General features: G+C 46.6%; 1 protein-coding gene across 1 annotated transcript; it reads right to left on the reverse strand.

Annotated features, from left to right (window-relative positions):
• Positions 1-6314: 6314 nt before the first annotated feature.
• On the reverse strand, positions 6315-73421 carry TMPRSS13 (transmembrane serine protease 13). Its single transcript, XM_073585242.1, has 13 exons — positions 73017-73421; positions 49658-49784; positions 45455-45559; positions 38191-38313; positions 34374-34506; positions 33486-33584; positions 33346-33389; positions 30125-30299; positions 28204-28370; positions 25583-25681; positions 21285-21427; positions 19621-19773; positions 6315-7270 (listed from the first exon to the last, which is right to left on the reverse strand). Exons 1-13 carry the CDS (start codon positions 73029-73031, stop codon positions 7253-7255), a joined length of 1401 nt encoding a protein of 466 aa, XP_073441343.1. The 5' UTR covers positions 73032-73421; the 3' UTR covers positions 6315-7252.
• Positions 73422-139794: the final 66373 nt, after the last annotated feature.

Consider the following 139794-nt stretch of genomic DNA (forward strand, 5'->3'; position numbering starts at 1 on the left):
TCAAAAAGAACCTGAAGACGTACCTCTTCCGACAAGCCTACAACCTGCAGTAACCACCGATCCACCAAACCGCTGCACTACCAGCTCTACCCTCGCCTACTGTATCCTCAGCCATCCCCTGTAGATTGTGAGCCCTCGCGGGCAGGGTCCTCTCTTATCCTGTACCAGTTGTGACTTGTATTGTTTAAGATTACTGTACTTGTATGTATTATGTATACCCCTCCTCACATGTAAAGCACCATGGAATAAATGGCGCTATAATAATAAATAATAATAATAATAATTGTACATGAGGAGGAGATGAGCTGTTAATCACCTATTGTGAATGGTGGATCCTGTGTTATCTACTTTATATAGAGGTGTTATCAATAATTGTACAGGAGGAAGTGAGTTGTGACATAACCTATTGTGATTGGTGAATCCTGTTTTATCTACTATATATAGAGGTGTTATCAGACATTGTACAGGAGGGGGAGGAGGTGAGCGGTGACATCACATATTGTGAATGGTGGATCCTGTGTTATTTACTGTATATAAAGGTGTTATCAGTCATTGTACAGGAGGAGGAGGTGAGCTGTAAATCACCTATTGTGAATGATGTATCCTGTGTTATCTACTGTTTATAGAGGTGTTCTCAGTCATTGCACAGGAGGGGGAAGAGGTGAGCTGTGACATCACATATTGTGAACGGTGGATCCTGTGTTATCTACTGTATATAGAGGTGTCATCATTGTTCAGGATGAGGAGGTGAGCTGTAACATCATCTATTGTGAAGGGTGCATCCTGTGTTATCTACTGTTTATAGAGGTGTTCTCAGTCATTGTACAGGAGGGAGAAGAGGTGAGCTGTGACATCACCTATTGTGAATGGTGGATCCTGTTATCTACTGTATATAGAGGTGAAGCATAGAAAAGCACAGTAAAACAAAGATATAAAAATACTCTGTTGTAAAGAAGTAACAGTAAACAGCAAATGCTAGTAAAAAGATGTGGGTTATCTTGACATTTGGTAGAGCGGCTTAGTATACATTTTTTGCAAAAAACGTATCACCCAAATACCCTGTTTTTTATCATCTTTTTACTACCACTTGCTGTTTACTGTTACTTCTTTACAACAGAGTATTTTTATACGTTTGTTTTACTGTGCTTTTCTATGTTTCAGTCTTTTGGTGGTGTGAACACTGTCCTACAGACTTGTTCACTGTGTGCATGGCCCATGTGTTTGTATGTATATAGAGGTGCTATCAGTCATTGTACAGGAGGAGGAGGAGGAGGAGACCTGCAGGTTGGCCTCTAAATTCTGTGGTTGCAATCCAGGTTACTTTGCAGTAAAGTCCAGTTCTCTTGAGAAGGGATATAAAAGAGCGAACACCATTGTGCCCCTGGGAACAGCTGAGCCGACCTGCTTACATTAAGGGTGTGTGCACGCGCTGCGGATTGTCCAGCGGATTTTTCAGCGCGGATTTCTCAAAAACCGCAGGTAAATCCGCAGGTCAAAAGACCTGCGGTTTATCTGCAGTTTTTCTTCGGTTTAGCCTGCGGTTTTCCCCTGCGGTTTGACACCTGCCATGGAGCAGGTGCCAAACCGCAGCGGAATCCGCACAAACAATTGACATGCTGCGGTTTTGAAACCGCAGCAAATCCGCACTGTCTGCCTGCGGGTTTCATTTTTCATTGATTATAATGGTACTGTACACCACAGCAGAAACTGCGCAGCAGCAGAATCCGCAGCATGTGCACACACTCTAAGTCTGGCCATGGAAGCCGTGTTTGACTTCATTGTGCATAACAGTAAAGCATAGGAGAGAATTCTTTTTTTCAATGGTGAAATTAGTAGTGCACATAAATCCCTTAAAATTCATATTTTATTAAGTTTAGCTAAAACTGCTCCCAAAACCCTAGTGCATTGTGAGGATCTAAGATCATAACATCTTGCTGCAGTTCTTAGGCCGGTTTCACATTTGCGGTTTAGTCCGCTACGTTTGATGCGAATATATCCGCATGCGTCCTGCATACCTATCTTTAACATGGGGTATGCAGGGACATGCGTTTGTATGTGTTTGGGTGCATTTGCATACGGTTGCGTCTTTTCGCGGTATGCGGCGGTGCGCGCCGAACGCATCTTGTAGCATTTTTTGCGGCGTCAATTGCGCGTGGCTTGTGTAAATTCAAAAATTCGCCAGGAAAATAGCACTTGTCTATTGTCCGCAACTGCATGCATGCGTTTTTGCATGCAGTTGCGGACGATACGCTGCGGACTCAACCGCAAATGTGAACCTAGCCTTACGCACAAACATATACAGTAAATATATATAAACTTTAATTATATAGCAAGGCTGTTGATCTCATCACTTACAGTAGATGCAGAGATGCAAGCATGGTCTCGCAGATTGGATACAGATATAATGATGGATCTTAGTGTGGATTCAGATCATTCCCATAGATTCTTGCAGTCAACGAATGTAGATACATAAATATAAATACATTATACAAAGATACAATGACATATTTGTATGCATTTGAATCATGGCTGTGTCATATACATTCGGTATTAGTTATCCCAGGTATTATCGCAACTATTGGGACTACATTATATTGGGACTATACTGTCCACGAGGCTGTCTCTGCCTAGCAGTGGAGGTCAGCACTCTATTGTGCGAGGTTTGGCACCCCGCTCTATGGTGGCTTGCCCTTACTTGCCCTATTATTCCCTTGATGCTAGGGTAAATAACATTCTATTCTAGGCAAAGTATCCTATTCTATAGTAATGCAAGCACACCCAATAAAGGATTAAAGACTTATCATTTAGTTGTTCTTTTATGATGTCAGTCTCTACATCTCATGCCTCAACGTGTTTCTCCATGTGCAGGATCATCAGGTACAAAAAGAAATGCCGGATATTAGATTCAGAATGATGGTACGCCCATTGTGATATACTCCTGTGATAATTGTGATAATACCTGGGATAACTAATCCTGAATGAATATGATATGACACATTGGATCTTTGTACAATTTTATTTATTATTTATTTATTATGTATCTGTGTCATCCGGACCAGGTAAGCAGCGGTCCACCCCCCAATCCCGGCCCCTACCACATTTGGCGTAGTCGGCAGGATCGCCGCCGCTAATACAACATCTTCCGTGGCAGGCCTGCATCTGAAGAACCCAACAGGACTTGGACTGTTCACCTGTGGATTACAAATACCTGTGGATTACAAGACTTCTCACCTATGGAGACTTGGTTCCGGATCCGGGGCGGTGGCGTCAAGAGGTCGAATCTCACCAGGAGGCCTGCTTTCGGGAGCCACTAACGGCCCCCAGACATCGGGTGGAGAGGAGGAGCGACTTCGGGCTCTGCTAGAGCAGCCGCCGAAGACATCGCCTGGGAGCCTCCCCGCGGGACCCATGAGCCTGGAGGCTAGCCCTGCTGGACGGCGGGGCGAAGATCGGAGGAGCTGCGGAGTGACCTGCCGGAGGCCACGGCGCCCCCTCCACCCGGCCTTCCCGCAAGGCCTCCTGCGTTCTTGTGGGCCTGGTCGCAGAGGGCTTTGCGGCCTCCGCTGGGCCGACCATCGCTCTAACTCGCCACCCTGAGCCACCCCGCCCGGCGGCGCATCGGCCCGCGTCGCCTGTGCGGAACCAGCCCGTGGCCGACGCTGCTGCGTTACACCTGGCAGCAGCGGTTTACCTCCCGAAGCCTGCCGCCACTCCGGCCTCCCCTGCGGCCTCCTCACCAGTGCCGGCCGCCACTCCGGCCCAGTCTGCGACTCCGATTGCGGCCTGCTCCTCGGCCGCCTCTGGTTCGATTGCAGCGCCGGCCACGGCCTACCCGGCGGCACCCGCGGCCATCTCGGCCTCGCTCATGGTTCCAGCTGTGGCCTGCTCACTGAAAACCGGGGCCGCCTCTGCCGCACTCCATACTGCGGCTGTGGCCTGCCCATCAAGGTCCGCGGCTGCTCCGGCCCCCCTCCGGATGGCGGCTTCGGCTGGGTCATCGGGCTCCGCCGCCTCTGCGGAGCCATCTGCCTCCACACTAGCAGGCCCCAGCTTTGCCGCTCCGCTTCTCATCGGTCAACGACCCCGGTCCCTCACCTGCGGTTGGAGCTGCAGGAGTGGGGTTCGGATGGAGCGAAGCCACCACGTCGACAGAGATGAGTGCGTCCACGCCACCACCGGTGTTGGACTGCTGGTCCCCAAGTAGAGAAATGGCTCGGAACAAATGCCGTGGAACCACTTTCGGCCCCTTCTACCCCTTTTGACTAATCTCTCAGGAGGGAGATGACCCCTGAGCCCTGAGTAAAAAGAACACTCGGGGCTCTGGAACAGTCGAGACATCTCGGGAACCTTACGGCTGTGGGGTTCCCCTGCTGGACTGGTGCAACATCAGCCATCAGGAGATGGCCCGGACTGTTGGGATTTTGCTGCACCGTTGTGCAGGCCCCAAGAGGACAGTTCGACGTCCAAGATAAGGGACATGTTTTATTGTTGATTGTTTGCTCCTGGCATAGCGGGGACTTAGGAGAGGAAGTACTCATGTTAGAGGGAGGGGGAGTATTTATGTTCTGTTTTAAAATGTCATGCTGAAGGAAAAGAAAAAAAAAACGAACAAACATGGGGAAAGGGCTTACCCCTTTTGGGTAACTCATATGGTTATTAAGGTAGAGATAACAGTATGTTAAAGTTGATTTAGTGAGTAGTGTGTATAATAAAAAATGTGTATGTAACAGGTTCCGGGTACGAGGTAGATGTAACTAAGACACCGACCATGACACTTTTAAGTGAAGGACAAAGAGACGAAGGATGTTGAACCAGACAGTGGTCCGTCAGTCAAGTCCCCAACACCACGGACACCCCAAAAGGACGGTAGCTGAAGGTAGTAGCAGGGGAGAGTAGTGGGAGGTTCACGCCATAGAGTAGTCCGGGTGGACCTCTCCAACCTGAAAGAAGTTGTCATGTGGCGTGCGCGCTGGCGAGTAGCAGTAGGCTGCTCAGAGCATGATGCATCCGGTTTAGTTTGGCCCCATAGGCAGCGGATTTTGGCCCAACGACGGATCCGACAACAGACTGTGGACAAGTTTCAGAATGATGTAGGTAGGGAGTTCTATTGTCGGGACGACAATGGACAAAGGGAGGAGGAGTGTGGGGAAGGTGACTTGATGGACAGACATGACTGGTAGTAGGACGGGACGATGTGTGCACGGTAGACAGGGATTGGCAGTGACAGAAAGGTAACAGCAGGGAAAGGCAGAAACGGGAGTGCAGTATCGAGATTTGACCACAAGATGGCAGGGAGGAGTGTAGAACAGGACTTTACATCAGCTTACGGCTATAGAAACTGCATAGTCATGGGGGGCGGGGAGACAGAAACCCAGGAGGGGAATTCCCGGTGAGAGAGGGGATAAATAGAACAGGGTACGGTTCCAGGGAGGTTAGTCCAGGGAGGAGCTCGGTAGAAGACGGAGGACAGCGAAGAGCTCGACTAGGGGACTGACAGGAAAGAGACATCATGGGGGTGGCCCTGACCCGACGGACTGCAGGACAGGCGAGGCCCCCGGGGGTACCGTTTGGACGACGACCTCGGGCAGGTGAAGCGCTGGCGGTAGATTGGTCTAGGACAGCCCCAGCGAAAGATCCGCGAGGGACGTTACTTCGACTAAAGCAAAGGTGCAGGTACCCGGGCCTGGAGACAGAGAACTGTAAAGTGGCTGCGGTGCGTGGCTGTGTTCGTCAGGAGGACGACGAATAAATCCGGAACTGTTACAACTGAAATTTGTCTCCGCCTCATCCTTGCATCGCCTGGTGTCTGTGTCATCCGGACCGGGTAAGCAGCGGTCCACACCCCAATCCCGGCCCCTACCACACATTATTTACAATGCAATTATATTTATGTATTTATATTCGTTGACTGCAAGAATCTAAGGGAATGATCTGAATCCACACTTAGATACATCATTATATCTGTATCCAGTCTGCGAGTCTCTGATTGCATCTCTGCATCTACTGATTGTACGAATTTCTTTTCCAGAACATCTATTTTCCTAAAAAGTGTTGTAGATACAAATAAGTGATGAGATCAACAGCTTGATAACTTGCTATGTAAGTAAGGTACATATACGGTATATATGAGAACTGTAGCAAGCTATTATGATCTTAGATCCTCATAATGCACTGGGGTTTTGGGTGCAGTTTTAGCTAACCTTAATAAAATACGATTTTTAAGGGTTTTATGCACATTAATGATTGTACATAACAGCAATTTCATGATAGAACTATGAGCAAAAAGACGACCAATGAAGAATTGCACCGCCAAGGCATTTATGAAAATACATTTATTACAGATTTCACAAAACATAATTAATTTAATCGTATTTACTATTAATATACAGGATGCAGAAGTTCAAGTAACCTGCACACGATATGGCGAGACACTGACCACTTTTCAGTCTGTTTAGTCGCAGATGGATTACTTGGAATCTAAGAGTCTTATCACTATGACAACGGCAATAGCTTTCCTCCAAGACTGGTGATATACTACTATCCACATATACAGTCCTATCCAATATATGACAAACCTGTTCTTCTTTGCACCAGTCCCCCTGAACTAACTTTCAGATATTCCAGATCACTCCTTCCCCAACTTCATACTGCCATATTGCAATTTTCCCTAACTCTTTCCAGCTTTTCATTGCATCAATGTCTTGTTCTGCAATTGTTTCCAACTCCCTACGACAATACATAGAGGTTGTCTGCATTTCAGTCCTTTTTATTTTGTTAGCCCGATCGCGGATCGTTCTGCTGACGATCAGCGAGAAAACAAGGGTCAAATTTCTTTGCAGTGCTACTTCCGTGGAAATTAAAAATTGCACAGTCCCAGGTGAAATCAACAAGTTTGTGTGTAATGCACAATCTCGGTGGGTCCTCCAGAGCGAGGGATGTTCATTCTCAGAATTTTAAAGTTTGGATCTAAACCTTATTTTTTCATCCAAGATGAAAACTAGAATCCTAAATAAAGACTATTACACGATTGCAAATCTTTTGGCGTCTCCATTCTGCCTACAGTATATAATCTTGCACACTTCCTCGCCTCCGACTTTTGGTTATTTCTTCATATGGCATTGTGATTCAGAGTATAATGAATGCCACTATGTGTTCACGTCTTATAAATCCCCCTCCTCACATTATTCCCCTCTACTGTAGTTCTTCTGTGTCACAGTGAAGTGCGTCCTCTTCCTCCACTGTACTTCTATGGTCACCGATTCCTCTCCTTCTGTAAAAAGATGGTTATTGATTATCAAAAAATCCTCCAAAACTTGATTCCTATTACTAGTTAGGCCTCTTTCACACTTCAGTTATTTGCATCAGTTACAATCCGCCAAAAAGGCAGACAAGCGGATCCGTTCTGAACTGATGTGAACGGATTTTGGGGTTAATTCAGTGTCTGGAGGATCCGCTGGCGAAAAAAACGTTGCAAGCTCCGTTTGGAAATCTTTGAGGATGGTGACGGACACTAACATTGTGGCGGATCCTCAAAAAAACGGATGAAACGGACGGCAATCAGTCAGGATCCGCCAATAATGAAAGTCAATGGGGAAAAAAACGGATCCGCAAAGAAAAATGGCGGATCCGTTTTTTTTCAAAATTGGCGGATCTTGACTGAAAAAAAAACGGAAGTGTGAAAGAGGCCTTATTGATCCAGGCGGATTCAAATTTCTACATTATAAATCACGATCAATAAATGTAAAAAAATCTGCTGTATCACTACTCCGGGTCAACACTGTGCCGGTGTTCGGACCAGTGGTCCAGCAGGTGCATCCAGCACTCGGTCTAAAATCTTCTATACATTATTAGCCCTATCACATATTAAAAAAAATTAAAAACCTAATTTTAAGCCAGATATAGATTTTAATTGATGCTATTTTATGCTTTTGGTATTAGTAATTAGTAATGAACACTTTATACAGAGTACTGAATGGATTTGTTTTGTGACAATACATGTAAAGTCATACTTAGGGTGGCCGTGCACATTTGATTATGGTCAAACACACCTATAGATTGCGGTCTATATTGGGGAAAATAAGTCAGACATGATGAGTATCAGTGTAGGGAGGAGGACCCCTGTAGAATGTCTGGGCCGGAACGAAGGGGACCGCCATCTGGCTTCCTAGAGAAACGGTACCCAGGGGACAGCGGAGAAGAGCGAGCTACTGAAAGTGACAGGTATAAAGAACGTGACAGTATAAAGAAGGGCAGGGAGCGCGCCAGGAAGTCAGTTGGTAGTACGCCAGACACAGAGAAAGAGACTATGGGGGTGTGACAGAGCCAGAGTGACTGACGGCGACCAGAGGAGAGATCAGCAGCAGGGAAGAGATCTACGGCGGCCTTCAGTGAGGAGGTACCAAGCTTAGTGACAAGAGACTGTCGCCCCTCTCCAAATTGGGCCCGCGACCTGCCCATGGTTGTCCTCAGCCACTGCCGCTACACTCCAGCCCGTTGCGGCCTGCCCGATGTCTCCCGCGGCCGCTGACACGCCACTTGAGCCTGTGGTTGCGGCCTGCCTGCTGCCGCCCCGCCTCCATCCTTGGTTGCGGCCTGTTCATCACCGTCCACAGCTTCCATTACCCTGCTACAGTTGGCAGTTGGGGCCTGCTCCTCACCTACGGAGAGACTCTTTGCACAGGCCCAGTCCATGCGCGTGGCCTACCAACCGCCACTCTTCTAGACTGCGTCACTACCCCGCTTGGGGGGATTGGAGCCCCGTGGACTTGCTAACGAACGGGACCCTGCTGTGGCTACAGGGGGTTACTGCAACGAAAGACTTCCTTAGGGTCTGTTGTGCCCCAACTTATCACTCGCTGGTGAACGGGACCCTGCTGTGGCTACAGGGGGTTACCGCAACAAAAGACTTCCTTAGGGCCTGTTGTGCCCCAACTTCTCATGGGTGCTGAGACGCCTGAAGACTACTGCAGTTTTACGACAGCTGGGCCCAGCGGCTGCGACACCAAAGCAGCCACATCAGCGACACCAAAGCAGCCACATCAGCGACACCAAAGCAGCCACTCCAGCGACACCGAGGGACGTCAGGAAGGATAAGTTGACTTTAGGAAATAAGGACCTGTGGTTGGCCGTTTAGTGGCCCCATCATATCCAACCTTGCTGGGTCAGTTGCATTCTCGTTAAAAGAAAAGTGTTGTTATTGTTGTTGAGTCCCTGCGAGGACAATTAGTGTTACGCCTTTTTGGATGTTTAGTATAGCCCCAGCGGCTCCAGTTCATAAACGATACTTTCCAAAACAACACTCAGTCTCGTGTCTCGTCACTGCATCCTGTGAACCTGCTGGTCCCTACATTTGGCATAGTCGGCAGGATGCAGTCTCCGAGCGCGGACAATGGTGCCCCAGACCAGGGCAGGGCTGTGAACTCTACAGATAATGAGGGCCCCCGTTCCAGCATTTCGTTGGGGGCTATGCTGAACAACCTGCCTAGGTTTTCCGGCTCCAATACTATGTTATGGAGCTGGACAGAGCGGATGCGGGGACTCTTTCGGATGCACCCAATGACTCCTGACCTGGAAGCAGAAGTAGCTCTCATGGCATTAGACGGGGAGGTTCGGAGGTCAGTGATGCTGAGGCCCCCGGGACACCGCAACACCTTTGATAAAGTTTTGCAGATAGTAGAACAGACCCATGGGGACCCAACTAATGTGGGAGAATTAAGGACCCGGTTGTTCTGTCGAATGCAGGGAGAGGGGGAGACTATCACCCAATATATGAATGTCCTCCAAGAATTGCATACGGCTATTGAAAGAAAGGATGGAGTAGGGGTAGGACCTATTGACATTACCCTACATGACCTACTGGTGACTGGACTGCAAGACCCGTTAATAAAACAGGCATTACGGGAGCAGATCAGAATGAATCCCCATATAGACTTTTCAGAGGTGGGAAGTCAAGCACGGGCTCGTGAGCAAGAGCAGGGGATGGCAGTCCCAGTGGGGAAGATCTGGAGTGTGGAGGCTTCCGTGAACGCAGTCGAGGAGCCTCAATGGGTGGAAGAGATGAAACAAGAGTTGAGGAACATCAAGGGCAAGTTGGCCGAAGTGAAGAGAAGGACCGAGTCCGGGACTGGACGACCTAGCTTTAATCCTGGCCCCTGGGGGTCCCACTCCCCGCAGGGCAGTCGGTCTGTGCAGGCCCGGTGTTATGAGTGCGGAGAACCAGGCCACTTTGCCCGAGAGTGGGAAATACCCACCCCGGCGGCCATTAAACTAGAGGGCTCGGGCTGGGGGACACCGCTCGGAGCCAAAAACCACAACTAGGGGTGGTTGAAGTCCCGAAGATTTGGTCGCAAAATGTCCGGTGGTTTGGGCAGAAATGGAGGGCCGGGCCGTCCGGTGCCTGGTGGACACGGGGTCACAAGTAACCATGATGCCCGCAACTTATTTTCGACAAAATTTCCCTGAGGCAGCGAGAACCCAGTGGGGGCCCATGATCAGACTAGTAGCCGCCTATCAACTACCAGTTCCGGTTGCCGGGGTGGTATGGGTACAGGTGACGTTGTGCGGTAAATCCCTTGGTCGCAGAGGGGTGGTACTGACTCAAGGAGAAACTGATAAGCAGCATCCAGTCATCCTAGGCATGAACATACTACAGGAGTTCGGCAACCTGCTCCTCAATGATCCTACGCATAAGATCCTGAAGCAGTGGGGTTCTCGCACGGCCCAGGGACAGGTATTCCAGCAGTTGGTGCGGGAAGCGCAGGTACATCAGGACTGCCAGGAAGGCGAGGCTCTGGGCAAAGTCATCGCACCAGCAGCTCCCCTGCTTGTGCTGCCTCCCGGGCAGACTGTGATGGCCCTGCCAATTCGAGCCTCGATACCCATGGAGGGCATGGAGATGCAGGTGGAGCCATGCTACTCGGAGCGCTTACCTCCTGGCATACTGGTGACCCGTTCCCTGACTACAGTGCAAAAAGGGACCATCCTGGTGCGCTGCGTCAACCTCGAAGACCGAGACATCGTCCTGAAAGCGCAGACCGAACTGGCCAAGCTAGTAAGGCCTTTAGAAGAAGTGCTGCCGGCTCCTGCGGTTCAATTGGTAGTACAATCCGAGAATCCTTGGGAAGTAACGATTCGAACTCTACAGGCCACCGAAGTCTCGACTCAGGAGAAGGGTTGAAACATCCTGGAACAGATGCAGGCCGAGCTCTCCAGGGTAACTCCAGCCCAGCTCTCACAGATAATAACATTGCTCGGACAGTACCATGAGGTATTCGCTAGTCATGAGGAAGATTTTGGGTGTACCACTGCCATCACTCATGAAATCCCCACGGCAGGGGCGGCCCCCATCCGAGAGCGATATCGACAGATATCTCCACAACTCTATCAAGAGGTGAAAACTTTGTTGGCTCAAATGTTGCGAAAGGGGGTGATACGGGAAAGCCAAAGCCCCTGGGCGGCCCCCATTGTGTTGGTCCGTAAAAAAGATGGTACATTACGATTCTGTGTGGATTATCGAAAGCTGAATGCTTGCACTATTAAAGACTCATACCCACTGCCCCGCATAGAAGAATCCTTGTCTGCCTTGGGAAAGGCGACATATTTTTGGACTCTGGACCTGGCCAGTGGGTACTGGCAGGTGCCCATATCAGAAGAAGATAGGGCCAAGACGGCATTCATACTGCCTATGGGACTATTTGAGTTCAATCGAATGCCATTTGGACAGGCCAACGCCCCGGGAACCTTTCAGCAGTTGATGGAGCGGTGTCTGGGAGATCTCAATTTTGATGCCATGTTGATATACCTGGATGATATCATCGTCTACGCTGCCACATTTGAGGCCCACTTAAAGCGGTTGGGACAGGTGCTCGGCCGGTTGCAAAAGTACGGGTTGAAGGTAAAACCCCAGAAATGCCACCTATTTTGCCCCCAGATTGAGTATCTGGGCCATGTCGTCTCGGCAGAGGGTGTGAGGCCATCTCGGGAAAAGGTTGCTGTTGTTCAGGGATGGCCTACCCCCGAGACGATAAAAGACGTGCGGGCATTCCTGAGGTTGACCAGATACTACCATCGTTTCGTAAAGAATTTTGCATGTCGAGCTCGAGCCCTGCACGACCTGCTAAAGAGGGCTCCCGCTGGGGCAAATGGACGGAAAATCCAGTGGCAACAACCTCAGGAAGAGGCCTTCCGAGACCTCAAGGCTGCGCTTTCGGATGCTCCGGTGTTGGCCTATGCGGATTTCTCGCAACCGTTTATACTACACACTGATGGGAGTCTTCACGGGCTGGGGGCTGTGTTGTCACAAATTCAAGACGGCCGGGAGAGAGTGATCGCCTATGGAAGCCGCTCACTCCATGACTCCGAGCGCAACCCTGACAATTACAGCTCCTTTAAGCTCGAGCTCCTTGCAGTGGTGTGGGCCATGACGGAGCGGTTTGCAGAGTACCTAGCGGGCTCCGAGGTAGTGGTGCGGACCGACAACAACCCGCTGGCCCATTTGGAAAACACCAAATTGGGGGCTCTGGAACAACGATGGGTGGCCCAGATGGCGAAGTTCAACTATAAAATCATCTACAAAAGAGGGGCCGAGAATGTCCATGCTGACGCCCTCTCCAGGAATCGACATACAACCCCAGGAAAGAATCGAGACGACGAATTAGAAGGGGAAGAGATACCGTTCGCCCTCACCGCTGCCGTGCTCACAGCTGCCACTCAAAAAGTATCTTCCCCAGAGACCCCAAGGGGCATACTGGAACAATCTCGGGATAAGTGGATACAACAGCAACAAGAAGACGAAGAAGTTGGACTTCTCTGGACGTGGGTCACCGCTGGTCAACTACCCACTGATTCCCAACGACAAACTTTGACTCAAGACATGTCACTGATGTTGCAACAATGGGAGAAGTTGGTTATCCGAAAGGGACTATTGTAAAAAAAACTACTTACAACTCCAACAACTATTGGCTCTTTATCTTCCTTCTCCTACTGATTTCAGGGGACATCTCCCCCAACCCTGGTCCACCATCCCCCAACCTCGACCCCTACCCTACCTCATATCGAAACCACAATAATCTGATTAACATTACTTGCACTCCCTCATCTCAATCTTTTAATTGTGCCCTCTGGAATCCACGGTCTGCTTGTAACAAGCTTCCTTTCCTACACAACTACTTTCTGAACAACTCTCTTAATCTGTTGGCCCTCACTGAAACCTGGATTCAGGATTCTGACACTGTCTCTCCTGCTGCCATTTCCTACGGTGGCTTACAATTCTCTCACTCCCCGAGACCCACAAACAGACCTGGTGGTGGAGTTGGCATACTCCGGTCCCCACAATGGACTTTCCAGGTCATCCCCCCAGTCTCATCACTCTTATTCCCTTCTTTTGAGGTCCACACCATCAGGCTCTTCCGTCCCCTCTCCCTCAGGGTAGCGGTCATATACCGGCCCCCAGGGTAGCGGTCATATACCGGCCCCCAGGCTCACCCACCCTCTTCCTTGACCACTTTTCAGCCTGGCTGCCACACTTCATGTCCTCAGAACTACCAACCCTCATCCTGGGAGACTTCAACATCCCCATTAACAGCCCTAATTCCACATCTGCATCCCAGCTTCTATCACTAACCACCTCTCTAGGCCTCTCACAGCTTTCAACCTCTGAGACACATAAGGACGGTAACACCCTTGATCTGGTCTTCTGCCGGCTCTGTTCAATCTCCCACCTAAACAACTCACCGCTTCCACTCTCTGACCACAACATTCTCTCCTTCACGCTCACAAATCCTCGCCCACCCCAGCTCATTCCTACCTACCACACAGTCAGAAATCTACAAGCTATTAACCCTCAGACACTTTCAGATTCCCTACACTCATCTCTGTCCCCAATCTCCTCTCTTTCCTGTCCTAATCTGGCTGTTCATCACTACAATGACACTCTTAGAAGCACCCTTGACCAAGTAGCTCCCCTCACCCTCAGAACCTCCAAACACAGAGTAAAAGTGCCCTGGCTCACATCGCAAACTCAACTTCTCCAGCGATGCTCCAGGAGTGCTGAACGCCTATGGAGAAAAACCTGCACACCAGAAGACTTCATCCACTTCAAATTTATGTTAAGAACCTATAACGCTGCCCTTCACCTTGCCAAACAGACCTACTTCACCACCCTGATCTCCTCACTAGCCAACAACCCCAAGAAACTTTTTGACACTTTTCACTCCCTCCTCAGGCCAAAAGCACAAGCCCCTATCACAGACATTTGTGCTGATGACCTGGCCTCCCACTTTACAGAAAAAATAGATAATATCCGTCAAGAAATCTGCTCCCAACCACCAAGTGCTGTGACTCCCATCCCTTCCTACATCTCCCCTGGCTCACTCTCCACATTTGATCCCATAACAGAAGAAGAAGTCTCCAGACTCCTCTCTTCTTCTCGTCCGACTACTTGCACTACCGACCCCATTCCCTCACATCTCCTCCAGTCTCTCTCTCCAGTCGTCACAACCCACCTAACTACAATCTTTAATCTCTCCCTCTCCTCGGGCATTTTCCCATCCTCCTTCAAACACGCCATCGTTACTCCACTACTAAAGAAACCTGCTCTCGACCCATCCTGCACAAACAACTACAGACCAGTCTCCAATCTCCCCTTCATCTCTAAACTTTTGGAACGCCTAGTTTACTCCCGCCTTACCCGTTACCTCTCCATTCACTCCCTTCTAGACCCTTCACAGTCCGGCTTCCGCCCCCTACATTCGACTGAAACTGCACTCATCAAAGTGACCAATGACCTTCTGACAGCAAAACGTAACGGTGACCACTCTCTGCTCATTCTTCTTGACCTATCTGCAGCTTTCGATACTGTTGACCACCATCTCCTACTCTCTAGGCTCCAGTCACTAGGCATTAAGGACACTGCACTCTCCTGGTTCTCTTCCTATCTCTCTGACCGCTCCTTCAGTGTTTTGTTCTCTGGCTCCACGTCATCTCCTCTTCCTCTTGCTGTCGGGGTACCTCAGGGCTCAGTCCTTGGCCCCCTTCTTTTCTCTCTCTACACGGCCCCAATTGGACAGACCATCAGCAGATTTGGCTTTCAGTACCATCTTTATGCTGATGACACACAACTATACACGTCTTCCCCCGACCTTACCCCCGCTGTACTACAGAACGCCAGTGACTGTCTGTCCGCAGTCTCCAATATCATGTCCGCTCTCTATCTGAAACTCAACCTCTCCAAAACTGAACTTCTTCTGCTCCCGCCGTCTACTAACCTCCCTAAATCTGACATTTCCCTCTCCGTGGGTGGTACCACAATAACACCCCGGCAGCAGGTGCGCTGTCTGGGTGTTATGTTTGACACCAATCTCTCCTTTACATCCCATATACAATCCCTTGCCCGCTCTTGTCGCTTACACCTAAAGAACATCTCTAGAATCCGCCCTTTTCTCACTATGGAAACAACAAAAACCCTCACTGTTGCATTGATCCACTCTCGCCTGGATTACTGCAACGCTCTATTAATTGGCCTCCCCGTCACTCGACTATCCCCTCTCCAGTCCATACTCAATGCAGCAGCCAGGATCGTCCATCTGGGTAATCGGTACTCGGACGCGTCTGCTCTTCGCCAGTCCTTACATTGGCTGCCCATTCATTATAGGATCCAATTCAAAGTACTTGTTCTCACCCACAAAGCTCTCCACAGTGCGGCACCCCCTTACATCTCTTCTCTCATTTCTGTCTATCGGCCTAGCCGATCGCTGCGCTCTGCAAACGACTTTCGACTAACCTCTGCACTAATCCGTACCTCCCACTCCCGACTCCAAGACTTCTCCCGTGCTGCTCCTATCCTCTGGAATGCTCTACCCCAAGAAATCAGGACTATCCACAATTTGCATAGTTTTAGGCGCTCCCTCAAAACACACCTGTTCAGAGCGGCTTATCACATTCACTAATCAAAGTCATTCTCTGTGTAAGTGTGCGTGTGTAGCCCATTCACTATCTCCATCCATCCTTCACTCCCGCAAGATGGCTGGACCTTCATTGTAAATACACCATTGTAAATACACACCTGTACTCTGTATCTCCCTCACCTCATTGTAGATTGTACGCTCTCACGAGCAGGGTCGTCTTATTTCGTCTTATTTTGCTTTAATTATTGTATTGTTAGCGTTGTTACTTATGACTTGTGTTTTGAAACTGTTAAACTGTAAAGCGCTGCGGAATATGTTGGCGCTATATAAATAAAGATTATTATTATTATTATTATTATTATTATTACTGTAAAATAACATCACAAACAACCTTCATGACGTTTTGGCAGGTGGTTACGCCCGGAGCCCAACACTACGAACTGGCTCGAGAGGCCCACAAAAAAGGGGCTCACTTCGGAGCTAAAAAGAACTTGCAATGGTTGCAACAGAGAGTTTACCACCCACGCTTGCCGACTGTTGTGGACGAAATTTGCCGGACCTGTCGCATATGTGAATTAGCCAAACCGCCCGCTCAGCGAGCCTCAGTACAGACAATCGTGACCTCAGCGCCCCTCGAGCTCCTGACGGTAGATTACCTGACCATTGGTCCCGCATTCCAGGGGTATGAACACTGCCTCGTCATGGTGGATCATTTCACTAAGTTCGCTGTGGTTACCCCCACTCGAGACCAGACCGCGGCGTCGGCTGCCTCCGCAATTTGCAGAAACTTCATACAAGTATACGGCTGCCCCCCAATGAATACATTCTGATCAGGGAGCATGTTTTTTGGGAAGTTATGGAAGAACTACACCATCTCTATGGGATTGACAAATCCCGGACCACACCATACCACCCGCAAGGAAATGGCCTGTGAACGATTTAATCGGACATTAATCCAAATGTTGCGTACTCTGGAGAGTGACAAGAAGGCCCGTTGGCCCGAATATGTTCCTGAATTAGTATGGGTCTATAACAACTGAGTACATCGAGTTACCAGCTACACCCCCTACTCTCTGTTGTTCGGACGAGAGGGCAAAGGAATCACGGACGTGGAGTTGGACCCCGAAGAGCCTCAGCGGACTGGAGTATCATCCTGGGTCTGAAATCATGGTCACCGGCTGCAAACTCTTCATCGAATTGTACATACTAAACTCTGAGATTTGGAACACCCGGGAAAGAATACAACTCCACCTCCCCACCTCCAAAGCGGGGACCGTGTACTTGTACTAGATCAACGCCCCCTGAACAAACTGGAACCGCGCTGGGAAGAGATTCCCTATCGGGTCCTACACCGTATTAATCCTGAAGGTCCTGTGTACGAAATACGACCTGAGAAAGATGAAACGCTGCCTACCCGGATTGTGCATCGTAATATGTTACGCCCATGTATTTCCACTGACCCGAAGCAACCGGAACCTGTCTCTCCGGCCTCTGAACCGCTACCCGTGTTTTGGGACCCGGACGACGACGAAGACTTTCCTCCAACTTCCAGAGGCCCTCCACTCAATGACGAGCCAACTGACACAGTTACCCCACCCCCGTCTACCACCCCAGAAGACCTCACCCCCCGAACGATACGAGCAAGACCAGTTCATATGGCAACAAAAATTGATACCCCTACAGACCAATCCCAATATACTGAGGCCCTCGCCCGAGGACTGGCGAGCTTACAGGATGGGGGAGTGTAGGGAGGAGGACTCCCGTAGAGTGTCTGGGCCGGAACCAAGGGGACCGTCATCTGGATTCCTAGAGAAACCGTACCCAGGGGACAGCGGAGGAGAGCGAGCTACCAAAAGTGACAGGTCAGCAAGGGGCGGGGCAAATATAAAGGGGGCAGGGAGCGCGTGGGGAAGTCAGTTGGTAGTACGCAGACACAGAGAAAGAGACTGTGGGGGTGTGACAGAGCCAGAGTGACTGACGGCGACCAGAGAAGAGATCAGCAGCAGGGAGGAGATGTATGGCGGCCTTCAGAGAGGAGGTATCGAGATTACCGGCAAGAGACTGTCGCCGCTCTCCAAATTGGGCCCGCGACCTGCCCACGGTTGTCCTCAGCCACTGCCGCTGCACTCCAGCCCGTTGCGGCCTGCCCGGTGTCTCCCGCGGCTGCTGACACGCCACTTGAGCCTGTGGTTGTGGCCTGCCCACTGCCGCCCTGCCTCCGTCCTTGGTTGCGGCCTGTTCATCACCACCCACAGCTTCCATTACCCCACTACAATTGGCAGTTGGGGCCTGCTCCTCGCCTACGAAGAGACTCTTGGCACAGGCCCAGTCTGTGCACGTGGCCTACCAACCGCCACTCTTCTAGACTGCGTCACTACCCCGCTTGGGGGGACTGGAGTCCCCATGGACTTGCTAATGAACGGGACCCTGCTGTGGCTACAGGCTGTTACCGCAATGAAAGCCTTCCTTAAGGCCTGTTGAGCCCCAACTTCTCATGGGTGCTGAGACGCCTGAAGACTACTGCAGTTTTACGACAGCTGGGCCCAGCGGCTGCGACACCAAAGCAGCCACATCAGCGACACCAAAGCAGCCACATCAGCGACACCAAAGCAGCCGCTCCAGCGACACCGAAGGACGTCAGGAAGGATAAGTTGACTTTAGGAAATAAGGACCTGTGGTTGGCCGTTTAGTGGCCCCATAATATCCGACCTTGCAGGGTCAGTTGCATTCTCGTTAAAAGAAAAGTGTTGTTATTGTTGTTGAGTCCCTGCGAGGATAATTAGTGTTACTCCTTTTTGGTTGTTCAGTATAGCCCCAGCGGCTCCAGTTCATAAACGATACTTTCCAAAACAACACTCAGTCTCGTGTCTCGTCGCTGCATCCAGTGAACCTGCTGGTTCCTACATCAGCATGCCTGATCTTTAGTTCCATATGGAAATGAGTTGCCTCCAAAAACATCTGGCTACTGGATTATAGGGGCTCTAGATTTTTGCCTAATAAAATTCATATTTTTTAAACTTTCTGTTGTGCTAATGAAGCAACTCTCTAGAAAAGCTAAAACTTGTCACCAACCCTTCTGGTTCCCGTAGAGACTAGAGAATCTGACCCCGCAGTCTCAAGTGGCACCTACGTGAGCTGAGATAGCCCTAACTACAGACTACAAGATGGCAGCTCGGACCTATGCTGCCTGAAAGGCCGTGGAGCGCTTCATGTTCCTCCTAAAAATCAGAGAGCAGAGCACAGTGTGAATTACCAATAAAAGGGAAAGTGTGCTGAAAAAGAGGAAAGATCCCAGAGTGAGTAAACTGAACCACAACATACAAAAGAAAGTACTAAATATGTACTGTTAGACAATATGCTTCCTACTTACTAAAAAGAAGCAGAAGATAGGTGCAGAGTAAAGAACAGAAACAGCTAAGAGATAAACCCTGGCTGGTATTTCACTGACTGGTTTTAATCTACCGCAGAATGGCTGAACATCTATATGAAACTATCACCAGCAGGAAATGTCATAAGGGAGAAAGAACATAAAGCCGTACCTGAAATGTGATAAACCAGACAAATGAAAACCTGTGCTAAACAGGCTGCAGTCAGAATAACAAAACCTAAACACCTGGAGAAAAGGTGTGTTTGCTGTGGCTTAACATACAGAGAAGCCAGGCTCAAGGGTTCGAACCCAGGAGCAGGACACTTTCTTCTTAAAAGTGTTGTTTCTTACCTCCATTTGGATGTATATCCATGACAGGATCTCAGTAACACGAGTATACACTCCAGGTTTATTAGGCTGTCCACATCCAGTGCCCCAACTTGTCACCCCAGCCAAGTACCAGCGATCCTCCTGCATACAAACCAGGGGTCCTCCACTGTCCCCCTGAAAAAAATGGACAGAAAGTATAGACTTATGTACACTGCACAAAATGACTGTATATTTAGAGTATATAACATTACTTTCTCTACTCATTATCTGGCCATTATTTTAGTCCATGCCATCCTAAAGCATATTTGTTCATGAGTAGGGGCCCGAAAATTGTCATACGGACCCCAAAAATAACCCCTTTAAGCTTAATACTTTAGTTTGTCACTTTACTTTTTGTGGCTTTTGGTTTTCATTGATATTTATTGTGTCAAATTCTTCAAAGTGTTTGCGCCAAAGTCAACCGTTTTGCAAAATAATCCAAAATTTGCACCCAAATAGGTGACATGCAAAAAAATCACTCTGAGGCAGGGGCTGGGGTACATTTGCACAAAATTTTGCAACTTTTTAAAAAGTTTTAATTGATGAATTAGTCGAAAACATATGGAAATCCCAAACCATGCGCACACCCACAGTGACAAACAAAAAAAGGGGATATAAACTCAACACTTCAGTTATTTTCACAACCACATACTACACCCCCCAACCTGCTATCTCCTTCCCCACCATCCTGTAGAATGTAAGCCCGCAAGGGCAGGGTCCTCTCCCCTCTGTATCAGTCTGTTATTGTTAGTTTACTGTAAGCTATTTAGATTGTGAGCTCCATCGGGGACAGTGATGATAATGTGTGCAAATTGTAAAGCGCTGCGGAATATGTTAGCGCTATATAAAAATAAAGATTATTATTACAAGTGATAACTGTAATTTGTATGTAGCCCCTTCTCATGTACAGCACCATGGAATCAATGGTCCTATATAAATAAATAATAATAATAATAGTACTAGGATGGCAGTAGTCCCATCGGCTTATCGAAGCACAGTATCCAAAAAAAAGAAAATTGGCCCCAAAATCCAATTTAATTGAAAACTTTGGTATTCTTTTATTTAGTATCCATTAAAATTCAAAGGGCATTGTGGTGATACAGTGTTACGAATAAGATCTTAAGGTCGAAATCGCCTCAAACACTATGCATCGCCACGATACCGTTTGAATTTTAATGGATACTAAATAAAAGTATATTTTCCATTCACTCTGGGTTTTGTGCCCAATTTTCTTTTTTTTTTGGATAAAAAAATCGAACACATAAAACTGACTTTAAAAAAGATGCAAATTAAAAGGAAAAACAAGCGAAAAACACAAAAAAATGGATAAAAAAATGGTGCAAATGCAATGTTGAATCGGCTCTTCATTTTAGACGTATGCAAAAACAATAGTAAAAAAGAGAAAAACAAAAAGAATCAGCAACTTGACATGCCATGATGGGAGAAGAAGTTATGAAGTTATGTGGATAGTGAAAGACCATCAGTGCAGTTTGGATGGAGACTTTTGGTGTTCGGTTCCTGTTCTTGCCTTTGTCCCAAAAAACAGGGGAATATTAGAGGAGACGGTAGAATAGGCTGGCCTAGTGCAGTCACTATTCACTCTTTTTGTAGTTGCACATCCGAGGTCGTCCGCTTGCAGTATGTACCTGGCAGGAATCTCTTCCCCCCCGAAGGTCGCCGGCACACATCATCCTGTTAGTAATGTCACCGCTGTAAACACCCGTACTGTTACATACAGGAGTGCTGATAATAAACACCTCTGTGTTCATCAGCATCGGGGACGTATCCTCTGCAACACACAAAACATGGAGATTACTTTTCATTATCGGCCTGATCTTAACATGACAATACACCTCATATTGTGGCTGACCAAATAGTTATCTCAACCAATACTACATACATACTTGGCAAAGGGAGGGTCGGGATGACCCATACACATGCACTCCCAACATAGGGAGGGTTGGGAGACCTCCATACACATGCACTCCCAACTCGGGGACGGTCAGGAGGCCTCCATACATACGCACTCCCAGGTGGGGGATGGTAGGGAGGCCCCCATACACATACACTATCGACTCAGGGAGGGTCAGTAGACCCCATACACATGCACTGTCAATTCAGGGAGGGTCAGTAGACCCCATACACATGCACTATCAACTCTAAGAGGATCGGGAGGCCCCTATACAAATGCACTCCTAACTTGAGGAGGGTCGGGATGACCCATACACATTTAACCCCAACTCGAAGAGGGTCAGGAAGCCCCCATACACATACAGATGTGCTAACAAGTTTACATATTCCGGCAGAATTTTTGCTTTCTTTGCCTTTCTTGCAGAGAATATGAATGATAACACCTAAACTTTTCATCCACTCATGGCTAGTGGTTGGGTGAAGCCATTTATTGTCAAACTACTGTGTTTCCTCTTTTTAAATCATAATGACAACCCAAATGACCCTGATCAAAAGTTTACATACCCTGTTGATTTTAGCCTGATAACACGCACAGAAGTTGACACATATGGGTTTGATTGACTACTAAAGGTAACACCTGTGACCTGTTTACTTGCAGTTAGTGTGTTTGCATAAAAGCTGATTGAGTTTCTGGGCTCCAGACAGACTCTTGCATTTTTCATCCAGCCACTGACGTTTTTGGATTGTGAGTCATGAGGAAAGCAAAAGAATTGTCAACGGATCTATTGGAAAAGATAGTTGAACTGTATAAAACAGGAAAGGGATACAAAAAGATATCCAAGGAATTGATAATGTCAGTCAGTAGTTTTCACACTGTGATTAACAAATGGAAAATCAGGGGCTCTGTAAAAACAAAACCACGGTAGACCAGCAAAAATTTTGTTCACAACTGCCAGGAAAATTGTTCAGGATGCAAAGAAAAGCCCACAAACAACATCAGCTGAAATACTGCACTCTCTGAAAACTAGCGGTGTGCACAAGATGCACAATAAGGAGGCACTTGAAGAAAAATGGGTTGCATTGTTGAGTCGTCAGAAGAAAGCCATTACTGCGCAAATGCCACAAAGTATCTCTCCTACAGTATGCAAAGTATCACAGAGATAAGCCTCAAAACTTCTGGAACAAGGTAATTTGGAGTGATGAGACCAAAATTGAACTTTTTGGCCACAACCATAAACGTTACAATTGGAGAGAGGTGAACAAGGCCTATGATGAAAGAAGCACCATTCCTACTGTAAAGCAAGGAGATGGATTTCTGATATTTTGAGGATGTGTGAACTACAAAGGCACAGGAAACTTGGTCAAAGTTGAAGGAAAGATGAATGCAGCAAGATACAGTCATATGTAAAAGTTTGGGCACCCCTATTAATGTTAACCTTTTTTCTTTATAACAATTTTGGTTTTTGCAACAGCTATTTCAGTTTCATATATCTAATAACTGATGGACTCAGTTATATTTCTGGATTCAAATGAGATTTATTGTACTAACAGAAAATGTGCAATCTGCATTTAAACAAAATTTGACCGGTGCAAAAGTATGGGCACCCTTATCATTTTCTTGATTTGAACACTCCTAACTACTTTTTACTGACTTCCTGAAGCACTAAATTGGTTTTGTAACCTCATTGAGCTTTGAACTTCATAGCCAGGTGTATCAAATCATGAGAAAAGGTATTTAAAGTGGCCACTTGCAAGTAGTTCTCCTATTTGATTCTCCTATGAAGAGTGGCATCATGGGCTCCTCAAAACAACTCTCAAATGATCTGAAAACAAAGATTATTCGACATAGCTTTTCAGGGGAAGGATACAAAAAGTTGTCTCAGAGATTTAACCTGTCAGTTTCCACTGTGAGGAACATAGTAAGGAAATGGAAGAACACAGGTACAGTTCTTGTTAAGCCCAGAAGTGGCAGGCCAAGAAAAATATCAGAAAGGCAGAGAAGAAGAATGGTGAGAACAGTCAAGGACAATCCACAGACCACCTCCAAAGACCTGCAGCACCATCTTGCTGCAGATGGTGTCACTGTGCATCGGTCAACAATACAGCGCACTTTGCACAAGGAGAAGCTGTATGGGAGAGTGATGCGAAAGAAGCCGTTTCTGCAAGCACGCCACAAACAGAGTCGCCTGAGGTATGCAAAAGCACATTTGGACAAGCCAGATACATTTTGGAAGAAGGTCCTGTGGACTGATGAAACAAAGATTGAGTTGTTTGGTCATACAAAAAGGCGTTATGCATGCGCTGTATTGTTGACCGCTGCACAGTGACACCATCTGCAGCAAGATGATGCTGCAGGTCTTTGGAGGTGGTCTGTGGATTGTCCTTGACTGTTCTCACCATTCTTCTTCTCTGCCTTTCTGATATTTTTCTTGGCCTGCCACTTCTGGGCTTAACAAGAACTGTACCTGTGTTCTTCCATTTCCTTACTATGTTCCTCACAGTGGAAACTGACAGGTTAAATCTCTGAGACAACTTTTTGTATCCTTCCCCTGAAAAGCTATGTCGAATAATCTTTGTTTTCAGATCATTTGAGAGTTGTTTTGAGGAGCCCATGATGCCACTCTTCATAGGAGAATCAAATAGGAGAACTACTTGCAAGTGGCCACTTTAAATACCTTTTCTCATGATTTGATACACCTGGCTATGAAGTTCAAAGCTCAATGAGGTTACAAAACCAATTTAGTGCTTCAGGAAGTCAGTAAAAAGTAGTTAGGAGTGTTCAAATCAAGAAAATGATAAGGGTGCCCATACTTTTGCACCGGTCAAATTTTGTTTAAATGCAGATTGCACATTTTCTGTTAGTACAATAAATCTCATTTGAATCCAGAAATATAACTGAGTCCATCAGTTATTAGATATATGAAACTGAAATAGCTGTTGCAAAAACCAAAATTGTTATAAAGAAAAAAGGTTAACATTATTAGGGGTGCCCAAACTTTTACATATGACTGTATCAGAAAATACTGGAGGCAAATTTGCAATCATCAGCCTGGAAGCTGCGCATGGGACGTACTTGGACATTCCAACATAACAATGATCCAAAACACAAGGCCAAGTCGACCTGTAATTGGCTACAGCAGAACAAAGTGAAGGTTCTGGAGTGGCCATCTCAGTCTCCAGACCTCAATGTCATTGAGTCATTCTGGGGAGACCTCAAGCGGGCAGTTCATGCTAGACAGCCCAGGAATTTACAGGAACTGGAGGCTTTTTGCAAAGAAGAGTGGGCAGCTTTACCATCTGAGAAAGTAAAGAAACTCAACCACAACTACCACAAAAGACTTCAAGCTCTTATTGATGTTAGAGGGGGCAATACACAGTATTAAGAAATGGGGTATGAGAAGTTTTGATCAGGGTCATTTGGATGTTTTGGGTTGTCATGGCTTCACCCACAACTGTACACTATTGAGTCAGGCAGGTTCGGAAGGTCCCCATTCACATGTACTCTCAAGACATGGAGAGTCAGGAAGCCTCCATACACGTACACTATTGACTTGGGGAGGATCTGGAATCCCTCATACACATGCATTCTCAATTCGAGGAGGGTCAGGAAGCCCCTGTAAATATGCACTTTCGATTCAGGGAGGGTCAGGAGATCCCATACACATGCTCTTTCCACTCGAGGAGGGTTGGAAGGCTCCATACACATTAATTTTTAATTTGAAGAAGATTGGGAAGCTCACTTACCCATGCTCCCTCAATTCGGGGAGGGTCGGGAGACCCTATACACATGCACTCTCGACTTGTGGAGGGTAAGGAAATGACCCCCGCACAACCCTCCACACACTATAATGGCCCTCATAGCACTCCAAACAGTATAATGCCTCCGCATACATATGATACAGGTGGAGACATGCGGCTAGAATGAGCATAAGAATAGTGTGATTGCCTATCTACTCCTTCCCACATGCACAAGCATCCTTGGTTTATGAAAGATGTCTGACCACTTGTACCACTATTATCTTATGTTACTTACTTGAAGAGGCGACAGTTTTTCCAAAGCCACTAATCCAGCATCGGGTGTTGGGGATAAACGTCTGCTGGCTCATTGGAAGGCAGGCGGGCTGAATCACAGCTAAACGATAGATTAAGATTAAATCAAATTATTTTTCATAAATGATTCTGCAAGCTTTTAAAAGTTTAGGCTCAGAATTTGCACAAGAAACTTATTATGAAAGAAGCAGCAGAAACAGGGGCATACATAGAAATTATGGGGCACCATAGCAAAAGTCCTAATTGGCCCCCAAGGAAAAAATATTCGGCGGGGGCACAGCACCTACAAATAGCATGATGACCCTACAAATAGCCTCCACATAGTATGATGGATCCACAAATAGCCCTCCACATAGTATTATGGCGGCGCTCCATACACACACGGCTCCGCTCCGTACACCTCGTACACACACGGCTGCGCTCAGTACACACACGGCTCCGCTCCGTACACCTCGTACACACACGGCTCCGCTCCGTACACACACGGCTCCGCTCCGCACACCTCGTACACACAAGGCTGCGCTCTGGACACACACGGCTCAGCTCATCTCGTACACACATGGCTCTGTTTTGTACACCTCGCACACACACGGCTGCGCTCCGTACACACACGGCTCCACTCCGCACACCTCGCACACACACGGCTGCATTCCGTACACACACGGCTGCGCTCCGCACACCTCGTACACACAAGGCTGCGCTCGGTACACATGGCTCAGTTCACCTCGTACACACACGGCTCCGCTTTGTACACCTCTGCTCCGTACACACACGGCTGCGCTCCGCACACCTCGTACACACACGGCTGCGCTCTGTACACACACGGCTCCACTCCGCACACCTCGCACACACATGGCTGCGTTCCGTACACACACGGCTGCGCTCCGCACACCTCGTACACACAAGGCTGCGCTCGGTACACATGGCTCAGTTCACCTCGCACACACACGGCTCCGCTTTGTACACCTCGCACACACACGGCTGCTCTCCGTACACACACGGCTGCGCTCCGCACACCTCGTACACACAAGGCTGCGCTCGGTACACATGGCTCAGTTTACCTCGTACACACACGGCTCCGCTTTGTACACCTCTGCTCCGTACACACACGGCTGCGCTCCGCACACCTCGTACACACACGGTTGCGCTCTGTACACACACGGCTCCACTCCGCACACCTCGCACACACACGGCTGCGTTCCGTACACACACGGCTGCGCTCCGCACACCTCGTACACACAAGGCTGCGCTCGGTACACATGGCTCAGTTCACCTCGCACACACACGGCTCCGCTTTGTACACCTCGCACACACACGGCTGCTCTCCGTACACACACGGCTGCGCTCCGCACACCTCGTACACACAAGGCTGCGCTCGGTACACACGGCTCAGTTCACCTCGTACACACATGGCTCCGCTTTGTACACCACGTACATACACAACTGCGCTGCGCACACCTCATACACACACGGTTCCGCTCCGTACACCTTGTACACACACGGCTGCGCTCCGCACACCTCGCGCACACAAGGCTGCGCTCGGTACACACGGCTCAGTTCACATCGTACACACACGGCTCCGCTTTGTACACCTCGTACACACACGGCTGCGCTGCGCACACCTCATACACACACGGCTCCGCTCCGTACACATCGTACACAAACGGCTGCGCTCCGTACACCTCGTACACACATGGCTGCGCTCCGTACACACACGGCTCCGCTCCGTACACCTCGTACACACATGGCTGTGCTCCGTACACACACGGCTCCGCACCGTACACCGCGTACACACACGGCTGCACTCTGTACACACACGGCTCCGTTCCGTACACCTCGTACACACATGGCTCTGCTCCCTACACCTCGTACACACACGGCTCTGCTCCGTGCACCTTGTACACACACGGCTGCACTCCATACACTTCGTACACATGACACACGGCTCGCCACACCTCATACACACACGGCTCTTCTACATCCACCCTGTAAACCCCTCCTGACCCCACACATAAACTTACCCTCATCCAGCAGCGCACCATGACAACCAGCACAGCAGAGTCCAGCATACACTGAGGGCTGTGCACACAGCACCTGTGATGAGGTCACAGGAGGGGAGGAGTCAGGGTGTCCCATGATCAGGGGCCTCAGACAGAGGCCCATGATCATGTGAGCCCCTGACTCCTCCCCTCCTGTGACCTCATCACAGGTCCTGTGCGCACCGAGCAGCCAGTTGCAGCCAATCAAAGAACGGAGCTGCACAGCCAATGAGCGTCCGCAGCTCAGCGATTGGGCCCCTGATGGCTCCGGGACCGCTGCAACCGCGGTAGTCCCACCCTTGTATGTGACACTGCGGCACATACTAGGCATGTAAATGTAAAGAATAAAAAAGACACCTAGGAATCATATTTTGCCACTTAGTAAAATGCTGAATGATATTTGCTATGAACGCTACAGTATGGAGCACCACGTGCAAATAAATCAATTATATTGGGCATTATTGACATTGAGAATATCCAGCAGTATCGATCATTGGATCTGCTTGCTTCCATGTTTGACCTGGAAATAAAGACCGAAACACAAATATCTATTTTTTTTTTTTACCTGTGAAAGTAAGTGGGTTACTTAATTTCAGCAAGACCACATCAAAGTCATCCGTGCGTTGGTTATAGTTCTCGTGTCTAATCACAGCCACGATAAATGACACGGTGCCGGACTCGGCCAGATTGACCGTGCCGGTCACTATCCTCCAGTAATGAAGGGGCTCTTTACTGTTGGGAGAAATCAATGAATTTTTGCAAACGTTTTAAAAGAAAAGGATTAAAATAAAGTGTGCACACAGCCTTTTAAAAGAAGAAAATAATATCGTCCCTTTAAAGATCCTTGCCAATTGGACGGACCACAATGAATGGATTGGCCACGGCTCTCCAACCCGAGCATGACAGCCTTATATAATTATATGAAGATGTCACACCGCAGTCGGGAGACCCACCACCAGTCCATGTATTGAGGTCGGACCTCAGAGCGATTTGCACGGACGTCTAAATGAGCACTACAGCTGTAAGGAAAACTTCAAAGAAGAAGAAGGTAAGATCTTTAGTGCCACCTAACCTAATGAAGATAAGAATCCTAGACGTCAATATTCACCCTATAAAAAGCTTTGCCACATGACTTTAGATATAAAGCCAAACCAAACTTTACTTCAAAATGATAAGATCTCCATTTGCAGACAGCTGTTTCGGCATTCCTGCTTCTCATCGGTGAGATGTAAATGACTGGCTGGGTGAAGGTCTTTGACAAAGTTGTGAGCGATAACTGTTCTCCTTGTTAAGAGCACCAGGTCAGCATAGAAAGACCTAAAGGACACAACAAGATGCCACTTTGCACTGATGAGAGTTAAGAATCCCAAAACAGTTGTCTGCAATTTGGGGTCTTTTCCTTTTGGAGAAGATTCTGGTTTGGCTTTTGTCCTAAGCTATGTGTCAAGGATCTTTATAGGGTCAATATCGACTTCTAGCATTGCTGACAATACTTGATACTCTATCCTGCTCCTCTTTTTCATCCAGGTATAACACGATAAACTTTTTCTAAAAGAGACAAAAGGGAACACATGAGGTTGATCTTCCTTACATTTAATGTTTTGGACATAGATCCCTAAGAGGCCATTAGTTTGGGTCATTGGACCCACGATCACACCAAGACTTGTGACCAAAGGAGGCTCTCCATCACCATCTAAAGGAGGCTCCCGATCACCACCTAAAGGAGGCTCTCAATCACCACCTAAAGGAGGCTCTCGATCACCACCTAAAAGAGGCTCTCGATCACCACCTAAAGGCCCATCACCACCTAAAGGAAGCTCTCGATCACCACCTAAAGGAGACTCTTAATCACCACCTAAAGGAAGCTCTCGATCATCACCTAAAGGAGGCTCTCCATCACCACCTAAAGGAGGCTCTCGATCATTACCTAAAGGAGGCTTTCGATCATTACCTATAGGAGGCTCTCGATCACCACATAAAAGAGGCTCTCGATCACCACCTAAAGGCGGCTCTCCATCACCACCTTAAAGGAAGCTCTTAATCACCACCTAAAGGAAGCTCTCGATCATTACCTAAAGGAGGATCTCCATCACCACCTAAAGGAGGCTCTCCATCACCACCTAAAGGAGGCTCTCAGTTACCACCTAAAAATTCTCTTGATCACAACCTAAAAGAGGCTCTCAGTCTCCACCTAAACCCTTGAAAACCTAAAGGAAAGCACATCCAAAAAATGTCCTGTGCCTAATAGCACAGTGCTCCAAAAATTGATAGGATGTAGACCACAAAAGGTGATTGGTTCTGAGACTTTTGCAAGTGTGTAATACAGCGATACATTATAACAGTCTGAATGAAGTCTTAAACGCAATGAAGTCGGCTGATTGCACTTGAAAAATCAAAATGAATCAATGGCATTGTATGTACATCACAAACCCTTCCTGTAGTGCATATTCATAGTATTGAATTGAAATAGTCCATCCTCTATTTACCCGGTGAAGCAGTGAGCTGCAGATAGCACATATTGGTTGTTAATGATTGTCCCTCCACATACATGCTCATAATATCTCTCTGTGCGGATCTGCAAGCTCGCTTGCCAAGGCCATTCACCAGGGTTGGCCTCGGTGCCACCAATGATCCTGCTGCTCTTCTTCTGCTGCCCACAGTCTGTAGAGTAAATAATTCATCGTTAAATGAAGAAATGAGATAAACCCTCCAAGAATGATGGATCAATAACCTGTCGACCTGTGCGTCTTCTGCTTTTTAAATGGGAACCTGTCATCAGGTTTTTAAAGAGCCAAACTGTCATCTATGAAAAGTCACTGTAGTGTTGATTAAATCCATACTTTAGTTTTTCAGAGTTTCACTGGTGAATTTTTATGCAAATCAGCCATCGGGGTTGGCACTGCACTTACAGCTCTCCAACCTCTTTCCTTCTTTTCCTGCCCACTGCCTGCCTCCTATGAGTGACTAACAGGTCACACATGTGTCCCCTGCCCGATATCTGGCACATCTTTCCCTGCAGCCTTACATGCGCACTAAGGTTCTGATTAGTGATGGGCGAACGTGCTTGGATAACGTCTTATCCGAGCATGCTCTGGTGCTATCAGAATATCTCGGGCGTGCTCCTATATTATGGTCGAGTCGACTGCATGATTTGCGGCTGTTAGGCAGCCTGAATACAGTGGGTACGGAAAGAATTCAGACCCCCTTAAATTTTTCACTCTTTGTTTCATTGCATCCATTTGGTAAACTCAAAAAAGTTATTTTTTTCTCATTAAAGTACACTCTGCACCCCATCTTGACTGAAAAGAAAAGAAATGTAGAAATTTTTGCAAATGTATTAAAAAAGAAAAACTGAAATATCACATGGTCATAAGTATTCAGACTCTTTGCTCAGTATTAAGTAGAAGCACCCTTTTGAGCTAGTACAGCCATGAGTCTTCTTGGCAATGATGCAACTAGTTTTTCACGCCTGGATTTGGGGATCCTCTGCCATTCTTCCTTGCAGATCCTCTCCAGTTCCGCCAGGTTGGATGGTGAACGTTGGTGGAAAGCCATTTTCAGGTCTCTCCAGAGATGCTCAATTGGCTTTAGGTCAGGGCTCTGCCTGGGCCAGTCAAGAATGGTCACAGAGTTGCCACTCCTTTGTTATTTTACCTGTGTGTTTAGGGTCATTGTCTTGATGGAAGGTGAACCTTCAGCTAAAGGGCCGTTTACATTTAGCGATGCACCAGCCATCCGACCAGCAATCCGACCCGGTTAGGATCGCTGGTGCATCGCTAAATGATCGCTAGTGAGCTGTCACACAGGCAGACCTCACAGTGATGCCGCAGCAACGCAGCGCACGATACTCACCTTTCACACACAGCGATCCTGGCGTCCTCCCACCCGCCTCCACGCGTCGCTCGTCGTCACAGCAGGAAGCTAACGACGAGAAATGGAGCCGGACATCCTCGCGCGATCAGCGATGGACAGCGGGGGAGCCGGTCGAAGGTAAGTATCACACATAGCGATATCGCCAGCGATATTGCTATAACGTCACAAAATCGGTGACGTTATAGCGATATCGTTAGCGATATCGCTATGTGTAAAACCCCCTTAAGTCTGAGGTCCAGAGCTCTCTGAAAGAGGTTTTCATTCATGATATCTCTGTACTTGGCCGCGTTCATGTTTCCTTCAATTGCAACCAGTCGTCCTGTCCCTGCAGCTGAAAAACAGAAAAACACTCCGATAGCATGATGCTGCCACCACCATGTTTCACTGTTGGGATTGTATTGGGGAGGTGATGAGCAGTGTCTGGTTTTCTCCACACATACTACTTAGAATTATCACCAAAAAGTTCTATCTTCATCTCATCAGACCAGAGAAACTTATTTATCATAGTCTGGGACTCCTTCATGTGTTTGCGGGCTATGTGGACTTTCATATGTCTGGTACTGAGTGAAGGCTTCCGTCGGGCCACTCTGCCATAAATGCCCGACTGGTGGAGGGCTGTAGTGACAGTTGACTTTGTGGAACTTTTTCCCATGTCCCTACTGCATCTGTGGAGCTCAGTCACAGTGATCTTGGGGTTCTTCTTTACCTCTCTCACCAAGGCTATTCTCCCATGATTGCTCAGTTTGGCTGGACGGCCAGGTCTAGGAAGACTTCTGGTTGTCCCAAACTTCTTCCATTTAAGTATCATGGAGGCCACTGTGCTCTTAGGAACCTTGAGTACTATAGAAATTCTTTTGCAACCTTTTCCAGATGTGTGCCTTGCCACACTTCTGTCTCTCAGCTCCTTGACTAGTTCCTTTGACCTCATGATTCTCATTTGGTCTGACATGCACTGTGAGGTCTTATATAGACAGGTGTGTGCCTTTACAAATCAAGCCCTATCAGATTAATTAAACACAGCTGGACTCCAATGAAGGAGTAGAACCATCGCAAGGATGATCACAAGGAAATGGACAGCATGTGACTTAAATATGAGTGTCTGAGCAAAGGGTCTGAATACTTATAACCATGTGAGATTTCAGTTTTTCTTTTTTAATAAAATTACAAAAATTTCCACTTTTTTTTTTCAGTCAAGATGGGGTACAGAGTGTACATTAATGAGAAAAAAAATGAACTTTTTTGAATTTACCAAATGGCTGCAATGAAACAAAGAGTGAAAAATTTAATGGGGTCTGAATACTTTCCGTACCCACTGTACAACAGGGATTAGCTGTTTGGTAGGGAATCCCTGTGAGTGTTGAGGCTGTCCAACTATGCGGACTCGAACATAATATACAAGCCCGCATGAGAAACTCGGATAACACCCAAGCATGCTCGGATAAGATGTTATCCGAGCATGTTCGCTCATCAGTAGTCCTCATAATGCTTTGAGAACTGGACTATCGTTCTGCGCATGCGTTGCCCAACAGGGTAATGGCAAAAGTGACGTGTCAGTCACTGAGAGGAGGCAGGTGGCGAGTAGGAAAACAGGCAAAGTGGCCAGAGAGGAGAGCCACTGTCTGTGGGGGCACCCCCATGCCTGAGGTCATGTAAGCCTTCTTTGGCTAATGCAATTTTCTGTATCTTTGTAAAATTGCAGTGGACATTTTTTCATTGAATTAACTAAAATTTGCCATTAATTTAATTATCATTAATTCGATTTTCTCATGTTTAGAAAATATTTACAGGGCTAGCTTAAGAAGCAGATGTAGCTACTACGAACTGTGCCGCTTACCTGAGCATCTAACAGACAGGTACTGGCCGCCCGAACAAGCTCGACTGAGATAATAGAAAGGGCAAAAATAAGTAGTTGTGCAAAGAATTACAAGTAAAAATTCAATTAGGAGCTAAATAAAGAGGAATAAATATTCATACCTGTCCAGACCTCCTTGTATGGTGTCGGATGGTCTAGAGGCAAAAAGCCCTACATTGTTAGGGTTGTCACTCATGGCCACCTGGGCTACAGTTGGGATTCTAGGGAGGGACAAAAAATATGATGTCCTATAATATAGTAATACGCTGTAGGATGAGAGTGAGTAATAAAAACAACACATGCTGTAATGTCATAAAGAGATAAAGAGGGAAGAATGAACCATATCTTTAAAGGGGATTTGTCAGGATGATGGTGGGAACAACAGAGAAGAGGCGCTGCAGCAGCAGCGGCTTCAAAAGGTAAGCACTGCTAAGTTTGTTATTTTCCAACATTACCTGTCACTCCCAAAACTTTACTGAAAATGGACAACCCCTTTACATGATAAAATGCCTGCAGACACCATGAGGAGAGATCAAGATGCCAGCACATAACCGCTGCAGCCAATCAGTGCCTTTTTGACAGTTAGAGTGATCAATGAGTGGAACAAGCTGCCACGAGCAGTGGTGAGTTCTCCTTCAATGGAAGTCTTCAAACAGGCTGGACAGACATCTGACTGGGATGATTTAGCTAATCCTGCTTTGAGCAGGGGGTTGGACCAGATGGCCCAGGAGGTCCCTTCCAACTCTACCATTCTATGATTCTGTGATTCTTTGGTCACACACAGCACTACTGGCATAATTGCCCAGTAATGGGAGCATATGACCATGGAAGACACTGATTGGCTGCAGTGATCACATGCAACATGAGCAAAAGAGGGGCAAAAAAGGGGGCTAAATGATCTATAAACAGGGAAAAAGTAGGCAAAAAGTCTTGGACAGGTGCATATAGGCGCCCCGCACCGGACTGATGTGAAGTGATGAAGAAAATGTCAAAGTTACGGTAATACTCACTCCTGGAAGCCGAAGCGCTGGCACACGTACGAGGCAAAGTTATTATCCACCCCTGTAGAGCAGACTGGTAACCACAGGTTCTCCTGGCTTCGAGACATGACTTCGAGTAGTGAATTCTCCCACATAAAGCGAACTGTTAGGAGTAAGAGCATTGAATGTCAGGGTCAGGTCAATGAAAATGCAATTATATGCAGTCGGTAGATAATGTTATCAACGCGGCTGAATAAAACTATTGTCTGCTGTGTTCACTTTAAGGCTGGGGTCATCCGAGAAGATCGGTGCGATTATGCTAATCACAATCTGATAAGAGTGTGATCTTAGCATGATCCAATTTTCTCAGATGAAGAGAAGATGGAAAAAAAAAATTCTTCATCGTCTCCATTGTGTCAGTCTGTGGAAAGGCCACCAAAGGCCCACTAATAACATTGATTATTGGGGCCCACTGTTCAGTTACATGCAAAAATAACCTGACCCTACAACACAAATTTACTTTTGCTTCTATGTAATGTTAACCTGGCTAGCTTGTTCAATGAATGATTACATTATACCTTTTTCTGTAAATTGTGAATCAAGTGTAATAGAATCAGCACTACTTCACAGGGGAGGCCTACCGGAGGATTCCCCTTTTCTCCTACTGACCAGTCCGAGCCTGCACTCATCTTTGTAATCAGCGCAAAGTGAGAGCACATAATGTCCAGCTTCAGTTTACACAGGCAGGACTCTGCCAAAATTGGACTGTACACAAGTATTAGCACTTTCACTACACTAGACCAATCAGGACTAAATGCAAAAAAAGCTCTAAACTAACAGGAGCATCCATTAATCCCTCCTGGGAAGAAGCTATTCATTGTTTTGTTATCAAAGCCTTCCAGGGAAGCAACAATTAATTAACATTTTTATTATCACAGACAGCTAGAGATGAAGGCATGTGCCACTCTATTACACTAGACCACTTGGGAAGTGTCATTAACCTCTAACAACCTTAAAAAGCTAGGGAAGATGTCATAGACACTAGACATTGCCCTAGACCACCAGGGAAGCAGCCATTAACCTTTCAACATCCCTAAACAGCTAGGAAAGAAGTTACAAATCTAGTGCTCAAGACCAGCAGGGAAAATGTCGTTAACCTCTAACAATGTTAAACAGCTAGGGAAGAAGTCACAGATTCTAGACATTACCCTAGACCACCAGGATAGCAGACATTAACCTTTCAACTACCCTAAACAACTAGGGAAGAATTTACAAATCTATTACACTAGACCACCAGAAAAAGTGCCATTAACTTTTAACAATCTTAAACAGCTAGGAAAGACATCATAGCCTGTAGACAATGCCCTAGACCACCAGGGTACAGATGTGGCCAAAAGTATTGACACCCCTGCAATTCTGTCAGATAATACTCAGTTTCTTCCTGAAAATGATTGCAAACACAAATTCTTTGGTATTATTATCTTCATTTAATTTGTCTTAAATGAAAAAACAGAAAAAGAATTGTCCTAAAGCCAAATTGGATATAATTCCACACCAAACATAAAAAAGAGGGTGGACAAAAGTATTGGCACTGTTCGAAAAATTATGTGATGCTTCTCTAATTTGTGTAATTAACAGCACCTGTAACTTAGGGTACTGTCACACTTAGCGATGTACCAGCGATCCCAACCAGCGATCAGGATCGCTGGTACATCGCTAAGTGGTCGCTAGTGAGCTGCCACATAGGCAGATCTCACTAGCGACATCGCTGGGGACGGGGGTCGCTACTTACCTGTCAGACGCGGCGATCCTGCGTCCTCCCGCCCGGCTCCACGCGTCGCTCGTCGTCACAGCAGGAAGCGACACAGGAAGATGACGACGAGAAACGGTCCTGGACGTTCTCACGCGATCAGCGATAACCAGCGGGGGAGCCGGTCGTAGGTAAGTATCACATGCAGCGATATCGCTAGCAATATCGCTATAACGTCACTAGTTATAGCGATATTGCTAGCGATATCTCTTAGTGTGACATGCCCTTTACCTGTGGCACCTAACAGGTGTTGGCAATAACTAAATCACACTTGCAGCCAGTTGACATGCATTAAAGTTGACTCAACCTCTGTCCTGTGTCCTTGTGTGTACCACATTGAGCATGGAGAAAAGAAAGAAGACCAAAGAACTGTCTTAGGACTTGAGAAACCAAATTGTGAGGAAGCATGAGCAATCTCAAGGCTACAAGTCCATCTCCAAAGACCTGAATGTTCCTGTGTCTACCGTGCGCAGTGTCATCAAGAAGTTTAAAGCCCATGGCACTGTGGCTAACCTCCCTAGATGTGGACGGAAAAGAAAAATTGACAAGAGATTTCAACGCAAGATTGTGCGGATGTTGGATAAAGAACCTCGACTAAGATCCAAACAAGTTCAAGCTGGCCTGCAGTCCGAGGGTACAACAGTGTCAACCCGTACTATCCGTCGGCGTCTGAATGAAAAGGGACTGTATGGTAGGAGACCCAGGAAGACCCCACTTCTTACCCCGAGACATAAAAAAGCCAGGCTGGAGTTTGCCAAAACTTACCTGAAAAAGCCTAAAACGTTTTGGAAGAATGTTCTCTGGTCAGATGAGACACAAGTAGAGCTTTTTGGGCAAAGGCATCAACATAGAGTTTACAGGAGAAAAAAGAGGCATTCAAAGAAAAGAACACGGTCCCTACAGTCAAACATGGCGGAGGTTCCCTGATGTTTTGGGGTTGCTTTGCTGCCTCTGGCACTGGACTGCTTGACCGTGTGCATGGCATTATGAAGTCAGAAGACTACCAACAAATTTTGCAGCATAATGTAGGGCTCAGTGTGAGAAAGCTTGGTCTCTCTCAGAGGTCATGGGTCTTCCAGCAGGACAATGACCCAAAACACGCTTCAAAAAGCACTAGAAAATGGTTTGAGAGAAAGCACTGGAGACTTCTAAGGTGGCCAGCAATGAGTCCAGACCTGAATCCCATAGAACACCTGTGGAGAGATCTAAAAATGGCAGTTTGGAGAAGGCGCCCTTCAAATATCAGGGACCTGAAGCAGTTTGCCAAAGAAGAATGGTCTAAAATTCCAGCAGAGCATTGTAAGAAACTCATTGATGGCTACCGGAAGCGGTTGGTCGCAGTTATTTTGGCTAAAGGTTGTGCAACCAAGTACTAGGCTGAGGGTGCCAATACTTTTGTATGGCCCATTTTTGGAGTTTTGTGTGAAATGATCAATGTTTTGCTTTTTGCTTCATTCTGTTTTGTGTTTTTTCATTTAAGACAAATTAAATGAAGATAATAATACCAAAGAATTTGTGTTTTCAATCATTTTCAGGAAGAAACTGACAGAATTGCAGGGGTGTCAATACTTTTGGCCACAACTGTAGATGCCATTAATCTTTCAACTACCCTAAACAGCTAGGGAAGAAGTTACAAATCTAGATTACCAGGGAAGTTCTATTAACCTCTAACAACCTTCAACACATAGGTAATAAGACCTGCATTCTAGACTTTACCCTATACTACGTTATACTATACTCCATGATGTTTATGCTGTTTGTAGAACTCTCTATATTGTTGTTGTAACCATAAAGCTGACTACAGATTAGTAGAACCTGAGATGTTCTCCATTATGTCTCATGGTAGTCATATATTGGGCACCCGGGGGCATCAGATTTCCTTGTTATCTGTGTGAACATGTCTCAATTTTTACCCAAACCTTTGTTTCTAACCACCTAACCACCAGGGGTTTGGACACGATGACCCTGGAGGTCCCATCCAACGCTAACATTCTATGATACATTCTTCATATGACAAGTGAAGCAGAGTAATATTACCGCATCCAGCCTCGTCTCCTCCTTCTGAACACTCAGCGATCCCATTGCACAAAGTCTTGTTGGGAAAGCATTTCTCTTTGGGTTGGCCAGATGAACTCGAGCTCCCAAATGCGTTAAGTTTATCTGGAAAAAAGAAGAAAGCAATAATGGTGTCAAGCAGGACATGGTTGATTTATACAAACTGGTTTATCTGGTGTCACTTCAACATCAATACCAAGCATGTGTACCTCCAACTCCATCTAACATGTGGCAGCTCTAAATATCTGTAGGATGGAGTTCATCAGATTGATTTCAACTTTAAGGTATCAGTAAAACCTATGCGCTGCTTCACAGTCAGTACAGGAACATGTTTTTAGAGGGTTTTTCTCAAGTTGTGTCTTGAGCAGCACACAGCTCTCCAGTCTCCTCACTTCCTTGTTGCTGCACGGGGTGAGCACTTGTCTTTGAGTGACAGTTCTGGTTCAGTATCTTCATCCTACTCCTGAGCTTATGTTTCTGAGACACATTAATGGACTGTCACTGCTTGTCTACACTGTTATCCCTATATTTGATATATCACTATATAGAGATACAATACTTCTGTGTGTTTGAAGTAACTCAGCAGGGACTTTGTTTCAAACATCTTGGAGAACTAACCACAGACCTTCTGTGTATGAGTCTTGTGCAGATCCTTCTGTTTCTTCTTGTAATTCCGGACAGACTCAAAAATGGAAAGATCAGGGCTCTGTGGGGCAGGATCTTCATTTCCAGGACTTCTCATTCTTATTGACATTGTTGGATATTTGGGGTTGTTGTTCTGCTGCAGAATGAAATTGGAGCCAATCTGACGCCTCCTTGATTGTATTACATGGCGTATAAGTATTTGCCTGGATTTCTCAGCATTGAAATCACCTTCTATCCTGCACTCATTTCCTCCTTATTTGTAGCCTATTTTCTCTGCCATTTAAGAAACTGTATTTATTTTCTTTCCAAACTGTGAACATCTGTATACAACCCTTCTCCATCCTTCCTGCTACCTCTAACACTGAGAGAAGGAAGGGAGAAAACAGAGAGAGCCATCAGAGCCTGGAGCAGGAGCTCTGACAGATTTGTAACTTTTTTTGCAGAGCATTCAGCTAGATAAAGCATTTAGACACTCTAAATCAACAAAATAGTAGTAAATTTATAATGAAGACTATTTAGAAAGTTGCATAACTTTACATTTAGGAAGCAACTGAACATTAAAAACAAAATTTGTGAAGGTGTACATAGCCTTTCTTCTATGCCAAGGGTGTCACGTTCCTCTGGAAGATCTGGAGTTAGACAGTCATGTCGGGTAATGAATTGCAGGTCTTCTTTAGAGATGGTGTGATTTGTGTCCCATATTAAATAGATTTAGTTTCCTCTGGTGCTGAAGAGGTTAACAACCCTTTCTATGCTGGTCAGAAACATACAACTCCATTTCAGCTGCTTCTGATCTAGTCATTACCTCTTCCTATATAAACTGGTCAGACCTTCTTGTCCCTGCTGGTGAAAGATTTGTCTTCCTGTGCTGTGTGCTAAAGCTAAGTGGTGGGAGTGTAGTTGTTGTAGTAGTTTTCTGTAGGTTGCTGTAGTACGTGTGTGTTTATCTCCTGGTCCCTGATCCCATTTATTTTATTCCTCCATGTACCTATCCTCCTCCTATTGTTGGTTAGTGCTTTTGTATGATTGTATGTTTACATTACATTTCTGTCCCATACCTTATGGGGAGGGGACAGATCAGGATTTAACAGGAGGAGTCAGAGACTCGGGCCTCTCTACCTTCAAGAGTACCCCCGGGACAGGGATAGTTAGCGTCCCATCTCCAGGGACAGTTTCAGGCCTCCCTTCCTTACTGAAGTCCGTCACAGCATGGCAACTATTTGACAATTGTTTCTACTAATGAGATAGCTCAGTGTATAATAACACCTACCGTCTTTGGATCTTTTGAATGTTCTGCAAACATGGATTCTAATGACCAAGCTGCTGTAAAATACCAAAGTTTACACCCAGGGTCAAAAGTGGCAAATTGGTCAAGGAATTTGGCTGCAATTCTTCAGCAAAATCATGGCAAACAGAATTTGACACAGTTGCTCTGCATTTTGGAAATGTGATGGAAATTTCCGCTAAGTCTGCAGCTACGCTAAAGGTTTCACGGTCCTTCAGGTAATCTGCTTTTTTCCTGTATACAAGGAATAGTTCCAATAAAATCACTATCAGAGGTTTGATGATCTTTAATGTAATACTAAAGGAGAACCTATCACCTTCCATTGTTATCAAATATAATGAAGATATGGAAAGGGTGCTGCCACTTCTCATTACATTACTCCTATGGAGGCTCTGCAGAAGATCAGTGAGTCAGTACAAACAGCAAAGTCACACAGGATGCAAAGTCTGCTCAGGAATGATGGGATATTCACATCACCAGGAGTATTTTTTTTACTTAAATGCTTGTATTCTTGGCTGATTTTTTTTCAGTTCGGTTTCATTATAAGTATACAGTTTGGCTTCTACAGCCTCTATGTATCACAGTACATGGCAGACTTCAGAATGAGTTACTGGTGAATCCATCAGTGAGCTCATCCTGATCTGTAACTCTTATCTCTCTCCTCCTCAACCGTCTTCTAAACTGATTTACCCTGCTCTCAGAACAAACTCACAGGCAGACTCACTCTTAACTCATTCTGCATGTCTGTTATGCACTATGACACACAGAGGCTGTAGGAACGAGACAGTCCAACATTTTTATTGCAAGCCAAACTATATGCATTCAAAGGGGTTATCCCATGAACGTACATTTTACTCAATAGATCCCGGAAAGTAGTTACTATTTGTCCCACCAAATGTCTTACCTCAGAAGAAGCAGCTGAAAGAGTCTCTGCCATTCATATCAGAATATTCACTTATGCTTCCTCCCCTTGCCAGAAGCTGTGTTTACACGACCATCACCTACAGCGTCTCTACATGGTCAGACACAGTGATTACACAGTACACAGAAGAGACGCCTTTATACGATTTTCTCTGCACAGGAACATTTTTCTTAAACACATCCAATTGTGGAACTTCTTAATATTCCATGATCTATTGATTAAAATGTACTTTTGTTCTTGAGACAACCCTTTTAAGTAAAAAAAAATTAAAAAATACCCCCAAAGATGTCCATCTCCTTTAACTTTTTCTGCATGGCTTTGAAAAATAAAAACACTGATAGATTTCCATATTACATATTCTCCATCCCAAAACCAGACCCTTGGGTGCCTATTTATATTAGATGAATGTCAGCCGTACCTGTCCTTTTTGCAAGGATCGGAAAGCCATGTAATGTGCATTTGAGTAACATGACTCTCCGATAAAAATAGGGGAGAGGAAAGGAGGATTGAACATGTTGAATTTCAATGTGCCAGAAACTTTTTTCACATGTGACATAAGCCACTGCCGCAAATGTCTGGCAGCAGCTAATTCCTATCTCCCCATAGAAAACGGAAAAATAGTTGTCTGAGCATTAGGTTGACAGCTATCTAACATGGGTCATTCTTCAGTCAATCTCTGGTTTCCAAAGATGAAGGCAGGTACGTCTGCATTACTGTCTGTGTGGCATTCATACGGGACGACTATTCCAGAAATAGAATAATACACATTAGATGTCATTTGGCCATAATTTGGATCAGGGTGGATTGTAACAGATCATAAGGGATCATGAGGGATTGTAACAGATGATAAGGGGTCTTGGTGGATTGTAACCGATCATAAGCGATTATGAAGGATTGTAACAGATCATAATTGATCATGGTGAATTGTAATAGATCATTCATATTGCATCATGGTGAATTGTAATATGTCATAATGGATAATGGTGGCTTGTAACAGATCATAATGGATCACAAGGTATTGCAACAGATAATGGATCATGGTAAATTGTAACAGATCATAATGGATCATGAGCGATTGTGACAGATCATAAAGGATTGTAACAGATAATGGATCATGTTGGCTTGTAACAGATCATATTAGATCATGGCAGATCATAATGGATTGTGAGGGATTGCAACAGATCATAATGGATCATGGTGGATTGTAACAGATCATAATGGATCATGAGGGATTGCACCAGATCATAATGGATTGTACCACATCATGGTGGATTGAAACAGATTGTATTTGATTATAAAGGATGGTAATAGATTAATGTGGATCATGGGGAAAGCAGATCATAGTAATAGATCATAATGGATCATGAAGGATTGTAACAGTTAATAATAGATCAGGGGATTGAAACAGATCATAATGGGTCATTAGTCATCACAGGTTTTAAAATAATAGTTTACAAAGGATGTAACAGATCACAATGGATTATAAGCAATTGTAATAAAACATAATAGGTCATGAGGGATTTTAATAGGTTTTAATAGCGGATTGCAGACAATCATAATGTCTCATGGCAGGTTGTAACAGATCACAATGGATTATGAGGGATTGTAATGTCTTATCTAATATATAAAGCTCAAAGTGTGTACACTCACTGGCCACTTTATTAGGTACACCGTGCTAGTAATGGGTTGGACCCCCTTTTGCCTTCAGAACTGCCTCAATTCTTCGTGGCAGAGATTCAACAAGGTGCTGGAAGCATTCCTCAGAGATTTTGGACCATATTGACATGATGGCATCACACAGTTGGTGCAGATTTGTCGGCTGCACATCCCTGATGCGAATCTCCCGTTCCACCACATCCCAAAGATGCTCTATTGGATTGAGATCTGGTGACTGAGGAGGCCATTTGAGTACAGTGAACTCATTGTCATGTTCAAGAAACCAATCTGAGATGATTCGAGCTTTATGACATGGCGCATTATCCTGCTGAAAGTAGCCATCAGATGTTGGGTACATTGTGGTCATAAAGGGATGGACATGGTCAGCAACAATACTCAGGTAGGCTGTGGCATTGCAACGATGCTCAATTGGTACCAAGGGGCCCAAAGAGTGCCAAGAAAAAATTCCCCACACCATGACACCACCACCACCAGCCTGAACCGTTGATACAAGGCAGGATGGATCCATGCTTTCATGTTGTTTACGCCAAATTCTGACCCTACCATCCGAATGTCGCAGCAGAAATCGAGACTCATCAGACCAGGCAACGTTTTTCCAATCTTCTACTGTCCAATTTCGATGAGCTTGTGCAAATTGTAGCCTCAGTTTCCTGTTCTTAGCTGAGAGGAGTGGTACCCGGTGTGGTCTTCTGCTGCTGTAGCCCATCTGCCTCAAAGTTCGACGCACTGTGCGTTCAGAGATGCTCTTCTGCCTACCTTGGTTGTAACGGGTGGCAATTTGAGTCACTGTTGCCTTTCTATCAGCTCGAACCAGTCTGCCCATTCTCCTCTGACCTCTGGCATCAACAAGGCATTTCCGGCCACTGAACTGCCGCTCACTGGATTTTTTTTCTTTTCCGGACCATTCTCTGTAAACCCTAGAGATGGTTGTGCGTGAAAATCCCAGTAGATCAGCAGTTTCTGAAATACTCAGACCAGCCCTTCTGGCACCAACAATCATGCCACGTTCAAAGGCACTCAAATCACCTTTCTTCCCCATACTGATGCTCGGTTTGAACTGCAGGAGATTGTCTTGACCATGTCTACATGCCTAAATGCACTGAGTTGCCGCCATGTGATTGGCTGATTAGAAATTAAGTCTTAACACACAGTTGGACAGGTGTACCTAATAAAGTGGCCAGTGAGTGTATGTATGTATGTATGTGTGTATGTATGTATGTATGTGTGTGTGTATGTATGTATGTGTGTATGTATGTGTGTGTGTGTGTGTTTATGTCCGGGATAAGTATCCGCACCGTCGCAGCTACAGCCACAAAATTTGGCACAGTCACACGTCTGGACCCCGAGAGCGTCCTAAGCTATGTTGTGAGGCGAAATTTTTACCCTGCGCATTCCAATTCACCAAACAATTTTGCCCCTATCTACATAATGGGGGAAAAAGTGTGTGCGTGTCAAGCCCCACCCCTCATTATGATGTCATAATGGTTGCCATGGCGACGCTGATGTCATCATAGGTTGCAAGCCCCGCCGCTCATTATGATGTCATAATGGTTGACTATGGGATGGAGGATGTGTGATTGGTATATGGGCACTGGACTATGGGATGGAGGATATGTATGACGGGTATATGGGCACGGGACTTTGGGATGGAGGATGTGTGATGGGTATATGGGCACTTGACTATGGGATGGCGAATATGTATGATGGGTATATGGGCATGGGACTATAGGATGGAGGATGTGTGATGGGTATATGGGCACGGGACTATGGGATGGAGGATGTGTGATGGGTATATGGGCATGGGACTATGGGATGGAGGATGTGTGATGGGTATATGGGCACTCGACTATGGGATGGCGAATATGTATGATGGGTATATGGGCATGGGACTATGGGATGGAGGATGTGTGATGGGTATATGGGCACAGGCCTATGAGATAGAGGATATGTATGATGGGTATATGGGCACGGGCCTATGGGATGGTGGATATGTATGATGGGTATATGGTCACAGGACTATGGGATGGAGGATGTGTGATGGGTATATGGGCACAGGCCTATGGGATGGAGGATATGTATGATGGGTATATGGGCACGGGCCTATGGGATGGTGGATATGTATGATGGGTATATGGGCACGGGACTATGGGATGGAGGATATGTATGATGGGTATATGGGCACGGGACTATGGGATGGAGGATAATTATAATTTGTTATAACTAACCACAGTTAGTTACTATGCCCGGGCAGCGCCGGGCTCTTCAGCTAGTATCAAATAAAAATGGAATTCTTGGCTCCAGTGTTTCCAGAGCTGTAATGTGGCAATATCACAATCTGGGATTGGTGTTGTTGTTCTCTGGGGGTCTGTATGGTGGGGTAGATTATTTGCAGGCAGCACAGAACCTGGAGGAGTTCTACATTAATGCATTAGTATAATCAATGAGCGCACACTGACATACTCTCTGAAAAAAATCCGGTCACCTAGAACTAATGTGAGCGCCTGTCCGCTGCCAGCAGCAGACACATATACACATACCCTGCACATAAGACTGCGATGCTCTCCCCACATATCAGGAACAGATCCCAGCCTTATATCCAGATGTGAGTGTTATAATTCTAATAAACGTGATTACAAGATGTATATAACCTGTGTCACTATCTATCAACTGGGAATACTCTGCCCAGGTCAGCAGGTAACACGAGCCGCTATACTCACATGCCGTGATGAGGCCAATTCCAATGAGTGCGATGACAATGACGAGGATGACAAAGATGCCGGAGCCCCGGTGCGAAAAGAAGGAAAACGGAAACTTGTTTGAAGCTGAAAGCAGAAGAGATCAGATAATTACACTGTACCTGAAATTGTCAAATCACTTCCTATATCTCACATATCTTGAAGTGATCCATAAGTACAGGCTGTATTTTTACCCAGAGCTGCATTCACAATTCTGGTGTTTGTTTTTGGACAAAATAATTTTTGGACACTTCCCTTAGAACATAGCTGGGCTCATCTAATGCAGTGGATGAGTTAGTTCTTACACTTTTGTCCATTGCTTTGTATATGTCAAATGGGTGTTTTTTGGCTGAGAACCAGTTGGCGCATCTAAAGATCGCTCTGTATGGATGCTACACCGCAGCGCAATGCAGATGAATGGTGTTGCCTTGTGACCCGCAAGGTACCGCGACTACGACAAGCAAATTGTGAATACTCCAATCTATCCTAGCTTTTAATGACTTCTTTTTCATGGTCGCGGTAAAATGCAGGTCACAAGGCGACTCCATTCACCTGCTTTATGCTGTGATGTAGTATTCGCACAGAGCAATTTTTGGCCTTTCAACTAAGAAATTACTTAAAAGCGCAATGGATAATTCTAGGGCTTAAATTTTGGGGATTTTTTGTATTTCAGTAGAAAGGCTCCAAAGATTTATTGAAAGAGGATCTATTGCAATATTTTACTATTTAAACTGCACTTAGATCTGATGAGGCTGGTGTACTCACCATGAAAATCCATGTCAGAATGACTATACAACCTTTTTAGAACGTTGCCAAGGATTATACACTACTTTGGACAGGGTTGGTAAAATGCAAGTACATCCGCCTCATCAGGTCTAGGAAATTAAACAATTATTAATAAATTAAATATATAAAAAATAATGAATAATAATAATGATAACATCTGGTAACAGATCTGCTTTCAGAATATTTGATTTCTGGCCAGTTGATCTTTTTTTCACATAGGTAACATAATTAGCATTAATTCCGGAGCTTATATCACCCTAATAAATGTTCTATATACTTAGCCATCCTTTAGTTTATAGCCTGGATTCCTTCACGTGTCAAAGTATCAATGTGTCCAGCTTCTTCTTATATAATTTGTATAATTAATGACAAGTTCGGAAGTTGCATAAGAAATTAATGAAGCCAAAGTCTGCGGTAATTATAACTGTAGAGTTTTTACGTGGAGTGAAATAATATGGTTCCAAAAAGATGAGAGTAGTAAAGAGTATTCATAAAGTGTAAACTGTGATGGCGATGTAAGGTGACAAGCAGGAACGCGGGATGCAGTGATGGTACGCAGGCAGCAGACCAAGGGTTTATTTACAGGGGAATACTCCACACAGGGAGGTAAAGGGTTAAACAGCATGAATGGAAAAGGATATAGGGAGACAAAGAGTTATACAGGAGAGACAAACAGTACGTTAAATCAAAGGATATTCTTAAGGTGAAGAACAACGGTTCAAAATAACGGCGGTACAATAGCACAGATGTCAGGAAGTCTCTAAACTGCAGCTCCTGCTGCGAACTCAATGGCGCCGGCAATGGCCGATGTGGTGTCCTTAGTAATGGGGCCCAGCAAGCAAACAATACCCTTCTTCTGGTGCAGTGGTCGGTCTCCGGTACCGTCCACTGCCCCTAGTCCATGTACTGTAGATGCCTACAAGGGTGTCTCCTGCACAACTCTCCTCAGGCTATGTGTACATGTGCGGAAATTTCCGCGGCAATTCCGCAACTCCCTGCCGCGGGAAATCTGCGAGAAATCCACATGCATAATTCCCGCGAAAAACCAGCATTTTGCAAGTGTAATTAGCTTGCAGAATACTAGTTTTTGACAGGTTGTCTGCCCACCGCTATCAAGATGCATCCCATGTAGTGTTGAGCATTCCAATACTGCAAATATCGGGTATCGGCCGATATTCGCGGTATCAGAATTCCGATACTTTTTGCATATCGAATACCGGAATCGGAAGTTCCCATAATGCTGTGAGCCAGATTTTATTCAGCCAATGAGGAATCTTAAGAAGTGTGGGCACATCCTGTTATGCATGTTAGGCATGTTAACTAATGGCATGGCTGTGATTGGCTGCGAGCGACCACCCAGCTGCTCCTCCTCCAGACACACACTGAACAGTGAAAGTGAAACTAGTGAGGGAGGAGGAAACGACCAGTTCTCATTTCAATGCCAGAACACCCCCCCCTGGATGTTTATCTTTGAAGCAAGAGATGATATCTTGGAAACCGTGCAGACTAGCCACAGAAGGTAAATTACTTATTGTCAGCATTCTGCAGCCTAGATATGCACTGAGATTATGTGAAAAGCCCAGATAACCTGTTCTGTTATGTATTTCCACCAAGTTGGATCGCCCGCCAGGGCTGGTGGGGTACTCGGTACCGGGCCTGTTGGTTTCAATGGGAGATGTCAAGGTAGCTGTGACCCGGTCTGTGGCCCTGGGCGTCCATTGTAAAAGGGAAATGTTGAACGTGTGGATGATGATTAAAGTTTATGAGTGAATGATTCGTGACGCCACCTGTGGTGTTCGGCAATGAAGATGTTAAGCCGACGCTGCAGACAGATCCACTGGGAGAGATGGTGTGGAGCAGCTTTGATGTTGTGGCCCTCCACAGGTAGGGCTGTAGTCCCAGGGCGGTGTAGATGGAGAGGTAGTGAAGAGACGTATATGGTGCAGTGCCAGGCACAGAGATGTAGCAGTGCTGAGTGTGTTGGCACAGGAATAAATGGAGGACACCAGAGCATGTAGTTCCAAAGCTTTACTCACAGTCTGTTGTGCATACAGGTGCCCGCATCCGTGCCGTGTCCTCCGGGTCAGGGGCTCAGTCAGCCTCCAAGCTAGATGAAGCACTCCGTTCCCACACTCCGCCAACATGTGTCTTTTCTGAACGTCTCCCTCTATTGCTACACAACCCCTTTAACATAGTCATTATCTTTGTAACTCCGAACGTCTTAAAAAAAAATTAATTCCTGCTATTCCATTTGATTGGGTTAAACCTCTATGCCTTTAATGTCTCCTCCACCTCCCCCAATACATTCTACATTATTCTTAGTTGTTTTCCTTCATGTAGAATTAACCTACAAGGAAAGAAAGGGTTTATTTTCATTCCGGTATTGGTGTCCCATTGACTTGCATTGGTTTCCGGTATCGGAATCGGCGATATCCGATATTTTTGGGTATATTTTCCGATCTGATATTTCCCGATATCGGAAGGTATCGCTCAACACTAATCCCATGTGAACAGACACCACAGTTTACAAGACCAAATGGGCCCAACTACACTCCGAATAAAAAAGTGCAAAAAACACATTAAAAAGTGTGAGGTATTAGTTGACATTTTGGCTAAAATAATAGCGCCGGGCAGCCCGCCTGATCTAATAGAAGGAAGTAACTAATAGGCTGTTAACCTGGATGTTGTGCATTGCCATAGTGTGAACAACACCACATACAAGTCTTCATTGTGCATTTATATATCAAGCAGCCGCCCCCTCCATGGATTGGTAGGATGTTAGCAGTTGTCTCATCAGTATTCTTGCACGTGTGTTGCCGCCATCTTAACTATATGGGACCACTGCATCCTGCATCATTTGAATTTTTTGAGGATTTTCAAGTCCTCTTTTTGTGCTATGGACACGATTTACATCCGGTAGCTGCAGGAGAAGATGACAGATGATCGTCTGGTTGCCTGGTGTTGGACTCCCCACCCATCTGATATTGATCACCAGCAATATTTTACCAAAATGCAACCATGAGATCAAGAAAACTTCATTGAACAGAGTTTTCCTTCTTCCAGTGTTGCATTTTGGCTAAATATTGGTGTCTGCTGCGAGTAAGAAAAAGTTTCTACTAGTTATCATAGACTTTGTTGTGGTTTCTGCTATTATGATGAAGATCATAATTACTTGTTATATAAACCAATAATTAATATCTATGTTTAGGAAACCTCTAGTTCCCCAGAGCTTACTCAAAATAAACCTTTCATCATCACACACTGTTCTTTATCATATTCTTTATAATACAACAAACTTTTTGAAACTCTATAGATAAGTGAAATAAGTGATATAAATCCATTGTATCCAGGAAAGTAGACAATACTTTTCTGCTACATATTAATTAGTAAGATACTCACATGGCCTCTCAATCACGTAGGACGGAGGAGGGGGACCTGGCTGAATGGTATATGGCTGGTAGTTGGTTCCATAGTTTCCTGGCGGATTAAATCCTGAATAGGGTGGGTACGGGGCATTATTGTAACGCTGTAAAACACAGAAATCAGGGTGAAATAGAAATAAAATAAGTAAATGCGTGTTATAATAGGCTTTTCCACCTTTTGAGTCAACTTTTTTTTTTTTTTTTTACTTAAATGGAAGCATTTGGGGCTAAAAATCATTTTTTGTAATTGGGTTTCATTAAACATTTTGCACCATTTGCCTTCTATAACCTTTGTATTAAACTGTATGTAGAATGAGTTAACTGAGAATCTATTACTGGTGATTATGCACAGAATGATGGTACAGAGCTTGGTGGTTACGCACAGAATGCTGGTACAGAGCTTGGTGGTAACGCACAGAATGACGGTACAGAGCTCAGTGGTTACACACAGAATGCTGGTACAGAGCTTGGTGGTTACGCACAGAATGACGGTACAGAGCTCGGTGGTTAAGCACAGAATGATGGTACAGAGCTTGGTAGTTACGCACAGAATGATGGTACGGAGCTTGGTGGTTACACACAGAATGATGGTACAGAGCTTGGTGGTTACGCACAGAATGATGATACAGTGCTTGGTTGTTACGCACAGAATGATGTACAGAGCTTGGTGGTTAAGCACAGAATGATGGCACAGAGCTTGGTAGTTATTCACAGAATGATGGTACAGAGCTTGGTAGTTACCCACAGAATGATGTACAGAGCTTGGTGGTTAAGCACAGAATGATGGTACAGAGCTTGGTGGTCACGCACAGAATGATGGTATGGAGCTTGGTGGTTACACACAGAATGATGGCACAGAGCTTGGTAGTTACCCACAGAATGATGTACAGAGCTTGGTGGTTAAGCACAGAATGATGGCACAGAGCTTGGTAGTTATACACAGAATGATGGCACAGAGCTTGGTAGTTATACACAGAATGATGGTACAGAGCTTGGTAGTTACCCACAGAATGATGGTACAGAGCTTGGTAGTTACGCACAGAATGATGGTACACAGCTTGGTGGTTGCACTTGAGAGTTGAGGCACAGAGCTCAACCGCTTTGTCTTTGTCAAACTCATTAAAAAGTTTTCCCAAAATGGTAAGTTATCCCTTACCTGATCACTGGGTGTCCAACGGTTAAGACTCCTAGTGATCCCAAGAACGTGACTACAATCTCTTCCGTCTTAAAAGGAGCATTTACTGGACCTCCACTCCATTCATTGCCTACAGGAAGTACCGGAGGGCGATACTTGACTTTCTCCAGCAGTCTCATAGACAATGACTGGAGCTAAGGCTGAGCATGTGCAACCCAGCTCCATTCAAGACCATTCTTTTCAGAGATCTGTTATCTGGAGGTTGGAAGCCCACTATTCAGCATGTGATCAACCATCCTACAGACTGGGGAAAACTTGCAATTTTGAGAAAACTACTTTAACTAATGGACCCTTTCGATACTGGGCATTTATAGCATCCACTCACCTGCACGCAGTTAATCTCCATAATTTTTGGAACTTTTCCATTTGGGTTTTTGGTGCAACAATGCAGATTGTATCATAATAAAGGAAGCAAAATATTTATGCAGTTAATAATCCTTGAATGTATCTCTTTGAAATGCTTTTATCAATTTACACTTACAACAGATACAGTACATTGGTGTCCGGGTTTTTTAAGGTCACAATGCCGCACCTGTACATTCAGTTCCTGTATAAAAATGGGCTTCACCCATTAAAGGTCCTTATGTCACATCATATAATTAAAGGAGCACTCCTGTAATATAATGATTGTCAATTAAAATAAATACTCAAAAGTATTCGGTCTGTAGTGTGATCTGTTGCGGTTCTTCCTCAGCTATCGCAACAAAAGGGAAAAAATCCTTTGCAACCAGGCATATTAATCTCTGAAACATTACAGCAGTTCAGGTAGGAAATACTTTAAAGAGTCGGTCGGGGACGATAGCTGAAGACCAGACCAGAAAGTATAGCTGGAAGTGTGACACCCCAGAGTCCGGTTGTCACAGTGACATTTCCTCCCTCTAAGGGGTAAAGTCATGCCTGGAGGCAGGAGGGGGGCCCCATGCCAGGTAACATAGATTAAATGACAATTCCTGCTGCAGGTCAGAAAGGGGAGTTGCCTTATAAATTCTGGCCAGCAGAGGGGGTTAGTGAGTCAGCAAGCAGTCAGCTGTGAGAGAAAACAGGGGAGCTGTCACGGAAACGAGAGCAGCTGAGCAGAAATCCAAGACAGTTAAGCCTGAGGTAAAGGATCTTTCTGGAAGATCCAGTCAGTTGGTGAGGGAGAGTCGATCTGTGAAGAGGGAAAAGGACAGGAGCGGAGACAAGAGGCTCTGGGGGAACTAAAATTGCATATAGCTGACCCCAGAGCCCTCTAAGCATCCAGCAGTTACATACCAGCAGGAGGCAGCATCCTTTCCAAAGACCCCTATTGAGACTGACACGCTGGCCAAAGATGATGACTCTGCTGCAGACTTACGTCTCCAAGTCAAGGAACTAACCAAAAGTGTGGCTGCACTCACAAAAACTGTGCAGTCCCTACAAGTGGCTCCAAAGAAAAAGATCCACCTGGCCTCCAGTCCAGATTATGTCCGTGGTGACAGCAGAGGAGAATCCCACCGACCAGAGGGAGAGATAGCGATCGTTACGACGAGGACGGACAGCCCATCTGTTGCCGCTGCAACAAGGTGGGACACCTAGCAAGATTCTGTCATTTAAACAAGCAACCCCTGGGGCAAAGGGCCAACCCCCAGGAGTAAGGTGACCAGGCCCACCAAATTGGCGAGACAAGTACGTAGGAGAATGGCCGGTCCTGCCCGTCGTGATTGACGGCTTTCCGATGAACGCTTTACTGGACACTGGCTCCCAGGTGACAACGATGCCATATGTTCTTTTTAAGCAGTACTGGGCTGATTCAGACATTACTCACAGCCCAGATAAAGACCTTGCCATATTTGCCAGCAATGGTTAGCCCTTGCCTCAGATGGAATATAAAGAGGTGACCATCAAGACTGGCCGAGTAGAATTGCAATCGCAAGGTTTGATTATAGTTGATATTGACAAAATGAATGCCATCCTATGATCACTTATAGGCACTAATGTAATTGAAAACTGTCTTGGAGAAATTATTGTTTTGTTACAACAGGTAGCCGAGACCGCCAGCTCCAGTGAGCAGTGGGTCCTGCAAAAGGATATCAGAGCCCTGATGCAGAGACAACAGGTAAAGCTGTCTGGTGGAGTAGTCGACAGTGTCAGAGTAAGTGACCCTTTTCCCATTGCAGTACCTCAAAAAGTGAAATGTTTATTTGGTGACGGGCAGCAATAGGCCTAAGGGGTCAAGATTACCAAGCTCTGGTAGAACCAATGTACTCTGATAGTAGGCCCACTATCCTGACAGCCAGAGGGGTAGTTGATGTCCGCAAGGGGAGAGTACCAATACGCATCTTAATTTGTGGGGAGAGAGAGGTCCATTTACCTCGTATGCCACCCTTGCTAAGCTGTTCACTGTCAGTAACAATGCAATAGAGGCACTAGAACCTGTCACGCTCGCGCCTTGGCTAAATGGCGCGAGCCGGGGGGTTGTGGCCCCACTGTACCACAAACCAGACTACCCTGGAAGGGGCGTGACTACGACAGCTACCTCGGTCTTCACTGGAGCCTCTGATGGTGAGGTGAGGCTTGTGCGGCAGATAGCTGTCGGGTGCCACTCCAGGTTGGTGTCTGGCTGTGGCTGCTGGTCCCACTCGGGGACAAGTCACTTTGACAGAGGCTATAGACAGGCAGGCAGGTAGACACGACAGGCGTGGCTGAGACACAGGACAGGCGGGAACGGCTTGGAGACACAGGACAGGCGGGCACGGCTTGGAGACACAGGACAGGCGGGCACGGCTTGGAGACACAGGACAGGCGGGCACGGCTTGGAGACACAGGACAGGCGGGCACGGCTTGGAGACACAGGACAGGCGGGCACTGGAGACACAGGACAGGCGGGCACGGCTTGGAGACACAGGACAGATTGGCGTGGTATGAGAAGGAGCAGGTAGGGACCTGTTCACACAGCAGGTGTAGGCAGGAGGGAGTGATGTATGAGAGAGCAGGTTTGGGCCTGTTCACACAGCAGGTGTAGGCAGGAGGGAGTGGTGTATGAGAGAGCAGGTTTGGACCTGTTCACACAGCAGGTGTAGGCAGGAGGGAGTGGTGTATGAGAGAGCAGGTTTGGACCTGTTCACACAGCAGGTGTAGGCAGGAGGGAGTGGTGTATGAGAGAGCAGGTTTGGACCTGTTCACACAGCAGGTGTAGGCAGGAGGGAGTAGTGTATGAGAAAACAGGTTTGGACCTGGTCACACAGCAGGTGTAGGCAGGAGGGAGTGGTGTATGAGAGGACAGGTTTGGACCTGTTCACACAAGAGTTGCACACAGGACAGGCAGGCACGGCTTGGAGACACAGGACAGGCGGGCATGGCTTGGAGACACAGGACAGGTGGGCACGGCTTGGAGACACAGGACAGGCGGGCACGGCTTGGAGACACAGGACAGGCGGGCACGGCTTGGAGACACAGGACAGATTGGCGTGGTATGAGAAGGAGCAGGTAGGGACCTGTTCACACAGCAGGTGTAGGCAGGAGGGAGTGGTGTATGAGAGAGCAGGTTTGGACCTGTTCACACAGTAGGTGTAGGCAGGAGGGAGTGATGTATGAGAGAGCAGGTTTGGACCTGTTCACACAGCAGGTGTAGGCAGGAGGGAGTGGTGTATGAGAGAGCAGGTTTGGACCTGTTCACACAGCAGGTGTAGGCAGGAGGGAGTGGTGTATGAGAGAGCAGGTTTGGACCTGTTCACACAGCAGGTGTAGGCAGGAGGGAGTGGTGTATGAGAGAGCAGGTTTGGACCTGTTCACACAGCAGGTGTAGGCAGGAGGGAGTGGTGTATGAGAGAGCAGGTTTGGACCTGTTCACACAGCAGGTGTAGGCAGGAGGGAGTGGTGTATGAGAGAGCAGGTTTGGACCTGTTCACACAGCAGGTGTAGGCAGGAGGGAGTAGTGTATGAGAAAAAAGGTTTGGACCTGTTCACACAGCAGGTGTAGGCAGGAGGGAGTGGTGTATGAGAGGACAGGTTTGGACCTGTTCGCACAAGAGTTGCAGGTATGGGTATAGGCAGGAAGGAGTGGAATATGAAGGAACAGGTTAGACCTGTTCACACGGGAGGTGCGGAGCAGGCAGAGCCGCAGGAGTGCGGAGCAGGCAAAGCGGCTAAGGAGCCGTGCAGACAGAGCTGTGAGGGTGCAGATGCACAGATAAAGCTGCGAAGGTGCAGATGCACAGATAAACCTGCGAAGGTGCAGATGCACAGACAGGGAGGACACAAGGAAAAACACAGCAAGGAAGGGAGCCACGGACAAGGAGAAAGGGAGACTGATAGACAAAGGTAAGACTGAGTTCAGACAGAGACACAGACAAAGACACAAGGACCAAGACTCAAGGGCCAGGGTATTCTGCCTCCTGGCAGGCGGACAGAGAAATGCTAGGCAAGGTACCAAGATACAAGAGTACACAGTATGGGTACGTGCACACGCTGCGGATTCCGCTGCGTTTCCGCAGCGGTTTTGGCCGCTGCGGACCCGCAGCAGCTTTAGCTGCGGTGTACAGTACCATTCTAATGAATGGGAAATAAAAACCGCTGTGCCGACGCTGCGGAAAAATCCACGCGGATTTGCTGCGGTTTTGAATCCGCAGAAAGAATTGCATGTCAATTCTTTCTGCGGAAACCGCTGCGGGTTCCTATCTCCACCATTGTGGAGATAGTGAATCCGCAGGACCAAACCGCAGGCAAAACCGCAGATAATCCGCAGGTCTTTGGACCTGCGGATTATCTGCGGTTTTTGCAAAATCCGTGCGGATTAATCCGCAGCGGAATCCGCAGCGTGTGCACGTACCCTAAGAGCCTTCAGAGAAGGCAAGATACAGAACAGGGCCTGTCTGGCTCAGCAGCAAGGAGCTAACTGAGTTTAGGCATTGCACAGGCAATGTTTCAGTGGGAGTGGTGAAACTAAATAGTCAAGGGCTCCAGGTGATTGGTCAGGGACAGATTACACAGGTGCACCCTGACTGCATAAGAACCAGAGAGTTCAGGCGCCGCCCCCCTATACACACAGTCTGGAAACATGGAGAGCAGAGGCACAGAGCTGGCAACAGACAGAATTCACAGCATGGCTTGAAGCAGAAAGTAAGTTGGTGTGCGGGGGATGGGAGGCCATGTAGTGATGCCAGCAGGGTTGTTACAGAACCCTTGCTTCCATCTGACAAGGTGGAAGAGAATGGCTCTGAAGGGCAGCAGGAGGATTGGTGTCAGCAGCTACACGTATGCACTGACTCCACCCCTTCGCACAAAAAGCATGGGGCTTACCGGGTGGCTCGAGAATTTGAATGGGTCTTCAGCAAACATCCTCTAGACTTTGGGCAGGCAAAAGGGGTCCACCACCATATCCCCACCGGAGATCATCCACCCATTAAAGAGAGGTACCGACCTGTACCCCCAGCACACTATCAATGTGCCAAGAGTATGTTATGGGAGATGAAGGAGGCTGGGGTAATCAGAGATAGTTGTAGCCCCTGGGCAACTCCATTTGTCCTCGTTAAAAGAAAGATGGTACTATGAGAATGTGTGTAGACTACAGGCGGATTAACAGCACTACACATAAGGATGCTTACCCATTACCTAGAATTGAGGAATCACTAGCTGCAGTGAGAACCGCTAACTATTTCTCTACCTTAGATCTCACCAGTGGGTATTGGCAGGTTTCTGTGGCAGAGGCAGACAAAGAGAAGACAGCGTTTACAACACCAATGGGCCTCTGCGAGTTTAACTACATGCCGTTCTGGCTCAGCAATGCGCCAGGAACATTTCAGCGGTTAATGGAATGCTGCCTTGGACATAAAAACTTTGAAACCGTTCTGCTGTACCTGGATGACATCATCGTCTTCTCCAAAACCTACGAAGACCATTTGAAGCACCTAGCCGAGGTAATCGAAGCCCTGTCCAACTTTGGCTTGAAAGTAAAGCCATCCAAATGTCAGCTTTTGAAACCCAAGGTGCAGCATCTAGGCCATATGGTGAACGCGGAAGGTGTGGCACCCGACCCTGACCGCTATACGGGACTGGCAAAGACCCAGCACTATTCATGAAGTAAGGCAGTTTCTTCAAAATAGCTGCACCCCTGCAAGATCTTCTAGTGGGCCAATCCAAGAAAGCCAAGAACAAGAGTCTTCCGTTTGAGTGGAACAAAAGGATAGAAGAGTCCTTCACCAGGTTGAAATTGGCCCTCACGGGGGATGAGGTCCTGGCCTACCCTGACTATGACCAACAATTTGTACTTTACACTGACGCCAGCAATGTGGGATTGGGAGCAGTGCTGTCACAAGTGCAGAAAGGCAGAGAGAGAGTGATTGCCTACATCAGCAGAAAGATTCGTCCAACTGAGAGGAACCCCGACAACTACAGTTCCTACAGTTCCTTTAAACTGGAGTTCCTCGCCATAGTCTGGGCGGTAACAGAGCACTTCAAGCACTACTTGGCTTCAGCAAAGTTCACAATCTACACGGACAATAATCCGCTAACCCACCTTGAAATGGCAAAGCTAGGGGCACTTGAGCAGCGATGGATGGCCCAGCTGTCCAACTACAAGTTTACCATCAAGTACCGAGCACGACATAAGAACGCTAATGCGGATGCGCTGTCCAGGATGCCCAATTCACCTGACGGGGGAGAAGATCCAGAAGAACTCGAAGAAATCGAGTTACCAGCCTTCCACTGTCCAGTTGCAGCCCAGCGCTCCCAAGGGGTGAGGAATAAGCACTTTATCATACGAGAGGTAATGTTGAATCCATTACCCCATCATGAGTGGGCAGAGATACAAGATAGTGACCCAGCTGTTCGCCTAGTAAAGGAGTGGCTGGCACAAGCTGATTCACATCCTGGTCCAGATGACCCACAGGAAGCCCAGCAGCTATGGAAGGAGAGAGGCAAGCTGTTCATCTACGAGGGTAAACTGTGTCGGAGGACCATCAACTTGCGCACGCACGAACTGGTCTGGCAGGTAGTAGTCCCGAAGAGGGATGCGCCAATGGTCTTGGAGGCATACCACAATGGAGCAGGACACTTCGGGTGGAAGAAGTTGGAGGTCCTACTTTGTGAAAGATTCTACTGGGTTGGCATGAGGAGGGCCATTGAGAAGTGGTGTTGAGAATGTAGCCCATGCAACCTGCGCAGAAAACACCGTAACAGCCAGCAAGCCCCATTACAGCCGATCATCACAAAACATCCGCTTGAACTGGTAGCCTTGGATTACGTGAAGTTAACTCCAAGTAGGAATGGCTACACCTATGCTTTTACCATCGTGGACCATTACTCAAGGTTCTTGGTAGTCGTGCCTGTTAAAGACCAAACAGCGAAGACAGCAGCCAAGGCATTTCAGCAGCACTTTTGTCGACCGCACGGATACCCTGAACAAGTGCTCACCGACCAAGGTCCAGCCTTTGAGGCAGAAGTGTTCCAGGAGTTCTGTAACATGTACGGTTGAAAGAAAATCAGGATTACGCCATACCATCCACAGACAAATGGCATGTGTGAGAAGATGAACCAGGTTATAATTGACTTATTGAAGACCTTACCTCTGGAAGAACGAAACCAGTGGCCAGAGAAGTTGCCAGATCTGGTGGATCTATATAATCATATACTGGTAAACGCCACCAATTGGACTCCGGCCTACCTGATGAGGGCAAGACCTGGCAAGTTACTCATTGATTTAGATATGGGAGTCTTAACACCTGAGACAACATCACCAGATGCAGACTGGGATACAGAGCGGCAGCAACAATACCGCAAAGTGCAAGAATGTGTGGAGAAAAGTTTGTCCCAGGCAAGACAGAGGCAGGAAAGGAATTACAATCAACACACCCCTGCAGTTCCCTTGACACCAGGAGAACAAGTACTCAAAAGAAAGAGACGAGTTCACAAACTAGATGACCAGTGGGAGGCAGAGCCATACACCGTTATACCTTCAGACTTTAATAACACCAAGGTATGCCTCATCAGCAAGGATGGAGGAGAAACCTCAGAGGCAGTCTCAAGAGATCATCTAAAGGAGTGCCCTGATCAATTGAAAGACAAAGAGGAAGTCCAAGACACTCCACGGCCCACAGTAGAGGTGGAAGAGAAGATCCATACTATCCTTGGAGAATTTCCTCGGATATGGACACAAATGAATCAGGCTATCGTAGTACCAGTCCTAACCTTTCACCATCCTACTGCACCGGGTGAAGCAGAGACTCTTAATGAAATGGCTCCAGTAACAGATGCCACATCTGCAGTGGAATGCGGAAATCTGTCCCCTGCTAGCAGCGAATCTGTCAATCTCATGGTGAGTCTAGGAGTCAAGAGAAGGCAGTCCATAATACCTATATTACACAAGTCTACTTATAGCGTAGTGACTAGTGCACCAACAGTAGACATCAGAGAACAGGTCAAGGCATCAGAGATACCTATACTGCGTAGATCCACTCGTTGTACCAGAGGTCAGATCCCTGTCCGTTATAGAGAATGCATAATGTAAATAAATTAATAAGAATGTATAGTTGTAACCGTTAAGCATGAGAGCATACAGAGACTTACTAAATGAACTTTTTAAGTATTCGTAATAACCAGTTAAGGACAATTGGGCCACAGGACTATGTGTGGTCAGAACTTAATTTGTAAATAGTTACCCCAATTTGGCCGTGAAACTAAGCCGCTGGCGTGGCCGAAAAAACAGGCCCATCTACAGAGTGCCCTGTAGCCACGCCCAGGGATGACACACAAAGTGTGCTATGGCGGTTCCCACCAACCAAACTCCAGGTACAAGGACAAAGACAATTCCTGGACGGCAGCGTAAGGACTGGTCGCTGCAGTAACTGTGTTATTGTTTCTTTTTTCTTTTCTGGTTTTGATAATTTTTACATTTTTTAAGACTTTGTAGATTGTCATTAATTGTTGTTGTTAACAATTCTTGTTATGTTTCCTCAGTACGGGAGTACTGAACTTCACTGGGGGGGAATGTGACACCCCAGAGTTCGGTTGTCACAGTGACATTGCCTCCCTCTAAGGGGTAAAGTCATGCCTGGAGGCAGGAGGGGAGCCCCATGCCAGGTAACATAGATTAAATACTAAGAGCATTTGTGCTCGAAACGCGTACAGAGACCTGGAGAGTATCCCCATGCGGTGAACTTTGTTACCGTTACTTGATCACAAGCAGCCATGAATGTATTTTAAACATGATACAATAAAAATCCTGGATTTTAAATTTCTGGAGCTGGACCTTTCTTCCTTTTCTTGTGAACATAGATTAAATGACAATTCCTGCTGCAGGTCAGAAAGGGGAGTTGCCTTATAAATTCTGGCCAGCAGAGGGGGTTAGTGAGTCAGCAAGCAGTCAGCTGTGAGAGAAAACAGGGGAGTTGTCATGGAAACGAGAGCAGTTGAGCAGATGACAAGACAGTTAAGCTTGAGGTAAAGGATCTTTCTGGAAGATCCAGTCAGTTGGTGAGGGAGAGTCGATCTGTGAAGAGGGAAAAGGACAGGAGCAGAGACAAGAGGCTCTGGGGGAACTAAAATTGCATATAGCTGACCCCAGAGCGAAGCGCTGAATTAAGAAAAGGATGCCAAAGTCCTTGGCTGAGGCAGGAGCTGTACACCCTGACAGCCGAATCTGGAGTACAGGGGACTGCAGGTTCCTTGGCGACATTGAACACCTGAAGGCACGGCAGCAGATCAAGAGCCCGGGGCTGACAGTGAAAAGGACAGAACCTGAGATATAGGCTCACGCTGTCAGCCATACAGGTTAGAAACCATCACGAAGGAGAGGGTCGCAGCTTAGTTACAAGCAGCAGGGACCCGAAAACAAAGCACAGAAGGAAGGTGTCACGTGGACCCGTCCTGTGTGACATGACCCGCAGGCCGGTAACTAAAACAACAAGACACAAGGGAAGGAGAAACAGTTACAACGGTGGGCCCTGCGATAGGGAACGGGGACGTGGAGACCTTCTGCACTCCCCTGACTCAGTGTCCCTCACACTCCTAACGTTCCCTATACAGGCTCCTCACCTGTTGCTGAGCCGGAACCTGTCACCCTAGCACACCCTACACCTATCCCTTGCTAGGGAGCTGGGTGGTGCAGGCACTGGCCCCACCGCTGTACTAATACACACCAGGGAAAAAGACAAACAGGAAAACATCACTTAGCTTTGCTCTGCTGCTATTGCTCCCAGAAACAGAGTAAGACACCAAAGTTCAGCTCCACCCCTGAAGCTCGACAGCTGAATTCAGCTTCCACCTGAAGCTATGACACCAAAGCTCCCATGAGCTGCAAGGAACTCCTCTCTGTAGTTCCTTCCTTCACCAGGCTTGGTTGGAAATGAGCAATATCACCAACAGTGATTGCAACCACCTGACACTCTTTTATAGGTAAGAGCCAGCAATCGCACCTGCTTCATAATCATGTGCACTAAACTAAAGTAACTAGAGTGCAGTGACCCTAACGGCCACCGGGGGCAAAACTAGAACTGAAACCACACAGTGCAATGAACCTAATGGCCACAGGGGGCAAAAACTAACTTCAGCACACAGCTTAAGGGAAAAGAAAAGGTTACTAGTGCTTTTATCTGTCATGATCCAGCATGGATCATGACAGTACCCTCCCTTAATGAGGGGCCTCTGGGCCCTCAAGACCGCTCCTCATCAGGGAACCACCTACAGAGGGGACACCCAGATCCAGAGTTCACCCCTGCAACTACCTGCATGTCAGGTTGATGACAAACGAGCACCGCTAGTATTGGCAATGTGTGTTCTGGAGGCACCACACATCTCCGAAGCGCCGACCTGGGGAACGAGTTGTGTATGTGTATGTTTGGGGGTAACTCGAGCTGGTAAGACTCCGCAACACACTTCCACTGGATGTTTTTTGGTGGCCACCCATACATGCTCATTCACACACAGGTCCGGACCTGAACGTTTATTGCCACACATTCGTTTGTCACAATTCGGTGAACTCTTTCTGGCATTGACAACAGAGGCGTCCCCCTGTGTCACCACACTCACACCCCCGCAATTCACCACGGGGTACACCACCCTCCAACCCCTTCCACCACGAGGTCTGCGCCTCCCAGGGTTGGCTAATGTCGAGGGTTGAGACTTGCCACTACTCTCCTGCAGCGGATCTGCTGCTCTCACTGGAGAGAAAGGGGTCGGTTGAAGACAGACGGCAGAGACAGTAGTCCCTAGGCAGCAGCTCTCACACGACTGCCCCTAGCTGACTACTTCCCTCACCCGCCAATCAATCGCCTCCGGTACTCCGCCAGCCAACACTTCTGCTGACATAGTACCTTGGGAGGGCAAAATGAAGGAAATATACATTCCCTGGTCGTCTCCCTCCAAACGACCAGGGGAATGCGGCTTCTGAGATGACACAGATAATTTGGCGCGCATTGGGCAAGCCGTAAGGACATGACCAGTCTGCCCACAGTAAAAACATGCCTCCACCACTCCCTGAACCGTAGGCAGGCCTGAACACAAACTAGGTACTCCTACTTGCATAGGTTCATCTGGAGACTTGGCACGCACTGGGCAGGCTCTCATGAAATGGCCCGGCTTCCCAAAGGAAAAGCATACCCCCCACCACGGCGAACCGCAGACAACCCCTTTTTTGTACCAACAACACCGGGCTGCTTGGGTTCCTCCATCCGCACTGGTGGATCCTCCTCCCTAGCGAGGACTACAGGGGGCACATTTTGTGTATGTCTCTCCCTAAGGCATCTATCCACCCAGATGGCAAGGGACATGGCGGCCTCCAGCGACCTGGGGGCGGCGTACTGCACCAGAGTATCCTGCAACTTTGGAGACAGACCCTGCACAAATTGACTCCTAAGTTCCGGGTCATTCCACTGAGTGTCAGTGGCCCATCTCCTAAACTCTGAGCAGTACTCCTCAGCAACCCGGGCTCCCTGTTTACACCTACGGAGTCGGGATTCCGCCAGTGTGACGCCATCAGGATCCCCATACACTAGCGCCAAAGCCGCAAAAAACTCGTCCACGGACTCTAACGATGGTGAGTCGTCCGGTAGGGAGAAGGCCCAGGATTGGGGATCACCCTTAAGAAGGGACATAATGATTCCCACCCGTTGCTCTTCACTCCCTGATGAACGAGAGCACAGCCTGAAGTATAGTTTACAGGCTTGCTGAAATACCAATAATTGATTTCTCCCTCCAGAAAACCTGTCAGGGAGGGATATCTTGGGTTCTGGCTGAGCCTGTCTCTGAACCAAGCCCCCAAAGCCCACCAACAGCTGCATTTGCTGCACCAACTCACCACGCAGCCCCCTAATCTCATCTGTAAAGATTTGCAACATTTGGGCAAAGGTCAGCATTGGGTCCATGGCTCAGCAGAACAAAAATGTATGATTGGTGATAATGTCACGTGGACCCATCCTGTGTGACACGACCCGCAGGTCGGTAACTAAAACAACAAGACACGGCACGTGTAACTGTCCTGTGTGACATGACCCGCAGGCCGGTAACTAAAACAACAAGACACAAGGGAAGGGGAAACAGTTACAACGGTGGGCCCTGCGATAGGGAACGGGGATGTGGAGACCTTCTGCACTCCCCTGAGTCAGTGTCCCTCACACTCCTAACGTTCCCTATACGGGCTCCTCACCTGTCGCCGAGCCAGAACCTGTCACCCTAGCACACCCTACACCTATCCCTTGCTAGGGAGCTGGGTGGTGCAGGCACTGGCCCCACCGCTGTACTAATACACACCAGGGAAAAAGATAAACAGGAAAACACCACTTAGCTTTGCTCTTTTGCTATTGCTCCCAGCAACAGAGTAAGACACCAAAGTTCAGCTTCACCCCTGAAGCTCGACACCTGAATTCAGCTTCCACCTGAAGCTATGACACCAAAGCTCCTATGAGCTGCAAGGAACTCCTCTCTGTAGTTCCTTCCTTCACCAGGCTTGGTTGGAAATGAGCAATATCACCAACAGTGATTGCAACCACCTGACACTCTTTTATAGGTAAGAGCCAGCAATCACACCTGCTTCATAATCACGTGCACTAAAGTAACCAGAGTGCAATGACCCTAATGGCCACCAGGGGCAAATTAGAACTGAAACCACACAGTGCAATGACCCTAATGGCCACCGGGGGCAAAAACTAACTTTAAGCACACAGCTTAAGGGAAAAAAAAAGGTTTCTATTGCTTTTATCTGTCATGATCCAGCATGGATCATGACAGAAGGTCCCAAACCCCACCTGGCAGGATGGATCCCCTGAATGCCTCCAGGCGAGCCGGACTCAATCCATCACCAGTATGTGGTACCCCGGATTGCAACCACTTGCAAGTAAAAGGTATAGAAAACTGCACCTCTTTGTGTCCTTCTATTATGTCTCTGCACCCCAACGTTCACCGCCATCTGAACAATTAATCAAATATCTTTGCCCTGGGGCCCCCGCTCCACCCGTGGGGAGGTGAACCATTCTTTGCTGCGTCACCATCAGCCCCAGAGGACCAAAAACTGCAGCGTCGGCCACTCATTGCCAAACACAACGGGTGGCGTCACACTTAAACATCACACAACTTTCCTCTATTTTATTACTGGACGCCCAGGGCCACGGACCGGGTCACTGCCACCGTGACATCCCCCATTGAAGTCAACGGGCCCGGTACCGAGTAACCTAAGGCCCTGCGGGGTGCTCCAGAAGATCGGAGACAAGACTTGCTGGGCACCGTCACCAGCCTGCTCTTCCCAGCGCTGCTCATGGTGATTGACCGGTTTGGTTTTTCCCTTGTAGGTACATATTGAGAGAACCGTCAGTCACCTAGAACAGTGCTGGGAAGAGTTGTCCAGTGGCTAGTCTTGTCTCCAGATCTTCTAACTTGTCCTCTGAGCATTTAATAGAAAATAGACCTTGCAGCTTTATGCAGCATAAATTAGATGACAGTTTCCCTTCAAACTAAACTTAAAAGCAACAGTCAGATCTCTGGGAAAAGTCCTGGCACATTTCAGACCAGCGATGGTGCAGCAGGATTGGCGCAAAAGACCTATTTATGCAATATCTCTGTCCTTATTGCAGGTAATTCTGTTAAAACCACCCAATGCCCAGGCTCAATTTGTTACTCCCCTTCCCTAGGTCCAACCCTGAGTCTCCACCACTGCTCCTGGTATTTGATATTGGCTACAAGTTATGTCGACAGTGTGGCAGCCAATCAGCTGGTCTGATACAGGCATTTTGTCTACATCGGCAGAGCCGCTGAGCTCAGCGATTGGCTGTCATTCACTCTGTTGACGCAATGTCATGGCTGGAGCCGATATGAGATGCCAGGAGCAGCAGCGGAAACTCAGCGTTGGTCCTGGGGAAGGTGAGTAAAGGCCCCATACACATTAGACTAAACTCGGCTGAACCTACCTCGGTTTGGCTGACTTTGTAATGAGTATGGGGGCACCGGCCAACTGATTGTTGCAAGAGATTTCGATGGAACATGTCTGATTTCGAACTGCTGATCGCATTGCCCCAGCCACAGGCCGATGTACCAGGTGGCGACTTCCTTATAGAGAACACAGGGTCGCTTGACCGAACGAGGTTGTGCCTTTTGGTTTGGTACTTTGGTTTAGTACTTTCCTAAAGGGGACAAACCCTTTAAGTAAAAAAAACAATTAGTTTTGCTGCTTGTCCCAGAGAATTTGTCGCCCTTCCTCCTGTTCCTTGCATTAAACAGCAAATAAACTTGCGATAATAACCTCTACACAGATAGCAGTAACAGTAACACCGTCTATTCTTCTATAAATGAATTGAGGTTTTATTTCCGCAAACTCCAGGTGAATGCAACAAAGTCTCCATTGTTATTGAGCCACAGATTTGTCACTTTGGATGTTCTCCAGAAGCACCGCAGGCCGTCACCTGTGACTGGTAACAGTGTAAAATCCAAAACAAAAGTGAAATCTGCAGGTTCGGATAATGACCCAATATGAATGAGGTCAAGTCCAGTCGACCTTGGAAGAGTAAAGGATCCGGTTATCCTGGATTTGGCAGATCGCCGTGGTTCTGGGATACAGTATAACCCAATGCTGGGTAATGAAGTCTGGCAGTAACTTATCCGTATCTCCCATGGAAATAAAGGGAATATCTCATCAGAAAATGATCTGTTGTTTAAATCAGAATGTTTTTATTCAAATTTCCATAACACAAACTATGTAAAACAATGACAATTTTTGTCATTTTCACACTAGATGCTCTGTACACAAGACAATAGATGATGTCACAGCTCACCTCCTCCTCCTGTACAATGACCGATAACACTCTCTATACAGTAGATAACACAGGATCCACCTTTCACAGTAGGTGATGTCACAGCTCACCTCCTCCCCCTCCTTTACAATGACTGATAGCGCCTCTACATACATAACCCAACAAAGGGCAGCATATGATATTCAATATAACAAATTTGAACTAGAACCAAAAAAAGAGGTGAATCACCCAGCAATATTTTTAAAATAATACATCTTTATTCATACAATTATTTAATTAGTTAGTTCCTACACAGAAAATATAAGTAAATACAGTTCTTAGAACCATGGAATGGTAGAGTTGGAAGGGACCTCCTGGGTCATCTGGTCCAACCCCTTGCTGAAAGCGGGATTCACTAAATCATCCCGGACAGATGTCTGTCAGCCTCTGTTTGAAGACTTCCATTTAAGGAGAACTCACCACTTCTCGTGGCATCCTGTTCCACTCATTGATCACCCTCACTGTCAAAAAGTTTTTTCTAATATCTAATCTGTGTCTCCTCCCATTCCGTTTCATCCCATTGCTTCTAGTCTTTCCTTGTGCAAATGAGAATAAAGATGATCCTTCTACAATGTGACAGCCCTATTAAGTCTCCACTCAGTCTTCTTGTTTGCAAGCTAAACATTCCCAAATCCTGTAACCGTTCCTCATAAGACAGGGTTTGCAGACTGAACACCATTCTGGTCGCTCTTCCCTGAACTTGTTCCAGTTTATTTGTTGATGTCTTTTTAAAATGTGGTGCCCAAAACTGGACACAGCATTCCAGATGAGCTCTGACCAAAGAGGAGTAGAGGGAAATAATGACTTCACGTGATCTAGGCTGTATGCAGTTAATACATCCCAGAATTGCATTTGCCTTTTTTGCTGCTGCATCACATTGTTGACTCATGTTCTGTTTATGATCTATTAGTATACCCAAGTCTTTTTCACATGCGCTGTTGCTTAGCCCTATTCCTCCCATTCTGTATATGCTTTTTAATTTTCATTGCCCAGATGTTGTACTTTGCATTTTCCCTGTTAAAAACCATTATGTTAGTTGCTGCCCACTGCCCCAGTTTATTTATATATTTTTGAATCCTCTCTGTCTTCTCTAGTATTAGCTATCCCTCCTAGCTTTTTGTCATCAGCAAATTTAGTCAGTCTACTCACAATTCCTTCATCTAAATCATTGATAAAGATGTTGAAAAATACAGGGTCCAAGACAGAGCCTTGTGGTAGCCCACTTGAAACATTCTTCCAACTGGATGTGCAGCCATTTACGACCACTCTTTGAATCCGATCACTAAGCCAGTTATGAATCCACCTAACAGTTGCCTTGTCCATTCCATACTTAGTCATTTTTTCAATAAGGATGGTGTGAGTTACTTTGTCAAATGCTTTGCTGAAGTCAAGATATGCTATATCTACAGCATACCCTGATCCACCCAATCAGTGATTCTGTCATAGAAATAAATTAATTTAGTCAGACATGACTTATTAGTTACAAACCCATGCTGACTCTGTATAATCACTTCATTCTTATCCAGGTACTTACATACATGTTGTTTAATAATTTGTTCAAAGATCTTCCCGGGTATAGAAGTCAGACTCACCAGCCTATAGTTCCCTGGGTCTACCTTCTTCCCCTTTTTGAAGATAGGGACAACATTTGCTCTTCTCCAGTCTTCTGGGTCTTCTCCTGTTCTCCAAGAATTTTCAAAGATTATTTAATCTGGACCTGGAGACTTGAATTCATTTATGTTAGCTAAGTGTTTCCTCACTATCTTTCTGTTTATATATATCCTGGATTCTTCTATTCCTTTAATAGGACAGTGAAGAACAGTTGATGTTACATTTCCTTTCTGAGAGAAAACAGATGCAGAAAAGGAATTTAAATGTTCAGCCTTCTCAACAACTTTGACTTTTCTTTTACTTTTGACATATCACCAAAATCCTTTTTTTTATTGACGTCTCTTGCAAGCCTTAATTCATTGTCAGCTTTAGTAATCTGATTCGTGCCCTGCAGGTTCTGCAGACAGCATTATATTCTTCTTTAGATATGCCTCCCTCTTTCCTTTTGATAAACGTTTCTTTCTTCCTTTGTAGCACATGTTTATGTTCTGTGTTCATCCATCCTCTTTTTTGAATTGTTAATGATTGTGCTTTGAGAATCTCATTTCTCAAGATTTCCCATCCTTCCTGGACATTTTTGTCCTTAAGGATATCCAGCCATTGGATCCCTCGAATTCTCTTTCTGAATCCCTTAAAATCTGCATTTCTGAAATCTAACCTTGACGTCTGAGTCTTCACAGGTCTTCCTCCTCTAGTTATCCAAAATTCTTAAATAGCATGGCCGCTACCTCCTAGGGTCCCAGCCATTCTTACCTCCTCAACCATTTCCTCCCTGTTTATAAGGATTAGATCTAGGGTAGCAGATCCTCTTGTTTTCTCTCCTACTTTTCGGAAGAAGGCTCTTATGCCGAAATGTACATAGGGACCTCTGGCACCACAGCATTTCACTGGTAAATAGTTTAATTTACTCCATACATACCTCTTGCACTTTCCCACTTTCATTTTGAGACTTACCTACCTGACTTATTTGTTTCCTCATTTTGCACTATTACCTCTTATTACTGGTTGTGTCACATTCTATGTGTGGGTTGCATTATATATTTACTTTATTGTAAGTAACCTTTTTGGGTATTACTGTTAGCGCCATATTGTGGCTAACTTTGATATGTTTTTACTATTTGTGTTTATGGTACTACTTTTAATTGATTTTCAATAAAAATATATTTTTTTAAGATATTTTGGTTTGTACTTTGGTTTATTCACACCTCTTTCTGGTATATGATTTCTAATATGTGGTGTAAAACCATCTTTTGTCCATTATTTTTCACAGTAGTTTTTTCTTACATATTTTCACATGATGCTTCATTTTGTTTTCATCTCTATATATAGTAGATAACACAGGATCCACCATTCACAATAGGTGATGTCACAGCTCACCTCCTCCTGTACAATGACTGATAACACCTCTATATAGAGTAGATAACAGGATCCAAAATGCACAATAGGTGATGTCACAGCTCACCTCCTCCTGTACAATGACTGATAACACCTCCTATATACAGTAGATAACAGGATCCAAAATTCACAATAGGTGATGTCACAGCTCACCTCCTCCTGTACAATGACTGATAACACCTCTATATACAGTAAATATCAGGATCCAACATTCACAATAGGTGATGTCACAGCTCACCTCCTCCTCCTGTACAATGACTAATAAAAGCTCCATATACAGACTTTTTTGCAATATATACATAGTAGTGATATGAAAATTACAAACATGTTATCAAATATTTTTAAAAATACAATTAGCATAAAATCTTGATTGTATTTCTCATCGTTCTTGTGTCTGCACTGATGGAATAAATCTTTCTGGTTAGGTGTCTCTGTCATCTTACCGATGTGTAACCTGCACCCTGTAATATCAAGGACACAGGAAGATGATTCTTTATAAAAAGCAAACATTAGATTTACAGAACAAAGGAACGGGGCGTATAGTGGGTAATATTGTGTTACAGGTTGGGGGATTATTGTCAACCAGCATGGAAACATATACAATGCCCCTGCACAAAGTAACCACATTCACTATACAAATATATCAGCCCAAGGCTCTATAGTGAGGGACAGCTGCCTAGAAAATTGAGACTCTCTCAGTCTCCACTTCCCTCACAATATGAGGGCACTTGTTGGGAAGGTCTAATTGCCATGATAGTTACCATTAATAAAGTCATTCTAAAAATATGATACTTTCATTGTTTTGTATGAGATGGCATAATTATTAATTTTTGAAGCATTATTTATTTAATTATTAATTTATTTCCCTTTGATGTTCCCCTAATTACTCTATTTTTATTTTTTTTAAATGCGCCATACGGTTCCAGAGACATGAACCTTTTTATTTACTGCCATCTTTGATGGTCTTTCATAAGGAGATGGTGCTCACTGGATCCTCTGGGGCAGGTCTTTATGCAGCTCTGCATGATTACTCTTCAAGCACCTCCCTTGCAGGGCATAAAAATGAGATATAAATAAAAAGATTCACATGAATGGAATCATAAGGCACTTTAAAAATAATAAAAAACCACTGCACACTCTGGGAAACAGTGGAAATAAAGTACGAGGAAGAACTTGGTACTTTTGACCAGGTGATATGTCCCCTTTATCCTTAAGAAGAACATGCAAACTCTATGTACACATTATCATTGGTCAGATTCAATTTCAGATCCCATCCCTAGCGTTACTTACCGCTTAAAAAAACATCAAGAGTTTTGTGCTGCATTTTTTTCTGACATTATTTAAGTCCTATAGGTAAAAAAAGACCAAAAAATATCTGCATTCCCTGAACATGCTGCAATCCGAGAACAAAAACTCCCAAACACAACAAAAAATTAGTTTGTATGTAGCAATAAAGACTTCAAAGTGACATATGGCTGCATAAATAAACCACCTGCAAATAAAGCACAGTTAAAAAACATTGCAAGACAACACTTTGGAGCTCAAACTTCATTTTGTATTTTATCCTGCAGATCAGAAAGGTTCTTGGGTCAGATTGATGGCCCAAAACGCAGTTTAGTAGCGTGCAGCTCCGCAGGCAGAATGCTTAGCCCCTTTTCACCGAACTGGGCTCCCAATGGCCCACCAGTGACACTGATTCCGGAGGTCAGTCACGTGAAATATTTTTTGACTATTATTAACAAATTTGACTTGGTTGGTCAGTTTGGGAAATGATTGAAGATATGCTGCTTTTGTATGTACATATTGCATTAAATGTACTGTACCAATGAGTGCTCTGGTAGGTGTATGGGTGGCTTACTACTGCATTGGGGCCCACCAGGAGATACACCTGTCCTCCCATAGGTCAGTCCGAGTCTGGTCATTAATGACAATTACAAAGTCTAGGTCATGCGTCTGGGTTTGAACCCTTGACTCCGTGCTTTGTGGTCAGCTTCTCTGTTCATGGAGCCAAAGGAGATGCTCCTTTTCTCTGGGTGCTTAGTTTCTGTAATCCTTGCTTCAGTCTTTTTAGGATAACAGGTGTTTTAATTTACTTATTTGTCTAGCCTATCACCTTTCGGGTGCGGCATTATATACTTTCACACTGCTGGTATTTCCTACTGGTGATAGTCACATTTTGATGTTCAGCCATACTGCTGTATTCAGACAGTGAAAGACCAGCTAGGGTTTAACTCATTGCTGTTTATGTTATTTTCCCTTCTGTAGGTAGCTAACTCTTTGCTCTGCTCTCCGGTTCTTTAGGAAGAACGTGAAGCTCTCAACGGCCTTTCAGGCAGCATAAGTTCAAGTTGCCATCTTCTAGTCTGTGGTTAGGGTTATCCCAGCTCATGCAGGTACCAGTAGTGGCTGTGGGGTCAGGACCTCTAGTCTGTACAGGAATTGGTAGGGTTGCAGGTTTTTTTTGTGTTACCAATTTTCCCCTGTGAGTACTTAAACTGCCATGACAGTCTATGATCAGCTTTATATTCTGAAATTAGATGCAATGGTAGAGCTGCGTAGGAGAACTATCCAAAGTCCATGAGACCCGCTCAGAATGAGGTGCTAGAACTAGGCTCCGCAGATACTGTATTATTCATGACCAATTCCTTGTATAGCACCGCCATAATGTTACTTACTCATATGAGTCATCATGCAGATCACAGTCTTCTTCCCTATTTAGGACAATTTTGCAGTCAATTTTATCGGAAGTCAATTGACCTCTTGTGTAAAGAGAACATGCAACTTGCAGATGTTGTCCTTGGTGGCAATTTGAACCCTGGGCGCCCCAGATTCAGTATAGATTGGGAGATCTGGTTTTAATGAGATACATTTAAAACTTCAATAATCACTTTACTGTCTAGAACAGTGAGAACCAACCTAATCACACCCAGCCAGTAGGATTGACTGGACTGTCAGTGCCACTAATGGTGCAGCTGACCGAACGATCTCTACGGGACCAATCAGTTGGTGGTTTAGGGGCCAATGGGTCCGTTTAAATCCTCCCAGTGATTCTCACCTATCTAACATCTAGATACCCTACAAGATTGACCACTTGACTGCCCAGCCTCTCTCGCTCTATCTTCAGTTTTATTATTGCCAAGTTCCCTTGACTATACTTTGGGTCTGATTTTGTCTATGTTCCAGTTTCTCCGGATCTGATCCAACATGTTGACATTATTTTTCCTAAACACACTTAGTTCAACTCAGGAAGGGGGGGAACTAAGGCAAAGCACAAATCCCTGGGTGTAAGAATGAAAACCATGATGTTCATGGAGACTGGCTATGGATTATCGAAAATTATTGGGTTTCCTGTGCTGCTGGTATATATCCAATCAAGGAGTCAATTCAATCAGAGAAGTAACAGTACGGTTTATTCTCCACGCTTCTCAAAGTAATCAAACGTCTTCTTCAGGAAACCCATAGAGATCCTCGTATAGCACAGTGGCCAATGCGAAGTCTGCCCATAGATGCCCATTTTGAGCTGACGCATTCCTGCCAGCAAGTATTATTTATAGTACACCAAGGTAGAAACAAAACACTTTCTGGAAACTCCCAGATAACGATCAGGACAAATATGGTTCTTATTGGAATATTAGTGCCAGCTACTCCAAGAAGAAACTGGAGGAGGACTTCTTCACGGGCTACATTAGTAATCTGCCCAAAGGTTGGACACAAGGATGGAATACAAAATATCTACATTGGCCTATCTCTACTATTTCTATCGTGACCAAATAAACAATCAGATGCAATAACAAGAAACACAACGACAGTATTATATAAACTTCTAATAACATGTGAAATGGGTTTTGTCCTACGGCCGAGGAATCAAGTCCGGCTGAAAAGCGATTTGTGAGTCAAGTACTTACTGGTGTGTTGTCCATTAATGAAGGTGAGAAGATCAGATGAGAAGATAATGGTTCATGACAGTCTTTTCTTGTTTTGGATTAAACCTGAGTTAATGAAAACTCAAGTAAAAGGTTTCGCACTTTAGTTTCCTTTCTTGGCCCACCTCTGGTTCAGGTTGCCTAGTAGGAAGTCAGTTTTATCTCCGTTTCTTTGCTATAGGATGGTGATCCTTGTATTGTAAGTGATCGTGGAATAGGTTACGCCACTGATATTTGTTTTTCTCCAGGTAACACTTTAACTTATGTCCTCTGTTTGGTCAGAGGTAAAGTGCGTCTCCTTTGTGTTTCGGTTGGTACCAACCCTCTTCTTCCTCCCCCTTTCTCTGTCCCTGGCACAAGGAGTCCTCTTCTCTTGTATTGCTTTGCCTTTTTTCCTGTCCCAAGAATCATCCCAGCTCTCCTCCCTCCCAGGTAATTTCAATCCTGTCCTCATCCCCTCCCAAACTCACCCAACCTGTCACACCGGCCTCTGGCATCATCCAAGTCCTGTCATCGCTCCACTGCTTCTACTTCTTCACAAGTAAGCTGTGAGTGGCATCCAGCATAGTGGCACAATTCAAGAGGAAAGTGCAATGTATCACTTTCATAATGCTACATGGTAGCACTGGTAAATGGGAGCCAAAACGGTCAACACCTCCTTGGAATCGTGAATAGTTCATATATTATGTACAGCAGTATACAAGGAAGTCTAGCCAAGTATGGCTTTGTGGGCTATGATTACAGGGGACTACTACACAAGTTCTAGACCTAACAGCCCATCAACCTACAACAGGGACCCCCACTGATCTAGAAAATGGGGCTCGAAAATGCTCCGTCGGAATCGAGCAGTGGCCTCTTTTCCACTAGAAGTTAGTTGAAAAAAAGAATGAAAAAAAAGAAAAAATTAGCATATGCTGTACAATACATTAAGTAAATCAGTATATGGGAATAGTATGTGTAAATGACATAGGGGACTTAGTTAACACTATTTTGATTTTAAAAAAAATAAATAAAAGCCATCCCACCACCACAAGGTGTACCCATCGGGAGAGTTCTAACCTGTCTCTAGTTTAGGACCATCCCGATGGGTACACGTTGTGGTGGTGGGATGGTTTTCATGCTTTTTTTTAATCAAAATAGTCTTAATTAAGTACCCTATGTTAGTTACATGTAATATTACAATTTACTGGCTACAGGGTATGTGCTCACTTTGCTTTTTTTCTTGGGTTTTATCTATGAAATGTCCACAGTGTGAACGTGCTCTTACACTTTGCACATATACCAGCTTATAGTCCAGCTTAGTTTTTTTACTTTTACAATCTTAAACGTAAAGCTGCGCCGACCTGGAGAATGTGGCCACAGATTAAGGCATCTTCAGAAGTGAAGTCGCGAAACGTATTCACTTATAGGGGTTGTCCATCACTGCTGAAACTGGAGGTGACCAGTGCCTATGAAGTTACGATCTGACATACTTGGACCTCCCAAGGCACATGGACGATCGGCAGATATCATGGACATGGAGTATTCTAATGACCAGTGGACGTGTCGTGGCTGATAAGTGAGGTTGTAAAGCGTGGCTCCTGTCTGACGCAGAAGTGAGCGGCACTGCACAATCCCTCTGTTCTAATATAACCACATTGTTTTTTTGGTTTTTTTACCTGGACATCCCCTTTAATACCACATAGACCAAAATGTCTGCATATTACTATGGCTCTAAGTGCTGCTCTAGGTGACTCTGACCATGGATGGTGGATGCTAATCTCCTTACAGCCAGTTCTATAACCCTTTCTGGATACATAATAACTACATAAAGCCGGGACACTATGGAAATAAACCAATTGCCTGGACTGGGCACAGTGTGTTAGCAGGTAAGGAGGCTTTTTATATTAGTCATGCAAAAATTGCAGCGATCTGACTAAGAAAAGAAATCATCAGAAGAATTTCTTGTAGGAAGTCCTCTGTGAACATATTATGTGTAATCCATCAGCGTAGTGTCCAGGAGTATAATCCACCAGGGGAATATTATTAATAAATGAATGTAAGAAGTATTAAAAGGAAAAGCTCAGCGGAAAAGAGTTTACACTTCAGGAGAAATCCATGATGATATAAGAAACTGTGAATCATTAATAAATGGTTATTAAATAAAATGTAAACTACGGTCAGGAAAGCAATGTTTGTCTTCTACATCCTCTATGCATCACAGTACATAGCAGAGCGCAGACTTCTGCCGGAGCGCAACACTGGGACTTGGCAGATCCATCAGAACAAAACTCTATGGAAATTCTCCACAAGATGAAGGATCTGAGGGCTTCTTTATTACAGAGATTGTCTGGGGACATACAAAGTTTTTTGCATGATAAAATCTACTATTATACAGTACTTTAATCATAGCCTCTACCCTGATGTCCTGATTTCAGCGCCTCTCTTGTGGCTGTAGCAGGTCCCCATCTATAACACCAGTGAAGAGTTTCTTCTACCTTTCCTTTTCAGAGATATTTCTGAAGGGGGCTGGCTTTTATTAGCTAAGCTATTACCTGTTTTAGTCACAGCCGATGCAGCAAGAGAGAGACAAGTGGATTGTCTGGATTGTTTAATAGCTAAGCCAGTCCCCTTCTTTTTATCAACTGATATATGAGCCTGGTTGCCTCGCTTACTTTTATCAGCTAAGATAGCAGCCTTATTTATTTTCACTCCTAATTCAGAGACAGAGAAGGGGCTGTCTGTTTATTTAGCTTAGTTTATTAGCTAAGCCAACACCCTTCTGGTTCAGGTGATGCAAAGACAGAGAAGTGGACTGACTGCCTGGCTCTATTTATTAGCCAAGCCAGCCTTCTTCTCTATCACACCTAATGCAAAAACAGAGAACTGAGCTGACTGCCTGGCTCAATTTACTAGCTAAGCCAGCCTCCTTCTCCATCTCACCTAATGCAAAGGAAGAGAACTGGGCTGACTACCTGGCTCTGTTTATAAGCTAAGCCAGCCTCCTTCTCAATCACCTCTAATGCAAAAGAAAACAGAGAAGGAGGCTGACTGCCTAGATCAATTTATTAGCTAAGCCAGCCTCCTTCTCTATCACACCTAATGCAAAAGAAAACAGAGGAGGCTGACTGCCTGGATCAATTTATTAGCTAAGCCAGCCTCCCTCTCCATCTCACCTAATGCAAAACAGAGAAGGAGGCTGACTGCCTGGATCAATTTATTAGCTAAGGCAGCCTCCTTCTCTATTACACCTAATGCAAAAGAAAACAAAGAAGGAGGCTGACTGCCTGGATCAATTTATTAGCTAAGCCAGCCTCCTTCTTCATCTTACCTAATGCAATACAGAGAAGGAGGCTGACTGCCTGGATCAATTTATTAGCTAAGCCAGCCTCCCTCTCCATCTCACCTAATGCAAAACAGAGAAGGAGGCTGACTGCCTGGATCAATTTATTAGTTAAGCCAGCCTCTTTCTTCATCTTACCTAATGCAAAGGCAAAGAGCTGGGCTGACTACCTGGCTATGTTTATAAGCTAAGCCAGCCTCCTTCTCAATCACACCTAATGCAAAAGAAAACAGAGAAGGAGGTTGAATTCCTGGCTCAATGTGCTAACTAAGCCAGCCTCCCTCTCCATCTCACCTAATGCAAAAAAAAAAGAAGGGGGCTGGCTTAGCTACTGACCAGAGGCAGACATCTGCTCTCTTCCTACACATATTCTAACACAGAGGGGGTAATTTGGGAATCTTTTTGCAGTGGCCAGAGGCCAGTAGATTGCATTCAGTGAGCGTAGCTGAGATACCTTTAACATTCCTGTTATTTGCAGGAGTCTCCATGTTATTAAGAAGTGTGGCCTGAACCAGGTGCATAAACCTTTGCGACAGCTGATTCACAACCTCACCCAAAGCTGCAGAACAACAATCACGGTCACAAAATGACAGCTGCAAGAATAATGTGGAGCCCTCAGAAAACACATTTATCACCACTCAGATGTTTTCTACCTTCATTTCTATTGCTAATGTAGAGGCTGAGCACCAAAAGAACATTTCTGCCCATCCTAAAAAATTATGTCAGTGATGGCTGTCTTGTGCTAATTTTTCTTAAAGGGGTTGTCCACATCTTATCCTATGAAATGTGTCCCCCGCTGGTCTCCTAGTGCGCAAATGGAATGACTGCTGCAACCAATCAGCGTTCTCCAGCACCAAGAGACCGTCGGGGGACACAATAAGGGGGATGCACGGTTTCATGCACACCAAAATATTATTTATGGGGGTTTTATGCACTTTCCCTTTTTTCATGTGTTTTGGTGCAGATTTGATACTCTGTGTTTCAATGTGGGTGTTTGTTTTTTTCTTTTATCATTTATCTTACATGGGGGCATGGCCTTAAAGGGGCTGTCCAATTCTTGGACAACCCCTTTGTAAATTCTCTAGTCCCTCATGTAAAATAGAAATAACAGATGCCTCCTACTTCTGCACCTTTCTAGCGAAGCCCCTGTGACCACTGCAGGCTGTCAATAGCTGGTGATGGGCTGCAGCGCTCACTTTCTGGGGACAAAACTCAGATTTTTTTAAAAGATATGATTGGCCAATATACAAGTATTAGATCCTCTGACGACGGCTGCCATGTTGACACGGGCCAATGGCCGGGTAGGAGAGTAAAAGAGACTAATACAAACCTTCCAGCCCCAGCTCAATACTCGAATATGAGGAGGCGATGACTAATTTGTTTTTATAAATTCTCATCTTTTGTTGGTTAAAAGAGGAAATATCTTCTTCGTTACATCATGGGTGACAACGCCACGGCCGCCTCTCCTGCAATATCTTATCAGCTGTTAGTTGTGGATGTGAAGTGGTTAATCTTCTCTTCCTCATTAGTATTAGGATTTGCTTATAAACCCAAAGTGACAGAGTGAAGTCACCATCCGGCCTCTCGTTACTCACCGGGCCGGGCGTGGACCAGATCGTCACAACTTCAGTAATCTCTTCTGACCTTGTATTGTGGTTTGCGGTGCAACAAGTTTATAGGCCGATCACAAAATATCCCAAGAACGGAGATCAGAGAGATATCTGCTGGACTGGAAGAGCAAACACAGAGGAAATATGTATCAAATACAAACATTACGGAGAGAAGAATCGTAACATCTGGCTCCTCACCCCCTCTGTATAACATCTGGCTCCTCACCTCCAGGATATAACATCTGGCTCCTCGCCCCCCGGTGTATAATATCAGGCTCCTCACCCCCAGTGTATAATATCAGGCTCCGAGTCCTCAACACTGGTGTATAACATCCGGCTCCTCACCCCCCGGTGTAAAATATCAGGCTACTCACTCCTGGTGTATAACATCCAGCTCCTCACCCCCAGTGTATAATATCAGGTTCCTCACCCCCAGGGTGTAACATCTGGCTCCCCACCCCCAATGTAAAATATCAGGCTCCTCACCACTGGTGTATAACATTTGGCTCCTCGCCCCCAGTGTATAATATCAGGCTCCTCACCCCCGGTGTTTAACATCCGGCTCATCACCCCCCAGGGTATAATATCCGACTCCTCAGCCCCCTGAGTATAACGTCCCACTCCTCACCCCTGAGGTATAATATCAGGCTCCTCACCCCAAGTGTATAACATCCGGCTCCTCAGCCCCTGGTGTATAATATCAGGCTCCTCAACCCGGTGTATAACATCCGGCTCCTTACCCAAGTGCCTAATATCTGGCGGCTCCTCACCCCCAGTGTATAACATCTGGCTCCTCTGCCCCCGGTTTATAACATCCAGCTCATCACCCCAGTGTATAATATCCGGCTCCTCAGCCCCCAGTATATAACATCCGACTCCACACCACCGGTGTAAAATATCAGGCTCCTCACCCCTGGATCATCAAACATATTGATCCTATAGCCACTAAGCTACTAATGTGACCAAGAAGTGTCTACTCAAGAAATGAAATAAAATAATAATTTTTATTGAAATAATCAAAATTAAATTGAATAAATGTTGGTGCCTCAAACCAGAAAAAAAGAACAAAAAGAAGTTAGACAAATTGAGGAACATACAAAAATAATTCAGGAAAACAAGGTCTAGTCATAAAAAGATATATATATCACGCTGGAATGCTCCACATGATGCACAATTCACACCTATATGGTTCCACAAATGTACTGGGTTTTTGCACTGAACGCTCACATGCAATCCTAAAATGGAAAGTACTCCTAAATAAGGTGCATATATGTATTCAAAGTGCAGCGTTCGTGCTAATCAATGCAAAAAATGCCCATCTGTGCCAGAAATGTTAAATCCTGATGCCATTATAAAGCTATTCATTCAATAGACTCACGCTCCCAATAAAATTGCACATGTCCAGACACAATGACCCATAATGATACCCAGATTCAAACACATAGACCCATGACTAGTACATATTACCAGAGAAGATGTTCCCCACGTGTGTACAGTGTCCAGTGACACGCTGACTTCCCGAACCCCTGGAGTATAACATTTGGTTCCTCACCCCTGGTGTATAACATCCGGCTCCTTACCCCATGTGCCTAACTCCTGGCTCTTCCCCCCCAGTGTATAACATCTGGCTCCTCAGCCCCCCGATGTCCAACATCTGACTCTTCACCCCCGGTGTAAACTATCAGGCTCCTCACCCCTGGTGTATAACATTTGGCTCCTCACTAGTGGTGTATAACATCCGGCTCCTTACCCCAAGTGCCTAAATTCTGGCTCCTCACTCCTAATGTATAACATGTGGCTCCTCACTCCAGGTGCATAACTTCTGGCTCCTCACCCGTGGTGTATAACATCCGGCCTCATTGCCCCTTGGTGTATAACATCAAGCCCCTCACCCCGGTTTATTACGTCCAGCTCCTCGCCCCCAGTGTATAATATCCACCCCCCCGGTGTATAACATCTGACCTCATTGCCCCTCGGTGTATATCATCCGACCTCATTGCCCCTCGGTATATAACCTCCGGGCCCCCGCCATGCCATTTGCCTTTACTAACATGTGACAAGAACATGTTTTTCCCCCTGGTTTTGGCTGACCGTTCTGCATTAATGAATATCTTGTAGAAGAACGTGCACATTTTTATTTTTTTTATATTATTTTTATTATGTTTTTGCAATAATAGCTAAAATAAAAAGTAAAAAGTGTAGATAAAGCGTCAGAGAACATGATCCATCTTGTCTGCGGAGCGGTCTGCCCTCCTTTATCATATTACATGCTCCCAGACGAGGGCTGAGCAGGTTTCCCATCCTGGACTGTGTAGTAGCAGCGACCTGTAGGATAAGGTTTCGCCGCGCTGCCTTATGATGGTCTCCATCCTCGGTCTGGATACAATGCCCCTATTGTCAGCGCTCGATCCTCATTCATTTCGTGGTGATGATCCTCAGAGACAGCTGATCACACTGCGCTGCTGGCCGGACGGGTTCATTTATTTTCCCATTGACACATGACCCGCGGGATCGGGTAAGGTTATATGTAGGCTAAAAGGAGGAACCCGGGTTTAACCCTTGCACTACTGCATCTGACCAATATAACGCTGCAGTGTTTATTAATGCAATTTTTGCATTCTTTTAAAATGTTTTTTTATTGCATGTAATAGAAAATATAATTAACAAATACCAAATATAATTTTGATAGAAAATCAATGAACACGTTTTTACAACTCCTTTTTTTCACAATTATTTTAGTTTTTTACGGGTTTTCTTGCCACTTCAGCTGCATTCTCGGGGGATATTCTCTATGTGTAATGTGTTTTTCATGCGTTTTACCATCGGCTTCTCTATAGAAAAAAAAACTGCAGCTATTCCATAAATTATTAGGAATCTAGTATAATTTGATTAATTAACCTATTCTATTATTTCTAAACACTCTTTTTCGGTGATTACTTTGTATCTCCATTCATACTCCACCCACCCACACAAATGATACACCTTTGAAAGGTAAACTTGCCCTCTTCAGTAAGAAAATAGCCAAAGAAACCACACATCCACGATTTGATCACAAAATACAGTTTAAACATTAATTTTCATAAACCTGCAGTAAGGAAAAATGACCTGCAGGTGGCACCACAGTACCCCAAAGCACGCTACCACAAAGCTGCTTACAGACATCACAAACAAATCCAAACATTCGCCTTGGGGGCTTTCCAGCTTGCCAAACTGCTTGCCCAGCCTATTTTAGCCAAACTGGAGGATTTCACACTTCAGTGCAGGTGAGGCACGTATGCAAACACATTTATAAACATGCAATGGCTATTGAATTGCACAGCTGCTCCATTCATACTCCACCCACACAAACAAATGATACATCATTTGAAAAGTCAAATGACCTGCAGGTGGCAGCATACTAACCCAAAGCACACTACCACAAAGCTGCTTACAGACATCACAAACAAATTCAAACATTTTGCTTAGGGTCTTTCCAGCTTGTTCAAGTGCACATTGGAGGATTTCACACTTCACTGCAGGTGAGTCATATATGCAAACACAATTGTATACATGCACTGCTTTTTCGCTGATTATTTCGGCCCACACACACAATACACCATTTAAAAGGTAAACTTGCTCCCTTCAGCAAGAAAAGACCCTAAACATTCATTTTCATAAACCTGCAGAAAGACACAATGACCTGCAGGTGGCACCTCAGCCAGAAGATATTTTTTGGCCTCTACTTATAAAACCAATTTATTGTATTACCAATCTAGATATATAAATACCTGTCTGTTTTCATCAGCTCATGAAATACATTTACATTTGACCAGCTTGCTTTTTCTCAAATTGCCTGCTCCCCGGACGACCAATGTGCGAAAATTTCGCACAGGCCAACTAGTTGTTCTTAAAGGAATTCTAAACTTCTTTAAAAACTAACCTTAAAGGGTGGTGTAAGAAAAAAAGTCCTTCTCATGTACAGTACCTGACCGTCGCCGATTGCCACTCCTCCTCACTCATACTGCTTCCCCTGCCTGTCTCCTTGCATCCACATGCTGCACATAACGGCTGCACTCGATCATCAGCCTCTGATCGTCTGCAGCCTTCTGCAGTCATTTGACCCTTTCCCCCTCTAGATGTTGATACCAGGAGAACAATGATGGAACATTGTGGAGAAGCATTCAATAATTAGCGTAGTTTTTATTTTTAATTACTTACACAATTCTGAGCTCATTGTCAACCTTTGGGGTCTTTTTTGTTTTACACAAATGCATGTAAAATCATTTTTGCAATTGTTTTCATTAAAAATGTTGCACTCCTTGCATACTTTCTGTGTTGTACGGTCTACTATGGCTGCATAATGAGTTAACTGAGAAACCATCAGTGAACCTTGACAGTCTTTAACTCTTTTATCTGTCTTTTTTGGAGCTTATTGATTTAGCTCATTTATATAGCTTCTTTCAGCTCATTTATGACCACATCAAAGTTGAATGTGCAGGGAAGCAGCTTGCAAAAAGCCAAACTGTGCAAAATTGCTAAAGAAACCCAAATGCAAAAATGAAAACGTAAATTGGAAAAACGTAAAAACGAAAATGTATTGGAAAAAAATAATCCCCTAGTAGCGGCCAGTAGTGAGTATAGGTTTTTTTTTAAATTACTTACACCATTCTGCCCTCGTCCACCTTTTAAGTCTTTTCTTAAATGCATGCAAAATCATTTTAGCAATTGGATTTCATTAAGAATTATGCCTTCTATAGCTTCTGTGTTGCACTGTCTAGTACTGGCTGAAAAATGAGTTAACTGAGAATCCATCAGTGAGCTCTGACAGCCTGATGGGGCGTTTTTAACTCTTTTATCTTTATCTAAACTGATTTATGACCACAGACCACATCAAAGTTGAATTTGCGGGGAATAAAGAGCCTGTAAAAGCCAAACGGTGCAAAATTAATAATGAAACACAATTGCCAAAATGTTTTTTTTAACCCCAAACACATTGGGAAAAAAAAATATCCTTTAAATGTTGACAACCGGTTAAGGTTACATTTTAAATTGTGGACCCTTAAATGGCCCCATTGCCAGCAACAATAAGATATCAAATATCACTGACTTTCTAAGAATCAGCAAAATAAAGATATTGTAACATAAAAACTATTAGTTACATTTTCTCATTATTTCCCCATTGTTATTAACTGCAAATTCTCTGTTACCGCAAATTGCTCCAATTTACAAAAATATGATCATTGTAGTGGATCTACTATTGCTAAGAGATGGTGAGAGCGGGATTTATTGCTCTGATTCTCCTAGAGCTGCACCTTTCTCTCTGCGGTCAGATTTGTGCTCCTGTGGTTTTGGCATTATTAGCTTTTCATTGTGTCGTTGTGCTTTTTTCCAGCACTTTAATTATGGCCAGAACCTTGTGATTTATACTTTATATAAACAAAGTGAAACTTTACACCCTGGATCTTGTTGTTCCCTAATGTCATGTGGATTTCACTCATTAAACCACCACTACTCTATTATGGGACTGTTTAAAGGGAATCTGTCGGCATGTAATCTGAGAGCAGCATGAGGTAGGGACAGAGACCATGATTCCAAGAATGTGTCAATTGCTCAGCAGCTCACTGTAGTTGCAATATAATTAGTGTTTTATCAGCAGGAGACTATATCACTGCCAGATTAGGTGTCACAGGCAAGTCAGTCCGGCTAATCTGTGTAACCCCGCCCCCACCACTGATTTCCAGCTTCCTTTGTCCATAGTTCAGGCCGCCAATCAGTGATGTGGGCAGGGTTATACACAGTTCAGCATTTATAGTACCGCTACATGATATCTACAGCAGAGAAAACAGGGATTTTATCAAAACAGACAGCGCAAGTAAGTGATACATCACTGGAATCAGGGTCTCTGCCCCTACATAATGCTGCTCATTGAGGTGTGATTGACATGTCAAAGAGGAACCAACATCATCACAGGGATCACATTCCTGCACTGTAGCAGTCTCAGTAGAGACTTTTGTGTCATTGGACCCTTTTTTTGGCAGTTTTAGGTCAAGTTCACACTGGGCGTTTTTGCGGCGGTTTTTTTTATGCTTTTTTATGCTGATTTTCAGCTGCTTTTTACAGTACCAGCAAAGCCTATGAGATTTCAGAAATTTCATGTACACACCTTGATTTTATTGTCATCAGTATTTTGCGCTTTGCGTGGTTTTTTGGACATAGAGCATGTCACTTCTTTTAGTGTTTTTTCAGAGTTTTTCCACCCATTCACTTGAATGGATGCTGCAAAAATGCAGTTATGTTCTGCAGCATTTTTTGTGCCAAAACCTGATTCTATAGAATGTGACTTTTTTTCTACACTAAAATTTGTCAGCATGCACAAGAGACAAATCTAGCATGGCAAAACCGATGCAAAAAAACGCACAAAAAAAACATCAAAAACACCGCGAAAAACAAAGGAAAACATGCTTTTTTTCTGCAGCTTCTTTCCTGCCAAGAGATCAGGTTTTGCTGCAGAAAAAAATGCTGAAAAAATGCCTATTATGAGCTTACCCTTAAAAGGAAGAAGGATCCATCTGTAGTCAGGCATTTCAGGGGTCTTACAGAAGAGGCTTTGGTTTGGCTAAAATACCTTCGGTATTTTTCGGACTATAAGACGCACCGGACCAAAAGATGCACCCCAAATTTTCAGAAGTAAAATAGGGGGTCCCTCTTACAGTCCAAATTCAGCTTACCGGGGGGTGATCAGCACAGGAGGAGTGATCACAGGGGAGCGTGGGTCACGGGTTGTTTGGTGGTCCAGGCTGGTGCGGTGGCCTCTGGGAAATCCAAGCCCAGGCTAGTGCAGCAGTGGGGCTCTGGGGTTCCCGGGGGTTCCGCCGGTATTTTGCGACAGGATTGGCGGTGCTGCAGCATTTTTCGTCAGGTGCGTGCGGCGGTGGTGCTCTGTGGTGCGGCGGGGCTCCGCCAGCATTTTGTGAAAGCCCGGAGGCCCCCACAGATCCATTGCTGTGATGCGGTGGTCTGCTGGAAAATGGCCGCTGGGGGAAGCGCATGCTCAGATTCAGATCTTAATCTGAGCATGTGCCGTCCCCGGTGGCCATTTTCCCGGAGGACACCACATCGCAGCAATGGATCTGTGGGGGCCTCCGGGCTTTCACAAAATGCCAGCGAAGCCCCCCCGCACCACAGAGCACCACCGCCGCACCAGCCTTGGAAGGGAGGCTGCATAGCCCTGCAGTGTCGGACCGGGACCGCCACCACAGTATTTTGTAAGTATATTCCGACATAAAACGCACCCCCATTTTCCCCAAAAATTTGTGGGGAAAAAAGTGCGTCTTATAGTCAGAAAAATACGGTAATTATAATGAATATGTTTGTGGGATGTTAGACAACCCTAAACACCATAGGGGAAGGTTGCCCACTTTGAGCCCACCCTTCATCTACCATCCAAACCCAAGGTACTCTTAAAAAGGTTTCACTATCTGGAGCTTCTCTAATACATCTCTGATAATAATAATACTTTTATTTATAAAGCTCTAACATATTCCGCAGCGCTTTACAATTAAGCAGGAACATACAGACAATAAAAGCAATACAATGTAACACATCTCAACACTTACAGAAGGAGCGGGGGTCCTGCTGCTCGCAAGCGACAATCTATCATGGTCCTGCCAAAATCATGGGGTTTGGCTTATTAATATGTGTATGCTGGACTTTACATGACCCTGAACACAATTTTTGATGGTCGCACACTGTCTATGAGGCAAACTCAAAAAACTTTCTCAATTTCTGGACCTTTTCCAAGATAATCCTCCATGTTTTAAAGACTTTTTAGAAAAGATACAAAAAACTTTTAAGTTGTGCTTGCAAATTATTAAAAGTTAAGCAACTAAAAGCTTATTTATAGCGAAAAATTCTAAGTTTGATACAAAAGGAAAACAGTGTTTATTCACCCAAGTACTTGCTACATTTCAGCCATTACTTGTCTTCGTCACCTGTATCTGGGACCTCCCCTCTAACCTTACAAATATTGGCACACAGGGGTAAATATTTTTCTGCATTTGGTCTTTTAAGATCGTGACAACCCATTGGACAGACAACAAGGTTGAGAAAAAAAAGTCAGCGACCTGATGGGCTCCGGAAGAGTGACTGAAGATGATGTAGGCGTGTAGAGAACTTGTGTGAATGAAGGCCATGTATGATGGAAACATTCCTACTGGGTGATTCTCCGTGGAGGTTTCTGGGTCGACTGGTGGATGAATCAGCCTAAATTATGAAATGTCTTCTCTCCTACATGGAACTTGACTAACTGCTCTGCGGGGAGGAATGTGGCTTTGTATTCTGGGTCACTGCGTGCTTCTTCTTTATGCGTGCATTCAATGTGCATCATAATCGTGATAAATGATGTCTACATTGAATTGGTAAGGAATCGAGTGATGACAATTTGAACTTAAAATGGTATTAGATTGGGTTATTTCTTTTTAATTGAAAAAGCCAAAGTTGACTTTTTTCACCTTATTGTAAAAAAAGTGCAGCTCATCAAATAAAAAAGTGCACAAAGATGAGGTTTCTGAAGGGAGAAGGGGCATAAAATGACCTTTCCCAACTCCCAGAAGGCTCTAGAAGCCTATGGCAAACTTTAAGGCTCTAGAAGCCTACAGTGAGCTCTAAGACTCTTGAAGTATACAGGGAACTCTAAGGCTCTAGATACCTACAGTGAACTCTAAGGCTCTAGGTATCTACAAGTGAACTTGAAGGCTCTAGAAACCTACAGCAAATTCGAAGCCTCTAGCCCAGGGGTCCTCAAACTACGGCCCGCGGGCCGCATGCGGCCCTCCAAAGACTTTTATCCGGCCCCCCGCCAGGCCGACTATGAGCTCTTGAACTGCACTGCAGTTCAGTGCCGGCGGGCCGTGTAATTGCGGGCGGGACGAGGCGCCGAGGAAAGGCGTTGCGCAGCCCTCCCGCAGCACAGTGCACAGAGACGACGTGATTGTCATCACGCCGCCTGCGCGGTCTGATGACGTCACGCCGCCTGGGCCTGTGCTGGAAGAAGACGGAGACGAGCGGGCGCCTCTTCAGAGCAGCGCGGGGACATAGGTGAGTACTTTTTTTTTTTTTTTTAATGCCGGGTCCTATTGGGGACATTTTCCTGCCTAGTGGGGACATTGTTCTGCCTAGTGGGGACCTGTGCTACCTATTGGGGACATTTTTCTGCCTAGTGGGGACCTGTGCTGCCTATTGGGGACATTTACCTGCCTATTGGGGACCTGTGCTGCCTATTGGGGACATTTACCTGCCTATTGGGGACCTGTGCTGCATATTGGGGACCTGTGCTGCCTAATGGGGACCTGTGCTGCCTATTGGGGACATTTATCTGCCTAATGGGGACATCTACCTGCCTATTGGGGACCTGTGCTGCCTATTGGGGACATTTACCTTCCTATTGGGGACCTGTGCTACCTATTGGGGACATTTACCTGCCTATTGGGGACCTGTGCTACCTATTGGGGACATTTACCTGCCTTTTGGGGACCTGTGCTGCCTATTGGGGACATTTACCTGCCTATTGGGGACCTGTGCTGCCTATTGGGGACATTTACCTGCCTTTTTGGGACCTGTGCTGCCTATTGGGGACTTTTACCTGCCTTTTGGGGACCTATGCTGCCTATTGGGGACATTTACCTGCCTATTGGAGACGTATGCTGCCTATTGGGGACATTTACCTGCCTTTTAGGGACCAATGCTGCCTATTGGGGATTCTTGCACCACACCAGTCTGAGCCTGAGGTAAAAGTGGAGTTCCACCAATATGGGCACTGGTGAGGCTGCATTGATAGGCACTGATCAGGCTGCATTGATGGGCACTGATCAGGCTGCATTGATGGGCACTGATCAGGCTGCATTGATGGGCACTGATCAGGCTGCGCTGATGGGCACTGATCAGGCTGCATTGATGGGCACTGATCAGGCTGCATTGATGGGCACTGATCAGGCTGCATTGATGGGCACTGATCAGGCTGCATTGATGGGCACTGATCAGGCTGCATTGATGGGCACTGATCAGGCTGCATTGATGGGCACTAATCAGGCTGCATTGATGGGCACTGATCAGGCTGCATTGATGGGCACTGATCAGGCTGCATTGATGGGCAGTGCAGTCTGTATGTCTCTGTGTGGGCAGTTTTATTGCTGGTATATTGTTTTTGTAGTGCTGTATATATGTTGGTATTTTACTAATAGCAATTTTGAATCCCTAGGAAACAATGATATCAAGAAAGAGAAAAAATTGACTCGAAGTGTAGGATATTCGAAGAACCCAAAAAATCGGTAAGTTTGATGATTTAACTTCTTTTTTAATATTGTATTTGTTCCTATTTTTGTTTTATTACTTCTAAATAAGATATGTGCAGTGTGCACAGGAATTTATTCATAATTTTTTAATCTATATTCAATAAGGGACCGTAATCTGGCCCCCTGTTTAAAAAGTTTGAGGACCCCTGCTCTAGCCTATACAAACTCGAAGGCTCTAGAAGCCTACAGTGAACTCTAAGGCTCTAGAAGTCTACAGTGAACTCTAAGGCTCTAGAAGCCTACAATGAACTCTAAGGCTCTAGAAGCCTACAGTAAACTCTCAGGCTCTAGAAGCCTACAGGAAAGCCAGTGATCAGTGAATAGCCCCTGGGCTAGCACCACAAAGCCAGTCAGAAATAGAAACATCTACTGTAAGTCTTGATCACCCCCGAAAAGGAAACTAAAGTGGAAGGGGAAGTTGAAGAACCTGAAGGCTGGACACTTCCCCCCCAATGCTCAGCGAGAGACAACCCAAGGAGACATCGCACCCCTCTAAAGATGCTTATCACAATCAACCCAGACAGTGAACATACAGTGACGTATAAAAATTATTACAGATTTGTGACGTATGCACATCCTGGACACCCAGCTGTAATTTACAGGTAAACCTAAGAGTGCTTAATGTGCCTCCGATTGTGGAAAAATATGACTATTTACAGTACATAAAGGTTTCTAGGAAATGCATATTTTAGCTAGGAATCTAGCTGGTCACCATGATAGACAAGGGTCTTTTTATTTTCTTGATTTTTTTACTTTACCCCACTCATTACCGCAGAAGTAAACTCACTTCCCTGAAATGGTAGACCAAGTATTACCATACATTATTGAATCAAGGACTCTAGAGTGGATGATCATTCATTATCCTAAAGGGCTGACAATAGAAATAAGTCAGCCCCATATGGACAAATGGTCCAGGCCTCTGAGATACCTATTATTTAAAATATAACTATATCATAACTTGTAATTTTTTTACTTGTAAATTAGCCTTTGTTTCCATTTCATACCGAAAAGTTCTCAGAATCCAATGAAATCTTACATTTGTCATGTGTGCACATGAGGATTGGTACTATATCCGACCAATATGACTGTCCTTAAGCTAGTGGGTAGAGACTAGCTGCTATGATGTCGCCAATACGCTTCACACATAGTGAAGAGGAGAACCTGCACCCCTATTTATCTATAGTACAACCTCAGAAGTAGCAGCAGCAGCATTGTGGACATTATACTACATGCAGTATCGTGCAGTGTAGCTGTAAATGCAGCACCCAGAATTCTGTATCTTTCTGCCATTTCATAGACTTCTATAGGCAGCATGTAATCTGATTCCTCATTGAGCTGACTTGAAGTGGGTCATATATGGACAGTGTCAGACTGGGATGCCAATGGCCTCCCAGTAACATCAACTATGGGGGGTACTGTCCAGCAAATATTACATTACCCTCATTTACTAATCTATATATTAATAAACTACAGTGGGTACGGAAAGTATTCAGACCCCTTTAAATTTTTCACTCTTTGTTTCACTGCAGCCATTTGGTAAATTCAAAAAAGTTCATTTTTTTCTCATTAATGTACACTCTGCACCCCATCTTGACTAAAAAAAAAACAGAAATGTAGAAATGTTTGTGGGTCGCCCTCGCTGGCTTCACCCAGGGCTGTGGGTTACTCGGTACCGGGCCGGTGTCAGGGGATGATGTGTCACAGCAGCGGTGACCCGGTCCGTGGCCCTGGGCCCCAATATCAATGGCGGTGGTGTTTGGTTGTAATATAAAGTTTGTGACGCCACCCGTGGTATTTGGCAACTAAGATGGTAAGCCAACGCTGCTTGCAGATCCACTGGGACTGATGGTGTGATGCAGCTAAGATGGTGTAGCTCCCCACAGGTGGAGCTGCAGTCCCAGGGCAGTGTATAGGTACGATGGAGGAGTAGGGGCACAGAATGGTGTTGATGTTGATACCCCCAATGTAGCAGTGCTGATGCGGGAATGAATGGAGGACACCAGGGCTTGCAGTTTCAAAGCTTTACTCACAGTTCATAGTGCACACAGGTGCCCGCTTCAGTACCGTGTCCTCCGGGACAGAGGCCCAGCCAACCTCCAGGCAAGATAGGGCTCTCCCCGCCAGCACCCCTCCAACATGTGCCTTTGCTGAACGACTCCTCTATAGCGCCTATTGGTGTGAAGAGCTCCAGCACCGTGGTTCTCTGGAGTTCCTCCTGTCAGATGTTCCCAACAACTCTCTCACTTGTATGACAGACAGCTGTAGCCTGCTTCGGGGACTCCCTTCTCCTGAATCCCGGCTCTCTATCCGTTTCACTGTTGTGTCCCAAGTCTTGGATGGGAGTAATGCATTTACAGCCAACTACTCCACCGGTGTCTGCTGCAGAACCATAAGTGTCCATACAACCTCGGGGACCGGGCCCCGGCCGTGTGCTGAGAACCTATAGGCAGGGTTCCTCTCCAACCCACTCCTCCTCTCTGTTCTCCTTCCACTTCGTTCCGTACTTGTCTTTCTCTCTCTTATGGAAATGAAGGTTACAGTTCTACGTCTCTCTCTCTCTCTTTCCCGTGCCAGCTGGCTCAGGTCACTGAGGCAGCTGCAGCACTCTTTCTTCTCTTTCTTTCTTCGGGACCCTCACTCCTGTCTGAGTGGCTTCCTTCCCGACTGACCTTCTGTCAGCCTGTCCCCCTCAGGGACTGACCCTTCTCAGGGACTGACCTCTAATTCTATCTTTCCCATTCTTTTTATACTAACTCCACCCACCTCCCAGCACATCTCGTGTTACGAAGCAGGGTTCCACGAAGGGTGCTCTGCTATCCCCAGCCTGAAGCTGCTAGGTGTCCCTGCTGAACTATCCTGTGTGTGGGATGCAGGTGTTGGAGTGTGGCAGGGAGTTCCCACCTTACCTGGATGGTGGGGCACTACACCTTAGGAGAAGGTGCAGTACCTCTGTGGCGAGCGAGCCTCAGGGGCGCCACACTTGCAAATGTATTAAAAAAGAAAATCTGAAATGTAACATGGTCATAAGTATTCAGACCCTTTGCATAGTATTGAGTAGAATCACCCTTTTGAGCTCGTACAGGCATGAGTCTTCTTGGGAATGAAGCAACAAGTTTTTCACACCTGGATTTGGGCATCCTCTGCCATTCCTCTGCAGATCCTCTCCAGTTCTGTCAGGTTGGATGCTCAATTAGGTTTAGGTCAGGACTCTGGCTGGGCCAGCCAAGAATGGTCACAGAGTTGTTCTGAAACAACTCCTTTGTTATTTTAGCTGTGTGGTTAGGGTCAATGTCTAGTTGGAAGGTGACCCTTTGGCCACATCTGAGGTCCAGAGCACTCTGGAAGAGGTTTTCATCCAGGATACTGTATCTCTGTAATTGGCAGGGTTCATGTTTCCTTCAATTGCAACCAGTCATCCTGTCCCTGCAGCTGAAAAACACCCCCATAGCATGATGCTGCCACCACCATGTTTCACTGTTGGGATTGTATTGGGCAGGTGATGAGCAATGCCTGGTTTTCTCCACACATATCGCTTAGAATTATCACCAAAAAGTTCTATCTTCATCTCATCACACCAGAGAATCTTATTTCTCATAGTCTGGGAGTCCTTCTTGTGTTTTTTAGCAAACTCTATGTGGACTTTCATATGTCTTGCACTGAGGAGAGGCTTCCATCGGGCCACTCTGTCATAAAGGACCGACTGGTGGAGGGCTGCAGTGATTGTTGATTTGTGAAACTTTCTCCCATCTCCCTACTGCATCTGTGAAGCTCAGCCACAGTGATCTTGGGGTTCTTCTTTACCTCTCTCACCAAGGTTCTTTTCCCATGATTGCTCATTTTGCCTGGAAGGCCAGGTCCCAAACATCTTCCATTTAAGTATCATGGAGGCCACTGTGCTCTTAGGAACCTTGAGTACTGCAGAAATTATTTTTCAACCTTTTCCAGATGTGTGCCTTGCCACAATTCTGTCTCTGAGCTCCTTGGCCAGTTCCTTTGACCTCATGATTCTCAGTTGGTCTGACATGCACTATGAGTTGTGAGGTCTTATATAGACAGCTGTGTGCCTTTACAAATCAAGTCCTGTCAGTTTAATTATACACAGCTGGACTCCAATGAAGGAGTAGAACCAACTCAAGGAGAATGGCAAGGAAATGGACAGCATGTGACTTAAATGTGAGTACAAAGGGTCTGAATACTTATGACGATGTGATTTTTCAGTTTTTCTTTTTTAATAAATTTGCAAAAATTTCTACATTTCTGTTTTTTTTCAGTCAAGATGGGGTGCAGAGTGTACATTAATGAGAAAAAAATGGACTTTTTTGAATTTACCAAATGGCTGCAATGAAGCAAAGAGTGAAAAATGTAAAGGATCTGAATACTTTCCGTACCCACTGTATGTAGTTTGTCAAATATATGATGAGATGCCAACTTTGTTTGTACATGGTGAATCGAGTACATTTGGCCAATCACTGCTTAAATAGAAGGATGTATGGTATACTCATGCAATGGGGCCCACCGGGGAATCCACCTGTTCTCTTGGCGGCTAGTCCAAACCTATACATGGAGCAAAAAGTGTGTTTTTCTGTAAAAGATACATTACAAAGTTTCTTACTCTATATGTGTTTCTATCATTCATTTATTAAAAGTTTGTTGAAACAATGCTAACTATTTAGGAACATCAGTAATGATAGGAATGCTGATAGGAAGATATCAGGATCTACATGAATTTCTACATTCTTTTTGATAACTTAATTTTAGGAATTAGTTCATGGTTCACCAGCGAGACTGGTAATGATTCATGTTTAATCACTGTGTTCACGTTTAGTGATTGTGCAATGGTACTTTTTAAATGTGTATAATGATAGCAATGTGTGAATTTTAGGCAACGCTGACGATCATGTCGTACACCATTACAAAATTAGCCAATCCAAAGCCTTAGAGACCTTGAGCTTTTATGTCCCTGATCCTCTGATTCTTCAGTCCTATAATCAGCGTTCTATATTAATGCCACTTGACCTACATATTCATAGCTCCAGCTACTCCATGGCTGTGACACAATTCTGCAATTATTTTTGGTCTGTCGTGAAGACTCCACCAGTGATCACATGAGGTTGAGACAGAAGCAGTTGAAGCACTTGTGCTTTATCATGCCAGAGTTATCCATTCTCCAGATTGTGACTCCACCTCTAATTTGTCCCACCATTAAAAGTCACCATAGTTGTCCAAAGTTCTTCATCCAGCGACTCCAGTCATCCTAGAAGGAAAGGAGTGAAAGAATAAATAAGTCACGTATCCGGTGCCAGTCAAGTTAAAATCAACAACTAGATTGTCCATGGCCTTTTGTTACATAGGTTGATAAAAGACCTTGGTCCATCAAGTTCAACCTTTGTTTTGTGTACTGAGGAAATCATCCGGCCCTTGTATAAGAGCTGTTATAGTGTTGGCCATTGTTAGGAGCGGTGGAACGCACTAAATAAAAATAATTATAAAGTGCGTTCGCCGCTCGGGGTCCACCGTGCAGTAGGTGATATAACCGCTGCTAAGTGGTGGCAGGAGCAATATGGCGGAAATGCACACAGGGTTAAACTCCACCCAGGTGCACAGAGCAATCTCAGTTAAACTCACAGAGATGCCAAAAGTACAAACACAAATGGCTGAGCCTGTTGTAGTCACAGTACTCAGTAAAAAACGCACACACGGTATAAGGTCACAGGAGTAGCCCATGACGGCGGTACTACGCCCATCTAGACCTACCATGTGCGTGGCGTTGCAAAGGAGGCTGCTACTGCAGCGTGGCGTGGACACTGCCGTTAATGACAAAGGCAAGGCGCAAGCACAATGTCGGACGCTAGCAGCTGTGGAAGTAGAGGAACGCTGGCGCTGTTTCTAACTCAGTCCCCATCCACATGCGTAATTTCAGAGGGAAGGGGTTTCAAATGAGTCAGTCACCAGAATCATACATCCGTCTTCACACACACAGCAGCAAGTAAGTCTATACTAGCGCATGGCGGAACAGCCATGCGCGCCTTTTAGAGCAGCCGGGACCTTCTGCACGCTTCCAGATCTCTGAGATGGACCAATGAGAACTGGAGCGGGACCTGAGCACATGACTCCCAATCTCCAATGGGAGATCGTCCCATGAGCATGCCCAGTAAGAGGAGAGAAGGACTTAGCCTCAGGAGAGATTTGCTGCAAGGCAATCTCCTCTGCAGTGGATAAATAGGAGGAGAGTGCAGAATGTGAGGATCTGGATCCCTGCTGAGTAAACGGAGAAATCTGACTCCTAACAGCCATTACTACCTCCTGTGGTCGGCATTCCACAGTCTGACTGCTCTAACTGTAAAGAACCTTATTCAATTTATCTGCCCATATCGCCGTTCTTCCGCCTGTAACGATTGCCCCCTGGTCCTTCCATTGGAAGGAATAAGTCATGCGCCAGTCCTTTGTACTGACCACACACAGGGGTGGACACACCACTGGTGCAGCCGGTGCAGCTGCTCCAAAGCCCGGAGGTGGAGGGGGGCCCCTGCAGGGCAGCTAATACAGAGGGCAATCTGGAATGTTTCTCAGAGCCCAAGACTCCGTGGGGCCCATGACCAGATTTCCCTCATTTGCGGTGCACAGGGAGCGATCCCTGCAGATCCACTGCCTACAGGAGAAAATGGCAGCAGAGCGGAGCTGCATGGATCCGTCCTCTGCTTCCTGACCGGCGCTTACCTCCTGACACAGGTGTGCACAGCTTGATGACGTCAGTAAGCAGCGCGTCTGTGTCAGAGAGAAAGTTGCCGGTGATGACAATGCTAATGGGGAAAAGACGGCGGAGAGGTGAGAGGTGATGTGTGCTTTTTTTAAGGAACAGACTGGGGAGAAGACACTGAGAGGTGGTGTGGGAGAACAATGATGAGGGTGGTGGATAGGACACTGAGGTGTGGTGGGGAGAACATTTATGATTGTGGTGGAGAGGACACTGAGGTTTGATGGGGAGAACAATCATGGGGTGGTGGGGGAGAACAATGGTGAGAGTGGTGAAGAGGACACTGAAGTATAGTGGGGGAGAACAGTTATGAGGGTGGTGGAGAGGAAACTGAGTTGTGGTGGGGAGAACAATGATGGGGTGGTGGGGGAGAGCAATGACGAGGGTGGTGGAGAGGACACTGAGGTGTGGTGGGTTAGAACAATGATGAGGGTGGTGGAGAGGACACTGAGGTGTGGTGAGAACAACAATGATGGGGTGGTGGAGAAGACACTGAGGCGCGATGGGGAAGAACAATGACTAGGGTGGTGGAGAAGACACTGAGGTGTGGTGGGGAGAACAATGATGAGGTGGTGGGGAAGAGCAATCATGAGGGTGGGGAGAGACACTGAAGTGTGGTGGAGTAGAATAATGATGGGGTGCTGGGGGAGAACAATTATGAGAGTGGGGGAGAACAATGATAGGGCTGGTGGAGAGAACAATGAGGTGTGGTGGGGCGAGGAAACAGGTGTAGTAATGAGAACAATGATGAGTGCGGAGCAACAATGATGAGGGTGGGGGAGAACAATGATGGGGCTGGTGGAGAGAACAATGAGGTGTGGTGGGGCGAGGAAACAGGTGTAATGAGAACAATGATGAGTGCGGAGCAACAATGATGAGGGTGGGGGAGAACAATGATGGGGCTGGTGGAGAGAACAATGAGGTGTAGTGGGGCAAGGAAACAGGTGTGGTAATGAGAAAAATGATGAGTGCGGAGCAACAATGATGAGGGTGGGGGAGAAGAATGATGGGGCTGGTGGAGAGGACACAGATGTGGTGGAGGAAAGGACACAGATGTGAAGGGGAGAATAATGATGAGGGTGGTGGGGGAGAACAATGATGGGGTGGAGGAGAACAATGATGAGGTGGTGGGGGAGAACAGTGATGGGTCTTATGGAGAGGACACTGAGTTGTGCTGGGAGAGAACAATGATGAGGGTAGGGGAGAACAATAATGGGCTGTTGGAGAAAACACTGAGGTGTGGTGGGGGAGAGGACACTAAGGTGTGGTGGGGAAGAACAATGATGAGGGTGGGGGAGAACAATGATAGGGCTAGTGGAGAGAACAATGAGGTGTGATGGGGCGAGTAAACAGGTGTGGTGGGGAGAACAATGATGAGAGTGGCGAGCAACAATGATGAGGGTGAGGGAGAACAATGATGGGGCTGGTGGAGAGGACACTGAGTTGTGGTGGAAGAGAGGACACAGGTGTGACAGGGAGAACAATGATGAGTGTGGGAGAGTACAATGATGGGGTTGGTGGAGAGGGTACTGAGATGTAGGGGAGGAGAAGACACAGGTGTGGTGGAGGAGAGCAATGATAGGGTGGTGGAGAGGACACTGAGTTGTGGTGGGGAGAGGACACTAAGGTGTTGTGGGGAGAAAAATGGTGAGGGTTGGGGAGAACAATGATGTGTCTGGTGCAGAGGACACAGGTGTGGTGGAGAAGAACAATGATGGGGTGATGAAGAGGACACTGAGGTGTGGTGGGGGAGAAGAACGATGGGGGGTAGAGGAGAGGACAATGAGTGGGGTGGGGGAGAGGACAATGATGGTGGAGATGAAGACAATGATGAATGTGGGGGAGAGGACAATGATGGGGATGGGGTAGAGGACAGTGATGGGGATGGGGGTGAGGACAATGATGGATGTTGGTGAGATGACAATGATGGGGTTGGGAGATGACAATGAAGTCAATGGGGAAAAGACAATGAAGGGGGTGGGGAATTGGGATGGGTGTAAGGGGGCTTATAATGGACTTATGAAAAGGGGGAGGTGGAGGAGGATGTTAGATATGGATATAAAATGAATTGGATGGTGGAGGAGGGTGCTAAGTCCCTGATATTGTCCTCCCCCATCTCACAATTCATTATGACACTATCAGGGACTTAACATTTATTGGGGAGAGGAGGGAGAAGGTGCCTCGGACCCTATATAATGAAAGGTGGGAGAAGACACTGTCAAGGACTTGTAATGAATTGGGAGGTGGCGAAGGATGCTCACGCAGTACCTGATAGTGCCTTTTTCCACCCAAAATTCATTATAATGCAATCATGTACTTATAATGGGGGACACAGGACAGGGACTAAGGCTATGTGCACACATTCAGGATTTGCAGGAGAAAATTCTGCTGCATGTTCTAATGTGTTGACTGGAAGAATGTTGCGTAAAATATACATTTATTTTATTGCACATTTTTGCCATGCTTTTGTTATGTATTTTCCCCATTAGTATGGGTGAAATACCCTGCAAGAATTGATTTTATACAGATTTTAACCTGCTGCAAATCTGCAAGGAAAAAATAAGCAGCGTGTGCATGAGACTTCAGGGATCTCATTCACTTTGCTTGTACTGTAAAACCTTGCATATATTCGGTGTGCACATAGCCTTGCAGTTAATTGGAGAGAGTCACAGACTGAATAGTTTATATTATTGGGAGTCAGAGATTATAGTTAATGGGGGAGAGAGTGCTGCTTATCACTTTTTTAGTTTTGCATTTTCATTTTTTGCTTCCCTTCTTCCCAGAGCCATAATTTTTTTATTTTTTGGTCCAAATGGTCATGTCAGGGTTTGTTTTATGAGGGACAAGTTGTACTTTTGAATGACAACATTGGTTTTAACATATTGTGTACTGGAAAACGGGAAAAAAAATTCAAAGTGCAGTGAAATTGCAAAAAAACTGCAATCCTATGGTTGTTTTTTAGTTTTTTTTTTTTTTACTGTGTTCCGTAAATGCTAAAATTGACCTGTCATTATGATTCTTCAGGTCATTATGAGTTCATAGACACCAGACATGTATAGTTTTTTTTTTAATTTAAGTGGAGAAAAAAATTCCAAAGTTTGTTTTGGCTTTTTTTCTCGCTACACCATTTAGCAATCGGGTTAATTCTTTTTTTTATATTGATAGATCAGATGATTCTGAAGGCGGCAATATCAAATATGAGTTATTTGATTTTTTTATTGTTTTATTTTGAATGGGGTGATTTGAATTTGTATATTTTTTTATTTTTTTAATATTTTTGAAAACTTTTTTTTCTTTTGGCATGCTTCAATAGTCTCCGTGGGAGACAAAAAGCTGCACTTGTCTGATTGGATCTGTTACATACAGCCGATGATCAAATTGCCTGTATGTAGCAGAAATGCTCACTCGCTATGCGCGCCGAGCACTGGGTCCCAAGTATGGTCCCGTTTAATGTTTATATAGCAGTAGGATTACTCCGTCCTCAGTGCACTACTCTACATTTATCTACATTTTTCTCATCTGACAAGTGTTTGCCCATTCAGTCATCTTATCCACATCGTTCTGTAATATTATAATGTCAAGGTCAGATTTTAGAATCCTACATAGTTTAGTATTGTCAGCAAAGAATAAGAATCAGACTAACGCTTTACTATCAATCCCATCCACAAGATCATTACTTGTTGACACCTCTTCGACTGAACATATAGAGTTGATAACCGTCAAGTTGGTAACTTCCCAAGGACAACAACATTTGTTTCAAGAAATTTATTTTTGCACTTGTACAAAATGTTTCGTTGCCACTGCCAAGTTCCTTCGAATATCTTTGGGTCACGGCAAAGTTTAGTCCTCTGTGACTGCAACTTTTGTAGTATCCCTTCCTTTGAAATTTAAAGTTTCTGCTTAAATAGTTTATCAAAAGTGAGTTTGTTACTGAAACGAAATCTTGGGGGTCATTATCCTAGATATTGGTCTGGGCTCAATGTTCACTTGCACTGTGACCCAAAAACATCTGGAGTCTTGTGCCAATATTTGACATTATTTTTCACTATATATGCTGTATGGTGGTGCCAACTGGTAGAGAAATGATAGAGTTTAGGTAAAGGTACTGTCACACTTAGCGATGTACCAGCGATCCCGACCAGCGATATGACGCGGTCAGGATCACTGGTACATCGCTAAGTGGTCGCTAGTGAGCTGCCACACAGGCAGATCTCACCAGCGACATCTCAGGGGTCAAGGGTCCCTACTTGCCTGTCAGACGAGGCGATCCTGACGTCCTCCCACCCACGTCCACGCGTCGCTCGTCTCCACAGCAGGAAGCCCAGCAGGAAGCTGACGACGAGAAACGGTCCAGGACGTTCTCGCGCGATCAGCGATAACCAGCGGGGGAGCGGTCGGAGGTAAGTATCAGCCATATCGATATCGCTAGCGATATCGCTATGACGTCACAAAAACCAGTGACGTTACAGCGATATTGCTAACGATATCGCTTAGTGTGACAGGCCCTTAAAGGTTTGCATGCATACTCAGCACTTCCTTACGGGACAGTGAAGGGGCCGCTGATTAGTTGCAGGGATCGCGGGACATAATGTCGCATGAGACCACGGAGAGCCAGTGCCCACATCGGGCACACTCATTATAGGTGTTATTATTTTATTTGGGGGTAACATAGTAATTGAGAAGAGGTTGTCCAAGTAGTGTACAACCCTATTAATTCTGCATCATATCAGTTTTCGCTGCAAATTAAACATTTTGCAAAGCAAATGGTGAAATCAACAGCAAATCTGCACCAAATCCACACGTGACAAATGCAGATTTTATTGTAGATCCGCACAGATTTTTTTTTCTGTGAACATACACTAAAAACAAATAATACTGCAGACAACAACTTGAACGAATATTCCATGTTCTGCTGTGCAGGAAGAAACTTCTATGTGCTCCCTAGTACCTAATGGACTTTCCTAGCAGCTTTTTATTAATTAGTATAGTTTTGTAAATATGTTTCTTTTTTGCTCAGATCAATAAACTTTCCTATTCTTGTCTGTCCCAAACTAAAAGGTTATTCTGATCTCTTCAATTTATTCTGGGTCTATTTATTGTAAATGTAGACGTATCTCGCTCTCGTTGGGATTGCTGCATGTACAGAATAGTCACAGGTCTGAGAGCGAGATCCCTGTGTGACCCGATAGTAACGTTGTCACAGGACGACATCTAGAGGAGCAATGTGAAGCTGACAGCTGGCGAAGACTGCGATATACATGGCTGATCTTAGTGGCCGGTAGGTGGCGATAATGACCATTGGCATTGATGACCCTGATGCAAGAAGAACGTCCACAGCAATATCACCCCCAATCATTTCTATTAATAAAATGAAACAACAAGGTTCATCTTATTAAAAATCCTCTGTTTTCAAGAATGTAAGGATTTTGTATTTTTTTCTTGGATGGTTTCTCAAGCAAGGAGCACAGGGTGGCTCAGTGGTTAGCACTATATACAGTGGCTCAGTGGTTACCACTATGTACAGTGGCTCAGTCATTAGCACTGTCGCTTTAAAGTGCTGGGTTCCTGGATTCAAATCCCACAAAGGACAACATCTGCAAGGAGTTTGTATGTTCTCCCCGTGTTCGCTCACTCCAAAGACATACAAATAGGGAATCTAGAATACGAGTCCCAGTGGAGATAGTGATGATGATATCTGTAAAGCGCTGCAGAATTAATGGCGATATATAAACCCCTGTGCTCCTCCGCAAAGCTTCCGTACTGGAGAGTACAATGCTACCAGCCTGAACTATCAATCTTCAGAAGCACTCCGACAGGGGAGCACTGTGCTCCTGAAGAAAGAACATGAGACTGCCCATATAAGCTGTAACCATCCCACAAGGCGAAGGCTGGGGCGAGTATGCTTGCTGGATCATACACTGATCGACTTCCCCTTTATGAATAGTCCAACATTTTATTCATATTAAATCTGTGAAATTATGAAAGAAGGGCAAGTACATTTTGTGCTGGAAATAGTTAAATAAAAAAAAGTGCTTAGTTGCAAAATTTTATTTTTATCGGGAGTCTGTACACCTCTTAAAGAGCTAATACTAAGCACTGGCTACACAAGTCCAGGCAATACTCTATGAGCTGAACCGTGTGGACTGATACGTTGTACCTGCACTTATAGACTGAGACACACTATCAGTTCAAGAGGGGGTTTGGTGACATATTTCAATCACAGTCCTTCCTGCCAGTGCAACATCACTTTGAGACCCACTGGTTTCCCTTGACATACTGGTTTCTTCCAATTGCGGGCACTCTCAAAAATACTACACAAATCAAATTTGTTGTGAATTTCCCCAAAAATTCAGATTACAACAAATATTGTTGGAACTTCATTTTGCACAAATCCAGCAAAATAGTTAACAAAGGTTAAAACAATAAATTCTCATACTGCCTTCTCCTTGACCTTCACAATACCTATGCCGTTGGCCACCGCTCCACAGGCATCCAATTTGCTACTTTTTGCCACTGACATGGGCCGTGACTCTGTTTGTGACGCTGTGATGGTCAACATGTGACTGGACACACCGCCTCCAGCAGGGCGAATTTCTATGGCACACGTGACCCTGGATACACCGCCTCCAGTAGGGCGAATTTAAATAATATAACGTGCAGCCGGATACACTGCTTCCAGCAGGCGAATTTCAGTATTACACGTATAACTGAATACACTGCCTCCAGCAGGACGAATTTAAATAATAATGGGAAACACAACACCCGGGAAACTGATACAATGGAGGGCCCTGCGATAGGGAACGGGGACGTGGAGACCTCCTGCACTCCCCTGAGCCAGTCTCTACACTCCTAACAGTCCCTATACAGGCTCCGCACCTGTCGCCGAGCTGGAACCTAAGAACCCTAGCTCGCCCTGCACCTAGCCCTTTCTAATGAAATGGACGGTGCAGAAACTAGTCCCACCACTGCACTGAAACACACAAAAGGAAAGTTACAAAACAGGGGTAACACCACTTAGCTTTGCTCTGTTGCTATTGCTCCCAGCAAGAGTCCACCACCAGAATGCAGCTTTCCTCTTGAATAGCTGCTCCTTCACCAAGCTTTGTCAGAGCTGCAAGGAACTCCTCTCTAACTCCTTCCACACTAGGTCTCTGACTGAGCTGCAGGGAACTCTCTCTCTCCTTCACCAAAGATGGTTGAAATGACCAATATCACCAACAGTGATTGCAACACCTGACACTCTTTTATAGCAGAGCCAGAGCAATCACACCTGCTTTATAATCACGTGCACTAAATTAAAGTAACCAGAGTGCAATGACCCTAACGGCCACAGGGGGCAAAACTAGAACTGAAACCACCACAGTGCAATGACCCTAATGGCCACCGGGGGCAAAACTATCTTTAAGCACACAGCTTAAGGAAAAAAAAGGTTACTAGTGCTTTTATCTGTCATAATCCAACCTGGATCATGACAGACGCACATTAATGACACGCATTGTGTTCCACTCAACCAAATGGTCCCAAGTTAAAACCCAATAAACAAACAAAATGAGCATATACCCTATAGTAACTAAATGAGTAAAAAGTAATAGTGCATGTAAATCACATAGGGGACGTAGTTAACACTATTTTGATTAAAAAATTTAAAAGCCATCCCATCGCGACAAGGTATACCCATCGGGATGGTTCAAAACTTTCTCTAGTATTAAAACCTCACCTTGTGTTTGTCCACAATGTAGATTGCGGCAGACCAAGATAAAAGCCCATGATCCACACACCGGGACCACACCACTGTTTGTACACAGTACAAGAAATTATAGCAAAACCAAGGAAACGAGCCGGAGCATAAGTTGGTATACTGTATGTGCAATGTGTATGAGCATTTTCACACTCTGGCTACAGACAAAACACCAAAAAACCCAGGCAGTTCATTATTTTTTGGCAGATTTGATTTGTACCCAAATTTAATTAATGCAAATTGAATCTCCTCACCTCCAATTCGCATGGAGTGAATCAGTCCCAATGCCGTTAATACGAGCCACAATGCTGCCAAAAATTCCACAATACCCACAGTGTTCTCATGGAGGCCAAAATACTCCACAACAGTCACAATGCCCCCAGGACAGCTACAATTCCCCTACAATGCTCCCATACTAACCATCTACAAGGTGGGCCCTTTATATGGATACACCTAAATAAAATGGGAATGGTGGGCGATATCAACTTCCTGTTTGTGGCACATTAGTATATGGGAGGGGGGAAACTTTTCAAGATGGGTGATGACCATGGCGGTCATTTTGAAGTCAGCCATTTTGGAACCAACTTTATTTTGTGACACATCAAACTTATTGAGAATTTTACAAGAAAAACAAAGGTGTGCTTGGTTTTAATGTAACTTTATTCTTTCATGAGTTATTTACAAGTTTATGACCACTTATAAAATGTGTTCAAAGTGCTGCCCATTGTGTTGGATTGTTAATGCAACCCTCTTCTCCCACTCTTGACACACTAATAGCAGCACCACAGATGAAATGCTAGTCTACAGGAGTCAGATTCCTTGTAGGAATGCTCGGACCTGACACCCATAATGTGGTGGTGCAGCATCTTGCTGGAAAAACTCAGGGAACGTGCCATCTTCAGTGCATAAAGAGGGCAACTCATCATCATGTAGCAAGTTCAGATATCCAGTAGCATTGAGGTTTCCACTGATGAAGAATGGCCCCACTATCTTTGTACCCCATATACCACATACCACACCATACCATCAATTATGGGTGTCAGGTACTACATGAACAGTTTCCTGGAAAGTGGATTTGTCGTCATGGGCCAGTTGAATGGTCACCAAGGTCATCCGATCTGACCCCCTTAGACTTTTATGTTTGGTGTCATATGAAGGCAATTGTCTATGCTGTGAAGATACGAGATGTGCAGCATCTGAAACCATGGATACTGGAATCCTGTGCTAGCATTTCTTCTGCTCATGCAAAATTTATATTAGTATCAAAAAAAATGTAAAAAGACTATGTAAAAAAAATAACCAAAAATGCATGTAGTTTTTGCAACAATTTACAATTTTTCAATCAGAAAAAGAACACAGAAAAAAATTCTCATTCTCGAGATGATGGCGTCCACATCTACTATACGTTTATGTGAATGTACAAGGTGGGAACACCCCTTTAAGGACATCAATTGATGAACATGGATTTGCCACCACTAATTAGCTTTAAGTGCCGGTGATGTCACTAGGGGTCCAACCCGCAGCAATTGAGCGTTCCTTAATTTACTCTCCCAGACTTATAAGGGTTGAATGTTTTTTATCTTCTGGATATAATTTCCTGCAAACTGATGGGGATTTCTAAAATGCTGAGGAATTTAGATATGTGAGAAAGGGACTTTATGTACAGCCAGAAAGCATCAGATGAAAAAAAAATAATTCCCCGGAGAAGTAAAGACTTTGTACTTCTACTCATTTATGATTTACTCTATATATCGTTGACTCTTATCACTTCCAATAAAAATTCTTTCAACTTTCCATTTGTTCTTTACTGCAAAAGTACTTTAGAATGAGTCAATCATCATCAGTTCCGGAATGATCATTATTTACAGGATTTATCCCAATCGCATTTTTTTTAATCAAGGTCAATGAAGAACAGATAAAAAACTGATACAATTTAATCGACTAAATCCGCCGTAATAATCTCCTTGCCTCTGATGCAGACTCACAAGATAAGCAACAGGCAGGTCCGTGATACTGTTGTGGAGAAGTTTAAAGCCAGATTTGGATACAAAATGATTTCCAAAACTTTAAACATCCCAAGGAGCACTGTGCAAGTGATCATATTGAAATGGAAGGAGTATTATACCACTGCAAATCTACCAAGACCTTGCCATCCCTCTAAACTTTCATCTCAAACAAGGAGAAGACTGATCAGAGATGCAGTCAAGAGGCCCATGATCACTCTGGATGAAGTGCAGAGATCTACAGCTGAGGTGGGACAGTCTGTCCATAGGACAACAATCAATCGTACACTGCACAAATCTGGCCTTTACTGAAGAGTGGCAAGAAGAAAGCCATTTCTCAAAGATATCCATAAAAAGTGTTGTTTAAAGTTTGCAACAAGCCACCTAGGAGACACACCAAACATGTGGAAGAAGGTGCTCTGGTCAGTTGAAACCAAAATCGAACTTTTTGGCAACAATGCCAAACTATATGTTTAGCGTAAAGGCAACACAGCTCAACACTCTGAACACACCATCCCCACTGTCAAACATGGTGGTGGCAGCATCATGGTTTTGGCCTGCTTTTCTTCAACAGAGACAGGGAAGATGATTAAAATTGATGGGAAGATAGATGGAGCCAAATACAGGACCATTCTTGAAGAAAACCTGTTGGAGTCTGCAAAAGACCTGAGTCTGGGACAGAGATTTGTCTTCCAACAAGACAATGATCCAAAACATAAAGCAAAATCTACAATGGAATGGTTCACAAATAAACGTATCCAGGTGTTAGAATGGCCAAGTCAAAGTCCAGACCTGAATCCAATCGAGAATCTGTGGAAAGAGCTGAAAACTGCTGTTCACAAACGATCTCCTTCAAACCTCACTGAGTTTGAGCTGCTTGCCAAGGAATAATGGACAAGAATTTCAGTCTCTCGATGTACAAAACTGATAGAGACATACCCCAAGCGACTTGCAGCTGTAATCGCAGCAAAAGGTGGCGCAACAAAGTATTAAGTTAAAGGGGCCTAATAATATTGCACGTCCCACTTTTCAGTTTTTGAATTTCCACGAAAATTTAAAATAACCAATAAATTTCGTTCAACTTCACAATTGTGTCCCACTTCTTGTTGATTCTTCACCAAAAATTTGCATTTGTTATCTTTATGTTTGAAGCATGATATGTGGGAAAAAGTTGAAAAGTTTGCAAGGCACTGTATGTTAGGCGTTGGATTTCTGTCGCTGCACAGCGAGAATCCCGAGCCTTGCTTCCGGCGGTTTCCCATTCCTCTCCAGCCGCAGAGGAGGTTGCTCAGCAATCTCGTCGGTCCCAGCGTTCTGCCCAGACCAGCTCCGTGGGTTTGCTTGCTGCTGCCACCTCTGGCACAACTATGGCAATGCATGCTGCTCAGCAGCGAGATTCTCCCGGGACTAAGACCTCATGTCAGGCCACTGAGGATGCCCGTGGAGTGATCTCCCATTGGAGATCGAAGGTCACGTGCTCAGGTCCTGCTCCTGTTCGGATTGGCCCATCCGAGAAGCCAGGAAGGTCCCGGACGCTCGCGGCTATGAAAGGTTCGCATGGCCATGCGCTAGGATAGACTGTATTTTCAGACTATGAGGAGTGAGTGATGTATGCACGTATGAATGTCTCTGGTGAATGACTCATTAAGAAACCCCTACCCTTGGTACGCATGTGTTGTGCAGCCTAGCCTGCTAGCGCCCAGGCTTAGGCGTAGGTAGGTCAGAGTTTGAGTCAGGCATTAGTCCTCACCAGTAACTCGGCATGCCTCAGTGCATGTGTTCCACACTCCTTAGCCAGTGTCTATAGCGGCGTTCGCGGCAGCGACGCCGTGCATTCAGTGGGCCTAGAGGGACTCTAACCCCATGTCCTTGGGGTAGAGTTCTGTGGCCGTACACTGTGCGCTCTTTTGGCCGGGCTCTGTGAGCTAAACAGGCTTCGGCATCTATGTTCAGCGGTCGTGCGGCTCTGTGAATTAACAGAGTTCGCTTTTGTTCACATTGGGTGACGTAACCCACATGTGACTGTTTTCACACCGCTTAATTCTTCCGCCATTATCTAGCAGCAGTGTACCACCTCTGCACAGTGGACCCCGGGCTGCGAACGCACCAACTACTTGTCATGATCTCAGTGAGGGTTTGACTCATACACGTGGGGTTAATGTCTGGAACCTGTGCTGATGACTGGCATTTCTGGGGTTAAAGGTTGTGATTCCAGTGCAGGCTTCCCTGCACACCAGGGGCTATGATTGTGGCCTCTCCCTGGTTCTGGGAGAGGCTTCTTATAGCCTCAGGACGCTCCTATCCCCGTCAGTTATACTTCCGCCCTTGGCATTGTGTGGAGACCCCTGAGTGTGTTTGTGCTGTGTTCTGGTTGCTTGATTCTCTGTGTACGACTCGGTCTGTTCTCTGGATATTGCTTTGGATTCTGCTTGGTACCTTCTATGTCTGTTTGGTTTTGACTTCTGCTTGGCCCTGACTATCCATCCTGTCTCATCCCTGGTACTTTACTGATATCTCTGTGTATGACCTCCGTTTTGCCTGACTCTGAGTATTTCTGTATAGTGTCCTGCCATCTCTGAAAGCACAATGCTAAGCCCTGCCCCCTTGCAGTCAAAGGACCGTAGGTCCTGTGACTGCTTGCTAAACTTCAGCGTCCACAGGTCCTGTGTATCTGTACTTTCCGGCTGTACCTGACCCCGGGCCCCCCTACAGTGCGGGTGAGTCCCTGCTCAGCGGAGGCTGCACGCTGGCGCTGACAGGATCCTGACATTATAACTGACCGTTAAGTTTTTGGGTTTTTTTTTTCTTTCTCTGCTGAGAAATATGGATCCCATACAATCTCTTGCTTAAAAATCTGAGTCAGATGTTTCAGGGTTGGGGCGAGTGATGTTGTTTTGGTGTCCCCAGAACCACCTGTTAAACTGCCTGATTTCTTTTCTGGGAACAAAAAGGAGTTCAGGGTCTTCATGGAGGGGTGCAAATTCTTCTTTAGTTTGAGGCCACGTTCCTCTGGGGTCAAAAGTCAGAAGTTTGGGGTCATTATGTCTCTGTTAAGAGGGTCCCCACAAGCTTGGGCTTTCTCCCTTCCTCCCACTGCCCCTGAGTGTCTGTGAATGCGTTTTTTGAGGCCCTCGGGCACATATATGATGAGCCGGACCGAGTGCGATTGGCAGAGGACATGGTGATGAGTGTCTGTCAGGGGAAACACTCGGCTGAGTGGTTTTGTACAGAATTCCGCCGCTGGGCCGCATTGGTCTCTTGGGACGACGACGCACTCCTAGGACTCTTTCGCACAGGCTTGTCCAAGAGGTTACAGGATGCCTTGGCATTACATCCCCCACCTACAGTTGTGGCCAAAAGTATTGACACCCCTGCAATTTTGTCAGATAATACTCAGTTTCTTCCTGAAAATGATTGCAATCACAAATTCTTTGATATTATTATCTTCATTTAATTTGTCTTAAATGAAAAAACACAAAAGAGAATGAAGCAAAAAGCAAAACATTGATCATTTCACACAGAACTCCAAAAATGGGCCAGACAAAAGTATTGGCACCCTCAGCCTAATACTTGGTTGCACAACCTTTAGCCAAAATAACTGCAACCAACCGCTTCTGGTAACCATCAATGAGTTTATTACAATGCTCTGCTGGAATTTTAGACCATTCTTCTTCGGCAAACTGCTCCAGGTCCCTGATATTAGAAGGGTGCCTTCTCCAAACTGCCATTTTTAGATCTCTCCACAGGTGTTCTATGGGATTCAGGTCTGGACTCATTGCTGGCCACCTTAGAAGTCTCCAGTGTTTTCTCTCAGACCATTTTCTAGTGCTTTTTGAAGTGTGTTTTGGGACATTGTCCTGCTGGAAGACTCATGACCTCTGAGGGAGACCCATCTTTCTCACACTGGGCCCTATATTATGCTGCAAAATTTGTTGGTAGTCTTCAGACTTCATAATGCCATGCACACGGTCAAGCAGTCCAGTGCCAGAGGCAGCAAAGCAACCCCAAAACATCAGGGAACCTCTGCCATGTTTGACTGTAGGGACCGTGTTCTTTTCTTTGAATGCCTCTTTTTTTCTCCTGTAAACTCTATGTTGAAGCCTTTGCCCAAAAAGCTCTACTTTTGTCTCATCTAACCAGAGAACATTCTTCCAAAACGTTTTAGGCTTTTTAAGGTAAGTTTTGGCAAACTCCAGCCTGGCTTTTTTATGTCTCGGGGTAAGAAGTGGGGTCTTCCTGGGTCTCCTACCATACAGTCCCTTTTCATTCAGACGCCGACGGATAGTACGGGTTGACACTGTTTTACCCTCGGACTGCAGGGCAGCTTGAACGTGTTTGGATGTTAGTCGAGGTTCTTTATCCAACATCCGCACAATCTTGCGTTGAAATCTCTTGTCAATTTTTCTTTTCCATCCACATCTAGGGAGGTTAGCCACAGTGCCATGGGCTTTAAACTTCTTGATGACACTGCACAAGGTAGACACAGGAACATTCAGGTCTTTGGAGATGGACTTGTAGCCTTGAGATTGCTCATGCTTCCTCACAATTTGGTTTCTCAAGTCCTCAGACAGTTCTTTGGTCTTCTTTCTTTTCTCCATGCTCAATGTGGTACACACAAGGACACAGGACAGAGGTTGAGTCAACTTTAATCCATGTCGACTGGCTGCAAGTGTGATTTAGCTATTGCCAACATCTGTTAGGTGCCACAGGTAAGTTACAGGTGCTGTTAATTACACAAATTAGAGAAGCATCACATGATTTTTCGAACAGTGCCAATACTTTTGTCCACCCTCTTTTTTATGTTTGGTGTGGAATTATATCCAATTTGGCTTTAGGACAATTCTTTTTGTGTTTTTTTCATTTAAGACAAATTAAATGAAGATAATAATACTAAGGAATTTGTGTTTGCAATCATTTTCAGGAAGAAACTGAGTATTATCTGACAAAACGGCAGGGGTGTCAATACTTTTGGCCACAACTGTAACTCACTCGAGGATGCCATGACCCAGGCCGTCCGGATGGACCGCAGGCTGCGGGCCAGGGGGGTGATGCAGGCGGAGACTCCATTGTTCCCTAGTGGAAAAGAGACTGTTTCTGTGCCCATGGACGTAGGGGCTCTCTCCCTGAAGGAAAAGGAGACAACGCCGGAGAGAAAAGCAGTTATGCTTCTACTGTGGTAAAACGGGACATTGGAGAAGGGAGTGTCCTGATTGTCCATCCTCAACCTGGTCGACGGGAAACGACTAGGTCTGGGTAGTCAGCGGGGAGACTACTCAGACCCTCAGGTACCCTTTTCCTCATTTTCTAAGGTGTTGCTTCATGTGGAACTGTTAGTGGATGATTGTTGTTTTCCCTCTACAGCTTTCGTTGACTACGGATCATCCATCAATCTCATTGACTCCCAATTGGTCACATGCTGTAAGATAGGGACAGTTAGACTTTAGGTTCCGATCAAAGTGGTGGCCATTGACTCCTCCCCCTCACTAAAGAGGGAATTCTCTTTATGTCTGACTTGTTTTTGCTCAAAGTGGGCGCTACCCATGTGGAAAAAGTAAGTTGTTTGGTTCTGGACAATCTACCAGCAGGATTGGTGTTTGGCATGCCCTGGTTACAACGCCATAACCCAGTCATTAACTGGAAAACGGGGGAGATTGTTCAGTGGGGGTTTAATGATTCGATGTTATGTGATAAGGCTGCACTATTGGTTGAACCTGTTAAATCTGTATCTGTGTCATCTGTCGAGCTGGAAGGTATTCCGGAGTACCTGAAAGAATTCGAAGATGTGTTCTCTGAAAGCGAGGCCGAGATGTTGCCACCACATAGACACTTTGACTGCGCTATCGAGTTAGTCCCGGGGGTTAAATTGCCTAAAGCCCGTCTATTTAATTTATCTGGCCCTGAGCGCTTGGCCATGAAAAATTACATTGCTGAGAGTCTTCGCAAAGGACACATACGTCCCTCAGTCTCACCTGTGGCGGCAGCGATTTTTTTTTTTAATGAAAAAAAGATGGTGGTTTACGTCCCTGCCTCAATTTTCGTGAGCTCAACAAGATTACTGTACGAAATACGTACCCCCTTCCATTGATTCCCGATTTGTGTAACCATCTTTCAGGGGCAAAATGGTGCTCCAAACTGGATCTTCAGGGGGCATATAATTTGATAAGGGTCTGGGAGGGGGATGAATGGAAAACCGCGTTCCTCACGACCGAGGGACTTTTTGAAAATTTAGTCATGCCGTTTGGTCTTACCAGTGCCCCAGCCATATGTCAGAATTTCATCAACGTGGTATTCTCGGATCTCATTGGTCGTTTTGTTGTTATTTACTTAGACGATATTCTGATATGCTCTCCCGACAGTCAATCTCATCTGAATCATGTACGAACCGTTCTCCAAAGACTGAGGGAAAATCATCTGTATGCCAAATTGGAGAAATGTGTGTTTTTTTGTTCAAGAATTGTCTTTTTTGGGATTAATTGTGTCCTGTGAGGGTTTTCGCATGGACCAAGAAGGTGCAGGCCATTGCGGATTGGGTGCAACCCCGAGACCTTAAGGGTCTTCAGCGCTTCTTGGGGTTCGCCAATTATTACCGCAAATTTATTCTGGGGTTTTCACAGGTGGTCAAACCACTCACAGATTTTACTTGTAAACGTGCGGATGTGAGAAACTGGTCCTCGCTCGCAAAAGAGGCCTTTGCGACCCTGAAAAGAAGCTTTATGTCTGCTCCCGTGTTAGTACAGCCAGATCCATCCAAACCATTCGTCGTGGAAGTGGACGCCTCTGAGATGTGGATGGGGGCGGTGTTGTCCCAAGGTCCTGCCACTCTAACCAACCTCAGGCCATGTGCTTTCCTTTCCAAGAAGTTCTCTGCTGCGGAAAGAAATTACGACGCAGGCAATAGAGAGCTTCTTGCGGTCAAATTGGCGTTTGAAGAATGGAGGCACTTTTTGGAGGGGGCCAGTCACCCGGTTACGGTGATCACGGATCACAAAAATTTGTCATACATTGAGTCTGCTAAAAGACTAATGCCCAGACAGGCCCGTTGGTCACTTTTTTTTTCCCGTTTTCAGTTTACGATTACATTTCGTCCAGGGTCTAAGAATGTCAAGGCTGGCGCCTTATCGCGCAGTTTTCAGCCGGTGTCGCCCCCTGAGCCACCATCCTCCATTCTACACCCTGGAGTTGTGATAGCAGAGGTCTCGTCTGAATTGGAAAGGGAGATTCAGGGGGCCCAGTCGCGGGCCCCGGCGGACAAGCCGGAGGGGAAGTTGTTTGTCCCAGAGCAACTTCGCCTGAAACTCTTGCAGGAGTTCCATGAATCCAAGCTGAGTGCTCACCCTGGTATTTCAGCCATGCGTCTGGCAGTGGCTAGGATCTTTTGGTGGCCTACCCTTGGTTCGGACATAAAAAAATTAATTGCTGGTTGTGGAGTCTGCGCTCGTTCTAAAAGCTCTCATAGCCGGCCGGCAGGGGAGCTGATGCCCTTGGCAGTGCCCGAAAGACCATGGACTCACTTATCCATGGATTTTGTTACCAATCTCCCTCCATCTAAGGGTAATACAGTGGTATGGGTAGTGGTGGACAGGTTTTCTAAGCAGGCTCATTTTGTACCCCTGTCCGCACTACCATCAGCAGAGATGTTGTCCAGGTTGTTTGTGCAGCATGTGATCCGGTTGCATGGGGTACTCCTGAATGTGGTGTCTGATCATGGTGTGCAGTTTGTGGTTAAGCTTTGGCATGCTTTCTGCAAAAAATTAGGGATGTCTCTGTCCTTTTCGTCTGCATACCATCCTGAGAGCAATGGTCAAACGGAGCGCTCTAACCAGTCCCTGGAACAGATCCTCAGGTGTCTAACCTCTACTAGACAGAATGACTGGTGCGATGCACTGCCTTTGGCTGAATTTGCCTTCAATAGTCGGGTGAGTCATTCCACAGGTATGACTCCTTTTTTGATCAATTATGGGTTCAGTCCTCATTTTGGTGAGTTTTCTCGTCTGGACTCGGGGTGTCCCGGGGCTGTGGGCTCTGTTCAGCGATTACAGAATACGTGGGCAGAAGTTCAGTGGAATATATCTAGGTCTCAGGGCAGGTATAAGTTTTTTGCGGACAGGAAATGAACACCAGGGCCCACGTTTCAAGATGGAGACAAGGTTCCTTCAGCCAAGTTGGGGCCCAAAGTACTGTCATGATCTCAGTGCGGGTTTGACTCGCACACGTGGGGTTAATGTCTGGAACCAGTGCTGATGACTGGCATTTCTGGGCTTAAAGGTTGTGATCACAGTGCAGGCTTACCTGCACACCTGGGGCTATGATTGTGGCCTCTCCCTGGTTCTGGGAGAGGCTTCTTATAGCCCCAGGACGCTTCCATTACCGTCAGTTATACTTTCGCCCTTGGCATTGTGTGGTGACCCCTGAGTGTGTTTGTGCTGTGTTCTGGTTGCTTGATTCTCTGTGTACGACTCGGTCTGTTCTCTGGATATTGCTTTGGATTCTGCTTGGTACCTTCTATGTCTGTTTGGTTTTGACTTCTGCTTGGCCCTGACTATCCGTCCTGTCTCATCCCTGGTACTTTACTGATATCTCTGTGTATGACCTCCGTTTTGCCTGACTCTGAGTATTTCTGTATAGTGTCCTGCCATCTCTGAAAGCACGACACTAAGTCCCGCCCCCTTGCAGTCACAGGACCGTAGGTCCTTTGACTGCTTGCTAAACTTCAGCGTCCACAGGTCCTGTGTATCTGTACTTTCCGGCTGTACCTGACCCCGGGCCCCCTTACAGTGTGGGTGAGTCCCTACTTAGCGGAGGCTGCACGCCGGCGCTGACAGGATCCTGACACTACTATTTTATAATTTGGTGCGTTCCGCCAGCCCTAACATTATCCTAGTGCCAGGGTCTGGCTAGTAATGGCGGACGAACGACTGCATAGGTACATCCAGCAGCTGGAGGGTAGGTTGGCAGCGCTAGAGCGTTCCACCTCAGCTGCGGATGTTACCTCGGTCACTGTTCAAGCAGCTACAGAGGCTGTCGCCCGTGTCTCCACGGCCAGTCCTGCCCCGACCTTGTCCCACCTCCCGCTGCCCGAGAAGTTCTCGGGTGATAGTGCTTCATGCAGGGGTTTTGTGAGTCAGTGCTCCATTCACCTGGGCCAAGGTGGGATTTATCATCTCCCTCCTGTCGGGCAGGGCCTTGGAGTGGGCCACCCCGCTGTGGGAGCTCAGGGATCCCCTGGTACTGAATGCCATCCATTTTCTGGTCACTCTGAAGCATGTGTTCCTGGGACATCGGGTCACGCACGATACCGCACTTCAGTTGCTGGCTCTAAACCAGGGTTCGTCTCTGGTCAGCCAGTATGCCATCCTCTTCAGAACTCTGACCTCAGAGCTGGAGTGGCCAGATAAGGTTCTCATACCTATATTCTGGAGAGGCCTGGCTGGTCATGTCAAAGACGCCCTGGCCACCAGGGAGGTGCCCATCACATTAGAGGAGCTCATTACGGTTTCCACCCAAATTGACATTCGCTTCACTGAGCGAGGGTTGGAGCGCTCCAGGTCCCGCCAACGATATAAGTTGGCTCCGAATTTTGCTAGACCGCTGGAACCCCCCGGTCAGCCGCCCGAGCCTCCAGAGGCCATGGAGGTGTTCCGCACGGGGTCCAGGGCCCGGCCCGCGTGGGTACCTCCAGTCTGCTTCTGCTGTCAGCAGACTGGGCACCTTGCTAACCAGTGCCCACAGCGGTCAGGAAACGCTCCCGTCTAGTGGTTATCGGAGGGGGCCTACTAGACACCGCGACTTTCTCCTCCAAGCTCCTGTTTAAAGGGGCGTTAGAGTTCAATTCTTCCACTCTGATTGTGGAGGTTTGCGTGGACTCTGGGGCGGAGGGCAATTTCATGTCATCTGCCTTCGCCCAACAACATGCAATCTCCCTGGTCTTGCTACCTCAACCAGTCACCATCAGGGTGGTGAATGGGGCGACATTTCCATCCCAAATCACCCACCAGATGGCTCCACTGAGACTCTCACTGTCTCCTTCTCATCAGGAGATGCTGTCTCTCCTTGTGATGCCCGAAGGTATCGACCAGGTCCTCCTAGGGGTTCCATGGTTCCGATCCCACTCTCAACACATAGAGTGGTCTTCGGGAAAAATCCTCGGTTGGAGCAAATCCTGCGAGGGTAGGTGTCTGAGGGACTGCGAACAGGTCGCTACTTCTGAGGTTCCTGCAGATCTCTCCTTGCTTCCCAAGCCATATCAGCAGTATGCAGACGTTTTCTCCAAGAAGGCAGCAGAGACCCATCCGCCGCACCACCCTTACGACTGTCCTATTGACCTCTTGCCCGGCGCTGAGCCTCCCCGGGGTCGAGTATATCCCCTATCTCTCCCAGAGACAGAAGCCATGTCTCAGTATATCAGGGAGAATCTAGCAAGAGGATTCATTAGGAAGTCGGTGTCTCTGGCGGGAGCGGGATTCTTCTTTGTCCAAAAGAATGGAGAATTAAGTCCGTGCATCGATTACAGGGGCCTTAACGCCATAACCGTTAAGAACAAGTATCCTCTGCCCCTGATATCGGAACTGTTTGATAGGCTATGGGGAGCGAAAGTGTTTACTAAGCTTGATCTGCGGGGAGCCTATAACCTGATTCGCATCCGTGAGGGGGATGAATGGAAGACGGCTTTTAACACCAGAGACGGGCACTATGAATACCTGGTGATGCCCTTCGGGTTATGTAACGCCCCAGCCGTCTTCCAAGACTTTGTGAACGATATCTTCCGGGATATGCTTACCACCTCGGTAGTAGTCTATCTGGACGATATTCTCATTTACTCTCCAGACATTGACTCCCACCGGAGAGATGTTCTCAAAGTTTTCGATCTCCTGTGGGCCAACTCTCTTTATGCCAAATTGGAGAAATGTGTGTTTGAGCAGGAGTCCTTGCCTTTCCTGGGCTACATCATCTCAGCCCAGAGTTTGGCCATGGATCCTGCCAAGCTACAGGCGGTGATGGATTGGCAGGAACCCCATTCTCTCAAAGCGGTGCAGTGCTTTATGGGGTTCAAAAATTACTATCGCCAATTCATCCCCCATTTCTCAACTTTGGTAGCACCCTTGGTAGCCCTCACCAAGAAGGGTGCAAATCCCAAACTGTGGTCAGAAACTGTCTCCAAGGCCTTCGCCTCTATTAAATCCCACTTCGCTAGCGCTCCCATTCTACATCGCCCTGATGTAGATAAGCCCTTCATTCTGGAGGTGGATGCCTCCTCCGTCGATGCTGGAGCGGTTCTTTTTCAGAAGGACTCGCAAGGTCGGAAGCACCCATGCTTCTTCTTCTCTAAGACCTTCACACCGGCGGAGAGGCATTATTCCATCGGGGACAGGGAGTTGCTAGCAATGAAGTTGGCCTTCTCAGAGTGGAGACACCTCCTGGAGGGGGCTCGCAACCCATTCCAGGTGATCACCGACCACAAAAATTTGGTCTATTAACAGACAGCCCAGCGGCTGAATTCTCGCCAGGCCAGATGGTCCTTGTTCTTCTCCCGATTCCATTTCACACTGCATTTTCTCTCCGGGGAGAACGTCCGGGCCGATGCTCTTTCTCGCTCCGTGGTGTCATCGGAGGAGGAGCCTCGACTGATAGTCCCATCGGAGAGCCTGAGAACCGTGGCTCCGGTTGCTCTCGAGTCTGTACCTCCAGGCAAGACTTTTGTCCCTGCCCATCTGCGACCATAGGTCCTCTCTTGGGCTCATTTGTCCAGAGTGGGTGGCCATTTCAAGATCAAACGGACCTCTGAACTCCTGGCGAGGACGTACTGGTGGCCGCATATGGCCCGTGATGTCAGGGACTATATTCAGGCGTGCGTCTCTTGCGCCCAGAATCGGTCCTCTCGGCAGCGGCCCGCTGGGTTACTCTATCCTCTGCCGCTTATGGAAGGCCCTGGGAGATGGTCGGTATGGACTTTGTGATGGGTCTGCCCAAGTCCAGTGGCAGCACCGTCATTTGGGTGGTCACCGATCATTCCTCCAAGATGGTGCATCTGGTACCACTCTCTCGGCTACCTTCGGCACGGGGCCTGGCAGCGCTGTTTATTAAACATGTTTTCCGCCTACACGGCATGCCGGATAAGATTGTCAGCGACTGGGGTCCTCAGTCTGCGTCTCCGTTCTGGAGAGAGCTCTGTTCTCTGCTCAGCATTGAGCTAAATCTCTCCTTGACCTATCATCCCGAGATGAATGGGTTGGTTGAGAGAGCCAACCAGACCCTGGTGACATACCTGCGGCTTTTTGTCTTGGCCAAGCAGGATGATTGGGCATCCTTGCTGCCGTGGGCGGAGTTCGCCTTGAACAACGCTGTGGCCGACTCCACCGGTCAGACCCCATTCCTCTTACATTACGGTCAGCATCCGCGCGTCCCCGTGCCCATGCCCGTGTCGTCCACCGACTCTAGGGTGGCAGACTGGGCGGTGGAGGCACGTGACATTTGGGATCGCACGCAGGATGCTATCCGGGCCTCCAAGGAGAGAATGAGGTCCTCCGCTGATACTCGCCGGCGCCCTGCTCTGACCTTCGCCCCTGGCGACTTAGTGTGGCTCTCCGCTCGAAACATCAGGCTGCAGGTGGAATCCGCTAAGTTCGCACCACACTATATTGGCCCTTTCAAGGTCCTCGAGCAGATTAACCCTGTGGTCTACCGTCTGGCCCTTCCACCACACTTGGCTATCTCGGACATGTTTCATGTGTCTCTCCTTAAGCCGGTTCACATGTCCCGGTTTTCTGAGCCATCTGCCGGGACATCTGACCTGTCGTCTGACAAGTCTGAGGTCAATGCCATCGTGGGATGCAAGGTGATGCGGGGCAAAAAGTTTTACTTGGTGGATTGGAAGGGTCATGGTCCAGAGGCTCTGACCTGGGAGCCGGTGGAGAACATTCACGCTCCTCTTCTCATTGCGGAATTTGAGCATAGCGAGGCTCAGAGAGGGGGGGCCCTAGGAGGGGGGGTAATGTTAGGCATCAGATTTCTGTTGCTGCACAGCGAGAATCCCGAGCCTTGCTTCCGGCGGACTCCCATTCCTCTCCAGCCGCAGAGTAGGTTGCTCAGCAAACTCGTCTGTCCTGGCATTCTGCCCAAACCAGCTCCGTGGGTTTGCTTGCTGCTGCCACCTCTGGCACAAGTATGGCAGTGCATGCTGCTCAGCAGCGAGATTCTCCAGGGACTAAGTCCTCATGTCAGGCCACTGAGCATGCCCGTGGAGTGATCTCCCATTGGAGATCGAAGGTCACGTGCTCAGGTCCTGCTCCTGTTCGGATTGGCCCATCCGAGAAGCCAGGAAGGTCCAGGACGCTTGCGGTTATACAAGGTTTGCATGGCCGCTCGGCCATGCACTAGGATAGACTGTATTTTCAGACTATGAGGAGTGATGTATGCACGTATGAATGTCTTTGGTGAATGACTCACTAAGAACCCCCTACCCTTGGTACGCATGTGTTGTGCAGCCTAGCCTGCTAGCGCCCAGGCTTAGGCGTAGGTAGGTCAGAGTTTGAGTCAGGCATTAGTCCTCACCAGTGACTCGGCACGCCTCAGTGCACGTGCTCCACACTCCTTAGCCAGCGTCTATAGCGGCGTTCGCGGCAGCGACGCCGTGCGTTCAGTGGGCCTAGAGGGACTCTAACCCCATGTCCTTGGGGTTGAGTTCTGTGGCCGTACACTGTGCGCTCTTTTGGCCGGGCTCTGTGAGCTAAACAGGCTACGGCATCTACGTTCAGCGGTCGTGCGGCTCTGTGAATTAGCAGAGTTCGCTCTTGTTCACATTGGGTGATGTAACCCACGTGTGACTGATTTCACACCGCTTAATTCTTCCGCCATTATCTAGCAGCAGTGTACTACCTCTGCACGGTGGACCCCGGGCTGTGAACGCACCTACTACTATTTATAAATTGGTGCGTTCCGCCAGCCCTAACACTGTATATATATGTATATATATATATATCTATATATATATATATATATAGTACAGACCAAAAGGTTGGACACACCTTCTCATTCAAAGAATTTTCTTTATTTTCATGACTATGAAAATTGTAGATTCACTCTGAAGACATCAAAACTATGAATTAACACATGTGGAATTATATAATTAGCAAAAAAGTGTGAAACAACTGAAAATATGTCATATATTCTAGTTTCTTCAAAGTAGCCACCTTTTGCTTTGATTACTGCTTTGCACACTCTTGGCATTCTCATGATGAGCTTCAAGAGGTAGTCACCGGAAATGGTCTTCCAACAGTCTTGAAGGAGTTCCCAGAGATGCTTAGCACTTATTGGCCCTTTTGCCTTCACTCTGGGGTTCAGCTCACCCCAAACTATCTTGATTGGGTTCAGGTCTGGTGACTGACGAGGCCAGGTCATCTGGTGTAGCATCCCATCACTCTCCTTCTTGTTGTACAGCGCATTCGGCTCCAGGGCAACCTGAATCCATGCGGGAAAACTCCCCAAAATGTGGGTTAAATCCATAGTTGACCTGAAAGGGAGACTCTCCGGTAGACTGACTCAAACGACCGTTGAATGCAAATTCTGCCATGGGCAATACGTCACACCAGTCTTCCTGTCTGGAAGAGGCCAGACATCTCAGAATTTGTTCCAAAGATTGGTTCGTGCGTTCAGTCTGTCCATTAGACTCAGGGTGATAGGCAGAGGAAAAGGACAACGTAATCCTCAGCTTCTTACAGAAAGCCCTCCAAAACCTGGCCACAAACTGCACACCTCTGTCTGACACCACATTCACAGGCACTCCATGCAACCAAACTACATGCTGTATAAATAAGCGTGCCAAGGTTTCAGCAGACAGCGATGCGGGCAGAGGTACAAAGTGGGCTTGTTTGGAGAACCTTTCCACCACCACCCAATACCACTGAGTTGTCCCTGGAAGGAGGAAGATTCGTGATAAAGTCCATGGACAAATGTGTCCATGGTCTATCCGGAATTGGCAAAGGCACCAAATCCACGGCCAGTTGGACATGAGAATTTTTGGAACGGGCGCACACCCCACATGCAGTCACAAACTTTTTTATATCTAATACCATAGAGGGCCACCAGAAACCCCTCGTGACTGCTCCCCGAGTAGCTGCAATCTCAGGATGAGCACTTAACACAGAATCATGAAACTCCTGCAGGAGTCTGAGATGGAAACGTTCTGGCACAAACGATTTACCTGGTGGTTTATTACTAGGAGCCCGTGTTTGGGCCTCCAAAATCTCTCTCTGTAAATCAGATGAGATTTCGACCACCACTACTCCTGGCTGAAGAATGGAGGAGGGGGTTCTGGAGGGGACACAGAATCAAAGCTTCAGGAAAAAGCATCAGCCTTAATATTCTTAGATCCCAGGCGGAATGTGATAGTAAAATGAAAACGAGAAAAAAAAGCACCCACCGAGCCTGTCTGGGGGTTAATCTCTTGGCAGACACGATATAGGCCAAATTTTTATGATCAGTGATAACTGTGATGGAATGGACGGCCCCCTCCAGGAAATGACTCCATTCTTCAAAGGCCAATTTAACCGCCAACAATTCCCTATTGCCATCATCATTTCTCTCGGCAGAAGATAACTTTTCAGAAAAGAAGGCGCATGGCTGAAGATTAGTAAGGGTGGAAGGACCCTGAGACAAAACTGCCCCCACCTCAGAAGCGTCAACCTCCACGATAAAAGGTCTTGACAGATCACGTTGTACCAACACAGGATCAGAAGTAAAACATTTTGTGTGAGTTTTAAAGTGCTCCTTGGGGCTCCGCCGTGTTCTCCTGTGTCCGCAGGAAAAGTAAGCTCCCGGCTGGGACAGTGGGGCAGACTCTCAAAATCGGGACGATTGGGAGGCATGAATGCTCCCCACCATACACCTTGTACACTCACAGCTCCGCACACCTCATACACACACGGTTCTGCTCTGTACACCTCGTACAAACACGGCTCTGCTCCATACACCTTGTACATATGCGGCTCCGCTCCGTACACCTTGTACACACGCAACTCTGCTCCTTACGCCCCATACACATGTGGCTCCACTGCATACACCTCATACACACACGGCTCCGCTCCGTACACCAAGTACGCACACGGATCCGCTCCGTACACCTTGTACACACGCAGCTCCGCTCCGCACACCCCATACACATGTGGCTCCACTCCGCACACCCCATACACACGTGACTCCACTCCGCCAACCCCATACACACGCGGCTCTGCTTCTTACACACACAGCTCAGCTCCTTACACCCCATACACACGCAGCTCTGCTCCATACACCCCATACACACATGGCTCCGCTCCGTACACCTCGTACACACACAGCTCTGCTACATCCACCCACCCTGTAAACCCCTACTGACCCCACACAAACTCTCCTTTATGCAGCACCATGACAACAAGCACAGAAGAGTCCTGCATACACTGAGGCCCCTGATCATGTGACCTCTGACTCCTCCCCTCATGTGACCTCATCACAGGTCCTGTGCGCACAGAGCAGCCCAGCGACGTCATTGCTGGGATTTATAGGATGATGTGGAAATGGCTGGCACAGTGCTCTCAGCTGGAAGAGGCGAGTTTGCGCCTAGTCTAGGAGTTGTGCCCAGCCGCCGATGTGCCTCACATCTGCACACAGCAAGGCCGGTCAGTTGTAGGCACTATTGACATGCAGGGCAGGGACTAATGAAGGAGGCAGGAGCTGGGGCTGGGGGCCCCGTACACTGCATGAGCCCCACACAGCCTTCCTATATACTGCATGAGCCCCACACAGCCTACCTATGTAAACTGCATGAGCCCCACACAGCCTCTCTATATACACTGCAATAGCCCCACACAGCCCTTCTATATACACTGCATGAGCCCCACACAGCCCTCCTATATACACTGCATGAGCCCCACACAGCCTCCCTATATACACTGCATGAGCCCCACACAGCCTCCCTATATACACTGCATGAGCCCCACACAGCCTTCCTATATACACTGCATGAGCCCCACACAGCCCTCCTATATACACTGCATGAGCCCCACACAGCCCTCCTATATACACTGCATGAGCCCCACACAGCCTCCCTATATACACTGCATGAGCCCCACACAGCCTCCCTATATACACTGCATGAGCCCCACACAGCCTTCCTATATACACTGCATGAGCCCCACACAGCCCTCCTATATACACTGCATGAGCCCCACACAGCCTCCCCATATACTGCAATAGCCCCACACAGCCCTCCTATATACACTGCATGAGCCCCACACAGCCTCCCTATATACACTGCATGAGCCCCACACAGCCTCCCTATATACACTGCATGAGCCCCACACAGCCTTCCTATATACACTGCATGAGCCCCACACAGCCCTCCTATATACACTGCATGAGCCCCACACAGCCTCCCTATATACACTGCATGAGCCCCACACAGCCTCCCTATATACACTGCATGAGCCCCACACAGCCTCCCTATATACACTGCATGAGCCCCACACAGCCTCCCTATATACACTGCCTGAGCCCCACACAGCCTCCCTATATACACTGCATGAGTCCCACACAGCCTCCCTATATACACTGCATGAGCCCCACACAGCCTTCCTATATACTGCATGAGCCCCACACAGCCCTCCTATATACACTGCATGAGCCCCACACAGCCTCCCTATATACACTGCATGAGTCCCACACAGCCTCCCTATATACACTGCATGAGTCCCACACAGCCTTCCTATTTACACTGCATGAGCCCCACACAGCCTCCCTATATACACTGCATGAGTCACACACAGCCTTCCTATTTACACTGCATGAGCCCCACACAGCCTCCTAATATACTGCATGAGCCCCACACAGCCTTCCTATATACTGCATGAGCCCCACACAGCTTCCTCATATTCTGCATGAGCCCCACGCAGCCTTCCTATATACACTGCAGGAGCCCCACACAGGCCTCCCTATATTCATTGAATAATTCCCACACAGGCCTCCCTATATACATTGAATGATCCCCACACAGCCTTCCTATATACACTGCATGAGCCCCACACAGCCTCCCTATATACACTGCATGAGCCCCACACAGCCTCCTCATATACTGCATGAGTCCCACGCAGCCTTCCTATATACGCTGCATGAGCCCCACACAGGCCTCCCTATATATATTGAATGAGCCCCACACAGCTGTAGGAAGAGGTGTCCCCGCTGTGTGCCTGAGCCGGAACCAAGGGGACCGACACCAAGGCTCCTAGGGGACTTGTTTCCTGGGGACATTATTAGGAGACGGACGCCAGAGAGTTCCAGAAAGGTTGGGGGAGGAGCTAGTATAAAAAGGGCTGAGGGAGCCAGCAGACGACAGACAACGGAGGAGGAGCAAGGCAGCTAGAGGGCACCAGAGAGCCAGAGCGAGGGACAGAGACGAGAGAGGAGAGCAGCGACTGAAGAGACTGAAGGGATACTCACCGCGGACAGAAGGGAGACGGCACCGAGCCGTCCAGCAGAGGAACACGACCGTCCGTTCGCGCTCCTAGCAGCTGCCACTGCCAGATTTCAGCCCATCTTGTGGATGTGGCCTTCATTATCCGGTCCCCGGGCAACGCCATACCGCCGGGAGGTGCAATGCAGAGGAACTATCTGGGGGTCTTCTGTGCCCCCACTTCGCCTGGGCGTAGTAACACCCAAAGTCTCTGCCAGATCTTTGTCGGCTGGGCCCAGCGGCTGCAACGCCGAAGTATCGCCGATCAGCACTCTGCCGGACATCAGAGAGGATAAGTGACACATTGTAGTTAACATTCAGGACCCGTAGTCGGCCATACCCTATAGTGACCGGTCTTTGCCGGGTTAGTCGTGTTTGTGTTACAAGTGTACGCTTGTTCTGATCCCTGCGAGGATATCTGCTGTTAGTTTGTTTGGTTGCTCAAGATAGCCCCTATAGGCATATATACAGTATATATATATATATATATATATATATTATGTGGTGTAGTAACCACTGAGTCTGCTAGGGGGCGCTGTGTGGAAGTCCCAGGAGAAAGGATGAATGGCAGAATACTGAATGGCCGTTATGTATCTCAAAGTGGGTGGCTTTGAGATGGAGACTTATGTGTTGATCAGCAGTAATACTGCTGAGGTGTTGTTTCAATGTGTAAGGGAGAAGTCTCCAAGTAACTAGATAGATGGGAGGGCCTGGTTACCTACAAACCCACCCAGGGGGTGTGTTTAAAGCAGGGGTCCCCAACCACCGGTCCGCAGCCCAGCACCGGGCCGTTGCAGTGCCCTTGCCGGTCCGCGGACAGAAGGGGAGCCGGCGGCGGTGCAGCAGCTGATACTCACCCTGCATCCCGCGGCGGCTTCATCCAGCGCTGAGCCGTCAAGTGTACCGCTCATTTAAGGTCATGAATATGGACGCCACTCCTCTCCCATAGGCGTGGCTCCATATTCATGGACCTTAATGAGCGGTAGCACGTGACCGCTCCGCACAGGAGCTGAAGCGCCGCAAGATGCAAGGAGGGAAGTTCAGCGACGGGAAGGAAGGTCAGCGATGTGAGGGTAAGTATGATGGGGGAGGATGGGGGAGCCGAGTGGAGCCATATATACAAGGGAGGCCAGGAGAGTGGGAGCGGAGCCATATATACAAGGGAGGCCGGGAGACTGGGAGCGGAGCCGTATATACAAGGGAGGCCGGGAGACTGGGAGCGGAGCCATATATACAAGGGAGGCCAGGAGAGTGGGAGCGGAGCCATATATACAAGGGAGGCCGGGAGAGTGGGAGCGGAGCCATATATACAAGGGAGGCCGGGAGAGTGGGAGCGGAGCCATATATACAAGGGAGGCCGGGAGAGTGGGAGCAGAGCCATGTATACAAGGGAGGGAGAGTGGGAGCGGAGCCATGTATACAGGATGGGACAGGGGAGCCATGTATACAGGATGGGAGAGTGGGAGCAGAGCCATGTATACAGGATGGGACAGGGGAGCCATGCATACAACAGGGGGAGCCACACAGAGCTGGACAGGACGGGGGGGACCACACATACATTTTCTGATGATTAGAAAATAATCAGCATGTACAGTACTCTAGTACAATTTTTCTTAAGTGCTCAATGCTCCATTTCCTTGTAGGTTCCAATCATCATTAGCAGTGACGGTCATCACTAGAAGTAGCCGGTGCTCCCACTGAAACAGAGAAACAAGCCAGGTGCTCCCACTCATTCATAACCTATGGTGAGTTGAGTCACATTAAAAATGTTATAATTAAATGATAAGTATGCACTGCTAAACTACAACCGCGTCCATAGCCCCGCCCCCTTATGACCAAAGCCCCGCCCCTGTCACACCTCCATCCCCGCCCTGCCGGGCCATGGAAGAATGGTCTTGGTTCAAGCCTGGTGCAAAAAAGGTTGGGGACCACTGGTTTAAAGCACTATTGTAAAGAGTGTGTAAAGGCTTGAAGGACCTGTGATGAGGTCAGAGTCATGTGACCCGGTGGGCGTGGCTATGGTCCATATAATGTGGCCAGGGTAGGTCACATGGGGGTGAATGCTGGGACCTGGTTGGTCCAGTGTGGAAGGTCCCGCTGAGATGGGGCTTCCTTCCTGACAGCACTTGTGGATGCTGTGTTTAATGGCTGCAAGTGCCTGAGAGTTCCCTGGAGGGAATGAATGTCCGCAGTATGGAGAAGCAGCCATGAGAGAACCCTGACGGGGTGAGATATAACTGAGAGGCTGAAAAGCCAGCGTATTGAACATTGCTAGCAGAGTGAAGCTCTGTCATGGACGCTATGCCGTGTATATATTGCTGGTCATGGTTTATGATGTTTAATAAACCGCATGGATCGTTCTGAGTTTATGGAAAACCTGTGCCGGATCTGATTTTGTGGCTGCTGAGCGAGTGATCCCCTACTTAGATGACAGCGCTACCTCACATATGGTGGAGAATACGGGCAGTATTGTAGCCTTGTTGCTGGGAGCAACGGAAAAGGACTGCAAAGTCGGTTGCAAGGGCAACGCTGAGCCAGGAGGGCTGACGGTTGTGGAAGCCACTGCCCGGCTGTGGTTCTGGAACCGTGGGGCGGCCTAGTGAGTAAGTCACTGTCCGGATCGGTGAGCCCAATGCGGCCGTTTCCCCATGAGAAAGAGACTTAGGCCGGGGTCACACTAACCAACGCAAAATACGGTCAGTATTTTACATGCGTAATACGGATGAATGGCCCCTAAACACTGCTCCGTATGTCATCCGTAATCAAGGTGTGGTCGCGTATTTTGCGCATGTAAGCATCCGTATGTAATCCGTATGGCATCCGTATGGTGAGATTTTCTCGCAGGCTTGCAAAATGGACATATAATGGAGCCCTATGACAGGTTTTATTACACAAACCAAAGAATAGATATAGACACATAGAATGCATATATATATACACTCACTGGCCACTTTATTAGGTACACCATGCTAGTAACGGGTTGGACCCCCTTTTGCCTTCAGAACTGCCTCAATTCTTCGTGGCAGAGATTCAACAAGGTGCTGGAAGCATTCCTCAGAGATTTTGGACCATATTGACATGATGGCATCACACAGTTGGCGCAGATTTGTCGGCTGCACATCCCTGATGCGAATCTCCCGTTCCACCACATCCCAAAGATGCTCTATTGGATTGAGATCTGGTGACTGAGGAGGCCATTTGAGTACAGTGAACTCATTGTCATGTTCAAGAAACCAATCTGAGATGATTCGAGCTTTATGACATGGCGCATTATCCTGCTGAAAGTAGCCATCAGATGCCTGTTCTTAGCTGAGAGGAGTGGTACCCAGTGTGGTCTTCTGCTGCTGTAGCCCATCTGCCTCAAAGTTCGACGCACTGTGCGTTCAGAGATGCTCTTCTGCCTACCTTGGTTGTAACGGGTGGCAATTTGAGTCACTGTTGCCTTTCTATCAGCTCGAACCAGTATGCCCATTCTCCTCTGACCTCTGGCATCAACAAGGCATTTCCGGCCACAGAACTGCCGCTCACTGGATTTTTTTTCTTTTTCGGACCATTCTCTGTAAACCCTAGAGATGGTTGTGCGTGAAAATCCCAGTAGATCAGCAGTTTCTGAAATACTCAGACCAGCCCTTCTGGCACCAACAATCTTGCCACGTTCAAAGGCACTCAAATCACCTTTCTTCCCCATACTGATGCTCGGTTTGAACTGCAGGAGATTGTCTTGACCATGTCTACATGCCTAAATGCACTGAGTTGCCGCCATGTGATTGGCTGATTAGAAATTAAGTCTTAACACACAGTTGGACAGGTGTACCTAATAAAGTGGCCAGTGAGTGTATATATATATATATATATATGCATTCTATGTGTCTATATCTATTCTTTTGTTTCTTTATTAAACCTGTCAGTGTGAGTTTACTGTATAGCACACTGAATTGCCGGCTTTGCTAAAAGACACCGGGTGCGTATTTCTCGCAAGTCACATGTGTGGTCCGTGTGTAATCTGTATTTTTTGCGCACCCATAGACTTGCATTGGCGTACTACGGCCGTAGTACGCTGACAATCGCAGCATGCTGCGATTGGCACGGAGCCTAGAATACGGATGAGAAATATACGCCTGGTGCGAGGGACCCCATAGAGAATCATTGGTCCGTGTCTTTTGCGTGCTTTTTGCGCCTCTCACGCGCCCGTATTCCTCGCCAGTGTGACTCCGGCCTTATAGGATATCTCTGCTGTAGAGGGGTCCAAGAACCTGCGTGGCCAGCAGGTGACAGTCGTGAAAACCGTGTTGTACTGACCGGGGTCAGTGAGAAAGAGACTGGTGGTTGCTATAGGGTGCCTCTGTGGAGAAGAGATATCCGAGGACCTGTGGGGCCGACACAGGTAACAGACAGGTGTTCGTGTTGTACTGACCTGGGTCAGTGAGAGAGACTGTGTACCTGGAGGGTCAGTGTTGGGAGATTCTAGGAGAAGAATCGGATCCCTGGAGCACGTGGTATGACCTTGGACCTGGTGAGGCGTGAGTGTTGGGCAGTCTCAGGTGGAGACGGATGTCCTGAATAGCACCTGCTGAGCCCCTGGACCTGGTGAGGCCGGTGTGTTGGGAAACCCTGGGAGGAGGGTCGGCTCCCTGAATAGCACCCGGTGCGCCCTGTGTGTTGGACAGTCTCAGGCGGAGACAGTACGTCCTGAATAGCACACAGACAGGACACGTGAGTTTTGTGGTGTTTTTTTTTTCTTCTTTTCTCAACTCAGCCTGCGGTGGCTCAGTGGGAGTCAAGAAGGTGACAAGCGGCTTCCTGTAACTCAGCAGGGTTACGAAGAGGATACCAGCCGCTGTGTGTGAACAGCAACCGCTGGTGTCGGTGATCGGTGACAGCAGGAGCTGTGGTGGTGCCAGCAAGGACTTGTGTGGTATCGTAAAAGAGACAAACTGTACTGTGTGAACTGTGACCTAAGAAGTTCTGCAGAACGGACATGGGGAAATCCCGAAAGGGGGCGGTGGCCCAAATCGGGGTGGTAGCCCAAAAGGGAGTGGAGTCCCAAAAGGGGGCGGTGACCCAAATTGGGGTGGCAACCCAAAAGGGGCGGTGACCTAAATCGGGGTGGTAGCCCAAAAGGGGGTGGAGTCCCAAAAGGGGGCACTGACCCAAATTGGGGTGGTAACCCAAAAAGGGGTGGAGTCCCGGGAGGGGGAGGTGACCCAAATTGGGGTGTTTCAGGAAATGGCAGCACTGGTTGCCTCAGTGGGTATGTCTGGGGAACCGCAGTGTGTGTGTATGAGTTTTGAGGAGTGCGGCATGTATTTTCCTGATAACGACAGGCCACAGGTGTGTACCGTGATGCTGCACCGAGAAGGAGTCCCTGGTAGGCTGGACTCAAAGAGGCAGGTGACTCTGACAGGAACTCCTCTCGTTTTATCTCTGACCGAGAAAAATGTCAGGGTTCGCTGTGACCATGGGGGCATTGTGAATTATACGGTGAACAGAGTTATGATTGAGATGACAAAGGGGAAGTGTCAAGGTGGTAGTATGCCACCAAACCTAGTGCATACCTTTGAGAGGGGCCGAGACTTTGTCGTGTTTGATGACGCATGGTCGGACGATGAAGACGTTTCTACTATGGGGCCAGCAGACACTGAGACAGTGACGGCTCCTGACGTGGACAGGTCAGAGGTAGAACTGACCGGAAGAAGAAGTACATCTGCCCAACTGACGGACCTGACGTCTCGTGACAAGACAGATGGTGGGCTGGGAGATGAGGTGACTGGAGTGGACACATGGTCATAGGGTAACTGGAGGGTTGACTCGGATGATCGGCGTGACTCAGACTCTAGGGGTGACTGTGGCTCTGAGAGAGAAAGGGAGCACAGACTAGATGACCTAGAGAAAGAAGTCTTCGAGCTCAAAGGTCACCTGGCGTCGTGGCAAGGTCTGAATAAGTCCCTCAGAGAAGAGGTAGGAGAACTAACAGAAACTGTAAGAGGTCTTCTGCAGGAGAAGAAGTGGAACGAAGACTTACAGCGGCCAGGCCTGAATTAGGAACAGTGTGAAGACAAAAAGAAACTGAAAAGTATGGAAGCAGAGGTGATTCGTTTGCAGATGGAGCTTGCTGCTGCAGAGTGTGCTAAAAGACAAGCACAGCAGGAAAGAGATGAAGTGGCTGATGTGATTGCCAACAACACAGGTGAAGGTGCTCTGGCTTTGGAAGAAAAGAGGCGGTTAGAGTCTCGCATTGTTCAGCTTGAAGAAGTGGAGGAAGAACACGGCAACGTTGAATTAGCCAATGACAAGCTGAGAAAGGCCACACTTCAGGTTGACCAGATGGATGCTGATGTGAAGACAGAACGTAGTAATGCTCAGAAGAATGAGGGTGCCCGTCAGCAATTAGTTCACCAGAATAAGGACTTAGAAGCAAAGGTTGCACTACTGGAGGAACAGCTTGATTAAGAAATTAAAGTGCAACGATCTACTAGCAAACAAGTACGTCATACGGAGAAAAAACTGAAGGTTGTACTAAGGCAAATGGATGATGAAAGGCATAATTCTGAGCAATACAAAGGTCTGGCGAAGGGAAATGATGTGCGTCTGAAACAGTTAAAACGCCAGGTGGAAGCAGCAGAGAAAGAGGCTCAACGTGCCACTAAGTTGCACTGTTGATTGCAGTGTGAACTGGAGGTTGCTACAGGGACAGCAGATGCAAAGAACTGTGAGGTTAATGCACTGAAAAGTAAACTTAGATGTGGTGGGGTACCATTTGTTACAAGACGCTTAGATAGAGAAAGGATGGTGACTAACCAGTGTCTGACGACGCAGACAGACCGTGACTGGAGGGTCAAAGCCAATGACTGATATTCTAACCGCTGGAGGAGGGGGAGGTCTAACATAGGAACGAGGCCGTATGACAGATGGAGACGGTTCTCTCGACCTGTAGGGCAAGGTGTAGTGAGTGCCCGGTCGTGAGACCCTGGTGTAATGTTGTGTGTTCAACCCCACAAGTTTGAACAGAGGGGGGAGGTATGTGGTATAGTAACCACTGAGTCCGCTAGGGGGCGCTGTGTGGATGTCCCAGGAGAAAGGATGAATGGCAGAATACTGAATGGCCGTTATGTATCTCAAAGTGGGTGGCTTTGGGATGGAGACTTATGTGTTGATCAGCAGTGATACTGCTGAGGTGTTGTTTCAATGTGTAAGGGAGAAGTCTCCAAGTAACTAGAGAGATGGGAGGGCCTGGTTACCTACAAACCCACCCAGGGGGTGTGTTTAAAGCACTATTGTAAAGAGTGTGTAAAGGCTTGAAGGACCTGTGATGAGGTCAGTCATGTGACCCGGTGGGCGTGGCTATGGTCTATATAATGTGGCCAGGGTAGGTCACATGGGGGTGAATGCTGGGACCTGGTTGGTCCAGTGTGGAAGGTCCCGCTGAGATGGGGCTTCCTGCCTGACAGCATGTGTGGACGCTGTGTTTAATGGCTGCAAGTGCCTGAGAGTTCCCTGGAGGGAATGAATGTCCGCAGTATGGAGAAGCAGCCATGAGAGAACCTTGACGGGGTGAGATATAACTGTGAGGCTGAAAAGCCTGCGTATTGGACATTGCTAACAGAGTGAAGCTCTGTCATGGACGCTATGCCGTGTATATATTGCTGGTCATGGTTTATGATGTTTAATAAACTGCATGGACCATTCTGAGTTTATGGAAAACCTGTGCCGGATCTGATTTTGTGGCTGCTGAGCGAGTGATCCCCTACTTAGATGACAGCGCTACCTCACAATATATACCGTATATACTCGAATATAAGCCGAGATTTTCAGCCCAAAAAATTGGGCTGAAAGTCCCCCTCTCATCTTATATTCGAGTCATATACAAAGGGGGTCGGAGGGGGGGTGGGGGTGTCAGGTCATACTTACCCGTCCTGACGCTGTGTCTTGAGCCCCCAGCTTCTCCCCGCGCTCTCTCTTCCTGCCTTCAGTGGTCACGTGTTGCCGCTCATTAAAACTCATGAATATGCGCATATTCATGAGTTTTAATGAGCGGTACCACATGACCGCTGAAGGCAGGAAGAGAGAGCGCGGGGAGAAGCTGGGGGCTCAAGACACAGCGTCAGGACGGGTAAGTATAGCGATACTCACCTGTCCTGCGTCCATGGCTGCTTGCTGCTGTCTGTCATCGGTCAGTGACTTCAGACAGCAGAGGGCGCGGTGACGTGGTTAGTGCGCGCCACGCCCCCTGCAGTCTGAACGTCACTGACTGATGACGTGGCAGATAGCGGTGAGCAGCCATGGACACAGGACACGTGAGTATCTCAGGTGTCAGCAGTGACACCGGCACCTGACACCCAGCGACGGAGAGGTGAGTATGTCATTTTTTTTATTTTTACATGCAGCAGCAGCATGGGGGCAGCATATGGGGGGAATAATCTATGGAGCTTCTTCTGGGGTCAGCATATGGGGGAACAATCTATGGAGCTTCTTATGGGGGCAGCATATGGGGGAATAATCTATGGAGCATCTTTTCCACCCTAGGCTTATACTCGAGTCAATAAGTTCTCCCAGTTTTTTGTGGCAAAATTAGGGGGTCGGCTTATACTCGGGTCGGCTTATACTCGAGTATATACGGTATATATATATGTATATATATGTTACATCTTAAAGTTCATCCCATCTAACGTCTCATCACTGCATCCAGCGTACCTGCGATTACTACACAGCCTCCCTATATACATTGAATGAGCACCACACAGCCTCCCTATATACGCTGCATGAGCCCCACACAGCCTCCCTATATACGCTGCATGTCGCCCCCATAGCCTCCCCATGTGCAGAATGTCACCTCAATAGCCTCCCCATGTGCAGCATGTCGCCTCCATATGCAGCATGTCAACCCCCTATGTGAAGCACCATGTCACCCCCCTATGTGAAGCACCATGTCACCCCCCTATGTGAAGCACCATGTCACCCCCCTATGTGCAGCACCATGTCACCTCCCCCTATACAGCACCATGTCACTTCCCCCTATGTGCAGCACCATGTCACCTCCCCTTATGTGCAGCACCATGTCATCCCCCATGTGCAGCACCATGTCACCCCCCTATGTGCAGTACCATGTCACCCCCGTGTGCATCACCATGTCACCCCCCATGTGCATCACCATGTCACCCCAGTGTGCATCACCATGTTACCCCCCGTGTGCATCACCATGTCACCCCCCCATGTGTGCAGCACCATATCACACTACCATAGCCTCCCCATGCCCACCCAAACAGCGCATACACAAGAGAAGAAAAAAAAAACACCACATACCTCGGTCCTGTTCCCTGGTGTTCTGCTTCTCTCCCTGCCTCCGGTGCACGGACTCTCCGGAGTACACAGGTGACATGATGAAATTATGTCATCGCATCAGCTGTTTCACACACTGATTGGTGGAGGAAGTGGCTGGAGGCCCCCTCCACCAAAGGAGTCAGCGGTGCAGCGAGGAGCTGTACATGGAAACTGCAAGCGGGCAGGCACCGTGCGGCCAGAGGTACACAGCCAGAGGGCTGGAGGATGTCATGTGACAAGGCTCATTAAAGAGTAAATATTGACTTTTAGGATTGCTCCTTCCAATAGGTGGCACTAGAGTTCTAGTCCGCTTCCTCTCTGAAGAGACAATTTGCATATTTAATTTACCAGAGGAGCATGCATGGCCTATGAGTCGCCTCACTCTGACATACTAGGCCTTGCTTGTCACTCTCCACAAGGAGAAACGTTACCCCTTAGACTTAAATGAGGAAGAGGATTTTTCAACCATTGATGGAAAGGTAAAGATGGTGGTAAGGATGGAAATCAACAAACAAGGACCTACTTGAAGTCAATAAACCACATAAACATTTCTGAACTAAAGATATAGGAATTGTTGAAAATACAGATTCATAATATCCATTATTGTCACTGGTTTATTGTCATGGTTAGGACATGGTTAATGTCCTGGTTTCTCAGGGTTAATGTTGCTGGCCTCCCTTTGGATCTGGGAGGGGTATTTATACTCACTCCAGACTAGGATTCCCTGTCAGCTATACTGTTATTCTGGCTGTGTGACTGACCCCCCTGGTGTGCTTGTAAACTGCATTGCTTGTTTGCTTCCCATGTATGACCCGGTCTGTTCCCTCACTCTGTTCTCTGTCTCATGTTTTGGTACTATTGTCTTCTCTGGTTCTGACCTCCTGACTTGGCTATCGTTACTCCGCTACCGTTTGCCCCTTTTGTACCATCTATTGCCCGTACTGGTTTTCTGATCTATTGCTACGTCCTGACTATCCGCTCTGGTTAACCCTTTGGTACTGACCTCCTATCTCGTGCTTTGACCCCGGCTTGATCTGGTTTACGTCCCTGTCTATGCCCCTTGGTAACTTGTCCCATGGTTACCTTTCTAGGAGTTTCCCTGCAGCTCCTAGCTCTGTGGAGTTTAGGCCACGCCCCCAGCAGTCATGTGCTTCAGGTCCTGATAGTCTGAAGCACACATAGTCAATGCTGCTGCCCTGCTCCACAGGTATCTTTGAGCACTGTTTTTGGACTCAGGACACGCGCACTGGCTCAGTGAGCAAGTGCAGTGCGGTGTTTCCGACATTTATACTGGAGATTGTGGTTCTGTCACTGGTTCAGACTAGAGAATTTAATGGTGCAAACTCTTTATCTCTGCAGTCTCTTCCTCCTCCGTCACGTCTCTGTAGACATCTATAGGTTGTGGATAGGTAGAATCAGTCCCACAACAATACTGTCCACTGAGCTCCAGTAATACATTCGCCCAGAATGGAGGCGGATAGTCCCATGCTCCCTGATTAGATATTCCCAGACTCTCGGTTTACTACTTGTATAATTGTGCTTAGATACAGATAAGAATAATGCACTTTAGCACATTGTTTCAGAGAGAGCTAGATCTACGGCTTTCAGAAAAAAAAGTCCTAATGACCGGCAAGTCCTAATGACACAGGGCAGTAGGGAAAAAACAGTAGACGTGGAACCTGGGCCCCTGAACTGCCCCTCAGGCTAAGGAGGTTCCCTGACTTTCCTTAACTTGGGGGTACACTTGATGGTAGTGAGGCCCAAGTCCCCGACCTGTCCCTATCTCCTGTTTAGCCCTGAGCTAAACCCCAACCTCCTCCCCAGGAGGTGAGACAGGGAAAAATGTGTACTGCCCCAATAACATGAAAGGAAAGATAAAACAGACACCACGGGGTTAAAGCAACTAAAAAACAAAACTTAGCTTGCTCTGCTGCAATGCTCCTGGACAGCAGAGTTAGCCACTTGACCACATTCAGCTGAAGCACCACTGCTCCTGATAGCTCATCTCTTCAGCAGCATCACTTCAGATAAACTGAACCCCCTTTGCACCTGGAAGGTCCAGTCTTCACCATGGTTGGTTTCCAAATGAACAGTATTACCAACCCCTAGCTGGTGTACCAGGTGACCTTATATAGGCAGGTGGGAGTGGTCTCCAGCAGACTAATTAAACATGCAGAAAACACAAGCGGCCACTGGGGGGCAAAAACTGATATTAACCCCCGATGACCTGAAAGGAAAAAAAGCTTATATAAGAGAATCCAGACTCTGACACAGATCCAAAAATGGATCATGACACCTAAGCATAGGTGATAATTTGCTTAGATAGGACATCCCCATTAATGGGAGTCTGTCAGCCCTAATAAACCCAATATAAAGTAAGCACATAGCCTTGCAAGGAATATAGTACAGACCCTGATTCCTGGACAGACTGCAGACCTCATGAGCCGAGCAGCCTCATAGGCATGTATGAGACTACTCTAGAGCCAGCAGATCAGTGGTTGATCCATGCATTGTGGTATGTACTTGGAATGCAAAACATTGAATTGTGAATCTGGCCTTAGTGCTCTAATTTCTTCCTCTGTGCTGCAGAAACTGAAGTTTAATAATCTATGCTAATTAGAGTGCTTGGTGCGCTCTGGTTTAACAATCTATGGTAATTAGGGTGCTCAGTGCACCCTGGGTGTAGCCAACAGGCTCAATGCACTGCTCCACCATTTGGTTTTGCATGTCCCCTCTCCCTCACTGGTGACTGACAGCGCTGGCTTGCCTGGAGTGAGCACTGTCTGCAGAGAAAACTCAGGCAAGCCAGCGCTGGTTTAATAGATTATTAAACCAGAGGGCACCAATCAAACTAATTAGCATATCTGATTTAAGGTCAATTTCTGCAGAACAGAGGCAGTGGTTAGATCACTAAAAGAGCGATTAGTGCTCCCATCAAGGCTACGTGCTTAGTATATACTGTCAGTTTGGACTGACACACTCCCTATAAGTAGTGCAGTAACATTAGCTCATGCTCATCATTGCCTTATATACAGAACTAGCTATTGAACCCATTCTACACCCGGGTGGTGAGCATTATTGGTTTAATTTTAATTTTACACCATTTTTTAAGACACTGTGTCTGCGAATTCCCGGAGATTGGAATATGCGCACGCATTGACTCTGCAACCATTTTGATTGAAGTAATGTACTACAACAGTGATGGCCAAACTTTAAGAGCACAAATGACCAAACTGCAACCCACTTACGGTATCTATAATAATAAATGCGCTAAGCAGCTTCCGGGTTGTAACAACTTCCGTCCAGTTGTATCTGGTGACGTCACAGCACACCTCTTGCCATATTAACACACACCACTCCTCCTCAACACACACCTCCTCAACACACACTCCTCTCACCTTTCACCATCTCCACTCACGCCCCCCCCTTTCACTCCACATACGACCCTTTCTCTCACTCCGTCTCTCATACTCACGCCGTCATCGCCGCTGCTCCACGATCCCCGACATCTTCCGCCGGCGCCATCCTGGATCCCGATGTCGTCCACGCCGGCGACATGTTCTTGCGGCGACGCCATTTTGGATCGGCGAAATCCCGCGATACTCAAGATGGCGTCGCCGCAAGAACATGTCGCCGGCGTGGACGACGTCGGGATCCAGGATGGCGCCAGCGGAAGAAGATGTCGGGGATCATGGAGCAGCGGCGATGACGGCGTGAGTATGAGAGGAGTGAGAGAAAGGGTCGTATGTGGAGTGAAAGAGGGGGGGCGTGAGTGGAGATGGTGAAAGGATGAGAGGAGTGTGTGTTGAGGAGGTGTGTGTGTTGAGGGTTAACATGGCAAAAGGTGTGTCACTATCCTCCCGATGCGATAGCATCGGGCCTTAATCTAGTTTATCATAAATTGCCAACAGCAATTTAACCTAGATACTGAGGTTTTAGTATAAAAAAAAACAACTCAAACAGAGAGCAGGCGGGGGCAACAAAGTACAGCCACAGACAGGAGCAGGGGTAGTAGATTACAGATAAAGGAATATGCTCCCCCCATCCTGGTATGTATTCCTCCATTGTGGTATATGTTCATCCATCCTGGTATATGCTCCCGCATCTTTGTATATGTCCCCATCCTTGCATATGTTCCCATCCTGGTATATGCTCCCCTATCCTATTATATGCTCCCCATCCTGGTATATGCTCCCCCATCCTGGTATATGTTTCCGGTCCTGCCTGGTATATGCTTCCCATCCTGGTATATGCTCCCCATCCTGGTATATACTACCCCATCCTGATATATGCTCTTCTATCCTGGTATATGCGCCCTCAAACTGGTATATGCACCCCCATCCTGGTATATGTTTCCGGTCCAGCCTGGTATATGCTTCCCATCCTGGTATATGCTCCCCATCCTGGTATATGCTACCCCATCCTGATATATGCTCTTCTATCCTGCTATATGCTCCTATATCCTTGTATATGCTCCCCATTCCTGGTAAATGCTCCCCATCCTGGTATATGCTCCCCCATCCTGGTACATGCTCTCTATCCCATCCTGGTATATGCTCCCCATCCTGATATATGCTATGCTCCCCTATCCTGGTATATGCTCCTCTATCCTAGTATATGCTCCCCATCCTGGTATATGCTTCCCATCCTGGTATATGTTTCCCCATCCGGATATATGCTCCCCCATCCTGGTACATGCTCCCCATTCTGGTATATGCTTCCCCACCCTGATATATGCTCCCCCATCCTGGTATATGCTCCTCATCCTTGTATATGCTTCCCCATCCTGGTATATGATATCCCAACTTGGTATATGCCCCCCATCCTGGTATATGCTCTCCATACCTCATCCTGGTATATTCTCTCATGCTAGTATATGCTCCCCATCCTGGTATATTTTCCCCTCATCCTAGTATATGCTCCCTCATCATGGTATATGTTCCCCCATCCTAGTATATGCTCCCCATCTTGGTATATGCTCCCCATCTTGGTATATGCTCCCCCATCCATGTATATGCTCCCCCATCCTGGTAAATGCTCTCCCATCCTGGTATATGCTATTCCAACTTGGTATATGCTCCCCTATCCTGGCATATGCTCCCCTATCCTGGTATATGCTCCCCCATCCTGGTATATGCTCCCCAACCTGGTATATGCTTCTCCATCCTGATATATGCTTCTCCATCCTGGTATATGCTTTCCTATCCTGGTATATGCTCCCCCATCCTGGTATATGCTCCCCATCCTGGTATATGCTCCCCCATCCTGGTATATGCTCTCCTATCCTGGTATATGCTCTCCTATCCTGGTATATGCTCCCCCATCCTGGTATATGCTCCCCCATCCTGGTATATGCTCCCCATCCTGGTATATGCTCCCCATCCTGGTATGTGCTCCCCATCCTGGGATATGCTCCCCCATCCTGGTATGTGCTCCCCATCCTGGTATATGCTCCCCATCCTGGTATGTGCTCCCCATCCTGGGATATGCTCCCCCATCCTGGTATATGCTCCCCTTCCTGGGATATGCTCCCCCATCCTGCCTACGCTGCTGTTTTTCAATACATAATAAAACAATAATAAACAATTCTACTCACCTTTTCCCTGCTCCCCTCCAGCGTGTCCTTGTCTTCAGAAGCCAGCAGCTGGTTTTATGGTCCAAGCGATGGGGATGCGTGTCATCAATGCCATGCACCAGTCACATGTATGCCGACGTCAGCAGCTGGCCTATGATTGCCAGCAGCGTGTATTGCGGCACACGGACCCGGCAAGTTTGTGAGCTGCAATAGACTTCAGCTGCATGTTCATCTGAGGACACTCATCCGGCTGAAGTAGGGACTAGCGTCAGCGGAATCCGCACCACGGACACTCTTCAATTAAATTGCACCATAGTTAGGTATGTGTATGTGCTGACTCCAGCGCCACACTGCACAGGCATCGAGGCTTCGGACAGAAGGACACTTCTCCGGTTATATTATAGGCTAGCTGAGGAGCCCTGCGCTGCCTGGGCATAGTAACTAACTACGGTTAGTTATAACAAATTATAATGATATCTAGATATATAAAGCTGAGTGTACAGCCCCGCCCACTCCGCATAGCCACATTCACTATAATAATATCCCACATCATCCCGTCAGCCAGAGCTACTGGACTACTACCCCTAATATCCCACATCGTCCCATCAGCCAGAGCCACCGGACTACTACCCCTAATATCCCACATCGTCCCATCAGCCAGAGCCACCGACAACTGCCACTAATATCCGACATCATCCCGTCACAGCCTCCGGACTACTACCCCTAATATCCCACATCGTCCCATCAGCCAGAGCCACCGGACTACTACCCCTAATATCCCACATCGTCCCATCAGCCAGAGCCACCGACAACTGCCACTAATATCCGACATCATCCCGTCACAGCCACCGGACTACTACCCCTAATATCCCACATCATCCCGTCAGCCAGAGCCACCGGACTACTACCCCTAATATCCCACATCATCCCGTCAGCCAGAGCCACCGGACTACTACCCCTAATATCCCACATCATTCCGTCAGAGCCACCGGACTACTACCACTAATATCCCACATCATCCCGTCAGCCAGAGCCACCGGACTGCTACCACTAATATTCCACATCATTCCGTCAGCCAGAGCCACCGACAACTACCCCTAATATCCCACATCATCCCGTCAGCCAGAGCCACCGGACAACTGCCACTAATATCCCACATCATCCCGTCAGAGCCACCAGACTACGACCCCTAATATCCCACAGCATTCCGTCAGACCACTGGACTACTACCCTCAATATCCCACATCATCCCATAACAGCCGCCGGACTACTACCCCTAATATCCCACATCATCCCATCAGCCAGAGCCACCGGACTACTACCCCTAATATCCCACATCATCCCATCAGCCTGGGGTCAGAACCAGAGCACTGAGTGGATTTGCCCTGACTTCCATACCGGGGTCACTTTAATAGAAGCCTGGGGTCAGAATCAGAGCGCTGAGGGATTTTCCCTATCTTTCATACCAAAGCGCAGAGTGGATTTGCCCTCTCTTCCGTACCGGGGATCCCTTTAAGAGACCCTGGGGTCAGAACCAGAGTGCTTAGTGGAATTGCCCTAACTTCCATACTAATGATCCATTTAAGAGACCCTGGGGTCAGAACCACAGCACTGAGTGGAACGGTCCTAATTCC

This window comes from Dendrobates tinctorius, unplaced genomic scaffold (genome assembly GCF_039654945.1).
Source record: "Dendrobates tinctorius isolate UK_male_01 unplaced genomic scaffold, ASM3965494v1 ptg000086l, whole genome shotgun sequence".
Taxonomy (NCBI): domain Eukaryota; kingdom Metazoa; phylum Chordata; class Amphibia; order Anura; family Dendrobatidae; genus Dendrobates; species Dendrobates tinctorius.

Excerpts from the sequence above, each read along its gene's own strand:
- TMPRSS13 (XM_073585242.1), bottom strand. Across the intron at positions 21,428-25,582 it reads AAAAACTGTCGCCTCTTCAA|AGGATACGTCCCCGATGCTG; the intron begins GTAAGTAACATA and ends TGTGTGTTGCAG. Across the intron at positions 19,774-21,284 it reads GGGGAAGAGATTCCTGCCAG|GGGGACAGTGGAGGACCCCT; the intron begins GTACATACTGCA and ends CATTTTTTTCAG.